At 44.1% G+C, this 144,179-nt stretch overlaps 1 protein-coding gene across 2 annotated transcripts; it reads right to left on the bottom strand.

Annotated features, from left to right (window-relative positions):
• Window positions 1-54,644: 54,644 nt before the first annotated feature.
• Window positions 54,645-127,362, bottom strand: LOC147902423 (NADP-dependent malic enzyme-like). Of its 2 annotated transcripts, none has more exons than XM_087373470.1 (20): window positions 127,132-127,362; window positions 126,579-126,743; window positions 122,807-122,927; window positions 111,998-112,072; window positions 111,488-111,639; window positions 111,276-111,381; window positions 111,069-111,134; window positions 110,794-110,889; window positions 110,628-110,699; window positions 110,098-110,181; window positions 109,681-109,779; window positions 99,601-99,648; window positions 99,392-99,445; window positions 98,994-99,092; window positions 84,284-84,373; window positions 84,052-84,129; window positions 62,756-62,830; window positions 62,492-62,582; window positions 55,299-55,427; window positions 54,645-55,114 (listed from the first exon to the last, which is right to left on the bottom strand). In XM_087373470.1, the coding sequence occupies exons 1-20, from the start codon at window positions 127,338-127,340 to the stop codon at window positions 55,026-55,028; spliced, it is 1,998 nt and encodes a 665-aa protein (XP_087229596.1). In that variant the 5' UTR covers window positions 127,341-127,362; the 3' UTR covers window positions 54,645-55,025. The 2 variants fall into 2 exon arrangements, with proteins under 2 accessions (XP_087229596.1, XP_087229597.1); XM_087373471.1 differs by having other exon boundaries at window positions 127,049-127,187.
• Between the last annotated feature and the right edge of the window lie 16,817 nt (window positions 127,363-144,179).

The following is a 144,179-nucleotide window of genomic DNA, read 5'->3' as shown; positions in this document are numbered from 1 at the left end:
TCCTTTAAATGCTTGCATTTCCTGTTGATTGGGAACATTAGGAAGAACTGGTTCTTCTTCATTTCCTGTAATGAACTCCCAATAGCCTTTTCCCATAAGGAAATTCGTCATTCTAAACTTCCATGCCTGGAAGTTGTTCTTGTCAAGCTTTTCAGTGACAATCTATGAAAGAGAATCAGATGCCATTACAGAACACTGCAAAATATTCTATCACTGTAAAAAAACACAGCTTTTGCCTCACACGGGCAGATCTGCAAAACTGACGAAAGTGGTATTTCACCACACAGTCACTTCCTAGTGACGATTTTGCATCAACAAGCAACAAGCATGATTCTGCAACTCCCAATATCTCTGCACACAGGCATATGATGCAATTTCTACGGCAAATTTTTATCGACTAGCAGAGTAGTGGTCGCATAGCAAAAACAGGGCCTTTTTCTGAGTGCTTGTGAAGAACTTCCGCCTTCAAAACGGTCCCAGAAATGGCCTGGAATCAGAAAAATAAAGTCACCAAGGGCTTCACCCACTCCCACAGCATATACGGCCCTCTCGCCACACCACGAAGGGTGTCTCAATCTAAGACAGTGCACTCTTGCAGTTCTGGCTATGCTACCTACAGAGATTTGCTCCCAAACTCGAAAAAGGAAAGCAACACTGGTCCTCTTACCAGGACACCACGAACTTGGTTTGCTTTCTTGAGCTCCTTACCATGAACAAGGCTCTGATACCATGTGAAGATAGTGGGAGAGAGGGAAGGAGTCTCACTTGCGGCTTTCTCACATACACAATGGGGGAATACACACACAGGTGGAGGCTGAAAACAATTTTCCTCTTCTTAGTTGTGTAAGCCAAAAAAACTCTTGTACAAAGAAATAGAAGAACCCTATACGTGGGTCTCAAAACCAAACTCAACTAACTAAGGTGGCATACTAATTGAGCAACGAACTAGAGTAGATAAGGATAGTTGTCATCTAGCTATTATTCGTGGGTGGTGTACCAACCGCATCTACAGCTAACAAGTCAGTGACATAAATACAGAACGGTCACCCTGGCATATCACGAGTGGAGCTCGATATCTCAACATCTGACGCCTCATCCGTTAAGGCCATAGGAACTAGGCAGGTTTAGTTTCATTTGATTGGTCACCTCTAGCACAATATGCTGCATCAAAGAGTTGAAGGAATCTAATAGGATCCTCTCATCCATTGTACTTTTGCATTTACAATTTTCCAAAACGTATTCTTCTATTGTTGTTGTTGTGTCATTGTTTGAAGAAATCTTTGGGATGCAAAGCTCTATTTTCTATTTCTTCTTCAATCCTTCAGTCCTCCATGTTGCTTGTTGATGGTGAGAGGTTGAATACTTGGAGAGCGTTGAGGATAGAAGAAAGTTCTTGGAAGTAGGTAGGTGCTAGCCTTCATCTTGATCTCAAGTGCATACACAATTCTCAATTGTGTCTCTCAAAGTGATGCATCTGATTGTGAAGTCCACAATTGATTTCGACCTTCGTACTCGAAAATGGCAAAAATATGCGATCGATGGGTCAAAATTAGTGCCTATGTAGTGGTGACTATTGGGACCCAAAATGATGGAAAAAAGATTCCAAAAATTTCTTTTGATGTAGATCTTTGCGTGCATGAAATATGGGTCTAAACTGGGTGCAATTTGGCCTCCAAATGGCCAAGATACGAGCCCTTGAAGAAAGGGCAAAAATGGGCATTTTTTTACAAAAGCCCTTCCTCTTTTTTTGGGGGGGGGGATTGGTTAATCTAACCTAATACTAACTATAGTTAACTATACTATCCTAAGGGTTATCCTCTCTTCTTTTTTTGAGCTTGAAAGGGTTGGTTAGACTCACCTAACCTAATATAATTAGTTATAACTAACCTAAGAGTTAGTTTCTATCTGCTCTCTCTCTCTCTCTCTCTCTCTCTCTCTCTCTTTCGTATCTCTCTACTTGTCTCTTCACTTTCTCTCTACCTCTCTCTTCCTTTCCTCTCTCAGCCTCCCTCCTCTCTTTCTTCTCTCTACCTCCCTCCTCTTTTTCTTCTCTCTCTACCTCTCTCTTCACTCTCTCTCTACCTCTCTCTTCCTCTCCTCTCTTTGACTCTTCTTCCTCTCCCTTGTCATCTAAGTCACATGTAGGAGTCTCGTGTCAGGGTCTATGTGGAGCGAGGGCATCTCAAGGCAGTTTTTAGCAATGCGATGGTGGCCTTGGGCATCATGCGCGAAGGGTGGAGCAGGTTGTAGCCATGTAGAGGCATGGAGCATGAGGCAGAGTTGTGGCATGGTTGGTGGAGGCACGGAGTGTGGGGCAGAGCTGAGGCGTACCGATGTGGGCCCTGCCACACCAAGGTGCCACATGGTGCGTTGGGGTCATCACCGAGATGGATGTGACTGTTGTTGCTCTATGGATGGCGAGCAGGCTATTGATGTCATCATCGTAGGCATGAACGGTTGATGAGCGAGCACCACCACCATCGCCTCTGCATGCAAGCGAGCTTGTGTGGTTGTCGAGGCATGACTCTTTAGAGGGTAGGGAAGTGAGGGGGGTTAGAAGATAGCAGGGGTTAGGAGTTAGGGGTAGAGAGAGGTTAGGAGTTAGGGGGTAGTAGAGAGGAGGGGGTTGAGAGGGGGGATGTAAAGAGAGGGTGTGGGGTGTTTTAGAGAGAAAAATAAGTGAGGGAGGGAGAGCAAGATTGGAGGGACCTAGAGAGAGAGTGTGAGGAGTGAGGGGTGGTGGAGAGATAATGGAGGGCAAGGGGGAATGGAAGAGGGGTAGTGGAGAGAGGATGGAAGGGATGAGAGGAAAGGGGTGGTGGGGTGGAGAGAGATGGAGTGGAGAGAGATGGTGATAATTCACATTTCTATGTCCCACCACACCAATTAAATGCATGCACAAGATAATAGATGTTGAGAAGAAAGGATAATGTATTCATAGAGTTGCAAAACTCAAGAGACTGCATTGCGAGACAAGAGAGTCTCTGAACACCAAGCCATCACTAAAGTAGTGGTATGGAACACTGCCATGAGCTCGACCTCCTCTATCATCTACGTGATCTTCTCAGGAAGCTGCCTCTGATTTCGGTTGTTCCATCTACCTAAAATAGCCATACTAGGAGCTTTCATGCAATACAACACATAATAGCCAATTGACATGAGCTTAATCTGCCCCTCTTCAATCCTAGCCCGACAAGGCTTGGTTATCAATACCCCCCTCAAGCTCAAGATGGGTAAAAAGACATGTTGCATGAAAACCTTCTCTATTAACAAATTCTCATAGGACCCAAACAAAAGGGTCGTGAACCAAAGAGGGGTAAGGGTTGAGGAGGAGGGACAAGGGGGGAGAAAGGAGGAGGAGGAAGAGGAGGGAGGAGGGGGAGGAGGAGGAGGAGGAGGAAGGAGGAGGAAGGAGGAGGGAGAGGGAGAAGGATTAAGGAGGAGGAGGAGGAGGAGGGAGTACAAGGGTAGAGAGTGTAAGGGTAAGGGCATGCTAGAACATGATAGTGTGCGAGAGCATGGATGCAATGGAGATCAATCACATGAACACAATAGTGAGCTTGAACATTGAACCCCAAATAGTGGGAGCTTCATTTCATTGAGAGAGATTTATACATGTTGGTCTCTATACAATCCGTAGGTACTCCGAGGTGGGACCCCTTTTATAGGGGACCTTTCAAATAAGAATCCCTCCAAGTTTTGGGTGGACCCCTCTATCTCTACACAAAGTAGGGGAACCTCATAAGTCCCTACAAAAGGTGGGGGAACCTCGTGAATCCTGACACAAAGTGAGGGGACCTTTTAAGTCTCTACACAAAGTGGGGGGACCTCAAATAGTGTAGGTTTTTAGTATCTCTCTCTCTAGATCCAGATTTTGCAAGTATGATTCAATCTTTCCTAAAGAGTATTTTGGCTATCCTCATCCTTTAAGATTCATCATACCATTTTTGAGGCTCAAAGTATTACAAGCGGAGATTTGTCGCTACTCTATGCACATAATGATCTCATCGTCATTGCTCTAGATTGCACTTTTGGCCCTTATTGCCACAAGGTTAACATTATCCATCAAAGTTGGCAGTATCCCACTACACCATTGCCATTGATCCTAGTGACCCTCTCGTTTGCCCCCTCACCTGCATCCATAGCCACCACCTTTCCTTTATTCCTAACTCGAACATATTTTCCGCCATGGCCACACCCTTAGTAGCCACTCCGGCCACAAGACCCAACTCTTCTGCTCATTCTATTCAAGGAAGAAAGCCTAGAAGCCTCATGAGGTGCTGCAACAACAACAACACTGTCAGTGACATGCAAAGCCTTCCCTTCTACCTACAACTCCTTCTACACCTTCAAGGGGCAATTGTAGGCATAATGACCTTATTCTTTACAAAAAAAGCATACATTAAAAAAAAAACCAAAAAACATACCTAATGTGTGTGAATGTTCTAGGACCTTCTAAGGCCGATCCCATAAAATCCACACCCTTTTAGCCCCAAAGGTTGCCAAAGGAGGTCTTTTCCAATGTACATGCCAAATTCTCCAGGGCACCCCCTAGCCGTATAGCAACAGATTATCCATAAAGGATACCCATGATACAAGAATTCATCCACAATGTAAGAAGGGGTCCAAGAATGACCAAAAGAACAATGCCAGTAGAGACAAATGAATGATTGATGAGCTCATTTTGGATCAATTTCGACATGCAACATAGGAGAAAGAGCCCTTTGCTAAGGAATTTGGCCTCATATCCATTCTAAGGAGCTTCACATATTCCAAAAACTTTCCATCCTCACCAAAGGAAGTAACATGCCCTATGAAGAAAAGGTAAACACCTCCCCAAACCAACATACTCTAATCCTATCCATAGGCACCTCACAAAAATAGGGATGATTATGGCCAGACTTCGGCCATGATTTTTGATCGTGTCTTGGGCTCTTATATGTACATGCAAAATACTCTTAGCCTCTTTGTTAGAGATGTGAAGATAGTGGGAGAGAGGGAAGGAGTCTCACTTGAGGCTTTCTCACAAGCACAAATGGGGGAATACACACAAAGGTGGAGGCTGAAAACAGTTTTCCTCTTCTTAGGTGTGAAAGCCAAAAGAACTCAAGTACAAAGAAATAGAAGAACCCTATATGTGGGTCTCAAACCAAACTCAACTAACTAAGGTGGCATACTAACTGAGCCATGAACTAGTGTAGATAAGGATAGCTGTCATCCATTATTCGTGGGCGGTGTACCAACCGCATCTGTAGCTAACAAGTCGGTGACATAAATGCACAACGGTCACCCTGGCATATTGCGAGTGGAGCTCGATATCTCAACACTTCCCCTCGAGCTCAATCCCAATTCCTGCACACCAAGCAGGTCTTTGAACTTGCGCAGCTTCTCTGTGCCCAATGCCTTCATGAATATGTCAGCTACCTGACATAAACTAGATCAATAAGACCTAGTAAAACCTTCTCCCGCACATAGTGATAATGCACCTCAATGTGCTTTGTTCTGGCATGATAGACTGGATTATTTGCCAAGTGTATACTGCTCATGTTGTCACAATAAATGACAACTGGCCCATCTGTAGACTGATGCATATCATAGAGTAGCTTATGCAACCAAGCTACCTCACATGCAGCCATTGCTGCACCCCTGTACTCAGCCTCTATGCTCGACAAGGCAACTGTAGGCTGTTTCTTGCTGCTCCAAGTGACTGCAGCACTCCCAAAAGAGAACACATATCCACTAGTAGATCGTCTATCAGAAATACTACCAGCCCAATCAGCATCAGTGTATCCATGCAACTGTGTCTGAACCCCAACCTCATAAAATAGTCCATACTGCAATGTGGACTTCACATACCTGAGTATACGTCTAGCCGCATCCAAATGCGGTTTCCTTGAAGCCTGCATAAACTGACTTACCAACCCAACAGCATAGTTCAAATCTGGCCTGGTAATAGTCATGTAAATCAAACTTCCTACTATGCATCTGTACATAGTAGGGTCTTCCAGAAGCTCACCTGCATCTGCGCTCAGCTTCACATTCTGCTCCAAAGGAAGTGAAATAGGCTTGCAGCCTGTCATCCCATATTTGGACAGCATGTCCAGTCCATATTGCCTCTGTAAGAGCTGTATCCCACTTGGTGATCTAATCACCTCAATGCCCAAGAAATAACGCAGCTCTCCCAAATCCTTCATCTCAAACTTCTGCTTCAATAGCATTTTCACATGAAGGATGTCTTCATCACTATCACCTATGATGATCAAATCATCAACATAAATGACAAACAGCATAATACCTTTCTCTGTCTTTCTCACATAAAGTGAGAAATCTGCCTTGGAAATCTGAAAGCCAATAGTAACAAGATATTGTCCTATCTTTTTAGACCATGCTCTAGGTGCTTGCTTCAAGCCATACAAGGCTTTATTCAACGTGCAAACAAACTCAGGATGAACAGCATGCACATAACCTGGTGGCTGCTCCATATAGACCTCTTCTTGCAAATCACCATGCAAGAAGGCATTCTTTACATCCATCTGATGTAAAGACCATCCTTTTGATGCAGCCATCGCAATGACTACTCTTACGGTTTCCATCCATGCAACTGGACTGAATGTTTCTTTATAATCAATGCCATATGTCTGTGCATACCCCTTGACAACTAATCTTGCCTTGTATCTATTCACAGAACCATTTGCATTGTGCTTGATCTTATAAACCCACTTACAGCCAATTGCATTCTTGTCTTTAGGCAAAGGCACCAATTCCCATGTAGCATTTGCTTCCAAGGCATCCATTTCTTCATCCATTGCTTTCTCCCATTTTTCATTTCCCATGGCTTGCTCAAAAGAAGTGGGTTCTGGTTCTTGTATCACTTTGACCATATAGGCATAATGAATGGCTATAAATCCATCATATTTCAGCCTATCCACAGGATACCTAACCCTGGTAGACCTGTGCAAAATAGGCTCACTTCCAGGTGCTCTCAAAACATCCCTGGTCTTCCTTACTCCAGGTGTAACAACAGAAGGAATACCCAACTCATCATCAATGCTCTGTTCTGAGCCACTAAATTCACCATCCACATAAGAGTGACCTGCATTCATATCAAACATGGGCTGATCTACCTTCTCTTTTCCTTTTCGTGATACCTGCGTACCACTATCTGCATTGCTTTGAGGAGATTCTCCTGATCTCAATCTACCTATCCATGGTGAGGTATGTGAACCACTGCTAGAGGACACTGTAGGTTCACTGATATTTTGTGATTGCTACTGTGAATTCTGTGCAGCATTACCATTTTGTGCATCTACATCAATCATCACATTTACTGCTTTATACCAGCTGCTCATCTCATCAAAAACAACATCTCTGCTCACTGTAAACTTACGAGTAGAAGGGTTATAGCATCTATACCCTTTTTGCTGCAGAGAATAACCAATAAAGATGCACTTCTTAGCTTTTGGATCCAACTTGGACCTCAACTCATCTGGCACATGAACATAGGCAATGCACCCAAAAATTTTCAAATGAGAAATATCTGGTTTCCTACCAGTATACATCTCCTCTGGCATCATGCCATGTATTGCTGCAGTGGGAGTCATGTTCATTATGTAAACTGCTGTAGCAACTGCTTCAGCCCAATAAAAATCTGGCAGATCTTTTTCATTGAGCATGGCACGAGATACCTCTCCAATATGCCTGTTTTTCCTTTCTGCAAGTCCATTTTGCTGTGGAGTATGACTGCATGAATATTGTTGCTTTATGCCATGCTCGTGCAGGAACCTTGCAAATTCATTTGAGAGGTACTCTCCCCGTCCATCTGACCTTAGGCATTTTATTTGCAAGCCTGTTTCTTTTTCAACCATAGCTTTAAAAGCTTTGAAGTGCCCAAACACTTCACTTTTCTTTTTCATAAAATACACCCAAACTTCTCTGCTATAGTCATCAATAAAGGTGACAAAGTAATGACAGCCTCCAATAGATGCAGCTTTAGTAGTCCACACATCAGAGTGGATTAATTCCAATGGCTTCTTACTCTCTTGAACATGCCTAGGAAATGGTTTCCTTGCCTGTTTTCCAAATTGACGGGCTTCACACACCTTATGCATTTCTGCAACCTTGAATTTAGGCAATCCTGCAACAATATTTTGGGCCTGCATTGATTTAAGTCGCTATACATTAACATGACTAATGCGTTAATGCCAAATATCAATATTTGCAACTACACTAGTCCCATGTGCAAACATTGCTGCACTCAATTCAGGCATGTCCGCATCCAGCGTAAACATTCTGCCCTTCTTCTTTCCTTTTGCTATCAAGCGACCATTATTTTTCATATCCTCAACAAAGCATCCATGAGGATTGAATCTAACCTGCAAGCCTTGCTCAACCATTTGACCAACAGAAACCAGGTTCTTGGTGATGTTCGGGACATGAAATACATCAGACAAGTATTTCTTTTTCCCATCCTGCATAGACAAAGGAATTTCGCCAATCTGCACAATAGGATGTGCAGTATCATCACCAGTCTCCACAAATCCTGGTTTTTCCATTTTCCTTGCATCCTGCATCCATTCAACATGACCTGTCATGTGGTTTGACGCACCTGAGTCAACATACCACACATCATTGCTTTCTTCTGCACTTGTCACAGAATTTGTCATATGCTGCACCATAAACAAATGGTCATTTCTGTCATCACCCTGTCTACTAGAGGATGCATAATTGCCTTGCTGCAATTTTCCATTCATAATGTCATTCTGCTTTTTGTAGCAATCTTTAGCCATATGCCCCATTTTACCACAGTAGTAGCATTCAACATTGCTATTTGCATTTTGGCCTCTCTGCCATCCACCATGACCTCTTTGGCTCCCCCTGCCTCTAGAGTTACCACGTCCTCCTGCATAGGACTGGTTTTCTTGAGTTTGCTGCATATTCTGATTTCCACCACAGCCTCCAGATTGGCCTCCTCTACCTCTGCCTCTACCTCTTCCAGCATTTGAGTAGAAGATAGTTTCTTTTGAAGTTCCTCCTGAAGAAGATGCACCACCATTTCTCTGCTCTTCAGAAATTAGAAGAGCAATCAACTCCTCAAAATCAGGAAATTTTTCACGGACGGCAATGGATGTCCGGAACTGTGCATAATCCTTTCCTAGACCATTCAAGGTCACAGAAACTAAATCGTCATCATCCACTGGCGACCCAATGGAAGCAAGTGCATCCGCCATCTTCTTCACCTTCATGTGGTAGTCATTGATGCTCATATTTTCTCTCTGCACATTGTGCCGCTCCTGCTTCAGCTGCATTTTCTTGGCCTGCATATTTGTGCTGTACATTTTAGCCAAAGTATCCCATGCCAACTTTGGTGTACTTGCATCCTGAATATGCACAATCATTGAATCTGAAATACTGATAGACAGCCAGTACATAACTTTTCTGGGGCTCTCATGCCATCCTTTAAATGCCTGCATTTCCTGTTGATTGGGAACATTAGGAAGAACTGGTTCTTCTTCATTTCCTGTAATGAACTCCCAGTAGCCTTTTCCCATAAGGAAATTCGTCATTCTAAACTTCCATGCTTGGAAGTTGTTCTTGTCAAGCTTTTCAGTGACAATCTATGAAAGAGAATCAGACGCCATTACAGAACACTCCAAAATATTCTGTCACTGCAAAAAACACAGCTTCTGCCTCACAAGGGCAAATCTGCAAAACTGACGAAAGTGGTTTTTGACGACACAGTCACTTCCTAGTGATGATTTTGCATCAACAGGCAATAAGGATGATTCTGCAACTCCCAATATCTCTGCGCACAGGCATACGATGCAATTTCTGCGGTAACTTCTCACCGACCAGCAGAGCAGTGGTCGCACAGCAAAAGCAGGACCTTTTTCTCTGAGTGCCCGTGAAGAACTTCCGCCTCCAAAATAGGCCCTGAAATGGCCTCGAATCAGAAAAATAAAGTCACCTAGGGCCTCGCCCTTACCCGCAACATATAATGCCCTCTCGCCACACCGCAAAGGGTGTCTCAATCTGAGACAGTGCACTCTTGCACTTTCGGCTGTGCTACATGCAGAGATTTGCTCCCAATCTCAAAAAAGGAAAGCAACATTGGTCCTCTTACCAGGACACCGCGAACTTGGTTTGCTTTCTTGAGCTCCTTACCACGAACAAGGCTCTGATACCATGTGAAGATAGTGGGAGAGAGGGAAGGAGTCTCACTTGAGGCTTTCTCACAAGCACAAATGGGGGAATACACACAAAGGTGGAGGCTGAAAACAGTTTTCCTCTTCTTAGTTGTGAAAGCCAAAAGAACTCAAGTACAAAGAAATAGAAGAACCTTATATGTGGGTCTCAAACCAAACTCAACTAACTAAGGTGGCATACTAACTGAGCCACGAACTAGTGTAGATAAGGATAGTTGTCATCCAGCTATTATTCGTGGGTGGTGTACCAACCGCATCTATAGCTAACAAGTCGGTGACATAAATGCACAACGGTCACCCTGGCATATTGCGAGTGGAGCTTGATATCTCAACAAGAGACCTCAAAAAGGCCTCCACTCACACAAATCACCACCACCTGCTGTTTGTTATCAAGACTCTCTGCCTTGTCTACAGAGGTGACAAACTCCCTCTTGCCAAGCTCATGTATAGATTTCACCTCGCCATTAATGCAATTAGACATCAAGTTTGGCTCTACGAGATGCTCGATTCTCAAGCCATCGAATGTGTCCTAGCAAGGATGTTTAGCCTCAGTCTATCCCTTGGAGCGAAGATGGCTACCTACTTCTTGCAACAACGGTGGCTCCTAGTGAGGATGTTTGCACCTCACTCCATCCCTTGGAGTGAGAAGATGGCCACCTACATCCTTGTACCACTCACCACTCCCTCTCTTAGCACTCCTTATGTCAAAGTGTAGAGACCAACATGTATAAATATCTCTCAATGGAATGAAGCTCCCACTCTCTGGGGTTTAGTGTTTGAGCTCATTATTGTGTTCATATGTTTTATCTTCATTGCATCCATGCTTCCTTACACTATCATGTTCTAGCATGCCCTTACCCTTGCACTCCCTACCCTTGTACTCCATGATCCTACTTCCTTCTCCCTCCTCCTTTCTCCTCCTCCCTCCTCATCCTTCTTCCTCCTCCCTCCTCCTCCCCCTCCTCCCTTCCTCCTCCTACCTCTTCATCCTCCTTGCTCCTCCCCCTCCTCCTTTCTCCTCCCTTGTCCGTCCTCCTCAATCCTTTACCCCTTGAAGCTGCGAAGGAGACTATCTTTCCACTCCTCAACCCTGAAGTCCTCCTAATTCTTGCAATCCTCTCTAAACCCTGGCACTCCTAGTTAGCTCTGTCAACCTTATCCTCTTCTAAACCCTGCAACGCCCTTCTAAACCCTTGAACTCCCATGAGAGGCAATAGCCTCCATCCATCTTTCTTGCCCAGACACACATGAGACCTAATTTCCATGCTTTAGCCTAAATGGAATACATCCCAAGGCCCTATGCTACAACAAGAAATGACACGACTATAGGTGGCCAACACCCTAAGAACCTAGACTTGGGAGAGACAATGATGACATTTTGGCATGGTTAATGGGGAGGTTAGCATTTGAAGTGAAAGCGGAGCACGTGTTTGCATGTGTGAAAAAGAACCCCCTTTAGAAAACCATTCAAGACACATCCCTCAATGCAAAAGAGTGCAAAAATGATTCGAATTGGTGGAAAAGGATGAGATTTACATCCTAAACAATGTTGAGCACATTGATACACTAATCACAAAAAATTATCTCTTAAACCCCCCAAATCCTATAAAAGGAACACCACGCCCCCCTCATTTCTTTCCCCTCACTATTGCAAGCCACTTCCATCTCTCCTCCATATCCAAGTTCCATCGAGCCTCCATATTTTTTGTCTACCTCCATTTTCCATCCTCAACCTTTCATCCACCATCTCCACCACTACCACCACTACTTTTTCCATCTAGCTCCCTACCTCCTCCACTTTCCTTCCACCTTCTCCCTCCCCTCCACCATCACTTTTCGTCATCCATCCCCTCCACCGCCGCTTTCTTGTCAAAGCCCCCAATCCCCCCCATCTCCAACACCTCCATCTCCACCACTCAAGGTAAACTTTTGCCTCCATTTCCACTCCTTACTCTGTCCACCTCCACCATCGCCCTTCCTCTCTCCACCCCACTACCCAAATCCTCTCTCTACACCCTCTTCCTTACTCCACCATCCCCTTCCTCTCTCCACCCCACTACCCCCTTCCTCTTTCTACACCCTCTTTCTTACTCCACCACCCCTCTTCCACCCTCCCTCTTTCCTCTCTCCTCACCATCCATTATCTTCCCCCCCTCGCATGTCACCTCTCTCTACGCTCTCTTCTCAATCCTCCATTATCTCCCTAAGTATACTCTTTACTCCCGTCCCTCACCCCTCACGTGCACTCTCACATAACCCTCACTCTCTCTCTTCCCTAGTCCTCTCTCTGCACACCCCCTCTGACCTCTCTCTACCCCATCTATAACCTCTCTCTACCCCCTCTTCTAAGCCCTCTCCCTCTCACCTCTCTCTTCCCTCTAACCCCCCCTTCATTCCGCTTGCACACCCTCCCTTGAGTGTCTGGTCCATCGGGTGCCGCACGCTGTGTACACTTACCAGATATTATTGGGAAGACCATGGATTTGGGGGCATCAATACTTGATGATTGGGGTATAGATAAGATCACAATCTAGAATTGGGATACTGCTATTAAAATCAATATAGGAACTTGGGAAATCAAGCACACTATACCCAAGAATATTGATGACACTTCTTCCACCACAGCCACCAGTCATACATCACTTGAAGTCAAACCCACAGAATGTGATAGCCAAAGTTGCATCAACAATTGGATACAAGTATTGGCCACAATTGACAACTACAAGACAAGGCATCCAATGTTGCTAGATGTGGACACACAAATGATAAAGCTAGAACCACCAATCTGGGATGAAGAATCAAAAGTAGTGGGGATAAACCTATCTTTATGGCATGCATAGAATAGGATAGTGACCGTGAAGAGGCCATCATTGGAGGCTATGGTGAAGATTTTAATTGGTTCTGGAAACAAAAGTGGAGAATGCCACATTACAAGGTCAAATCTTTGATAACGGCTTGGCCATCCTTCACACATGAATGGCAATAGAGTATCCCAAGTTATACCCCCTAGCAAAAACAATCAATAGATGGTCAAGGAAGAAGAAAGAGGGTGTGCAAAGCTAGAAGGCTAAGGTGAAGCACTTCAATGAGTTTGAGAGAATGCAAGCCAAAATGGTGGAACTATACTGAACCAAGGCCACCTAAGTGCAGGAACCACCAAAATTACAATGGGACACAAAGGGCCTTGAGGGTGTATGCATGGTGGTAGAGGAACCACTCTTTCAAAACAAAATACCCGTTGATAATCCAGCACTGATATCCAAGAGAAGGAAGTTTCGCAAGTTGAAACCCAATGTGTGGATGAAAACTGAGCTGGAAATTATACACAAAAGAAAAAGGCAAGTGGGCACCGATTCAATAGATCAAGATTCTTCCACAACAATTAGTAGCATGAATAGCTAGGCAAGCACCTCATAATGCTATGAAAGCCTTAGGGAAGTACCTTACTATTTCAAAATTTATACAAGCGGAAATGCAACAATAGCCATGCCTAGACCAATTAGGGAATCAGAGATCAAGGAAACAAAACGACTAGGGGAAACTAGTTTATGAGGGGCTGGCCAAGAAAAAAATTTGGAAGGAGAAGAGTAAAAGCCTATGTACATCAGTGAGCCACAATCTAGTTGAGTAAATCGGGCTTTAGTTACTCCACTGATGTACACATGCTTTTTCTCTTCTCCTTCCAAATTTTTACTAATGGAACTAATGTACATAGGCTTTTACTCACTAATTGTGGAGAAGATAAAAGCCACCTTATTGATGTACACTTTTACTCTTCTCACTAAGCTTGTGTACTGATGTACACAAGCTTTTACTCTTCTCCTTCTAAATTCACTAAAGCCTATGTATTGATGTACATAGGCTTTTACTCACTAATTATGGAGAAGAGTAAAAGCATGTGTACATCAGTATGCATGAAATTGATCCATGTGTCCCATGTAGTGGAGAGATGAGGGATATAAAAGATGCAATTTCTAACTTGTTTAGCTATTCTGAACCTTGTGGTCTACAAGGATTGTGGTTCAACATGTATTGATCCAAACTGATGTACACAGGCTTTTACTATTGTACATAGGCTTTTACAGATCTATTGGTTCAACATGTATTGATCCAAACTGATGTACACATGCTTTTACTCACACTAATTATGGAGAATAGTAAAAGCCTCCTTATTGATCCAAACTAATCATGGGAAGCCTTCCTAGAAGTGTGCATGAGGTGCACACAAGTCAACCCTAGCCTAATCATTTGTATCTCAATAATTTTTCTTTATAACTTGGGAAGGCCCAAGTTTTCCTTCTCTTCCTTCTTTAGAACATTAGCTTTGGGACTAGTTTTTTTGATGACTTTGGGAGGGATGTCATTATATGTGTAACCTAGAGGAAATCCTAAAGTTGGATAGCATCATTTAGATTCTAGATCTTCCATTAGAGATGCTCATGTAAATGACCTTAAAAACAAAAGAATATAAAAACCAAAAACAAGAAAGCTTGAAGCACCAAGTCTTCTAAGAACGGAAGCACTTCCACCAAGGATTGTACCACTGAGGACTGCCGAGTGGAAGCCATGGACTTAAGGGTGAAGGAAGAGATGATGCAGGCCATAGATCAAAAGTTGCACGTCTCTTAGCCACCATAGTACCCAAGAAGGGAGAATGTTTGGTTCCCATACTGTATGGCCAACTGCATAGCCAATGAGTGCCCAATCCTGAGGAGCATGCTCATCCCACTAGAAGTGGCCCAAACCCCAAGGTTATGGTGTGCCATTTGCAATGTTGTAGGCCATGATGTAAACACATGCTTCTACAATACGAGGGTTGCACAACCCCAACCCCAACAGTACCAATGGGCACCAATCCTAGTATATAGGTAGCTAGTACTAGCACCCAATGCACAAGTGCCATGGCTCTATCCCATCCTTGTGAGGACACAAGTGCCTCAACTATTGAGAAAGCCCAATCCTCTGCACTATCCTCGAGCCCCCAATCTTGCTCCAGAGTTCCTCCAACCTGAAGAACTAGAACCACAATATGAATACACCATGTACTACATGGATGGTGCCAAAGGACTCATTCCAGTGTATGCCAATCAAGTAAGAGCAACCACATATCAAGCACCCATCAAGTACTTTGGTTGTGGAGAAAACCTTTAGATTGCTAGGTGCCCTCACAAAGGTAGCCCAAGTGCTTTCCAACACGTGTGCAGAGATTATGGAGTTAGGCATGTGTGCATAGTTTGCCCATGTAGAGCAAAGCCTCAATCACCCCATCAAGCAAAGCTGGATGTGCCCCTTGGAATCATTGGCATAGAGAATCACAATGTGGCAACACCATGTGTTGCATCCCAACTGGTACTAGTGATAGCAAGGAAGAAAAACGAAGCAGCACAACAAAAACTAATTTTTGCTCAGAAAGCAAAAGGTCATAGGTCTCTTTTTCCACCTACTCTCATAACTTTTATTCTTTCAAGGATAGCCATACTAAACGACATCTATGTATCCCTTTTGTATATCAGGGTATTGTAAGGTTTTATCTGTACTAGTGTTTTACATTTGCTTTTTCTTTAATCACTGTTGATGATACATCCATGTTGTTTCTTTATTGAATTTTTGTTGTATTGAGAATTTGTCCTACAATGTGAGAAAATTTCAAGGTTGGATAGAATCGGCACAATGTTTCCCACCACTTGAAGTGGAATAAAGGCTATATCAATGAAATTTAGTGCTAGGGATGACATAAAAAATGTACCATCCCCCAAAAGCATAAAACCTTCGATCATTACTCTGCAATAGTGGATGTGAGGTGGGTGTTAACATTATTGCAAAGGATCTTTATGAAGAATGGGACCTCCCACTAATGAGGAATGCCACATTCAACACCACTAGGAATTGTTGACAATGTGGCAACAAAAATTGTGGGAGTTAAGTTCACCATACTAGATTTTCCCCAAGGATTGGCTGGCATACTAGATATTATTAGGACAACCATGGCTTCAGGAGGCATCATTACTCCATGATTGGGGTACAAATAGGATTACAATCTAGAATTGGGATATTTCTATGAAAATCCAGTTGAGAACTGGGGAAATCAAGCCTGCTATACATAGGAATATTGATGACACTTCTTCCACCATAGCCATAAGTCATGTATCACTTGAACTCAAACCCACAGAAAGTGATAGCCAAAGTGACATCAACAATTGGATATAGGCATTGGCCACAATGACAACTGCAAACAACACATCCAATGCTACCAGATGTGGATGCACAAATGATACAGCTAGAACCACCAATCTGGAATGAAGAATAAGAGGTGATGGATGTACCTATCTTCATGACAGGCTTTGAATGGGATAATGATCCCAAAGAGGCCATCATTGAAGGCTATGGTGAAGATTTTGATTGGGATCTAGAAGCAAAAGTGGAGAATACCACATTAGAAGGTCAAATCTTTGATAATGACTTGGCCATCCTTCACGCATTGATGGTGGTAGACTATCCCAGGTTAAAAACAAACAGTAGACGGTCACAGAAGAAGAAAGAGGGTGTGCAATTCCAAACGACTAGGGTGGAGAACTTCAATGAGTTTGAAAGGATGCAATCCAGAGTGGTGGAACTATACTTAACCAAGCCCACCCAATTGAAGGAACCAGCAAAATCAGAATGGGACCCAAAGTGTCATGAGGGTGCATGCATGGTGGAGGGACCACTCTTTGAAAAAAAAGTGCCCATTGAGAATCTAGCGCCAGTCTCCCAAAGCAAGAAGTTTGTAAGTTCAAACCTAATGTGTGGATGAAGACTAAGCTAGATAGTACACACAAAAAATAAAAAGCAAGTGCATGTTGATTCAACAGATCAAGACTCCTCCACATCGAGAAGTAGCATGAATAGTGAGGCTAGCACCTCATAATGCTATGAAAGCCTAAGTTCAAACCTATTGTGCGGATGAAGACTAAGCTGGATAGTACACATGAAAAATGAAAAGCAAGTGCATGTCAATTCAACATATCAAGACTCCTCCACATCAAGAAGTAGCATGAATAGTGAGGCTAGCAACTCACAATGCTATGAAAGCCTTAGGGAAGTACCTGACTATTTCAAAAATTATACAAGGGGAAACACAACAATGGCCATGCCTAGACCAATCAAAGAATATGAGCTCAAAGAAACAAAAGGACTAAGGGAAACCCTTGTTTATGAGGGACTGGCCAAGGCCAAAAAATTGGATCTTGCCTTGGAAGGAGAAGAGGAAAAACTTGTCTACATTGGCAAGCAACCTACTAAAGAGGAAGAAAAAGAACCAAAAGTGCTGCTGATGTATTATAGGGACTGCATGGCTTGGTCCTATAAGGACATGAAAGGTATCTCCCCTCAAGTTGCAATACACACCATACCAATTAGGAAAGGATCCAAGCTTAAGGTATGTGGACCCTATAGAACATTTCCAAAGTATGGCACCCATGTCTATGAAGAACTATTAAAATTATTGAATGCTGGTTTCATTTATGAGATCAAGCACACTGATTAGGAGTGTAGCATCATAAATACATGCAGACGCTATGGGAAACAAAGATAAATAGCACACGTAACATCCATGAGAACGGAATATAGATAATGCAATAGAGACCGAACACTAAAGATCACTGTATTCCAGAGCAAGAGCTCGCATAACCGTGTACATTACAACATTGGAATGCTAGTAATAGCATGCGTACAGAACCATCTGATGGTTAGAGAAGTGGCCATTGAAGACTCAATCACTTGGAGATCTGAACCACCAACCCTTGCGGCTAACCTACCCTCGCACACCCCTCAGAGTCACTACTGCTAACCCGCATGGTTATGCAATAACACATTGCATTCATGGTGGACTGTGCGAACCACACATGCACATCCTCGGAATTGAAGTTAGATGCCTACATAGTGTATAGTGTAAGTGCAACAATCATTTTAGTTATAGCCTCGACAGAGAACTAGGTGCAGGAAGTTAATTCTCACCCTTCACTTAGTACACATGAATTACAAAGCATCTCATTTCTAAAAACACTCAGAAAAACATCCATTGTCATTAGTCAAAATGGTTGTTTGAACGTCCTTTGTTTTTTCTCCTGCCTGTCCAATAGCATCCCCACATTTTAGACATCTTCGATCTTGCCTATCCAAAAGCAACCCACATTTTAGACATCTCCTATCTTTATTCTACGAGGCCTTTCCACAACCATCACCGTAGTCCTACTCTTCATTTGAACTAGAAATACACTGAACAGGCGCATCAATGACACCCACCTTGCTTAGTCCCACATCACCGCTTTCAGGTAACTCTATCTGCAAATGTATCGTCGCTCCACTTGAACCAGTAGCAGTAGTCTCCAGTTGCCTCTTTTGCAACCACATTTTGAGCCTGCGATCCTGCTCCAGATTCATCAGCCACTACAATCACTTTGCTGTTCAGGCCACTGCTCCATGGGCAGCATCTCATCTATCCAAGCAATTGCTATTGCCATCATTCTTGTGCCATCGGTGGTCTCTGAATCTCACCATCGGTTCATAAGAAGGAGGATCCGGCAATCCAGGGAAAGCCGTGTGCTTATTATAGAACTTCTCCAAATACTTATCTACTTCTTTCCACCAAGGAGGACGAGGAGACAATGATAGACTGAAGGAGTGGGCGCACAATTCTAACCATAGACATAGGGAATGCCTCTATTGCTTCAGCACATCCACTCTTTTGCTATTGCAAACAACGGCTTCCATAATGCCATCCCCCAACTCTTCATACTTTGCTTGCTAATCCTTCGCAATCTGCACAGACTCTGTGACAACTCCTTTCCCCTTATATGTGTACTCTTTTGCAGATCGGCCAGCCCCTGCATCTCCATTCGTTCTGATGTTCAGCTCCTGACATGTTTACGAAATGATAGCCACACTTCAGAGTGCAATCTATTTGTCCCATTCCGCCCACACCATTCACTACAATATATCTGAAGTACCTCCGAAAATCCTCGATGTAGTGGTCACTGGAGTCACCATCACCCTTTCTGCCATGACCGGTTGTGCAAGTGGTGGAACTACATGAATTTGACCGGTTCCACCTGCATGAGAAGTAGTCAAGTGTGCAAGGGTAGAGACCACCCCCTGACTAAGATGAGGCCCTTTTTTTCACTACTTCTTAGCCACTCTTCTAGTAGACCCCTCAGCCTCTTCCTGTGCAGGCCCCTCAGGCTGAAGAGTGAGTACTAATGCAGTAGTCCATCGAGATGCTGTAGACTCTAGATGCAAGGGGAACAATATCTCCAGAATCTGCCCAATCTTTGAATTCACCGTCTGCTTCTTTTCCACTACTGTCACCACCCGTAAATCTTCTGCATGAATCCGCTCCTTCAGAATCTGCCCCCATGGTACCACTCGCTGCTCAGCAATCACAATCATCCCTTGAGTCTGAGGAGTGATTGTATAAGTTTTGGCCTGCAAAAAGATAGACTCGAGTATCCACCGATAGAGATCATGCATCTACACATCCAAGCATCCACTCAGCTTGTATTCTCCCTGAGCATGAGCTCCAAACTCCGCCTCCATTGCCTCCACTAAACACGTTTGTTGCATGATCACTCCTCCATCCATAGGCAAGAATAGGCACTAATAAATCAATTGAACTATCAGCTCCCGATGCTCCTCCAAAATTTTCATAGCAGAAACTATCGCCAATTGCTGGCAAAGTGCCGATGCTACTAGATGAACATGCACCCTTTGCCAATCAATGCTGCTGAAACTTTGAATATGTAATAGCTTAAGGCGAGCATTAATCGACTGGGAATCAATGTAGACTAGTGGAAGTAGAGGAAGAAACTGAGCATGAGCCATCCCCATAGCTATGCGAAGGAGAAGGAAAGAGAGTGTGCTGAAGGCAGATGAAAGCTAGAAGGTGAAGGAACTCAAGAGAACTATAAGTGCGATGAAGAGAAAGCAGCAAGCAACTGGTACATGTGAACAAATGCTCAAGAACTGCAATCCAAATTGCCAATACCCCACCCTTATGATAGGTAGTTGCATGATGGTTAGGATAGGACCTCGCAGAAGATTGCTGTCAACATGTTGCGAACCCTTTTGCCACATGTCCTCATGTGATAGATCTGCCACCTCCACCTCAACCCAAGAAATCTACACCTCATTAGAGATAAAAAATGGGCATTGAAGACTGCCGTCATGATGGTATGGACGAAGCCGAAAACCATTAACTGGATGTGGGAGTATGTGCCCTTGCAAATCCGCAAGATAAAACGATGTCAATCTACAATCATGAAAAATCTAGAATGGACATGACCATCACAATTTCAAGTTCCTCAACATCCTTCGAAGGCGAGTGTTGAATAGAAGAACCAGTTGCCCACGCTCAAAAGATTTTTTCTTCGAGGCCAAATCCACCCTCTACTTGTGCCATGCTTGAACCTTGAGGGTGAGATAATAGCTCTCCACCTGCATATCTTCCAACTGATCTAGAGCATCCAATCGGAATACCATAGAGTCTTGTAGAAGAAGATTGTCCTCTACTGCAATCCTCACACTCGAAACAATATGCTTGATCAGCATAATTGCTTCTAGCCCAAATGCCAATTTGAAAGGAGTCAACCCTATGGCCACCTTGAATGATGTGCGATAAGCCCATAGTGTTGCTAGCAACTTCTCATCCCAATCCGTGCGGTGCTCATTCACCAACAGTGACATAATCTGCTTGAAAGTATGATTTAACGACTCTGCCAATCCATTAGCCTGTGGATAATAGGGGGAAGACTTCTCATGAATCACCATATAAAAAGAATTCATCCGCTTGATGCCCTTATTGACAAAGTGAGTCCCCTTGTTGCTAGCAATCTGAATTGGGCAACCGAATCGAGTGAACACATCGCGGTATGGGCATTTTGCGACCAAATTTGTGGTATTGTCCCACAAAGCCCAAGCTTCCACCATTTGGTACAATAATCCGTGGCTACCTGAATGTAACAATTCCTTGTGCAGGTAGCTGCGGGCTTGAATGGACCCATGAAATCTAGACCCCACTTTTGAAATGGCTCTAGAGGCAATATGGGGCTAAGTGGCATGCGATCTTGATTAGTGGGCTGGACCAACTGTTGGCAAAGGTCGCAACTTTTTGCAAACCATTTGGCATCCTTCTGCATGGTTGGCCACCATAAACCTGCCTGCAAAACTTTCTTTGCAGAAACCCTGCAATGGGCTTCCATTAGCACTGCCTCTTGCCCATGTAGTGGAACACATCGTAGTAGTGCCTTTGTCAGGTGTTGCTGGTACAATTGGCCCAAGACTAGAGGGCCCAAGACTACTTTAAAGGATCGGCTCTGCAATGCCAAGCATTTCCTCTGATCTCTATTCATGTACTTGGGCATGATAGATAGGAATGAGAGCATCTTATCACACCCTGACCATGGTCCTTCTGGATTGACTTCGGCCTTTGTCATGACTAGATCTGCCCAAAATATTACTGCTAGCTTTGCAGGAAACTCATCCTCTACTCCCATTGGCAGTTCTCCATACTCTAGTCGAGATAGATAATATGCAACTGCATGCGGTGAGCCCGGCTGATGAATCACTTCAAAATCATATTTCTGCAGTAGCAACACCCAACATGCCAATCGGCTTGTAAGACTTTGTTGTTTTACCAAATATAACAATGTATAATGATCAACATGGAATACAAAAGGTCGGCCCAACAAATAATGCCGAAATTTCTTGATGGAATAGATCATGCCTAGTCCTTCTCACTCCATGATAGAGTAATTCTTTTTGGCTATTGAGAGTTCGTCGGCTTGCATAGTAGACTAGGCGATATTTATCTGCATCTTCCTGCATCAAGACACTCTCGATAGCTCTATCCGAGGCATCCACGAACACATGAAAATTTTTCTGCCAATCCAGAGATAGCATCCCGGTGCTCTAGGAAGCTGAATCTTGAGTTGCTGGTATGCTTGGTTGCACTCTATGCTCCACACAAATGCCTTAAGTTCCACATGAGCCAATGCATTCAAGGGAATCGCCATGTGAGCCAGGAACTGTAGATGTTTGCCATGCCACCGAATTTGGCCCAAGAACCGTAAGCACTCCTTAGGTGCTGTTGGCACTAGGGCTTGCATAATTACTGCTACTTTGTCTGGATCCCACCGCAATTCACTCTATCAAGATCACATGCCCCATGAGTTGGCCCTCACTATAGACTACGAACATGCATTTCATAGGATTCAGACTGAAGGAAGCTTCCTTGCATTGTTGGAAACACTTTTCCAAATGCTCCAGGTGCTCAATGAATGTTCCGAACACATTGAGGTCATCCAAGAAAATCCACATGAAATCTATCAAATAAGAGATAAAAATCTCCTGCATTGCTTGCTGAAAAGTCGAAGGAGCATTTTGCAATCCAAACCACATGACTATGTAGACGTAGACCCCCCATGATGTTATGAACACTATTTTGGGATGGTCTTCTGGAGCCATTTGGATTTGGTTGTACCTGCTATATCCATCCAAGAAAGAGTACACCTCATGCCCCACCACTTCATCCAACATGGAATCCATGTATGGTAAGGGGAATGGATTAGGTACTGTGGCGGCACTCAGCTTGTGGTAGTTGATACAAATCCACAATTTCTTATTTTTCTTTGGCACAATGACAATAGCGGAAATCCACTCTAGATTCTCAATCAATGCAATGAATCCCACCTGCAACAAGTGCTCCAGTTCTTCACACACTTGCTTGGCCATGTGTGGATTCATATGATACCTCTGTATCTTTGTCAGCATCACATCTAATTTGAGGTTGACCCGATGCTAGCAAAATTTCAAATCCAGACTCTTCATATCTACATAATCCTAGGTGAACACATCGGAAAAATCCTGCAAGAGGGCAATCAATTCACTATAGAATTCTACCGTCAACAATGTGCTGATTTTGACTGGTTTAGATGCTCCATCCTCTCCTAGATAAAGTATATCTAGAGCATCTTCCTACACTCGCATGATGCGGCTCATCCATTCTTTGAATTCTCTCTCCTGCTATAGGAGATCCCATAGATCCATATCCATTGCTTCTTCCTAGGGCTCAGTCACCTCGTCCAGAACTGTGCTGGATACACCCGCTAAAAAACTCTGATGCATGTAACTTTTTGCAATGCCTTCCACATCGATGGTAAAGATAGGAACTAACTTTGGATTTGCTTTGAGAAAGGCTTCCTCCTCATCATTCTCCAATCCATCTACCATGTTCATCGTCTCAGCTAACACAGGTTGTACCGCATCCAACAAAGGTGCTGCCACTCCCATTGTAACCCGCACTTTCTTCTTTCCTCTCCACACTGAAATGATGTTCTGCTCCCAATTTTGCTTGACTTTGGCTTGCCACAACCAAGGCCTACCCAAGAGGATGCCATACTCTAGTGTTGTGGCTTCCATGTTGAGCACCACGAAGGAAACCACAAATGATATGCCTGCCACCTCCAGAACAACAACCTGTAGGATTCTGAGTGGTCAAACTCTTGATCAGCCATGCAGACTAAGAATGGCACCGGCTCCCAGGACATCCATCCCATTTCTTGGCAGGTCTTCAAAGTGACGATATTGACCCTCGAACCGCCATCTACCAACACCTGAGCAAAAGTCTGCCCTTGTGCCTTTGCGGATATAACTGGGATTCTCATGTCAGTGAGAGGGATTGCTCATGTCGGTGAGAGGGATTGCCGATACTAGACAGGAGTCTACTTGGCATAACTCCACCTCTTCTGGTTCAAACTCCACGTGTAGGGAATGCAACAATTGTTGGTGGAATCCCAGAACTAGGTTAAGCAATCATCCCAATGAAATCTAGATCGATGCCTCTAGAGTGCACTCCAACCTCGGCTCCCTTTGTAGAGAATTTGCTTGCCTCTTGGCTTGGTTTGCGACCAACAATGGAGTTGCTTTGACCCAACTTCAGACCATTCCCTAGTAAGTGTAGCTTAACCTTGGCTTGAGTCTCTACCTCTGATTGGACAACCACTTCCACAAACTACACCTTACGTGCTTCATTGGGCATCGTTGCAGAATTTGCCAGTTGCATCAATGGTGGCTCCTTCATCACCAACTCGCAGACTTGGCATCGAACGTGTTCCTGGGCTAGCCAATCTAGCAGCTTGTCACCATTCTTGGGAGTCGAGCCTCACAGCTTGGTACCAGCACGAGTGATTATAATAACCTCTAGGCACACCAATGGATCATCATCAACAATGTCTACCATCAAAGTGCTAGGCATTTTCCCGGACATCTTTTGTTGCTCCGCGTGTTGTCAATCCCATTCTTGAGCCTGCATGCATTCATTCCACCAATGGCCTTTGCTCAAGCAAAACAAACAAGTTTTTGATCAATTTTGACCACGACCCCCACCTCCACATCCGCGTCCACTATCACCTCTGCCTCGTTGGAACGATTGTTACTGTAGTTGGAATGATTGTTGTTGTGGCTGAAACGCTTACTGCTATGGCTCTTCTTGCACAAAAGATGCAGCCCCATCTTGCTGTCGACCAACCGCTCTTTGGTCATGCCCGTTATAGTGGCATCCCACTGTGTTGTGTGTATTAGTCAAGCAAATCGTGCACCAATTCACGTTAAGAGCACACTCGACTATGGAGTGGTGACCAGGATTGTGGCAGTGAGTGCACCAGATACCCTTCAAGCCTTTAGGGTACCGATCCTTCTCCAAAAGCCACTGGTGTGCCCTTACCCCCTTTAGAGGCTCTTCAGTCTTTGTCTCTGCTTCTAAGCTAGATTCCTCTGAACAAGGACCTTCAAAGCTGGTGACATCTGTGTCTTCATCACTATCATCCGACTTCTTAGATTTTGGCATCTTCTTCTTGGCTTTATTCTTCATCACGGATTTGCGGTTCTTGGATGTCCTCTCGTGCAACGAATCCCTTGCCCGCATTACTTGTGCCATGACCGCCTCAAGCATTGTCTGTGTCTAATCCATTGTGGCCAATGCCATCCATAGATCCTGTGATAGCCCTGAAATGAAGTAGTCATTGAGCACCTCTTGAGTGGGCCGTTCCCCTGCAAGCACACATTGCATGAGTAAGTTGAATTTGGAAGCATAACTTTCCACATCCTGATCTTCTTGATCCGACACACCCTTCTCTTGCTTGAACCCTTTAGCAATCAAATGGGCCTTGTACTTAGGCACATCATCACCTGTGACCTTCATCTTGTGGACCCATTTACATGGCAATGCTTTCTTTCCATGTGGCAAAGAAACCAAGTCCCAAGTCTTATTCTTTATGAGTGAACTCATCTCTGATTGCATAGCATAGTCCCACTTGCTCTGATCCTCACGCATCATAGCCTCTCTGTAGCAAGAAGGCTCCCTGCAATCAGTAACAGCATCACATAGTCTACCCCTAGAACAAATCTCTCAGGCAGTCTAAACACTCTATATGTATCACTACAAGCACTATTAACATTTACAAGAAAGAATTTGTTCCTAGATGTTTGAGAAGCATTGAATTCGATGAGTAGCAAGACCTTTATCATTAAAAGTCATGTATTTACTATTACTAGTCTACGGTTGACTTATTGGCAATATGTGGTGTATAATCATTTTTGGTATCTTGGAAGTCTTCACTATAATTACCTAGCATGGGTTCCATATTTCCTCTATGGCGAGATCATCCTTTCACATTCCTCCCCTACAATGAGTATTTTAGGCTCAAGTTGGCCTATATGGCTCTTGCAGAGATATCTTCATGAAGGTATAAAGCGTTTTGTTACTTTTGTAAAAAGAAATTGTATCTAGTCTCCAAAAATATAATCACCATCTATGATTGTGTCATGGACTCAATATAGAGGTGGTGCACAATACAAAGTGATAGAAGCAGCTACATTAACTACTCTAAGAATAATATCCTTATGTATTTGTGACCACCATACCCTCTTTATAAAAACATATATCCTTTTCGTCGTTAGCCTTCCATCCTTGTCCAACGATGGTTAAACCCCCCCCCTTGAAACCTGTATTTTGAACTTATTTTTTACTTCACCTCATCACAATTGCACCCCCTATATGAGGCGCAAGATGGTTCTTAGTACATGAGGCTCCTTGCATGTAGACTTTGCCAAATGAACATGATATTTGTCATGCAATATAGGGATGAGATAATGATACTCTTTTACCCCATAGATAAAGGACCACAATTAATTGTACATTGCAAAGGAATACCATGAACTAGCTTTCCTTAACATAATCAAGCATGTACCGATTTACTCTATCCAAAAGAAGCTCACCTACATCTTTTGGTGTGAACTCCAAGAATACAAGGTGTTGAGATTTTTGTTTATAAATTGGGATGGATTTAATCCCAAATCATTGGTGGTTGAGTGTTACTCTATTGAGCTGGTCAACCAACGCCATGTGGCCAAATCTGCACGTCCAACCCACCACGATCTCCTCTATCACATGACATGTAGCCCTTGAGCCCTTTTGATCCACTCCCAAACCTCCAACTACTGTCGAACCTCCATCTTGGTCCCCTTGAACCTCCCGCGAGCCTCCACCTTGGTATTTTTGCCACGTCGCAGCCTCCTGTGCATCTCATCCTCCTTTATATATAGAAAGAAGAAAGAAGTGCAATCCTTATGGTAGGTAGCTTTCTTTTCCCTTATGAAGCCACATTTGGCTCATCATTGCCACCAATAGGTGATCCATCATCTGCCCTTGATTGTGTACCTATGGGAGTACCTAGTGGCACCATTTCTTGCACATTCGGTGCATGAATAGCTTGTTGTCTATCAACATATGCGAGTGGATTCACATCCTGGAAAGTGATTCTCCTCATTTCCACATCCCTCATGGGTGTCTTATGCATCTTCTTCTCATTGAAGACCACATCATGGCTTCATATGATTTTCTTTGCTTCTGGATCCCAAAGATGATAGCCCATCTCTCCACTTGCATTTCCTAGACTTAGGATCTAGCTTCTTCCAACGCTCTTTTGGCACATATGCATATGCCTCACACCCAAATATACGTAAATGAGACTAAGAGGGCTTCTTGCCACTCCATGCCTCTTTAGGAATACCACCATCCAAACTGTTGCTAGATGATCTAGTGATCACATGCACTGTAGTCTTCATTGCCTCAGCCCAAAAACCACAAGAAAGACTTGCATTGGAAAGCATACATTGCAACCTTTCTTGAATGGTGCGGTTCATCTGTTCTGCAACTGGATTCTACTCTAGAGTACGAGGGGATGTGAGCTCCCTCTTGATCCCATGTATATCACAGAAATGCTGAAAGTCATGAGAGATATACTCTCCACCATTATCAGTTCGTAGGCATTTAAGCATTCTACTAGACTGGTTTTTAGCCAAAGCCACCCATTTTGAAATACCTAGAACACGTCGCTTTTTCGAGCTATAGCATAAGCCCACACTTTCCTAGTTGCATCATCAATGAATGTCACATAGTATTTAGCCCCACCTAATGACCATGTAGGCATGGGACCACATATGTTTGAATGCACTAGATCAAGCTTTTCAAGGTCTTTCTTTCCCCTTCTTTTATGGGCTGATTTAGTCTGCTTCCCATAGAGATAATGCTCACAAAATTCGAAGTCAGAAAAAATCAAATGCGATACATAACCGAAACGGCATAAAAGTTTCATTCCATTTTGGCTCATGTGCCCCAATCGGCAATGCCACAAAGAAGTACTTGGCTACTCAGTTATTGCAACAACATGATTAGACACCCCTAGTACATGTAAGGGATACAATGTCCCACACTTGGCACCCCTTGCCAAAACCATAGAGCCCTTCTGAATTTTCCAACTCTGAAAGCCAAAAGTGGTCTGAAAACCAACATCATCTAGCTCACCCACCGAAATAAGACTCTTGGTCAGCTTAGACACATGTCTCACATTTTTCAAAACAAATGCAGACCCATTTGCAAAAGAAAACTTTATGTCACGTGCTCCCATTATGTCGCATGCATAGTTATTTCCAAGATGCACACAACCTGTCTTTCCACTGTCATAAGTGGAGAACCATTCCCTATGGGGAGTAACATGGAATGAAGCACCAGAATCCAAAATCCAATCCTGGGAATATGCATCACCTAAAGTGATAAGCAAGTCTACAAGTAGACTAGACATGAAGAGAATGTCATTGTCACTATCATCAGTGACTGCATTAATCTCCTAGATCTTCATTTTTCCTTTGTCCTCCCTTGGACTCTCTTCCTTCTTATTTGCACCCCAATTTGCATTCTTTTTCTTATCCTTTTGCTCTCTTTTCAGCTTGTAGCAATCCTTTTTCATGTGGCCCTTCTTGCCACATTGGTAACACTCAATGTTCCATGCCATGGATTTGCTACGAGACTTCCCTCTTTCTTGGGACTTCCCCCTAAATTGTGACCTGCCCCTTAAAAGTCCCCCCTAAATTGTGACCTGCCCCTTTGCACATTTAAGGCTGCATCCTACTTGTTTCCATCCATAGACTTTCGTCTAATCTCTTCGGCCAACAAGCTACCCACAACATCATCAAACTTCAGTACTCCACCAGGTGCATAGTTACTAACAGTTGTACGGAGGGTATCCCATGAGGATGGCAATGAACATAAAAGAAATATTGCCTTAGTCTCCACATCAAATTTCATCTCTTGGGCCTAAAGCTGCTGGCTAAAAATAATATTGAATTCATTCAAGTGAAGAAATGGAGACTCCTTCCTTCATTTGTAGCTCAAACAACCTCTTTACGATGTAAACTTTATTAGAGGCAGTTTCCTTCTCATAAGTGGCACATAATTTCTTCCACAAATCTTCCATAGTTTGCTCATTTACTATTGTGAAATAAACTGACTGTGCAAGATGAAGTCTTATAGTAGAGTTTGCTAATGCATCCAGCTCATTCCAATCATCCTCAGACATATCTACAGGCTTAGCTTCAATCCCTGCCAAGGGTTTAATCTGCTTCTTTAGAATAAGCACATCCTTTATCTATTCTTTCCACAAAGAAAAGTTTGTCCCATCAAACTTTTTAATGCTGAAAAACTTGTTTTTAGACATGGAGGAGGATGCCATGATGCAAATGAAACAAAATCCCAAATGCTAGTACCTGCAAGAGAGAAATCACACCAAATACTAAGCGCACCCAATATGTCTGCCTTAATGAAGGATAGTGTCAACAAAACTTAAGGCTCAAAGCATCAAAGTGCATCTAACTCATGTGCATATACTATGCATCCATATGAGCTAATCTGGCCCAAAAGAAAATGTCAACCCACAATGACAAAACAATGGCAAATATAATGCCAATAATAAGAGCCAAATGCCTCAAGTATAAACACCATCCATGGGCATAAGCATCAATAATGTCTCATCCAAGAGATGATAGCACAACCTATGCATCCACTACAATATGTCAAAGATGTCCCTTAGCATAAAATAGCATATGTGTGCTAAACGTCCATCATCAATAAAGCATCCCACAAGGCAATCTGGGCCTACTAGTCAGCGCATCCAACAAGGATCGCAATGCATCCAACTGGCCTGTAAAGCATCCACTGCAACCCAATGCAAACCACAAATGAGCACACATGACTCAGACTGCAACCAAAGTGATTTGCATAAGGTATATCCAAGAAATCATGGCCCCATGGCAATGACCGCTAGTAAAAATAGAACCTGGGATGTCTCAAAACATGAGCGTCATTCCATAATAGAACTCAGCAAGACAATCTACAAATATCTCTCTTCTACCACAACTCTAAAATCTCATCCAAGGATGGAGTAAGAGCCAGTCGACCCTTGCATTTACTTGCAAAAAATGAACCTTGGGAAGCTTAACCTTAGCCAAAATGCCACATGGCAATCAATGAGAAGGTCTTGGAAACTTTGAGAAATTTCCTTCAAAGAGACAACGAAAAAACATAGAGAATCACAACTCCCTCGATTCTTCACGGAATGGCAAGCAGCTTTGTAAACACATGTTTCAAGTAGTCCTAGATCCAATGGGATAGACAGCTCTGCAAATGGAGGCCCAGATGTTGAGTTTCCGCTCACATAAGAAATGGCTAAGGGAAGATGTTGGAGTAGGCAGAGCTTCACTATACCTTTAGAACTTCACGAAATCAAAAGTAGCTTCATCGGTAGAAGTTTTGGACTACTCTGAATGCACTAGGAGTGTCTGAACTACAAATGGTGGCTTGGATATGGAGATCCAACACATGAAATCTGCACAGGATATTGAATTTTGTTACTATTTGCAGGAGTTGTCACTGAAAACTCGGATAACAAAGATATAAAAACAAAAAATGGAGTACTCAAAGTCTTCTACAACTTTGCTTTTGATCTCAAGATGAAATTTAGCTTCTAGAGAAAGATATCTTCATCATAAGACTCTCAGGTCTAAAATAGACTGTCTTTTTGCCTCCAAAACCACCTGCTAGCTTGCAAAAACCACTCAGAGAACTTTCCAAAGGTTTCTGCACATTAGGATGCATGTAAAGACACCCAACAAAGCTTCTCATTCCTCCCATAGAGCTGTAGCAGTAGACTTCAGGCTCTAGGATCACACTCGAACTCAGCTAGAACACTCGCGCTCTGATACCAATTGAGAGATCTCAACAATGGAAGTGAAATGGAAGAAGGTGAGAGAGAGAGGGAGAGCTAGAGAGATAGTCACAAAAGTTTTGGTTGGTGCAGAATGCCCTAATCTTCTATGTTATCCATATATATGTGTATTTGAGTATTGTACATAATCGGGGTTAAGGTATAGTGGCCCTTAACCTCCACATGTAGATCGTCGTACGTGCATATGTGATGTCTGTGGAGATTGCAGACACGGAGGTAGAGGCGGAGGTCATAGAATTGCGTAGGACCAATGTCGAGATTGAAGACTATCTGGTTGGTCAGATTGTGGAGGAGGTCATCGATGGGGCGATTGTGGGCAGGGAGATCGCAGAGGAGTAAGAGGAGGAGGTGGCTAAAATGTACTGTTGCTACGATGGTAGGATCTAGAACTGAGTCGTACGTGTCATTGAATGATTGGAGGTGAAAGCAAAATCCCTCCTGAGTCATGTCTTTGGGAAAGTTGTACTTTGGAAAGTTGTACAACACATTTGGGTCCTTCTATTGGAGTTCTCTAAATTCGGCCCAAGTCCATCGTCGTTCCATTGGCATATATAGTTGGTGGACTCGCGGTGTGCATTGTGGTAGTAGTGCCAAAACTTCTCTAGCTTCAAGAAAGGGAGTCGCCATCGTGGCTGTAGACCGGCATCTACATCGGTTGTTGGGATTGGAGCATTGGGGCCGATGTTATATCCTCCTCTTGTGTGCTTTGGATGTGCGCATCGCCAATCATCGAAGGACTACGTGATGAATTGTGTGAGGAGGCGCACCTCAAGAATTTCATAGAGATGGAGGTGGGAGCCCTCAAGTTGGCGCTTCCAATGATGCATTAGCACACTGTCTGGCAGCTCCTGAAAGGACGGTAAGTCTAGGCACCATTGGGGAAGTAGGCGGGGATGGTGGAGCATTGTCATCTACAATTGGCATTGGCTCCGGCTGTGCTGTGCCTATTGGCATTGTTGCATCGACTTCTTGTACAAAATTGGCTGCCTTGAGCAGCGTGTTGAAGGCTACATCAGGAAGGTCAAGTGGAGCAGTAGAAGAGATGGATGGGGAGGTCCCGTGCTATGCGATGGTGGTGTTAGAGGCAGTAGACAAATACTCGAGTAGTGTTTCTAAGGGAGGGGAGGTTGGGTGGCTTGTTGGGGGTGGGTTGGCAGGATCTAGAGGAGGTGGTGGTGGAATTTCGATAGGGGGCAGTAACATTAAAGAGGGCGATGGCTTCTTGGCTGTCATTCTTGGTGACTTCCTCAAGATATGCTACATGAATTGTTTCAAAATTGCTCACCAAGGACTCATGCGAGTCTTGGAGATCTTGTAGCACCCTATTGAAGAGGATAATTATGCCGAGGGGGTTATAGGTGGTGGATTGGAATGCTGCAAGGTGCCCTTGACATTGGACTATAGAGGCTCAGCTGTAGGTCTGCATCCAATTAATGTCTGCTTGTGCAGACTTTTGGGTGTGCACGCCCATGGCGTGAGTTCCTCGAGCTTTGCAACTCGCATCACTTCATCTTCCGTTTGATAATTAAGGAACTCAGTGATGATGTGGCACCAGGCTTGAAAATTGAGGAGGATGGGATGGGCGGCTAAAGTTTGGAGATCGAAGGGGCAAAGAAGAGATAGAGAAGTGGGTTTGAGTTCTAAAGAGAAGTATGACATGGCTAAGATGGGGCGGCAGTGGTTGGGGTTATGGTGAAGGATGGTTTGGAGGGCATTAGGTGGAAGTGGAGTAGTGAGGTCTAAGTGGTGATGAGGTTTTATGCACGGATTGCATTGTAAGTACATTTGGAGGGTCTGGGGGATGGTGCATGGTGCAAGTGTGTATGTGGAAAAATGTGCGAAGACCTCCCTGTACATCTGAAACTCTTGATGCTCTCGGTCTTCCAATCTTGACTCCTTTGATTGGTCAGGGGTGCACTGGCGTTTGCTTGGAGAAAAACTGTAATTTCCCTTTCTTGTGCTAGGAGATCCTATAGAGATTGGATTTATCATTCCTAGTGCTCCTATGTTTGGGCGTACTACACCTCTACCTACACTTTTTGTTCCAGCGTTGTTCACAAGCTCGACTCTGTTGTCAACCTAGTCCATGAGTATTTGGACCAGGGATTTGTTTGTGGCAAGGTCATCTTTTAGCTTTGTAAGAGCTAGCTCGAGCTCCTTAGCTTTTTCCCGGTACTCCTCCGCTCTTTGTATTGTTGCTTGGCCCATGGCTTGGGCTACAACCATTATGGATTGGCTGTCATGTGTAGAGAGCTATGCTTGAAGGAGACTAGCTAAGAGCTGTGAGGCTTGTTCCTACATCCTCTGCAAAATTGTGCAGGCGACCTGTGGGAGATGTGCCATGGCTTCAAAGAGGTGTTGTTCCATCAGGTCTGCACTTGATAACTACTCGACCGACATGTGGCTATAGCCACATGGTGCCCTATATTGGGGCACGCTACAAAATTGTAAGGCCTCTGCTAGGCCTACCCATGGAGAGGAAGAGGTGCCAGTGGTGAAGGATGTGGTCTCCTAGGGGGTTGTGGAGACTAAGACATAAGGTGCAACGAGAGTGGTCAGCATGGCTCTGGCTCCTGGATGGATTCCAATGGTGACTATTTCATCACTTTGGAGATCTTTGATGACAATGGGATCCTCCTGAACCCGTTTGCCCTTGTTTTGATAATTCGCTTGTTGGAGTCGCAGTCGTTGGCGCATGAATTTTTGCATCTAGCAATCCTCATATCATGCGAGCAGCTGACTTGGGTCCAGTTGCACATGAATAGCCAAAGTGGTACTGGGCGTTGTCCTCGCTCTCTTGGGCTTGACCTCTATCTCTTCGGGCTCTATCTGTACTAGCCCGATGGCAAATTTTTTGGCTAGCCCGAAGTCGACTGGCGGATACTGATGTAGCAAGTAGTAGAAACTGGCATGTAGAGCATGGGATTGCTAATTACTTCCCCATGTGTGTTGAGGTCATCCCTCATTTGGCTATAGAAGTAGTCAACCCAATTGGTATCCTAGGGCTCCACCAAGCGCAACAGGATATTTGGCATGACATGCTGATGGTGGTCCGTGTGCTTGACTTGTGTGAGCCATTGCAAGGCTCTTGTTGGTCTTTCCACCTCGTGCTTGTGGATGGCTGTGAATTGGAGGTGGCCCTTGCTCTTCGGGCAGTCATAGTGACAGACCGTGTTGAGGCCATCTAGCTTATTCTTCTTGGAGTACTTCTCACCGATGACTGGCAGGTTGAAGGTTGCCAGTACCATGTCTTGATTGATTTGGATTGCAGGATGCCAACGTTGGTGTTGTTGTTGTACACCTGGAGGAATTCTATTAGCAGCTTCATGTCCAAGTGGTAGGGGAGGCTCGGCCACTCTGCTCAAGCCGGTAACTCTAAGCGCCTCCTCCACTATTGGCTTTTTCAATGCTGCATATGCTACTGTGGTATGGTAGTGGAGGGTGTAGTTGTGGCCCTCATATGCGGAGCGCAAGTGCACAACGCGCATCCAGTTCTTGGAGCCATGCTTCTCTAAGTGGTGAGTGTGCTTGGGAGCACACGACCTTGTGCTCGCCTATTGATGGCATCGGGGTGCGCTTTCTTGATCTCGAGGGAGGCATACTTGTTGCTGTCAAACCATCCTGAGTGGCCTGCCTGGTGGATATTTCTTCTTCCCTTTGCAAGTCTTCTAAGGGGATCTTAGAAGGCATGCGGATCTGGTAGATGGAGTGCTTTGGGAGTCTTAGGGGCTAGTGGCCTATGGGATAGGGCGAGGTTGGAGTCCCAAGTCTGTTTCGAACTCGAATAACTCGTGTTCGGGATCCATCAAAAAGAGGGATGGTAGTTGAGAGATGAGGGAGTCGGTGGATGAGGAAGAGTGGGAGGACATAAAACAGGATGTTCAGGATGGCAGTGGAAGAGAACAGGAGGCTGTGAGAATTTTGGGCAAATTTTACAAGAGTTTGGGTGCAACTACTATGGCGACGACCCGGCAGGATAAGCCTGTTTATATAGATTTCACATCCCCACGACTGGCAGGATATAGGTATAGTGATGATCGGTAGGGTAAGTGGCGATGATTGGCGGGGTAAGTCGATGGTGATGGCCGGTGTGATGTGGCAAAGACCGCTACTGGCACGATACAAGATGGCGATGGTTGGTGTGGTTTTCCTTGGATGGCGATCGGTGTGATTTAGCAATGGCGACAGTCGACGTGGTACTTGTTGGATGACGACCATCAAGATCTAGCGATAGCAAGGGTTAATGTGATGTTGGGATCATGACGGTTGGCAGGATACCTTTATGGCGACAATCGGTGGGATACTGACTATGTAAAGGAGTAAAAGGAAGAGAGAGAGAGTGGTGGGTGGTGTGAAAGGGGGGGGAAGAGTGAGTCAGTAGAGTGCATGTGTGTGGTGCGGGCGTGATTGTGAGGTCAATGTGCAAGATGGTGAACAAATGCAAAAAATGGAAGTATTGACTCTAATCACCTAGTGTTGATTGTGGGTGTGTGTGTTCGGCAGGGACTGGTAAGCTTCGGGTGCATCGGGTGAGATGGCTACCATACTGACTCACCTAGACCTGGACTCGATGATTATGAGGAATGCGGTGTGGGCAGACGCTGTACTACTGGTAGCATGTGAAGAGCCACATAGAGAGTGTGTCCAGCTTGTTTTTTACCTTGGATGCCAGAGGCACATTTGCATTTGGCTTAGTTGTTGCAGCATGGTTCATACGGCATGGTCCATCTTCTTGGGGGAAGCAGGTTCTTGTGATTCTGCCCTTGGTGCAGACCCTTGCTTTTGTGAGTAGGTCGATATTGCTGGAGGGGGTGCATTCGCAATTACTTTTGAGGGTTTGCCTTTAGAGGGAGGTTCTTGTGTAACATTCCCTAGCTGCCCTTAGCGAGATTTGGACCATCCATGGTACTAGTGCATACTCGGTACCTTGGGGCTGGCCTGCTTCATTCAGTTTGTTGGTAGGATCTTGTGGTGCTACATCTCGTGGAGACACTGGTTCTTGTGTTGATGCCTTTGGAACCTTCAAGGCTTGCACCGTTGACTTCGAGACCTAGGCAACCTTCTTGCTTTGGCCAACCAAGTGGTTGGTGTTGATTGAGCTGTTGGAGGGGTGTGGTAGCGGATGTGGTGGTAGTGCAGGCTGGTGGTGTGGTCTTCTTCTTGTAACGGATGGTTTTGGAAGAGACTTCCCTGAGGCGATTGGACCCTTCTGTGTTGCTTTGACTCACCTAGGAGTCGGGTCCGATTGAGGTGACTTTGGGCACCGAGGATAGCCTCTTATACTTATTGTTCCTGAATTTCCTGAGGGGAGGACGGTGGTGGCAGTGGAGCAGTCAATGGCATCGGCTTATCACTATAGCTGGCTTTCTTTTCCCTTCGAGCTGGGACTTTTGGTGGGGTGTTGGAGGTGGCTGGGTCTTTCGGTCCATCCTTCTGTGTGGCTTCATTGTCATGGATTTGCAAGGGCAGAACCAAAGAAGCAAGACTTGGTCCACACGGTGGGACTACCACTGTTCGGCCACCATTGGTGAGTGAAGCAGTCCAAGCATGCCAATCGATTTTGACAATTCACCGCATAGCACCAGGTTCTTCCCAATATAATTTGTTCTTCGGTTGCTTCTGTGGGGAGAACATAAATTTGTATATCCCCACTACCTGGCAAACAACCGCTAGACTTAAATTCACAAAACCCAAAGTTTGTAGGAGTTGGCCATTTATAGCTCTTACTGAAGTGATGGTGAGGGTTAGGGGTGTGAAGATAGTGGGAGAAAGGGAAGGAGCCTCACTTGCACCTTTCTCACATACACAATGGGGGAATACACACACAGGTGGAGGCTGAAAACAATTTTCCTCTTCTTAGTTGTGTAAGCCAAAAGAACTCTAGTACAAAGAAATAGAAGAACCCTATATGTGGGTCTCAAACCAAACTCAACTAACTAAGGTGGCATACTAATTGAGCCACGAACTAGAGTAGATAAGGATAGTTGTCATCCAGCTATTATTAGTGGGCGGTGTACCAACCGCATCTGCAGCTAACAAGTCGGTGACATAAATACACAACGGTCACCCTGGCATTTCACGAGTGGAGCTCGATATCTCAACACTCCCCCTCGAGCTCAATCCCAATTCTTGCATACCAAGCAGATCTCTGAACTTGCGCAGCTTCTCTGTGCCCAAAGCCTTCATGAATGTGTCAGCGAACTGATCCTCTGTGCTGACATAAACTAGATCAATAAGACCTAGTAAATCCTTCTCCCGCACATAGTGATAATGCACCTCAATGTGCTTTGTCCTAGCATGATAGACTAGGTTATTTGCCAAGTGTATACTACTCATGTTGTCATAATAAATGACAACTAGCCCATCTGTAGATTGATGCATATCATAAAGTAGCTTATGCAACCAAGCTACCTCACATGCAGCCATTGCTGCACCCCTGTACTCAGCCTCTGTGCTCGATAAGGCAACTGTAGACTGTTTCTTGCTGCTCCAGGTGACTGTAGCACTCCCAAAAGAGAACACATATCCCACTGGTAAATCGTCTATCAGAAGTACTACCAGCCCAATCAACATCAGTGTATCCATGCAACTGTATCTGAACCCCAGCCTCATAAAATAGTCCATATTGCAATGTGGACTTCACATACCTGAGTATGCGTCTAGCCGCATCCAAATGCGGTTTCCTTGGAGCCTGCATAAACTGACTTACCAATCCAACAGCATAGCTTAAATCTGGCCTGGTAATAGTCATATAAATCAAACTTCCTACTATGCGTCTGTACATAGTAGGGTCTTCCAGAAGCTCACCTGCATCTGTGCTCAGCTTCACATTCTGCTCCAAAGGAACTGAAAAAGGCTTACAACCTATCGTCCCATATTTGGACAACATGTCCAATCCACACTGCCTCTGCAAGAGCTATATCCCACTTGGTGATCTAATCACCTCAATGCCCAAGAAATAACGCAGCTCTCCCAAATCCTTCATCTCAAACTTCTGCTTCAATAGCATTTTCACATGAAGGATATCTTCATCAATATCACTTGTGATGATCAAATCATCAACATAAATCACAAGCAGCATAATACCTTTCTCTGTTTTTCTCACATAGAGTGAGAAATCTGCCTTGGAAATCTGAAAGCCAATAGTGACAAGATACTGTCCTATCTTTTTAGACCATGCTCTAGGTGCTTGCTTCAAGCCATACAAGGCTTTCTTCAACTTGCAAACAAACTTAGGATGAATAGCATGAACATAACCTGGTGGCTGCTCCATAAAGACCTCTTTTTGCAAATCACCATGCAAGAAGGCATTCTTTACATCCATCTGATGTAAAGACCATCCCTTTGATGCAGCCATAGCAATGATTGCTCTTACAGTTGCCATCCTTGCAACCGGACTGAATGTTTCTTCATAATCAATGCCATATGTCTGTGCATACCCCTTGACAACTAATATTGCCTTGTATCTGTTCACAGAACCATCTGCATTGTGCTTGATCTTATAAACCCACTTACAGCCAATTGCATTCTTGTCTTTAGGCAAAGGCACCAATTCCCATGTAGCATTTGCTTCCAAGGCATCCATTTCTTCATCCATGGCTTTCTCCCATTTTTCATTTTCCATGGCTTGTTCAAAAGAAGTGGGTTCTAGTTCCTGTATCACTTTGACCATATAGGCATAGTGAATGGCTGTAAATCCATCATATTTCAGCCTATCCACAGGATACCTAGCTCTGGTAGACCTACGCAAAATAGGCTCACTTCCAGGTGCTCTCAAAACATCCCTGGTCTTCCTTACTCCAGGTGTAACAACAGAAGGAATACCCAACTCATTATCAATGCTCTGTTCTGAGCCACTGGATTCACCATCCACATAAGAGTGACCTGCATTCACATCAAACATGGGCTGATCTATCTTCTCTTTTCCTTTTCATGATACCTGCATACCACTATCTACATTGCTTTGAGGAGATTCTCTTGATCTCAATCTGCCTATCCATGGCAAAGTATGCGAACCACTGCTAGAGGACACTGCAGGTCCACTGATATTTTGTGATTGCTGCTGTGAATTCTATGCATCTACATCAATCATCACATTTACTGGTTTATACCAGCTGCTCATCTCATCAAAAACAACATCTCTGCTCACTATAAACTTACGAGTAGAAGGGTTATAGCATCTATACCCTTTCTGCTGCAGAGAATAACCAATAAAGACGTACTTCTCAGCTTTTGGATCCAACTTGGACCTCAACTCATCTGGCACATGAACATAGGCAATGCAACCAAAAATTTTCAAATGAGAAAGGTTTGGTTTCCTACCAGTATACATCTCCTCTAGCGTCATGCCATGTATTGCTTTAGTGGGAGTCCTATTCATTATGTAAACTGCTGTATCAACTGCTTCAGCCCAGTAATAATCTGGTAGATCTTCTTCATTTAGCATGGCTCGAGATACCTCTCCAATATGCCTGTTTTTCCTTTCTGCAAGTCCATTTTGCTATGGGGTATGACTGCATGAATATTGCTGCTTTATGCCATGCTCCTGCAAGAACCTTGCAAACTCATTTGAGAGGTACTCTCCCCTCCATCTGACCTTAGGCATTTTATTTGCAGGCTTGTTTCTTTTTCAACCATAGCTTTAAAAGCTTTGAAGTGCCCAAACACTTCACTTTTCTTTTTCATAAAATACACCCAAACTTTTCTACTGAAGTCATCTATAAAAGTGACAAAATAGTGACAACCTCCAATAGATGCAGCTTTAGTAGTCCACACATCAGAGTGGATTAATTCCAATGGCTTTTTACTCTCTTGAACATGCCTAGGAAATGGTTTCCTTGCCTGTTTTCCAAATTGATAGGCTTCACAAACCTTATGTAGTTCTGCAACCTTGAATTTCAATCCTGCAATAATATTTTGGGCTTGCATTGATTTAAGTCACTGTATATTAACATGACCAATGCGTTTATGCCAGATAACAATATCTGCAACTACACCGGTCCATGTGCAAACATTGCTGCACTCAATTTAGGCATGTCCGCATCCAACGTAAACATGTTGCCCTTCTTCTTTCCTTTTACTATCAAGCGACCGTTATTTTTCATTTCCTCAACAAAGCATCCATGAGGATTAAATTTGACCTGCAAGCCCTGATCAACCATTTGACCAACAAAAACCAGGTTCTTGGTGATGTTTGGGACATGAAATACATCAGACACTTATTTCTTTTTCCCATCCTGCATAGACAAAGGAATTTTACCAATTTGCACAATAGGATGTGCAGTATCATCACCAGTCTCCACAAATCTTGGTTTTTCCATTTTCCTTGCATTCTGCATCCATTCTGCATGACCTGTCATGTGGTTTGATGCACCTGAGTCAACATACCACACATCATTTCGTTCCTTTGCACTTGTCATAGAATTGGTCATATGCTGCACCATAAATAGATGCTCATTTCTGTCATCACCCTGTCTACTAGAAGATGCATAATTGCCTTACTGCAATTTTCCATTCATAATGTCATTCTGCTTTTTGTAGCAATCCTTAGTCATATGACCCATTTTACCACAGTTGTAGCATCCAACATTGTTGTTTGCATTTTGGCCTCTCTGCCATCCACCATGGCCTCTTTGGCTCCCCCTGCCTCTAGAGTTACCACGTCCTCCTCCATAGGACTGGTTTTCTTGAGTTTGCTGCATATTCTGATTTCTACCATGGCCTGCAGATTGGCCTCCTCTACCTCTGCCTCTACCTCTTCCAGCATTTGAGTAGAAGACAGTTTCTTTTGAAGTTCCTCGTGAAGAAGATGCACCCCCATTTCTCTGCTCTTTAGAAATTAGAAGAGCAAACAACTCTTCAAAATCAGGAAATTTTTCACGGACGGCAATGGATGTCCGGAACTGTGCATAATCCTTTCCTAGACCATTTAAGGTCACAGAAACTAGATCATCATCTTCCACTGGCGACCCTATGGAAGCAAGTGCATCTGCAATTTTCTTCACCTTCATGTGGTAATCATTGATCCTCAAATTTTCTCTCTGCACCTTGTGCAACTCCTGTTTGAGCTGCATTTTCTTGCTTGCGTATTTCTGCTGTACATTTTTGCCAAAGTATCCCATGCCTCCTTTGGCGTACTTGCATCCTGAATATGCACAATCATAGAATCCGAAATACTGATAGACAGCAAGTACATAACTTTTCTGGCTCTCTCATGCCATCCTTTCAATGCCTGCATTTCCTGTTGATTGGGAACATTAGGAAGAATTGGTTCTTCTTCATTTCCTGTAATGAACTGCCAATAGCCTTTTCCCATAAGGAAATTCGTTATTCTAAACTTCCATGCCTGGAAGTTGTTCTTGTCAAGCTTTTCACTGACAATCTGTGAAAGAGAATCAGATGCCGTTACAGAAGACTGCAAAATATTCTATCACAACAAAAAAACACAGCTTTTGCCTCACACGGGTAGATCTACAAAACTCACGAAAGTGGTATTTGACCACACAGTCACTTCCTAGTGACAATTTTGCATCAACAGGCAAAAAGCATGATTTTGCAACTCCTAATATCTCTACACACAGGCATACGATGCAATTTCTGCGACAACTTTTCACCGACCAGCAGAGCAGTGGTCGCACAGCAAAAACAGGGCCTTTTTTTGAGTGCCTGCGAAGAACTTCCGCCTTCAAAACGGGTCACGAAATGGCTTGGAATCAAAAAAATAAAGTCACCTAGGGCTTTGCCCTATCCCGCAGCATATACTGCCCTCTCGCCACACCACGAAGGGCATCTCAATCTGAGACAGTGCACTCTTACACTTCTGGCTGTGCTACCTACAGAGATTTGCTCCCAAACTCGAAAAAGGAAAGCAACACTAGTCCTCTTACCAGGACACCGCGAACTTGGTTTGCTTTCTTGAGCTCCTTACCACGAACAAGGCTCTGATACCATGTGAAGATAGTGGGAGAGAGGGAAGGAGTTTCACTTGCGGCTTTCTCGCATACACAATGGGGGAATACACACACAGGTGGAGGCTGAATACAGTTTTCCTCTTCTTAGTTGCGTAAGCCAAAAGAACTCTAGTACAAAGAAATAGAAGAACCCTATATGTGGGTCTCAAACCAAACTCAACTAACTAAGGTGGCATACTAACTGAGCCACGAACTAGAGTAGATAAGGATAGCTGTCATCCAGCTATTATCAGTGGGCAGTGTACCAACCGCATTTGCAGCTAACAAGTCGGTGACATAAATACACAACGGTCACCCTGGCATATCACGAGTGGAGCTCGATATCTCAACAAGGGGTACCTGTAGCTTTTCCCATACCTTGCAAGAGATGAAGTTATGGCTTCCTGCAAACGCTGCACCGTGGTAGTGGTGGTGGCGACGACAACGGTGGGTTAGCATGTGGCAGCGGGGCAATAGGTCAAAGAGCGGTGGTTGGATGAGGGTATAGAGGGCAAAGGGAGGGCTTTGAAGCATGTAGTAGAGCAGCGCACCACACGGCTACAAGGGCAGTGTGTAGCCTTTTTTAGGTTGCCACTATAGGGTGGCCGCGATTCATGATGTGGATCGCGTGCAGCTTGGGGTGTTGTGTGCCACCCGTGTGCCTCAAGCCTTATCACAAGGCCTACTCAAGGGCCAAGGCCTTACACAAGGCCTAGTCCCCGAGTCGAGGACTATGCCATGATGGGCATGCACATCCCATCACCCCTTTTCTTCCAACTATGTACTGAGCGTCTCCTCCCATACAGAAAGAAAGGAGAGATTTAATTTTAACCCAATTTTAGAGAAGGAAAAGAGAAAGAAGCCCCATGGTAATTTCTTGATTCTTGTTCTCTCTTTGTGTCCTCGATGATGTCACGCTGATGTCGGCATGGTACAACATGGCAGCTCCACACAGTCAAAGAATCACTGCTCTGATACCACTTGTCACGTTCTTTAATGCAGAAATGCACATGTGTGTTAATGATGCATAAATTGAGAAGTATTGGCCCTCCAAATGGGGTGGAAGGAGTGCCCACATGAGTGTTTTTTTTTTTGGTAGACTCCTTTCAACATGCTCCATACAAGCCACAAACCACATATGAATGCATAATACCTCATACATACACTCCATGCATACGAGAGGTCACAACCTCTCATGCCTCTTGGGATCCATCCCTTGGGCATACCCCATTATTCTACCCTTAGCCTATGACTCTTTATGTCTACCATTAATTAATGCACCCATGCATTCCTATCCTAGGACCTACATGTGTGAGTGCTCCATATATATTATTAATCAATTAACATATCCAATACATTATCCATATGGCATTTAGCCATTTAAACCTACCTAGCTTACCTTCTAATTAATACATTTGATCATGCTAGCCTAATACATTCTAGACTACAAAATCATGTTGTGATAGGGAGGGCTCATCTGCTAGATGCTTTGGTAGAGGAGGTATCATCCGATGGTCTCAACACAATGGGTATGATTGCTCCTATCTCGACATTGATTCTCACTGCCGTGTGACGATTTTGTATTGTGAATCGATCCATACCCTAATCATGAAGCACCGAAGCTTCTCGTAGCCAAGGGCGTCCAAGTAAAACTTAACATGAATTCTTGGGGAGATCCAAGACTGTGAATTGGAGAGAAAATTATAGCCCTGGTACCTTTGTGGGTACCCTATCCACTATGTCCAAGGGTTTTGTGCCTGAATCATTTGCAAGGCGGAAGTTAAAATGAGCTTTCTTCATCGGTGATAGACCCATGCATCATAGAGATCCTCTGATAGAACATTCATGCCTATGCAACCATCTACAATGGCTTGGACCTCATGTTGTGCTTTATAGATCAAAGGCATGGTGATATTGCTTATGTCATCTTGCTCACCAAATCGAACTGGGATGTCTTCTGTTTCTTCCACAATGAAATTCACCCAAAGTTTAGGACAGCTTCCTAAGAGGATTCCAATGGGGAGCTTGGATTCAATCTTAGAGCTGGTGGTGCTTGGGTAAATTTTGGTTGCCTGTATGTTGGAATTGCCTTTTGGTTGAGGTGGATTGTTACTATTGAGGTTGAGGTGGATTGTTACACATGTTGAACATGCAATTACTCTCATTGTGCACAAATATTACACCATAGCCTGGGAGGCAGATTTGATTGTGCATTGATCCTAGACCTCAAGACGGGGCATTCATTTGCCGTATCATTTGCCATGCAATGTGAACACCAAACATTTTCGTGCCTTGGATATGTTGGAGGTTGCAATTGATATACGGGAAGTGCATTCGACAATCAGGCGCTTCATCCAGCCTAGATATGTGCAGACTTTTTCTTGACGGGCTTGTTCGATCTTGCAGTTGGAGAGCTAGGTCATTTTGAAGGCGTTCCATTGGAATGGTTACATCAATTGGCTTGAAAGGAGGGCCCATATCATGCATTCGTTGACTAGAAGATCTAAGTACCATTCGAAGGCTTCTTCGACCAATGCCATAGGGAACCAAGCGGCTTTGGTCTCGTTAAATTGATCACCTCCTGCTCTACAAGCAGCATCAAAGAGTTGAAGGAACCACTCTGGATCTCACCCCATCCATTGTACTTTAGAAGTTCAAGCTTTTTCGAGTGTCTTCTTCTTATTGTTGAAATTTAGGCCATCGAAGAAGCTATTGCCAGCCTTGTCCAAGTGAAGGTCATCATCATCACGATAATGATCTGCCATGTTGCAGACTGGATTAGCCCACATAGGAGCGTGAATCAATGAGTACTGGGGATGCGAAAATGTGGGTAATATGCAAGAAAGATACCCCATAGGGTGGTGTTTTTTGTATGAAATCTAGGTTGAAACCGGGTTGAATTTGGGTCCCAAATAAGCGAGTTACGAAGGGTTAAATTAATGAAAAATTTAGGCCTTTTTGGGGGGTCTTGGGCCTTAATTTATGGTGTGAATGCATCTAAACTTAAAGAAACTAAACTAGGTTTAGTTAGTATAACTGCTTAATTAACCTAACTATCTAGTTAATCTAACTGACCAATTAGTTCTACTAACCTACCTGTTAAGTTACTTAACCTATTCGATTAATATAACTGTAGTTAGTTCAACTAACCTGATTGGTTAGCCTAACCTAATGTACCTAGTTAATTTAACTAAGTTGGTTAACCTAATCGAACATTAACCTAATTATCCTAACTTAACCTAGGATAATCTAACCTAACTAGGGTTAGGGCTTTTTTAATTTAAAAATTTTAGGGGGGGTGGGGGGTGGTATAAGGAGAGGGATGTAGGGAGAGGTGAAGGGGGAGGGAGGGAAGCGAGTGAGAGGGTGAGGAGAGGTGGAGGTGACGGGTGGTGCGCCGGGAGTAGAGGGAGGGTGGGTATGCAGGGGGGTAGAGGTTGAGAGGGTCGTTGTCGGAGGCACCGCTGTAAGCAAGCGGGGTGACTCATGGAGGTCAGACATAGCAAAGTAGGGGAGGCATCGCTCCCTGCCACCACTGGCAAGTGCTACGCGATGCGCGAGAGGTGGCCGCTGTCTTGTTGCCCACGATCGATGGGGCTAACTGTCGGGCCGCCTTAGGTAGGCGTTGAGCAAAGAGGAGAGAGGGTGAGGGAGGTGATTGAGAGAGAGAGAGAGAGAGAGAGAGAGAGAGGGAGAGAGAGAGAGAGAGAGAGAGAGAGAGAGAGAGAGAGAGAGAGAGAGAGAGAGAGAGAGAGGTTGGGGGAAGGGAGGGGTGGTATTAGAGGGGCGGTTTTTGGAGGAGGAGTTGGGGGATCGTGTTGGAGGGGACGGGGGAGGGTGGTTTTGGAGAAAAGGAGGGGGGGGTTGGGATTGGAGAAGGGGGGGGTAAAATGGGTAGTGCTAGAGAGGCAGAAAAATAGGGAGTGGGGAGGGAGGGGGTGTGGGGGGTGAATAGAAAAAAAAGACGGGATGGTTGTGAAGGGAAAGGTGGTCAAGTGGGTGGAGGTGATGGTGAAGGGGGGGTGAAGGGGATGGTGGTGGTGGAGAGGGAGGTGGTGATGGAAAACTTGATGGAATTGTAAAGGGAGCAGGAGATGATCACGTACAACGCTCTCCCCAATCTTCGTCGATGTAACGGGATTGTTGAGGGTGAATGGACGGTGGGTGGATGGCTAGGTCATCGCTGCAAGAAAGGCTCGAAGCAAACTCCATGATGAGGATGGCAATAGGGTGATGTTCGATGGAGAGGGAGCAAGGTCTTGCATATGGCTTGGAATTTGGAAAAGGATGGAGGCTAGATGTGAAAGAAGAAGAATGAGAGGATGGAGAGTTTTTATAGGAATGGAGATGGGAGGGGTTTAGAGTTAGGATCAAAGCCTACACCCATGCCCATAACTTTCCATGGTTATCTCCGATCGCTTTTTTGTAAAAAGAAAAAATGTTAAGAATTTGGAGCTCTACACATTGGTGTTATTACATGACTTGATTTGTTCTTTAAGTGGCTACTTTTTAAGAAATATAAATTTTCTTAAGCTAGTAGCCCAAGGTTTCCGCTTAGGATTCTTATTTTTTGCTAGAGTTAAAAAAACATTTTACTCTCCTAGCCCTTGAGTGATATGTGCTCAGCTGATAATTCGTGGTAGTTTGTTTTTCACACTTACTTACGTATGTCTACTTTATACTTAAGATGCTAGTCTCCCTGGTAAGGTGCCAAATGTTTTTCACACTTACTTACGTATGTCTACTTTATACTTAAGATGCTAGTCGCCTCGGCAACGGTGCTAAATGTTAGCTCTATCCCACGGCTTTCGCTGGTGTGCAGGGTTCCAAGGCTTTTTGTCACCTACAGATATATCGGTGTCATTATAGTATACGTGTAGCTTAGGACCACGGGTCGTATGCCGATCAGAGACATAGGCTCAAGTGTGAAAAGTAAATATCGTGTATGCTTATGTGAAATGAAGATTTATGAGCATGGATGGGGTAATGAAGGCTTTGGCCTCCATTTGGGGTTTGAAGATTAAGAAAGTATTGTAGGGTTCAAAAGGATTTGTAGGGTTCAAAAAGAAGTTTAAGGTTCCGAAGGAGGGTCCAGGCTTCAGAAGGAAGTTCTAGTGTTCAGAGGGAGGTTTTAGGGTTCAGAAGGAGGTTCAAAATTCAAAGGAGGTTCAAGGTTTGACGGGGGATCCAAGGTTTAGAGTAGAGGACATGGTGGAGAGCTTGTCTCCCTCATAGATCATGGAGGTCAACGTTTGAGAAGCTAATTTAAGAGGATAAGGATTTAGGAGAAGCATAGGACTAGGAGAGAAGCAAGGTGAAAGAGCATGGGTGGGGGAGAGAGGAGAAGAGGGCAAGGAGGAGTTGCTTGGAGACAATTGCATAGAACATTAAAATTGAACTCAACACAATGCCCCAAAGAGTGTGGGCTTCATTCCATCATGGGGTGTTTATACAGGTTGGAGAGCTCTCTCTGTATGTAGGAACTGTAAGGCTTTCTCTCTCTCTCTCTCTCTCTCTCTCTCTCTCTCTCTCTCTCTCTCTCTCTACATATAGAACTTGCATCTAGGATGCACATGTAGAAGTTGCATGTAGGAGTTGCATGTAGACGCTCTATTTAAAACATGCATGTAGTAATCGTATATAGAACTTGGATATAGAACATGCATGTAGGAATTGTATGTAGAACTTGCATGTATAACATGCACATTGGATTCCTAAGAGAAATTATTATTAGCTTGATGCAAGTACAAGCGAAGCTTTGCCACTACTTCACACACATTCCGAGCATGCTGACACAGAGTTAATAACTTCACGATGTTTAGTAACACCACCACCTGGTGTTTGTTAACACCTTAGACTAGTAAATATCTATATCGTCTACGAATGGTGCTTATTCACAACACCAATACATGATTTTCAAACTCTACCACACTACCAAAATGCTATGTTCCAGTTCATATAACCAATAAAAGTTTTCACAATCTAATGAAGTTTCCCATAATCATTGGAATTTTCAAGAATCAATCAAATTTTCAATATTAGCATAATTCCCATAATTAATATAATTTTCCAATTTCAACAAAAAAAATTCAATATTTAATTAAATTAAACCAATTTCGAAATTCTCTAAATTTGAGAGTTTTTCCACTTTATCTAATATGGTGTTCTCTTGCTTAGTGGAAGACTTGTATCGATGTATATGGAATAGTAAACTCCCTCTAAAGCATAGGGTATTTCTATGGCACAGTTTAGTGGGTGCACTACTTGTGGATACAAACATGGTTGCCAATTGTAACATGTTCACATCCTAAGGAGACCGTGCTCCATCTTCTCTTGTCCGATTAATCGTGTTTTACTTCCCAGATTGACAGTTGTTCTTCATGCCAATTACCCAAGATTTTCTTTGGCAAGGATTTTTGGCTATCTAGTAGACATGCTTCTACGCCGGATTATGCTTAATTCTCTCACTAATGTCACTATTGGGATTGTGGTCTCTATATCATGCCCGCAACATTTGGATGTTTACACATTTTTCAGTGGACGTACATGCTTTGTTTCATTCTTTGCATCGGTTCTCCTTGATGCCCATTATCTTGGGGGCCTTCTATGACTCAGTTAAAAGTGTTTTACTACTACTTCTAGTTCTAGTTGTAGGTGCTTTATTCTAGTTCGTCTATTAATGTAATTTATGTTCATAATGAAACAATTCTATTCACACACCAAAAAAAGAGAGAGAGAAAGAGAGAGAGAGTGTGTGTGTGTGTGTGCATCTAGGGGAGTCACATGTGTGTGTGTGTGTATGTAGTGTGTGGTGTGAGAGCGTGAGAGCGTGAGGTCATGAGCGAAGGTGCTAGCTAAGAGCCTCGCCAAGATACCCTTGCAGGTCTCTCCCACTCTGTCCGTACGCCTACGGTCGCCGTACGGATCTTCCAGACGGCCGTACCAGCTGCTACGAGAGGGTCGCAATTCCTGTGCAGCTTTATGCGCAGGCCCGTACAGCTCCCTCACCTCGTCTTTTTCCGTATGTACGTACGGTTTCTGTCAGTCCCTCTGTACAACGCAGTACTTTCAGCGCCTTTAGCTTCCCTGTACAACCCCACCTTTCCTGTACAGTTTCGTACATATTTTCGTGCAATACATCTTTGTCCGTACAGAACCTCCGTACAGTCTTCTTGCTGTTCCGTACAGTCCATCCCATACAAGCCCCTCCATACAGGTTTTCCATACAGCCTCTGATATTTCCGTGCAGTACTTCTTCATCCGTACAGTATCTTCCGTACAGTTTCCTTACTGTTCCGTACAACCTATCCCGTTCAAGGCCTTCTGTATAGGTTCTCCGTATAGCCTCTGTCGTACAGTTCTGGACTTTTTCCCTATGCCTTTCTGTACATTTTCTTTGTCTGCTTCATCTTTCACTCTATTTCTTTCTTGCTTTGCCATATCTCAATCATGGCTTCAGGTTCCGATGTCTGTACATATGCTAGAAAAGAAAGACCCGCAAATGCCAAGCGCCGTCCTTCTCAGCCTGCATCACAAGATGATGAGCTTACTATGGAAGCTCAATATGTGTTTGATACACTTAAGGATGACTTTCAGCAGTCACGACAGGAATGGGGCAAACCAGTTCCAGAGGTCACATACAAATTGAAATTGCCCTCCCTTGTGAATCCTCTCAGGAAGCTATCTCGAACCGCGGTAATAATTTTCTTTCCATTAAGAATCCCAGCAGCCAGTGATGTTGCGCAATGGATCAAGTTTATCCTTGGAGGATGCTTTGTAGAGGGTGTCTATTTTTCATCTAGAGGCTTTTATGAGGTGCACTTATCAGATGCCTTGTGCAAGCAGAGGCTCCTTGAGCTTTCTCCCCTCTTCTACGGGAAGAAGATGGTACATGCCATGCCTTGGTCCCCAAACAAGGATTACCAAAGTCTTATACGACATCATTGTCCTGTATGGATTGAGGTTGCTAACTTCCCGAATTATATGCATGAAGAATTGCCTGGCCTGCTGCTTCATTGGGACAGGTCATTTGTCCTCCACGCCCCATGGGAAATCGTAACAGATTCTGCATCCTCTCGGACACTGACACACCTACCCCTCCTTCTATTGCAGTGGAAGTTGAGGGTGTGCAATTGGGGAAAAAGTTTTTTGACTTGAAATGGGGTGTGTTTGCAGGCGCTTGCTTTGCCTGCCACAAGTTTGGGCATCTAGCCTCTGAATGCCCAATGGTTCTGCATCAACCCCCTCCTAATAATGCCTTGCCGCCCTAGACACAGGAAAAGAATGAGAATTTGCAAGCTAAGGCAACAAATCGAAATGGAGCAAAGAATGCTAAACCAGTTAATCAGGTGCAATCACTTGCTGGAAAAGGAAAAGAAAAAGAAAAAGAGAAGATGAAGGAATCTGTGGGGACAGATCGGGATGGTTTTCAACAGCCTAAGAAGGTGGTTGTATTGAAGCAACGCCCCTTTCAATCTCGTCAATGGGATGCTTCTTCTCCCTTACTAGGACAGGCTTCCACTTCAGCTCCTATCCTTCAAAATTGGGTGGGGGTTTTGAAGAAGGGCATCCTCATATGTGATTCTAAAGAAGGGGAGAATGCTATATCTTTCATGGATCATGAAGGCATGCAACCCATGCAGGCAGAGGCTTTGCCTCTCTGATATCTTGTTTCATACTTATACTTTCCTGTATATATATCTTTTATGCATCAAACACTTTACATACAATGTACAGAGCATCTGCAATGTCTCAAAGTGGAGGCTTTTCTGGAATTATGTACATAAAATGCAGCCAGATATTGTTTGTTTGCAAGAGCATAATCAACACTCTAAGGCTGGTCATCATGATCACGTTGGCGGCTATGATATATATTATGCTGGTACCACTACCTACTCAGGTGTATGCATAATGGTTAGACATGAGCTGGAGCCTCAGTTAGCATTCAATGACAGCAGTGGCCGATGGATAGTCATACAATGTAATGTCAATGGTGACATTCTTGAGTTTGCATCAGTCTATGGGATTCTTTAAGCAAATATCCATGGAGATCCAATGCATTTATCTGTGGAGATTTTAATAATTCCCCTCTGCTGAGAGATAACACCACTTCAAGATCTCATATGCTATCATCGGAAAGACAGAAATGGGATAACATGCTTCTTTCTGTGCATGCTGAAGATTTATGGCTGCTTCTACAAGGGTCAGTGCCCGGATATACTTTTCATCATAATGCATTTACTACATACTGGGCAAGGCTTGACAGATGGTATTTGTTTTATCCACAACAATATGCAGATTTAGCCTTCATCTCCTCATAGATTTCTCATTGGGCTTGTCAGATCATGCCCCACTATGGATAAATCTGCAATTTGGTATGCCACTGGATGATTTGCCGACTCTTTCTAGCAGATTACTGCATGTTAATCAGGCTTATCTCCGACATCAATATTTCCAGCAAATGATCAGATTTGCAATTCATCCCTTGCCTTTGCATGCCCAAGAGTACATGAATTATGCTTGGGACAGTTTTGTCTCTCGTATACAGAATGTCATTAGGGAGTATGGAAACTGGCACATGGCTACATGGAGGAATGAGGTCAAATGGGCAAAAAGGACAGCATAACAATTGACTGAATTTTCACATTTAAGGCCTCTCTCTGAATCAGAAAATGATTCCCTCTCACAAGCCCGGATCAAACTGACTGATAATGATCAGAGGAAATTGCACAAATGGCAGATTAGAGCAAGAATGAAGCCCCTCATGGATAAGGGCTGCTCATCAAAAGCCTTCTTCCAGGGCTTGCATGCTACTCGAAAGAAAAACTCATGTCTAAGGGTAAGGAAGCTAGATGGCTCTTAGACGCACTCTTTCTCTGATCTCCAAGATGAATGCCAAAATTACTTCCAGAAATTGTTCTCTACCCCTGGCTCTCATCAAATCAAATGACTGATGCGAGGACTGAATTTCTTCAATATGTTTCTGAGATAGTGGAAATGGATGATGCTCTTACATTCGAGAGACCTTTTACTGACACAGAACTTGATAATGCATTGTCCCATCTCGGCAAATACAAGTCCCCTGGCTGGGATGGTCTTACGGTGGAACTTTATATTTCTTTTTGGGATGATTTGAAAGATGTTCTCTTCCAAATGATCAATGTTGCCTGGCAAGAAAATCAATTGCCGCACCTTTGGAAGCATGGCATAATCAAACTTGTGCCTTAAAAAAATCTGTGAGATCATATGTCAGATTGGAGGCCTATTACTTTGATGCCTGTAGTTTACAAACTCATTGCCAAAATGATTGTGTATAGGCTTCATGGGATACTGAATGCGGGCCTTCATCCTCATCAGTATGGGTTTGTGCCGCGAAGACAAATTCATGACAATATCTCCAATGCATTGACTGCAATTGAATATGCTAAGTACTCGAATCAAGATGTGCTCATATTGCAGGTAGATATCACTAAGGCATTTGACACTGTTCAATGGGATTTTATCTCTCAAACCATGATAAAGTTGGGCTTTGGTCCCAAGATAGCAAATGCAATTTATTGGCTTTATTCTGGCTCTACCTCTTAGTGCATTCTTGAAGGTCATCTATCTCGGTCATGGACATTGGGTAGATCAGTCAGACAGGGCTGCCCCCTTAGTGCTCTTTTCTATGCCATTGCGACCCATCCCCTCTTGATGTATCTTGATCATCTTACAAACACAGGACAGATGACTAGCCTTAAAATCCCTGGGGCTGCATCTTTTTTGGCACAGGCATATGCTGATGATTCCTTCTTTATGCCACAGAACTCTCCCCGGGAAGTCCACATGCTTATGACCACATTATCATTGTATGGATTAGCAGCGGGATTGCATGTCAACTTTGACAAATCCAAATTGCTTCCCCTGAAACAATGCGACTGGCATTCTATTCTCTGGCCAGGTCAAGTAGTGCATTCCAAAGATGTAGTCAGGCATTTGGGATATCCTATAGGATGGCATATCAGCAGGAAGCAACAGCTAAAATGGATCTTCCAAAGACTTCAACATAAATTAGAATATTGGAAAATTTCTACTTGGCCACTTCATGTCAGGCTCAGAATAGTACAGTCTATTGTAATGTCTTATGTTCAGTTCTTTTTGCCTTTGCTACATTGGTCCTCTAGAGATATTTCAGCCTTTATGTCTCAAGCTATGGAGCTATTATGGAGGACAAAAACTGCTGTGAAAGCAGTGAGACTGCTAAAGATGGAAATGGTGTGCTCTCCTAGGATGCATGGAGGACTTAATGTTCTCAATATCAGATATCATGTACTTGCAAGGAAGGCGACTATGATCCATACTTTTTTCCGTCAACAACAACCATGGACTTGTATGATAGCATCCATGTGTGTCAACATGAGGACATCTGCTTATGGCCATTGGACTACTGATCATTGGGAGGTTGTCATTGGGAGATTTGTAGGGAAGATTCCTGGCTGCCCTTTCTCTACTGCTCTGATACTGGACTGGAAACAAGTACTTTCTAAGGTCAAATGGGCTCCTGATAATCGCTCGGGGACAAACTCAATGAGGAAAGAAAGTATTCATTGGAGTGCCATCTTTGACATTCCACTTGCTTTACAGGAACCTGTTCGGGCATATAATCTTATGAAATTGGGATTTAGATACATCAATGATGTGGTAGATGATCAGGGCTATGTCTTATCTTTTCCTCAGGCCACTGCCTCTTATGCATTGCGAATGCATCATAGGTTGATATGGAAGAAAATTGTTGATCTCTTGCATCCTTTTCTACCTATTCCTCTTGTGGCTGACACAGACAGGCTTATAGATTGGCAATTGCACCCCTCTGCTACATGCTCTCATCCTATTCCTCTGCCTGTTTTGACCTCCATCAAAGCCTACAAGCTTCTTCAGCCTGCCCCATGGATTCATCAATATGCTAATACTCGGTGGCATATCAAGCAGCCCCTTTCATGGTGGCAGAAGAATCTCCGAATATTATGGAGGTGTAAAATGCCTTTGAAACAAAGACTTTTTCTTTGGAGATGCATGACCGGCACATTATCTGTGGGAATCACACTTGCCAAACGTCACATTGCACCACCCACATGCTTACGGTGTCAGGCTCCTTCAGAGACTATCCCTCATTTGCTTTGGCACTGCCCGTCTTCTCGGAACCTCCTTGGGAAAATTTCAGATCATCTTCACCTCCGTTTCCCGAGTCACATATTTGGGAAACATTTTTGGTTATTTGGCAGATTTAGGAGGTCTTTATCTCAATACTCACTATTTCTCTCATAGGTGAGATATTGGGCTCTTTGGACAATCTGGGATGAGCATAATTTGGCATACTTGGGCCGCCAGATTCACAAGTCATATGAATCTTTCAGAGCCTCATTGCGGCAATCTTTATATGATGCCTGTCATGAGGGTGATATACATGCTTCTTGCATAGAGCTTTTCTTTTTATGCTTCTGATCTTTGGGATACTCTCCATCTTGGAGACTTCCCATTTTGTAAAGTTATGAGAATATAAATACAATGCACTGGATTTTACCAAAAAAAAAAGTGTGTGTGTGTGTATATAGAGAGGGACTTGGATGCTACTAGCCTTGAAGTGTTTTCTCACTGTTTTTGAGTTCTTCCATTAGGCTCTCTTTTGGAGTCTAATGTCATGTACATTGATTTCATGTTAATTTTATAGCTACTGGTTTCACAAAAAAAAAGTGTATATATAGAGAGAGAGATGAATCCAAGAACATGCCCAAAAACTCAACCTCTAAAAAACAAAACACAATTTTTAGTTTCGATCTCATGACATTCACTCACAAGGTTCAAATGCATAGCTCTATGACATCCCCACTAATGCCTCCGCGACCAACAGTGGGTGTAGACTATTGTGTAAACATATGCTCTCACAAAAACATATCCACACACCCACACATTCTGGAGCATGCATTTATACAAAAACTAATTAATGCTGTTAATCATTCCCTTGATATGGTGGTACATATGGATACAGATACAAATTTACCAGAGCTTTATGACCTATGTCCAAGAAATTATACGCATATTCTCATGATAGTAATGTCCTTCTCTCTTATATCCTTGATGTCTGTAATGTGAAAATTTCTTCTTTGAAGGTTCAAGCTGAATTTTCCCGCTTATTCTCTTCAAAGGTAAACAAATTACTCATCATTGTCAAGCACATTTGCAGCAAATCACCGGTAGTTTCGATATACTGGGCTATACATGCAGCTTTCTGCATATGCTACTAGATCAGCAGGCCGAGGAAGTCTTGTTGCAAGTCCTGTAAAAAAAATCAGAGCAGGAAACCAAAAGATTGAATCAACTCTTGGGTTCGTTTTAACTACCACTCTTTAGAATGTGCAAGCCAGAATACAAATCTTATAAAAACGTCTATGATTCAGAAGAAAACAAATACACATGATCCCTTTCAAGCAGCTAAAAGATTTCAACAACAATGTACTTACCAAGCTCATATGCTTTCGCTGCAACAGCTCCAGCTATATTTGCTGAGATTTTTCTGATGTTTTGAAATGGTGGGTACACAAGACCCTTATCTAAGTGTTCCTTTGTAACTTGTGCAGCCAAAGCTCTTGCTGTTGCATGATAACAATGAAAAGGCCAATCAAAACAAAAGATAGTAGTTGTGAAGTTCAAATAATAATAATCATACATCTCAATGAAAATTCCCAAGCTTAGTGACACACACATCAAGGCAGTCTGCGCTTTGTCAGAGTCCACAGAAAAATTCCAGAGAATATATGTTGCCTCTATATGGACTACATGCTAAGATATCCTAGTTTTGTCAAAAGTGCCCAAAGTAGAAACAGCACAAATGCATGACAATATATCTAGATTTTGCCCTAGAACTCATGATCTAAAAGAGGGCAATGATCCTATCACTCCTTTGGGACAAATGGTCTGCTCTGAGCAGAGCGAATCACATATGTATTTTTTTGTTGGGGTAAAGGCACATTTCCACCCTTTAAAAGTTATGACCCCTATGACTGTCTTAAGACAGTCATAGGGTGAATACCTAATCCTAATAAAACTCTTGAGTTTGTGGTGTGGCTCAACACATTTTTACACACCCACACTTCTTGTGTCTCTCTCTCTGTCTCCGTTGTTCCACTCCCTCACTCTTTCCCTCACAAGTGGTATCAGAGCCACTCTCTCCCTCTCTCTCCGGTCTACCCCTCCCTCTCCCCTCGGGCCTCGTGCCCTCAGCAGCGGCAACAGCGAGCAGGACAGCAAAGCGCGCACGCAGCGCGCAGGAGCAGGTCGCGCGCGAGCAGCTTTAGCTGCAGCAGCAGCTAGCTGCTGCTAGCTGCTACCCGCCTACCGGCGGCACAGCCTACCAGGCGGGCGCAGCCAGCGCGCGCAGCGCGCAGCACCGGCCGCGCGCAACCAAGCTGCACAGGCAGCCGTACCAGAGCGACCAGCTGCCATAGGGACAGCCAGCCGTATGCGGCTGTACGGCCGTACGAGGCTGTACGGAAGCCGTACAGGCAGCCGTACCGTACCAGCTGTACGGACGCGGCTGTACGGACGCCGCGACAAGCAGGTACAAGTCGAATTTTTTTTGGGGGGATCCGTGCCCTCGCAGGTACAGGGTACAGCAGGTACCTTGCGCAGGTACAGAAGGTACAGCAGGCACAGATTTTTTTTTTTTTTGGAAGAAGGAAAAGAGAGAGCACTCTGCTCTGCATTCCCGGAATTTTTCAGTTCTAAACTGTGTGTTTGAGGTACAGCAAGTACACTCGTGTCCCTCGTGCTTGAGGTGACTAGTGCCACAGTGTGTGGTGGTTGCACAGTTATTTTGTTTCAGGAAGGTCAGATGCCTTAATTTGCAGAGGGCTTTTATGCTTTTGCTGAGTGCAAATCTCAGTTTTCGGGTGACAATTTCAAAGGGCTTTTGCCTGGAAGTGTATGCAGTGTATGCCTTGAGGCAGTGTGGAGCCACGGTGCCCACATTGGTCTTGTTTCCGCAATGTACTCAGTGACATTTCTTGCAGGTCACATTCTGTGTACGACACTTTGAAAAATCTCAGTTGAGCCACGCTTGGCCAGGGCGCATCGAGTTTACTCGGTCCCTTAACTGTCCATCGTTGACAGTGCTCAAAAGATTTTTTTTTTTTTGGTGTTTGTATGTTGGGATCTGTGTTGCCACTGTGCACACAGGCAGTTTATGCATTACTTTGTCAGGTGAAAGTGCCAGGAGAGCGCTGTTTTTTGTATGCTACCTCAGTGTTGAGGTGTTTTTCACTTGGTACAGGTGTCAAATCAAGGGGCTTTTGCCCAGATTTTGCTTGTGAGCACTTGAGTTACTGTTTGAGACCTTCAGATGCCTTTTATCCCCTTGGTATAAGGGTGATTGCTTGGGATTTGTCCCATACTTTGTTGCAGGTTTGTGACAGGCTGAGGTGTTTGGAGCCTTTTTCAGTGGACAAAACAGTGTATGACAAGCGGTTTATGCATATAAAATCAGTGCAATACCTCATCTGAGGTGGGAGAAGTGTCCAGGACAGCAGTGTTTTGTGCTTCGTCAGATGATGATGCACTGATAAAGCACTTGTGGAACAGCTGCAGCATTCTGAAGTTACTGTTTTATGCCTATTTGAGCACGGTACAGTGTGTCAGAAGGTACAGTGACTGGAGGGACAATTTTCTGTTTTGCTGCAGATTTTTTGACAGTAAAAACAGCACTATTGTGAGTGCTCCTGGCTCTTGATAGAGCAGGTTTTCTGAGAAATCAGAATTTTATTTAGTCATTTTTTGACTTACAAGGAGTCAGGCACTTTCCTTATCTGATATGGCATCAGGAGGAAGTGAATCTTCAATACTGAACATAAAGAAATTGGAAGGGGCACACAATTATGCATTATGGGCAGAATAGTGTTTGAATGTACTTCTGCTAAAGAAGATTTCTAAGCCCATAAGGGTGAAGGGTGTCAAGCCATCTGGGATGGCAGATGATGAGTGGGAGGAGCTTGATTTGTCTGCAAGGGCTGCTATTATGCTTACTCTCACTGATTCTCTTGTGTTCAATGTTCAGGCTGAAAAGACCTCTTATGGCCTATGGCAGAGGCTAGAAGAGTTGTATGCCCAAAAGAGTTCAGCCAGTAAGGTTTATTGGTTGAAGAAGCTTGTCGACCTTCGCATGAAGGAAGGTACAGCTATGACCTCACACTTGAGTGAGTTCAATGCCATCTTTACACAGCTTATTGCACAGGGATTGAACCTTGATGAGGAGTTCAAGGCTACTTTCTTGTTGTGTACCCTCCCTGAGAGTTGGGACACTTTCAAGACCACTCTGTCAAATTCAAATGTCACTCTTATGTATGCTCATGTGGAGAGCTCTCTCCTTATGGAGGAGATGAGCAGGAATAATAATATGGGCAGCAAGTCTTCCAATGCTTTGCAGGTACAGGAAAGAGGTAGGACTCAGCAGAAGGGGAGATCTGCTGGCAAGTCCAAATCCCGCAGTCAGTCCCGTGGCAAAAAGGATATTGAATGCTTTTACTGTGGCAAGAAGGGACATGTGAAGTCTAAGTGCTTCAAGTTTATACGGGATCAGAAAGCCAAGAAGGCTGAGACAAAGGATGCAGGCAGTGGAAGCAAAGGCAAAGGCAAGGCCAAGGCAGATGACTTGGATGCAGTGAATGTTGCAGCAGAGGATAGTGACAGTGACAGACATGATGTTTTATGCTCTTCTGCTGTAATTGCACATACATTGGTTGTTGATGGCCTTGACATGCATACCTGGCTCTTGGATTCAGGTGCTTCTTTTCATGTTACTCCTCATAGGGAGTGGTTCACTTCCTACACAGGTACTCATGGAGTTGTTTACCTTGGGAACAACTATGCATGTCAGATTGCAGGGATTGGCAGTATACAGATAGTATTCCCTGATGGACGCATATTTATGCTTGATGGTGTTCGCCATGTGCCGCAAATCAAGAAAAATCTGATTAGCACTGGCTTGTTGGATGACAGTGGTTACCACACCACATTTGGGGATTCCAAATGGGTGATTACTGATGGCCAGGTTGTAGTGGCTGAGGGTTATAAGAGTGATACCTTGTATCCTCTTTATGTTTCCAGTGTAGGTAATCATGTTGTTGCCATAACCGAGCTGCCGAAGGTTTCATTGTGGCATAGCCGGTTGGGACACATGTCCGTTAAAAGAATGCAAGAACTGTCACGTTTGGGTTATCTGCCGTCTCTTTCATTTTCAGATTTGCCTACTTGTGATCATTGCATTTTCGGAAAGCATTCTATGACTCCTCATAAGAGGAGAACTCCCCAGAATAGAGCACCGCTTGATCTAGTGCACACTGATTTGTGTGAGATGCCACAGCTATCACTAGGGGGTGCAAAGTATTTCATTACTTTTATTGATGATGCCACACGCAAAGTGTGGGTCTATTTCTTGAAGCATAAGAGCGATGCCTTAGATGCCTTCAAGAAGTTTGTCGCTCAGGTTGAGAATCGGACAGGACGCAAGCTGAAATGCCTCAGATCCGATAATGGGGGTGAATATGTGTCACATGCTTTTGTACAGTTTTGCGAAGCTAAGGGCATTAAACAGGAACTCACAGCCCCTCATAATGCATCTCAAAATGGTGTGAGTGAGCAGATGAATCGAACTATTCAGGAGAAAGTTCGATGTATGTTGTCTTATGCTGCATTGCCCCATGGCTTTTGGGCAGAAGCCGTGCAAACAGCAGTTCACCTAATTAACAGGTCGCCGAACAAGGCTTTGGAGTTGAAAGTGCCAGAGGAGGTGTGGTTTGGCAAGCCACCTTCATATAAGCACTTACGTGTGTTTGGCTGCAAGTGCTTTGCTCATGTACGCAAAGAACTGCGCACCAAACTGGAGCCAAAGTCTTTCAGATGCATCTTCATGGGTTACGGTGGCGAAGGTGAAATGGGGTACAGGTTATGGGATCCTGTCAAACGGAAGATTATATGCAGCAATGACGTCATCTTTAAAGAGGATTGTGTACACAAAGAACCTGTGCAACCTGTGGAATACAGGAGGGTTGTTTATGATGATGTCGGACAGCAAATAATGCCCATTAATATGCAGCAGCAGGCTGCTTTAGATAACCCTGTCCAAGAGGGTATACAGGCTGAAAATCAGCCAAACAATTTTGCCAATGATGCACTACTGGATATGCCAGCAAATGGCACTGTAGAACAGCCAAATATGGTGGTACAGCCACCCGTCATGCATGACGAACAGGCTAGACAGCAGCCTAATCCGGAACATTTTGTTAGGAGGAGCACCCGTGTACAACGGCCTCCTGACAGGTTTGTTCCAAGAGCCAATAATGTGGCTGATTTTATCATGCTGACAGATTGTGGTGAGCCTTCTAGCTTCAAGGAAGCTATGGGAAGAACAGAGAAAAGGAAGTGGGAGAAAGCCATGCAGTCAGAAATGGACTCCCTACTTCAAAATGATACATGGGACTTGGTGCAGCTACCTGCAGGCAGAAAGGTTTTGCCGTGCAAGTGGGTTTACAAAGTCAAAGTGGATTCAAATGCTTTACCGAGGTATAAGGCCAGATTGGTTGCCAAGGGATTTAAGCAGGAGAAGGGCATTGACTTTGATGAAATCTTTTCCCCTGTAGTCAAGATGACTACTTTGAGAGCAGTGTTAGCTCTTGTTGCTCATGAGGACATGGATTTATGTCAGATGGATGTGAAGACTGCTTTTCTTCACGGAGATCTCCATGATGAGATCTACATGAGTTAGCCAGAGGGATATGCTGTTAAAGGGAAAGAGCAGCTTGTGTGTAAGCTCAAGAGGAGCTTGTATGGACTCAAGCAGGCGCCAAGAGAATGGTACAAGAAGTTTGATGCCTTCATGCAGTCCCAAGGGTATCATAGGTGTGAGACCGATCACTGCTTGTACACCAAACGGGCAAAGGATGGCAGTTTGATGCTAGTCATTCTATATGTGGATGACATGCTGATTGCCAGCAAATCTCAGCAGGAGATTAGTGCTTTGAAGAAGCAACTGCATAAGTCTTTTGATATGAAAGACTTGGGTGATGCAAACCATATTCTTGGTATGCGGATAATTCGTGACAGGTCCAAGGGACTTTTGTTTCTGTCACAGAAGGAGTATATTGACAAAGTACTGCAAAGGTTTAAAATGGAGGGGGGGAAGTCTATTAGTACCCCGTTGCCTCCTCATTTAAAACTCAGCAGTAAGGACAGCCCCAGATCAGATGATGATAAGGCTGAAATGGCCAAGGTTCCGTATGCATCTGCAGTTGGTTCTTTGATGTATGCCATGGTTGCCACTCGTCCGGATATTGCTTTTGCCGTGGGAGTCATCAGCAGGTATATGGCAAATCCAGGCAAGCGGCACTGGGAAGCAGTGAAAGGTGTCTTGAGGTATCTCAAGGGTACCAAAGACTTGTGCATATGCTATGGTAGGCAGGATGCATTGGTGCATGGTTTTACAGATTCAGACTATGCAGGGAATGCAGATAACCGGAAGTCTACTACCGGTTATATTTTCACATTTGCAGGAGGTGCTATATCATGGGTGTCTCGGTTGCAGAAATGCATTGCACTGTCAACCACTGAAGCTGAATATGTTGCAGCCACTGAGGCTTGCAAGGAAGCAATATGGCTTACTCGGCTGGTGGGAGATTTGGGCATTACAGGAGATATACCAGTTTTGCATTGTGATAGTCAGAGTGCTATCATGTTGGCAAAGAATCCGGTCTTTCATCAGAAGACCAAGCATATAGATGTGAAATACCATTTCATCAGGGAGGTACTGGAAGACAAGCGGCTTGAGCTTGTGAAGGTGCATACTGATGATAATCCTGCAGATTTGCTCACTAAGAGCTTGCCTACAGAGCGGTTTGCACATTGTCGCCACATCATGGGATTAGGATGAGACCATTCTTATTTTATGGTCTTGTATACAGTAACTATATATTGCTGTAATTTTTATTCTTTTCTCCCCTTTAGGCACATTGGCCTTTAGGTGGGAGGTTGTTGGGGTAAAGGCACATTGCCACCCTTTAAAAGTTATGACCCCTATGACTGTCTTAAGACAGTCATAGGGTGAATACCTAATCCTAATAAAACTCTTGAGTTTGTGGTGTGGCTCAACACATTTTTACACACCCACACTTCTTGTGTCTCTCTCTCTGTCTCCGTTGTTCCACTCCCTCACTCTTTCCCTCACATATTTTTGTATCATTTTACCATAACCAAGGGATAGATGGACCCAGAAACAACCCCAAAATCTACCGGCACTCAACAGATGAACCAGTAGTTCCATCGTGCACATCATCAAGGACGAGCTCCTATGATGTCCCTACCAATGTCAACATGCAAAGTGGATGCAGACCTTTGTATAAACATATGATCCCACACATGCACACATTCACTCCCACACAAAACAGCCCATCTTTTTAGTGAGCCTATGTCATAACTTCTGAGGTGTTGAGAACTTTCAGTCATGGTGAAGCACTTGGAGGACTATTAAGGAAAACAAGATTCTGTACTATCTGTGAAATTACAACTTGGAAGGAATTTAAAAGGACATGCAGGCATGCTTATTCGCAAACCCAACCAACATCAACTTGACATCTATGGGAAGATGCAAAGGATCAGAGATATATATTACCAGCTGTTAAGAGCATATCGTCATGCACACGAATCGCTCCCGAGATAATGACACCAAGCCCTGTTCCAGGAAAGATATAGGCATTGTTTGCCTATAACAAATACCATGATAAGCAGAAACAGCATTAGCCAGAGAAATCAAACCTGTAACCCTTTTGTGTCATTTTTATATACAACATTATATACAACACAAGTATTTTCCTGTATCATGATTTAGAATACAGTCAACAGAAAAAAATGCTTCTCAAAGTTGTGGGGTATATACCTGGCCTGGAATGTACAGCTTTCCATCTAACGTTACAGGATCAAAAGGACTTCCACTCCCAAATATTGCCCGTCCCTGTTACGTTAAGTGTAAGAAAGGTTTTTGCAACAAATTTAGTCAACTAACTTGCCCAACCTTTAGTGTCATCAAACTTCTAAGGCTACGCAACCTGCTATATAAAGATGGTGGAATTAAACCAATCAGTTCCTTTTCAAGAAATGATGTATCTAATTATTATTCTAATAGAAAAAGGTTGTGAAGAGGGACAGGTTGTAGAATCTCCTGCAAAGGTAATGAGCCTAGGCCAAGGAATAAAAATGAAACCATCCTTAACTCAGGCTGCCCACCTAGGGATGCTGTCTAGTGTTACTCTATGCTCACCTAGTCATTGGAGGGCGCCTTCATGCATGTAAGGTGCTTTTTGTATCTCGTTATGCACCCAATGGAGAACATGCACCAAAACGTTACAGAAGCCACTGAAGATCTTTAGTAGTCTTGGAATCGTTCAATTTCTTTAGCAATACTTTATACACACCTACTCATTTGAGGGACCTTCATGTCATGGTAACCTACTTGCATCTATTTCTTCGGATATATATCCTACAGAGAAAATGGAGCACGTATACAGGAACATTTAGGGCAGCTCGGGCCATATCAAAATATTCAAAATATAAATAATTGCATTTCCATTTGACAATCATGGCGAAGGATTACCAAACATAACTGCCCAAATCACCCAAAGTTTCAATGCAAGAGGATGGTCATGATCTCTGTGTTAATCTGCAATATTCTCACATACTTGCAGCTGTAGCAATCTTCTCTTTTCCTGAGGTGCATAATTGGCCACTCATAGCTGCTCATACTTTGAGGCTTTGAAACATTTTAAGTAACTATAGTACTTATGAAAAGAACCTAGGAAGAAGAAGCTCTAGCTGTCAGCATCAGCTCCTGTCATGTCCTATCATGTCTGTGTTAAGTCTCAGATCTGCAATCTCTGTAGATGGGATGAGGTCCAAACCTGGCCCACGATCCATACTGCATGGGAGAGATGTATCCCGGTGCCCGGAGGAAGCCATCCTTTCCTCTACCCCCTCCTTGAGTCCTCCTGCTGCTTCTCATACTCCCCCTCCTCCTCCTCCTCCCGGTAGTGGCTCCAAGAAGTGGAAATGCAACTATTGTGGCATCAGCAAAATGGTGTCCGTCACACGATTGAAAGACCATCTAGCGGATGTTCCCAACAAGAATACAAGACCTTGTAAGTTTGCGCCCCTTGTATGTTGCATGGTCTTCAAGAATGGAAGCGTAAGTGCATGGCTGCACCAATCAACGCGAAGAAGAGACCGAGGCGGAGCCATTGCTTGATGCTTCTACTAGCACATTGGGTTCAAAGAGGAGTAGAGAGCATGGGTCCTAATACTAGGAGGACACCCTTGCCAAATGGAGCAGGTAGTGTGGATGCTAGTGTGGGAAAAAGATGCTCATTACAAAGGTCTAGCATTCAGGCACCCATGCAAAAGCAGGCAGTCAAGGAGGCCACATGTGAGCTCACAAAGCTCTTTATACAATGTGCACTACCCTTTCATGTGGCAAAAACTCCGCGATGGAAGAAGGCCATGAAAGTTGTCAGTCGCATTGGGTATAATGGAAGGGCCTACATGTGAAGCCTTGAGGACACGAGAGCTAAGAAGAGAGAGGACACGTGTGAAAGCACATATGCAGCCCTTGGAAGAGGCTTAGGTAAAGTATGGGTGCAAACTCTTATGTCATGGATGGTCCGATGTACGCAAGGAGTATGTACAATGAATCATTATCATATTCTAGGCAGTGGCCAATGTATTGTAATAAGTAGGTTAGGGGCACTTTTCCCTGATTGAGGTTTTTCCCCCTAACCACAGTCCAATCCCTAACTACGGTTAGTGGATAGGATAGGATTTTGTCACTTCGACAAAACCCCTCATTTTCTCTTTGTACTACACTTCATTTCAGTCTACTATTCAGTACACTTACGTTTGCTCACTCTCACTCTTGCTCATCACTCTTGCTCTCCATTGTGCTAACACCTATAGGGTCCATAAAACCTGTAAACCATATCTATGCTTGTGTAACTTGAGGTATACCATGTTTCCTTCTTCAAACTCCACATGCCACCTCCTCTCATCAGCATTTCCTTCATCCTCTGTTGTACCTTGGCCATATTCTGCTTTTCTTACTGAAGCAATGCTTCCATTTTTAATTAACATTTTCTGTACAAGAGGAGTCCTAATGTCCCAGTACCCAATGCTAATGGGTAATCTGGTTTTGCAGCCATACAAGAGCCCATAAAGAGTCATATCAATTAATATATGCCCAGTAGTGCTATAGCAAAACTTTACCAAAACATAGCCATTTATCCCAGGCCTTTAGAGTATCATGGTAAAATAATATAAGGTACTCTTCCACCCATTTAATCACCTTCTGTGTCTATCCACCAGTTTCAGGATGGTGAGAAGTATTGGGGGAAAGGCTAGTGCCTATGATGACAAAGAGTCTATAAGATTGGCATCTCTATCATTCACAATGACTAATACTATCAACCATTACCAGTTGTTCCACCCGGTAAAGAAAACAATGCTGATGTGTGTCCATTTACCATCGGGAATAGGGATTGGCTGAAGCAGTTGACTAATACTATCAACCATTACCAGTTGTTCCACCCGGTAAACAAAAGAATTTTGATGTGTGTTCATTTACCCTCGGGAATAGGGATTGGCTGAAGCAGGCCTGGAGATTCCTAGGTCAGATCCCTTTTTTGTTGGCATGGTATTCAATTCTTGACATAACTATTCAATCCTTCCATGATTCTTTCAAATGAAATCCCAGCTTTATCCTTCATAGGTCTTGTTGAGAGCTTACTGACCAGCCACTGGCAAATAACTTCTTCAAAACCAGTTGTTTGAAGGCTGAAGGGGGGGCTAGGAATACTCTATTTTTGCACCATGTCAACCCATATTTCAAGCAACCATCAAAATATTCTGGGATGGAAAATCTTTAGATAACTCTTGATCACCCATGTAATCCATGTGGATAGATCGAGCTAATCTCTTTAAATTTCAAAAATTGCACTGCTCTTCCTGTACCACATTCTAGATAGGATATCAGCCACAATATTTTACCTTACCCTTTGTATACTCTGTAAAAGTCATAGATTTGGGCAAATTATATCCACCTTTCTGTTTGGAAGAAAGAGTAGACCAAGAGAGGAAGTATTTGAGAGGGTGATGGCCAATTTTAACCTTAAAGTGGCTGCCATAAACATAACGGTGCAATTTTTACTATGGCATGGATTATTGCTAACATCTCCTTAAGATGAGTGGCAAATTCCAAATCTTTACTAGCTAACTTCCCATTTTCACAAGCAATAACTCCATGTTCCAATGCCAAGCCATCTAGCTGAAGCTGTCTACAATTGCACGGGTGGAGGAGGAGGAGAACGGCACCTCCACCAATTGCTCCGAGTGCCCCTGGAAGATCAGCACCACTCTCCTGGATCCCATTGCACATTGCCCAACGGGATCCTCTACCATGGCTAGATCTGCTCCTGTGTGCTCTGCTTGAAAGCTCCAAAAACTGCAGATTGAACTGCTCAACTGATGGCAGAATGCACTGCCCAAATGCCCAGGTCCTCAGGGGCCCCATTTACAGGGGCTGACTTGCCCCCCAGGACTGGCCGACCTGGCACCGGATCTGCCCCAACCAGTCCTCTGATAAGCAAATCTGCAGCCCTACTGAACAGGTCAACCAGACTGCCTTTGAGGCCTAAATGGCCAGCTGCTGGTGCTATTTCCTCCCCATAGCAGGGCTTGCACCAGCCAGCATACCCGCCCTTCTCCAGGACCAAAAAGCCAACAATTCTGACATACAATCAGCCAGTGATTCTGACAGGGCTCATCAGGAAAGTTATAAACCTCAGAAAAAACTTAGCTCTAGACAATTGACAACACTTACAACTATGGTGATATTTCCATCAGCCACTCCTGCTTGAGCCTATCCTCCATATCTGCGGTGGGGACTCTCATAGCTTGAACTGTTTTACAGTGGATTAAATTGTGAGTGTGTAGAACAATCCACGACAATGTATAATCTCTCCCATTGATGCTCCCTTTTAGCCTTAAGGTTTCTGCCCTTTTTGATCCCACGCGAGCCTCTTTGGATATGGAATAAATTTCCACCTGGGGTATCCCAGAATAGGTGTTCATCATTCATGGCTAAATTGCCGTCATTGTTTACTCTCCCAAATGGCTAAATCACATGTTCCACATTTGCTCAGACTTTAGATTTTCCATTGCTGTCTTTATAAATTCTCCCTTTTGTCCAATCCTTAATCTTAAGTGGAGGGATGGAAAGACGAGGGGTATAGAGGAGAGTGGTTACTGGCGAGCCCCTCTATTTATGGGGGAGAGGGACCCACCCCTCTTACTTATAAGCGTACAAATTCAAAGCTCTTTCCTTCTTTCACAACATTTTCACGTAGACTAGTGGTAAGACCTCATGAGTGGGTAATTGATAGCTTGCCCCACCTCCCCCCCCCCCCCCCCCCGCATGAAATTTCAAAGCCCTCATGTAGTTTAAGCATAGCTTAATAGTTTCATGCAAGGATCCCTTTGCCCATAGCTTAATTGGGCTACTCCACCTTTACACCTACGAAATTAATTGAATATCTCAATTGAAAATAAAGGGATGTTCATCTACCTTTCTCCTTGGGTTAAGCTATATGTATGAATAGTTTGTTCAGGTTAAGGGCCTTTAAATAGGTAGATGGGAAGTATGTGGAGGAATTAGGTGAGAGCAAGGAGGTATGTACATACTTAATGGTGGATGAAGGTGTTCAAAGCCATTAAAATCTGAGTTGGACTATTCCAACTTGTCAAACTTCAGGTCCAACCTTATCACTAACCTTCTGGCGCATGCTCTTTGGGCAATAACCCTTCGAGACAATGAATGGATTGGTTTTAGAGGCTCCAGGTAATGATATTGTCTTGCATGATTTGGGTCGAGAGATGCCTTCCAGCAAGCAAGAGGCTTGTGAAGATGCCAAAAGAGATTCCGATGTTGTTGAATCTAGGGCTGTGCAAGTAAGAAACGATAAGATTTCTACCTGCAAATGAGAAAGAGTTGTAACGCAGAGTGTCCCGCTCAACTTTCCATCTAGCAGAAACATCACACCAAATAGATCTATGATGCATACCCAAACAGTATTGTTTCCTAGCCTATAGAAAAGAAAGAGTTCAGCCCCGATCATCCACCACATCCTGCACTGTTGAAATACCCAAACGATGCAGGAAATACACCTTCCTCGGACTGAAGATGAGCCAAGGAGAATCAAACACCCTACTCCAATGATGCTCTGCAAACGAAGGGAATTGCCCAGATCTGGAGGATGACCCGGCTAGTGCAAATGGGCCAAAGGCTGCTGCCAATCATGTATCAGCCAAGAACAAAAGGAGCAGCCAGGAATACGCCCATGCATGTGGCCAAAAAAGACATCAAGAAAAGTTGGAATCCAATGACCAAAAGCATCCGTGCGAAGAGAACCAACCAAGCAAGAAAGCATAACAGCCATCACTGACACTGCTCCAAAAAGATGACCAAGAGGGTGGCCTTATGAGAGCCAACATACCAATGTGAATGTAAGAATGTTCAAAGCCCCATGCATCCTAGGCGAATAGATGAAATTGTATTTAAGAAGGCAAAGCGCCTTGCGATCATGCTTGGTACGCCAAAAAAATTCCACAATCTTAGTTATAAGCTTTTGAATATCAAGTAATGACCAAGGAATCACTGGTAGATAAAACTGCACATATGCCACAAGGACAGACTGCACAATCCGAAGGCGAACGTGCAGCAGCCACGAAGACAATTTCCAATAATCCAACTCATGAAAACTTCTACAACACCCAAAGCCACTCTTGAGGTAGGGAGCTATGCCAGCAAATAGGATAACCCAAATGACGCACCACTTGATATGGAGGAAGCAAGAGGCTCAGTCACAAAAGATGATGCCACTCACAGTCCCGCAGAGGAAAAAGTTTTGATTTATTTTGCATAAAGCCACTAAACAATATTTTGCATCTTAGGACCTGAACCCAACCGCCTCATAACATCTACAATAAAATCCCATGTGATAGTGTCCAAGGCTTCTTCAATATCCAAATGCATGATCAAGAAATCCTGATGGGTATATTTGGATATTCAATGCCAATATGTTTGCAATGTTACCCATGATCTGTCGTCATGGCACAAAACCTTATTGATCATGATGTAGGCCCGTGAATAGGAGATGTTATACGAGTAAGACAAGCATTTTAGATACGAACTTATATACCATAGGGACCAATGTAACGGGCCACTAATCAAATACATGTTGGCATAAAGGCTTTTTGGGAATCAAATGCAATAGAGCCATTTTCCATGATCAAGGCATAGAGCCAGAAATCTAAGCATGACTGATCATGTGTAGTAGAACAAGGGTAAGCTGATCCCAAAATTCCAAAAAAAAACTCAATCGTAAGGCCATCCCAGCTAGGGATTTGGATCAGCCTAACTTAGAAGATGTCAATTTCAGTTCTTGATCAGTAAAAGGCAGCTCCAAATGATGTGCTTTTTCTTGCGATAGAATGGGAATAACATTACAAAGAAAAATATTCCAACCATCGACCTCTATAGCTGAAGTTGGGTTAGGGCCCAGGGGCAGCAAATATATTAGAAAAATATTCGTGCACTTCGAACCTGCTGCCTATTCATCGTCCACGAGCCATCTTGGCATGACACCCCCGATGCAAAGTATGCATGCGACGGGAAGTTGGCGAGAGCAAAGCTGCCATTTTATCAGCTTTGATTGAGCATTTTCAGCCAAGCAAGAAAGCACAGCCTTAAAAGCATATTCATCATCAAGAGATAATTGGGATTGTTGTTCAGCGGAAGTAAAATTCTGAGTTAAATCCTTAGCATGCACCACTTTGTGAGGCCAATCACCCAGGTAGTATTTACCATAATCTTTAATCAACTCCTAGATGCCCGAAGAGAAGCGATCACATGCCCAATCAGCATCAACCAAAGAATGCAGCATGAGCTTATAGATGTGAGCCCGAACCATATCTTGGAAGGCATTATGCATCAAGTATGAAAGGTTAACCAATAAAATCCTTTTCCGAAGAAGTTTCGTATCACGCACTCGCATATCAAATGCCAGGAAGGGATTCTACTTGTTCAGTTTGCTGTGTTTTTTGAGTTTATATGACAAAAATGGCTCAAAACGACCCCAATGAGATGTTTGGAGAGGAGGGTAAGTTGGATGGCACCAACTACTCCTTGTGGAGTTTCATGGTTCGCAACATCTTGGTTGGCAGACATCTTTGGGATTATGTCAATGGAGATGAGGCAAGGCCAGATTTTGTGGCTACACCTGTCACTCTTACAGCTAGAGGCAGGGGTAGAGGTTAAAACGCAGCACAAGTAATTGGAGCAACTGTTGCTCCAGTGGCTCCCATAGTAGAGCAGAAAAGTTGGGATTCTAGGGATGCACAAGCTCTATCTGTGATTTCTCTTTCTATCAAGAGGTTCATTATTCCTCACATTCGGTCATGCAAGACCTCAAAGGCAGCTTGGGAGATATTAGACAATATGTTTGCAACAAGAAATGATGCCAAAGTTTCCTTCCTGAAGAGAGAGCTATCTCATACGCATATAGATGAGGGAGATTCTATGAATACTCACCTCACAAAGCTTTAGGATTTGAGTGAGCAGTTGTTGCTGAATATTGATAAAGTTATTCCGGATTTAGAGATTATTACTACGACTCTAAATTCTCTTCTTGAGTCCTATCTTGGTTTCCACACCTCCCTGAATTTGTCATTGAGGGGGGTTAGTAATCCTCTCTCTTTTCACGAGTTGGTAGGACTTCTGTTGCAGGAAGAGCAGACACGAAGGAATATGGCAACATGGGCTAACGAGCATGCCATGCTTTCTAAGTTTAAGCCCAAGGGAAAAGGGCAGCAAAAGCAACATGCCAATCAGCCTGCACATCAGCATAAAGTTGATTTAGGACAACCCTCTTATAAGGCTAAGGGTGATGCAGATAAGCCTAAAAAGAAGGGCATTTGTCACTACCTCAAAAAGCCAGGTCATTATATTAGTGAATGCAAGAAGCGCATAGCTAAAGAAAAGAAAAGGGATTCAGGTATGGCTGTGTCAGATGCATCAGCTCCTCATGCACATGATGGGGGAGATGCTATAGCCAACTTTGTGGAAGAGCACTAAACTTTTTTGTCTTGCATTTCATATTAATCAGTGGGTAGTTCAGATGCTACAGCCACTATTGAGATCCATATGCTTTGTTGACTTGCAGTTATGATCCTTCAAAGGATGCATGCTCTCTCAATGTCAATGAGACACTGAATACTTGGTATTTTGATAGTGGTGCTTCTAAGCACATCACTTCTAAGAAGAGCCTTTTTGCATCTCTGCACTCTCCACCTAGTAAAAAGAAGGTGACTTGTGCGAATAATTCTTCTTATTCAATGTGTGGAGTGGGGAATATCATCCTCACATCCACTGATGGCACAGATTTCAGAATTTCAGATGTTCTCCATGTGCCCGGTATAAATAAGAATTTGCTTTCAGTATCCTCTCTCAATAGAGGAGGATTTCAGGTTATATTCAATGATGCTAAGTGTGCAGTCAGAGTGTGCAGTCAGAGACAAAGAGAATGATTATCCTTTGATGTTGTCTGGCACTTTGTACCGGGGTCTTTTTCAGCTTAATATATATGAGAAAAGATCCGATCTTGCACTTTTAGTGAGCAATCCCATTGCTGCGATGCAGAATGCGGAGTTATGGCATGCCACGTATGGGCACATGAGCTATGGTAGCTTAAGGACACTTTAGAAGCATGGTATGGTTGATGCATTGCCTCCTTATATACATGTGAGGGTTGCATCCTTGGCGGTGATGTCTATGGTCCCATGAGGACACCTGCTTTTGGTGGTTATCTCTATTATATTACATTCATAGATGACTTCACCAATTACACTTGGGTCTATGGTCTTAAGGCAAAATCAGAAGTGTTTATGTATTTCAAACACTTTGTGGCTATGGTTGAGAATGAGATAGGACTCAAGGTGCAGACACTTCGCACAGATAGAGGGGGAGAGTATGTCTCATGAGTTTGAGGCATTTTTTAGGAGAAAGGCATCACGCATCAACTTACAGTGAGGCTTACACCTCAGCAAAATGGCAAAGCTGAGCGCAAAAATTGCACTCTTATGGAGATGGATAGATGTATGCTTGCCAGTAAAAAGGTGCCTCACAGGTTTTGGCTTGAAGGCCTCGTTTGTGCAAATTATGTTTTGAATCGGGCTCCCACAAGGCTTTGAAGACAATCACTCCCTATGAGGCATGGCATGGGAGAAAGCCTTCAGTGGATCACTTCAGAGTTTTGGTTGTGTTGCAAATGCCCACGTTCCTCTGAAGTTTCAACACAAGTTGTTAGATAAGGCACTTAAATGCATTTTTGTTGGGTACAGTGCACAAAGCAAAGGCTATCGTCTCTACAATCCTGCTTCTTGCAAGATTTTTGTGAGTAAAGATGTTATATTTTCAGAAAATTCAGCACATACACATGCTGAATTTACAATTCCAGCTTCTTCGGATGATGTTTTTGAGGGGATGCTTCCTATAGCATTTGGTTCCCCACCTGAGGCTCATGCTGAATTTACAGCAACCTCCTCCTCATCCACATGCCCCGATTCAGCCACAGGCTGATTTTGTACCTCCACAGGGTGTGAATGAAGATGTTAGGCAAGAGATTCAAGAGATACACGCAGCCAAAACAGTTCCGAATCGGTTGCTACAGACTCTCATGGAGAGTAGGCTTGAGGCCCCATTTCCTGGCAGGACTCGTAGTGCAGTAAGGCACGCAGGGGGGGCTCTTTCAGTTGAGACAACTTATGCAGAAACTCTTTTTGATGAAGAACCTGACTCTTTTGAAGAAGCAAAGGATATTGTGCATTGGATGCATGCCATGAACAATGAATTGCAGTCCATTAAGAAAAATCAGACCTGGGATGTTATGGATTTGCCACCAGGTAAGCATGCCATTGGTACCAAGTGGGTTCTTAAAGTGAAAAGGAAGCCAGATGGGTCCATTGACAGGTACAAGGCAAGACTGATTGCCAAAGGCTATGCACAAAAGAAAGGCATAGATTATGAGGAGACTTTTGCTCCTACATCCCGGATGACCACCATAAGGTTGGTTATTGCCATGGCTGCAAATTTTGCTTGAAATGTCCATCAGTTGGACATAAAAATAGCTTTCCTTAATGGGGACTTGCAGGAAGAGATTTATATCAAACAACCTCCCAGATTTGAACTTTTTGACCATGCACTTCAGGTTTGCAAGCTAAACAAAGCTTTATATGGGCTGAAGCAAGCTCCACGTGCATGGTATGCCAAGATTGATGCATTCCTGGCAAGTAAGAGGTTACATAATAGTCCCATAGAAAGCACCCTCTACATCAAGAAGGATGGGGGGGATATTTTGGTCATCATTCTTTATGTAGATGACATGCTGCTCACAGGGTCAAATGAGGAAATAATTGCACGTTTCAAAGCTGAGTTGAAATCTGAATTTGACATGACAGATTTGGGCATGTTAAATTTTTATTTGGGGATCCAGTTTATACAAGACAAGCATGATATCGTTATGTCTCAATCCAAGTATGTGCAGAAGCTCTTGGATAGGTTCAACATGCATGATTGTAAGTCTATAGCCACTCCCATGGAGCAGGGGCTGAAGCTTACTATGTATGATGCAGGTGAATCAATGGATTGTCACACTTTACAGCCAGGCTATTGGATGCGTCATCTATTTGTGCAATACTAGGCTCCATATTCAATATGCAATATCTCAGATAAGCAGGTATATGCACAGCCTAAAGACAACACATTGGCAGGCTGTAAAACGCATCTTCCGTTATTTGCAAGATACAAAGTCTTATGGCTTGATGATTCTCGGGGGGGTGACTTGCAGATGCATGCTTACAGTGATTCAGATTGGGCTGGAGACTATGATACTAGGCAATCCACTAGTGGTAATTGTTTCTTTTTGGGCAAAACTTGCATTTCTTGGCTGAGCAAGAAGCAATCTACAGTGGCTACTTCCTCATGTGAAGCTGAGTACAGGACAGCTTTCACAGCGACAGTTGAATGTGTTTGGCTGCGACATTTGTTCGCTGATCTTCGTCTCTTATTAAGGGGTCCTTCTCCAATTCTCATTGATAGTCAAAGTGCTATAAAAGTGGCAAAGAATCTTTTGTTTCATGCTCGCACGAAGCACATTGAGGTTCATTATCATTATGTTAGAGAGAAGTTACATGCAGGGGAGATCAGTATGATCCATGTGTCAACACATGACAATGTTGCAAACATCTTTACCAAAGGACTTCCACGTGAGAAGTTTGAGGCATTTCGCAATGCCCTAAACTTATCTCCTTTTGGTGATTGATCATCACTACCTTGTACACCACATTGGCACTGTAGGGGGGTGTTAGAATTATTATCATATTCTAGGAAGTGGCCTATGTATTATAATAAGTAGGTTAGGGGCACTTTTCCCTCTATGAGGTTTTCCCCCTAACCACAGTCTAATCCCTAACTACGGTTAGTGGATAAGATAGGGTTTGATCACTTAGACAAAACTCCTCACTTCTTTTTTGTACCCACTTCATTTCAGTCCACTATTCAGTACACTTACATTCAACTCACTCTCCCTCTTGCTCATCATTATTGCTTTCCATTCTACTCACACAGCAGGGGGGCGGGAGGAGCAACGAAGGCGGAGGGGGGAGCAAAGGTGGAGGAGGGGCAGCGAAGGTGAAGGAAGATGCAGTGGAGAGGGAGGAGACGGCGGAGGGGGGCAGCGGGAGCAGCCCCTCCCAGAGATCACTTCCTAAGTCAGATTGTTTGCCAGCTGGGCTATCCATTGGGATGGATGGTTTCTCGGCATTAATAGATTGATTCGCTGCTTGAAAAGCTCAAAAAGAAATTGGAATATTGGATATTGGCTACTTGGCCACTACATGTTCTTGTCCATATTGTGCAATACAGTTCTTTTTGCCATTGATGATGTTTGGCAAGAAAGACGCTACATCTTGTCTTCTCTTATGGAAACTTTCTAGTGCTCGAAGAATGTCCATAAAAGCATCAGATTACTCTCCATGGAGCATCTATGTTCACCAAAGATGCATGGTCGTTTGAATATCCTAAATATTCATATTCATATTTTGGCAAATAAAGGGAAAATGATACTGAAATGTACGCAGGGTGACCAACCTTGGGCTGCTATGTTGCATCATTTACTTTTACATTTAGCAAGTGTAAGGTACTGCACCTCTCCCTTAGTCGCGGGAGGTCCCAAGGCGACTCCGCGTCCCTCAAACGTAGCCAAGCCTCACGCTGGCTTCAGCTTGAATAACTCCCGCTCGGGATCTCAGCGTGGGCATCCACTGCCCTAGCCTTGAAGAGCACGACGTGCCCATCGCAACGGTTCAAGAAGCTCCTCAATCAGAGTCCGAACGCAAAAGTTATGACCAAAAACGTACCCAAGGGTCTCCACGACCCACACCCCCTCGTCCGTCGAGGTCTCACGCCCGTCACGCCTCTCGTGACGCGTCCTGCACCCAAGGACCCAGGCACCTGCTTGGACGTTCACCCCATTCCCCCTCTCTTTCACATGCACTCAATGCTTTGGGCATTGGCAGCGCACTCAATGCTTTGGGCATTGGCAGCCCACTCAATGGGATATATTTTGATGGTAGAGTTAAGGGATGCCCTTTTGTCACCCGAATGTTTTCAGATTGGAAACTCCTTACGGGCTGAGAGTTTACACTGGTCCAAGGTGTTTCCTCGCCCACTGGCCTTGACGCTCCTATTTATTTCCTCTAAAGGAATCTAGTTTGTGGGAGATGTACTTGAGGCTAATGGTACTTTTCTATCTTTTTCTTTGGTAGTTAGACAATATGGTTTAGGGCTGTGTTATCGACCCCTCTGCCATTACATTTCTCATATGCTTCAATGCTTCCTGCCATACCCAAAGTGGAGCTCAATTCTTGGCTTAAGGATTGGTCTCTACATCGTCAGGGTTCATCCAGTCGCCCATTATTATTGGCTGGCATCATTGTAGCCAGCTTGTACAAGGTTTTGATGCCTCCACCTTGGGTTTCAAATAGGGCCAAGTGTATATGGGCTATGAATCATACTCTTAAGTGATGGCAGAAGAGATTGCAGCAGATTTGGAGCTGCAAATTGCCTCTTTGTTAACAGGTCTTTCTGTGGAGAGTGATGCTTGGAGTTTTTCCTTCTGGTCAAAATCTTGGCACGAAAACATATTGCTTCCGTTGTTTGTCACAGATGTTTTGTAGGATCGTTAAACAAAAGAGAGAGTGCAAGGTACAAAGAGTCGAAGAAGAACCGTCGTCACATCAACTAGTCTTGTGTAAAGAAAAGTACATAGTACTTGTACCTAGACCCTAGGACTAAGTGTCCTAGGTGTCACATAGGACTAAGTGTCCTATGTGGCATAAAAGGCACAAAAATAAACTAAGTGCCTATACCTATGCCTACAATGCACATACCATGGCCCAGAGGGCATCACTAGAATTGGGAGAAGATGGCCTACAAACCCCCCTCCATGGTATGGGCTGAAGTATTCTAGAAACGTCTCAGAATACCTGGTATTTTCTGATCATGGTGGCACATGTTCATCCAAAAGGATATAGCCACCTATGAATGTACAAGGTATGTCAGATCACGTAACAAAGGAAACCAAGTGTAAAGCCTGGCGGAAGACTTCGAACTTGGGACGAGGAAGTGCCTTTGTAAACAGATCTGCTATGTTGTCCTCTGTGGGAAGATAGGACAACTCTATGTCTCCTGCTGACAACTGCTCTCGAACATAATGATAGTGAACTTCAATATGCTTGGTACGCGCATGAAACACTGGGTTACGCGCAATGGCCAAAGCACTCTGGCTGTCAGTGTAGACCATAGTGGAGGATGTCTAGCGAATACCAAGATCTGTAAGTAACTATTGAAGCCAAACACACTCTACTAGAGCGGTGAAAGCTGCCTTGTACTCAGCCTCATAGCTAGATGTGGCAACTGTTGGTTGCTTCTTGCTAAGCCAAGAGATACATGAATTGCCAAGCAAAAAACAATTGCCGGTATGTGACACTCTGGTGTCAGAACAACCTGCCCAAACACTATCCGTGTAAGCATGCATGGTAAGTGAGCCCTAATCACCATAGAAGAGGGTTAAATTCTAAGTGCCTTTGAGATATCTGAAAACTCTCTTCACTGCCTGCCAATGCTGTGAGCTGGGCATGTGCATGAATCTGCTGAGCTGAGATACTGCATACTGTAAGTCAGGTATGGTGTGACATAAATAAATAAGGCATCCAACAGCCTGCTGATAAAGAGTGACATCACATGGTGGGCTCCCATCATGAGCTGAGAATTTGAAGCCAGGGTCCATTGGAGTAAAGAATGGCTTGCAATCCTTGAATTGAAAACGATCAAGGAGCTGTCCAATATACTTGGACTGTGACATCATAATACCCCCCTCAACATGAGCAAACTAAATGCCCAAATAATAGTGGAGCTGTCCCATGTCTGACATTTCAAAAATCTGCTGCAAATCAGTCTTGAAAGCTGCAATATGCTGAGTAGCTGGGCCCGTGATGAGCATATCATCCACATATAAAATCAGCACTAAAAAATCAGATCCACTCCCACGGACATAAAGAGTGGGTTCTGTGGGGCTATTCTGAAAACCAAGAGATAGTAAGTGTGCATGAATTTTGGCACACCATGCCCTGGGTGCCTGCTTCAAACCATAAAGGGCTTTTCTCAGCCGGCATACCTTGTTTTCAGAATTAACAACCTCAAAGCCAGGAGGTTGTGTGACATAGACTTCTTCCTGCAGATCCCCAGCAGTCTTGATGTCAAGTTGGTGCACTTGCCAATGATGATGGGCTGCAATGGCAATGACACATCTAATGGTAGTAATCCTGGATGTGGGAGCAAATGTCTCTTCAAAGTCAATGCCTTGTTGTTGGGCATACCCTTTTGCAACAAGACGGGCTTTGTGTCGATCTATACTGCCATCAGATTTCCTTTTTAAATTGTAGGCCCACCGGTACCAATGGCATGCTTGCCGGGGGGGAGATGTACTAATTCCCATGTGTCATTTTTGGCTACAACCTGTAGCAAGGAGTGCAAACTCAAGAAAGTGACCATGCATCTGTCTATTCCCTGACCTTGTCCGGGCAGCAAAAGGCTGATCTTCTTTGCTGTCCCTCAATGTATCAAGAAGCCATCTGGGAACTTGCATGTGCTGTCTATTGACAGCTCTTTCTTCAATCACTGCATCATGAATAGTGGGATCGTTTTGTGCTGGAAGAGAAACCTGCAAATCAGCATGGGGTACTGGCTGATCATTGCTTAATGGAGGGCCTGCAGGAGGCTCATGTTGCTGGTCAAAGTCCTGTTCTGAGGATGGCAAAGGTAACCAAGATTCAAAGGCATCAAACATGTCAACTTCTGGCTTAGCTTTGCAGTCCACAAGAGGAGAAGCCGAATGTTCAGCAAAGATTACATCTCTACTCGCAATAATCTTCCCAGTATTTGGTTGGTATAACCTATACCCTCTGCTCTCCTGGCTGTAACCAATAAATATGCATTTGATTGCCTTGTCATCAAGCTTATGTCTCAGCTGAGATGGTACATGAACATATGCAAGAGACCCAAAAACTCTCATATGTGAAAGTGAAGGCTTCCTGCCTTTCCATGCTTCATAAGGTGTTAACAATCTTCAATGCTCTTGTAGGTGATCTATCCATAATTGTCAATCCTACTTTCTTTTTCTTCGAAGCAATGCACTTCTTGCATTCTGAAATGTCATGTCCAGGCTTGCAACAATAGTTGCATCTTTTCTTCTTTGACTTATCTGCTGTATTTTTAGATGCATTGGAGAAATTGCCACTGCTATGCGCACATTTAGGCTTGCCCATAGGCTTGGAAGCCTTGCCTCTTCCTGTCTGCTGTGAAGCAAATGCATGATCAGGAATAAGGGCTTGTCTATTAGCATGACTTTGCTCTTCCTGCAAAAGCAAAGTAACTAGCTGATCAAAGAGTAGTGGTCTGGATTACCCATGGCCACTAACCGAAGGGTTGTAGCAAACCCTTGATATGAATCTGGCAATCCATTCAATGTGGTACTGACAAGCTGAGAATTTGGCACCACCTCATCAATATTGGCAAGTTGTTCCATGAGATTCTTCACCTTTGTCAGATATGCATCCATAGAATCACCTTCATTCATACTGACTTCCTGCAACTGTCTTCTTAAAATGCAACACGTGCCTCATTGCGAATCTGATAAAGAGAAGTCAATTTGTCCCAAGCATCCTTTGCTGTACTGCAAGACCGGATGTGAGGAATAATGATTCTCTTGCATGATAAAGCAATACAGGAATGTGCATTTGCATCTCTTGCATCCCATCTTGATTGTTCCTGAGTTGGGGGAGCAGCAATAGAGGTGCTAGAAGATAAGGCATCAGGAGGAGTACCCTCTGTAGAGGTACCAGCAGTAGAGGCAACCACTGTAGCATTGACTGGCCTCAGATCAACCCCAGAAACAATATTCCAGAAATGCCTTGCAACAAGAATATGTTTCATGAGATAAGACCACATCGGATAGTTGGTGCCATCCAACTTATCATCTTCACGAAGAATGCCAACTAGATCATGATTGTTCCCAGCCATTGCAAATGTGATACCCTGAAAAAGACCTGAAAACCCAAAAGTCTCAAGGCTATCACTGCAAAGAGCTAGCTGTCCAAAAAATGACAGCAAATATCTGCAAATTTTCAACCCAAATCAAAGGGCAAATGCAGATTTGACCCAAATGTGACTGTGTCAGGCAATGTTCACTGCAAAAAACAGCAAATCTGGCAAAAGCCCCAAATTTAATGAGGATAGGCCAAAAAGAGGGCAAATGCAAAAAAGCCCCAAATTTTGCTGAGATTTTTGCAAATGTGACCCAATGTATGATAATCTGACTCAACGTCCTGCAGAAAAGACTCAATGTCTAAAAATCTAACTCAATGTCTTGCAAAAGTGACTCAATGTACTGCAATCAAAAAGAAATTGCAGACCAAATCCCAAAAGGTAGCCTCAAGGCTTGCAAAATTCGGACTTGCTGTCCACAAGGTGACTGCAAGAGTGCAACTGTCCCAACGTATAGACCTCAAGAGGTAGGCTTTCCAAACTGTTGAAATAACTTTATAAGACTTCAAACAGTAAAAGGAAGGTAAGGACAGCAAAAGCCTTCAAAAGCCTCAAATTTTGAGAGTGTCCTATAAGGTACGAGCTGTACGAACAGAGCAGGTACATGACTATACGGAGCAGCATGTACGGCTGTACGGAAGCTGTACGTAGCAAGTACGTCTACTGTATGAAACACTGTACGGAGTAGATACGATGTACAAAATAGATACGTAGCAAGTACGGTGCACGGACATAGTACGGTTGTACAGATGCAAGTACGGGATAAGTACAAAACAGTACGGAATCCAATGTACATCACAAGTACAATGTACGGAGGTTGTACGGAATGCAAGTACATGGCTGTACGGCGACGCAAGTATGGAGCGTACGAAACGTAGTAATGAGTAGGTACGATCTATACGGCTGTGTGTACGAGCGTCCGTACAATCATACGAATTGTACGGATGGAGGAGCAGGTAGGTTGAGGGGAGCTGGTGCAAGTCCAGGAGCAAGAGACGAGTCAAAACCTTGCTCTGATACCACTATAGGATCGTTAAACGAAAGAGAGAGTGCAAGGTACAAAGAGTCGAAGAAGAACCGCCATCACGTCAACTAGTCTTGTGTAAAGAAAAGTACATAGTACTTGTACCTAGACCCTAGGACTAAGTGTCCTAGGTGTCACATAGGACTAAGTGTCCTATGTGGCATAAAAGGCACAAAATAAACTAAGTGCCTATACCTATGCCTAGAAGGCACATACCAGGGCCCATACGGCATCACTAGAACTGGGAGAAGATGGCCTACATGTTTGGCTTCAAGGGAATCATTGTCTTACTTTTTTGGCAATGCCTTGAAACTACTGAATTTTTACAGTTTCTTTAGGACCGTCTTCAAGCATGGTTTCCCACTGCTTGCCTTGAAAAGCATTTCTGGCTATTTGGAATCCACAACGACCTGGTTTTGACCTCTTCTTTGTATGGGTTTGTTATTGGCGACTCTGGACTCTGTGGAAAGACAAGAATCATAGAGAATTTGATGATCCTACCTTCTCCAAGATTCACTCTTTCTAGATGTCACTACAACAATCATTTTGTGATTCTCTGTGTGCTTACTTGTCTTATAACGGCATTTTCTGATGTATTAGCATGTTCCTTTTTTGGGAACTGCTCACTATAATATGAAGTCATATGGACTTCACCCACACAAAAAAATGTGTGTGTGTGGGGGGGATCTATGTGTGTGTGTGTGTGTGTGGATTTTTTCGTGTGTGAGAGGTGTGTGTGTGTGTGTGTGAGAGAGAGAGAGAAGTTCTTTGTGTATGCATCGGTGTGTGTGTGTGTGTGTGTGGTGCTAGCCCTCGTGCTCCCACGCTACAGCTGCTTGTTTCTCCCTCAGTTTGACACCCTCGAGGTTCCTTTTGGCATCCGTTTTCTATCCGTTTTTTGTCCCGTATGCTCTGTCAGAAAATCCAAAAAAAAAAAATCGTACTATCAAAAATCCGTACGATTTTGTCCGTATAGTCAAAAAAATCCGTACAGTCACGGAAGTCCGTACAATTTGCTTGCCAAGAAAAAAAAATTATGAAAATCCGTACGGTCAAAAAATCCGTACGATTTTGTCCATACAGTCCGTACAGTCCGAGAAGTCCGTACAGTTTGCCTGTCAGGGAAAAAAAAAAATTCGTACTGTCCAAAATCCATACGATTTCATCCGTACAGCTAGGAAAACACCGTACAGTTTTGTACCTGCTTTGCTTTCCTCCTTGTAAAGCGTTTGCTGCTTCCAAGTTTTTTCCTTAACTCGAATGGCAGATTATTCCTATGAGAAAACCTTTCACAAAGACAAGTCGGTTTCCAACAAGAAACAAAAACAGGTGATGGATTCAGATGATTCCCTTCATGACAGTGTTGAGGCTCAGCTTGTTTATGAGGTTATGCATGAAGGGTTTGAAGACACCCGTAAAGGTTGGAAAGATCCACTTCCCACCACTGGCATTATGGTGAAAGTGGATGATATATTTAATCCAGTTAAGGAGTATGCAAAGCATGCCATTATAATTTTCTTCCCAGGACGGATGCCTGCTACTGCAGATGTTGGGAATTGGTTGACTCGAACCCTGGGTGGTTCTTATGTCAAAAAAGTTCATTATGCAGCGAGGGGCTTTTTTGAGATCATCATGGCTGATGAGGAGCACCGTCAGGCTTTGCTGGAGCACTCTCCTCTTTTCTATGGCCAGCAGATGGTCCATGTTCTGCCTTGGTCTCCCACCCGGGATTACCAGGCATTGATTCGGCATCGCTGCCCTGTTTGGGTAGAAGTTGTGGATTTTCCTCAATGCTTGTCTTCTCTTCTACCTAAAATTACAGCTTCGCTCGGTAAGGTGGTATGTCCACCACGACCCAATGGAAATTCGAATCGCTTCTGCATTTTGTGGGATACAGATCATCCCACTCCAGCTTCATATTCGGTCACTGTGAATAATGTTTCCATGGGAAGTGCCTTTTACAAGCTCAAGTGGGGGCTGTTTGCAGGTGCTTGCTTTGAATGCAAGCAATTTGGGCACATGGCTTCACAATGCCCTTCCCGAGCTCCACGGATGCAATTTGGGCACATGGCTTCACAATGCCCTTCCCGAGCTCCACGGATGCCAGTGCAAGCTGAAATGGTTCAGCCTTTGAATAAGAATGCAAATGCCTCTTCTGTGGTAAAAAACAAAGGGGTCAAATAGTTTTTCTCTGTTCAAGACAAAGGCAAAGCCCCGGCTGTCTCACATGGTAATGCTTCTTCTCCTGTGCCTTTGTCCTCTCCACCTCAGGGAAAGGGGGAAAAGAATTTTACTGATGGATGGCAAACTCCTCGCAAAAAGTGATCTCCCCCAGGCGACCTTTGCCTTCCCGGACTTGGAGTGGTGCATCCTCTCATGGGAAAACACCTACTGAAAACTCTGGTGTTGGCTTGACCTGGGCTGCTGTGACTGCAAATCGGACTTTGTTTCCTGAAGAAGAAGTTGCTGCACTTTTGTCCTCTCCTCAGGCTGATGCTTCATCCCAGGGCAGAGGCCCGGACATTGAGGTGGAAATGCAGACGTAGACAGCCCGTTAGTTGCTGTACATACCTGTCCCATGACTGTAAATATGCTTGATCATCTAAAGTGTGTTACTCTCAATGTACAGGGAATGTGTGATGGTCGCAAATGGAAACTGGTCTGGATGTATATCAGGCAATTGCAACCTGATATAATTGCTTTGCAAGAGCATAATCAGCATATGTATGCTGGTCAAATAAGCCATTTTGCTGGTTATGATATCTTCTATCCTGGAGAGCACTCCTTTTTGGGTGTGGCTTTTTTGGTAAAGCACGACCTTCAACCTGTTGTGGCTCTCAATGATCGCCATGGTAGATGGATTATTGTTCAATGCCTTGTTCAAGGGGAAATTTTTGAATTTGCATCGGTTTATGCCCCCCGGTCTTCTCGTGATAGAGCTTTGATCTAGGCTGCCATACATACTTATCCATGGCGACAACATGCCTTCATTTGTGGTGACTTTAATCATCTAAAGTAACCCTCGTACCCACGCCTGTCATGGTATGAGTAGTAAAAGATCAAAGCACATCAGCCATTGTATCATGCTCTATCATTCAACTATATCAGCACTCTTTAGTGAATGTCTTTCCATACTTTTGAGCTTCTTTGCTTTGGTCTCTACATGATGCTCATCCCCTTGGAGACCTTTCTGTTCTGAGCAGTAGCTGTACCCCTCTAGGACATGTAAAGTTTTTCTTATTGCACAATTTCTTTTACAAAAAAAAGTGTTTGTGTGTGTGTGTGTGTGTGTTTCTTATGAACTTATTCCAAAAGCAATAAAAGAAAAATCTTGGTGAAATGAATGCCCTTTTTATGTGATGTTGCCTGCAATAATCAGATAACTACCAACCTTTGTCCATGTGTAAGCCTCCTCAGCAGTGCATTCAGCATGGGATGTAGGGTTTGACAAAGCCAAAACCACAGGTTTCTGCAAGAGCGAAATCTAATCTCATGATGGCGCTGAATGTGATGGTCAGAATATCATAAAGCAAAGACACTTCATACTAGTCTTAAGGACAGAAATTCCTGGTTTATGAAGACAAGGGGAAGACCAAAGGGATAAGTGTTTAACTGACTTTTACCTCATTATAAGAAGACAATGTTTCAAGAACATCTTTTGTGAATGTGCTTCTCTGTCCTGATGAGCCGATGAGCACTGTTGGCTTTAACATCTGAAAGAGCATAACCATCACGTGAGCCACATTCCTTCTTTAAACAATACAGGATCATTCTGAGTGAATTTATTTCATTAAGAATGAATAATTCTGTACAATCACAATATTCTTAGAAGAGGATAGTGCCAAATGCTTCTGCTGAATACCAACTTGTTAAATATGTTTCACAACCAGTGGTTAATTTCAGGCAATGGTTGATTTCCTTTATGCACCTGCCTCTCCAATTTACACTGCCTTCTTGCCTCTCTTTGACCCACAGAATGAGACAAAGGGGAGTTTGACTCTTTTTTTAGTTGAACAAGCAGGCTGCATTTACGATAATATGCCCATTTCCTTGTAGTTTTAGAGATATTGCATATAGAATGTTTGAACTCCTTGTACAATAGTCAGCCCTCTTTCTTGTAAATTTAGAGATGTTGCATACAGAAAATTTGGACTCCCTTGACACCCCAGCCTGATGATGAACCTGGAACATAGCTGCCACAATGTGTTGAAGCAAAGAAAGTAGAGGTATATGTTTGAGCTTTAATTTTCTAGCTCTAGAGGATTGACACGTTGTTTCACATACAAAGAATTGAAAGGAGAAATCTGTCTTATTATATGACTGAATAATGCCTCACTTGGGTTTTCAAGTACACATACAAGAGCACATCTCCACCTGCCACCAGGTCCCTTATGACTTCCACTCTTGGGCCTCCAGTATTGGCCCAAACTTGGCATTGCCTCTGATGATAATGATGATGATGATGATGATGAGGGATGCAGGTGCAAACCTCTTCGTTACAAAGCTTTGTTAAAATCAAGGCCAAAGCATTTATTTCATAGGCAATGATCATGTTACGTAGGCCCTCATGATCTTTTGCTCAGCCATTGTGAAGCTTCAAAGCTTCATGTGTTTTTTTTAAAAAGCTTCAGAGCTTCGTGTTTGACACCACTGGCTGTGAAAAGTGTGCATGATGTAGGACGTAGTGCGTGAAAGAGATCAAGTGCTGGCTTGTTGGAGACATCATATTGTGTGCATGGCATGCATGCATAGGAGAGCAAGAGTTAGGTTTTTGTGAGAGGGGATCGTCCCTCCATCGAAGGTCTTTAGAGTTATTACTAAGCAAAATGTTTATTAATCCTCATTCTGGTGGAGGCAAGCCTGCTTCTTTCAATGTATCAAATGACGATACTGATGTATCATCTCTACCTCACTCAAAGGCCTCTAATTTGAGTTGTCAAAGATAAGCCTTACTCTCGTTATCATACCAACAATTACATGGATATACTAAAAAACAATTTGGTATGATCCAACGACGACGACGACGATGATGATGATGATATTGATGTTACGGATATCTAGTACTGATAATATTATGACTATGTAGTACTTAGCATTTAGCATGGTGATGATGCTCGTTTTAGTAGCTCCACCCTTTCAGCTTATTGTATCAGGTTTCTCACAATCTCATAGATCCACCGGTCTTCTAAAGATTCTAATAATTTATGGTTTTCCAGAGACCAGAGATGCTTAGCTGCCTTCATTCACGAGGCAGTCAGACACCGCGAGTGTCTACTCCAATCACGCAGACAAGAGCAAACTTCCTTGATAGACTCTTCGCAAAGCTCGATCACTCACTTCTTCCAGCTAGACTATGCAACCTCCCACACCACGAGGCCCCGCCACGATTGTGACACAGAGCCAACGACACGACAGCTCAAGCAGAGGGTTGATGCATAAATTAGACTTGGGGATATTCCTTCCCTGTTCAAAGTTGGGGCTCCACCGATAGGTGTCACTGTAGCCCTTATCAAACCCAGAGCTACGACCAGGAGACGACACAAGACCATCAGTGAACAACTGCCGGCACTCTATCTCTGACTTTATGCCCTCACTACCTCATCCCCCTCGACGCTCTGATGATGAGAGTTAGTGTTGTGTAGACGCTCATCATTCTGACATGACTATGTAGCACTCAGCACTTATCATTTGCATTATGCAGTGAAGTGGATGCTCATTTAGTAGCTCCACCCACACAACTTGCTTCTATCAGGATTTTTCACAGTCTCATAGACCCATCGGATTTTCGAAGACTTTAATAAACTCTCTCTCTCTCTCTCTCTCTCTCTCTCTCTCTCTCTCTCTCTCTCTCTCTCTATTTGTATCTACTTTTGTTCGAGCTATTGAGCTTAGTAGATTAGTTTAGTACACAGCAAGGGCCCTAGCACACCCTTTGCTCCAGCTTGAAGCTTGTATGAGATTTTTCTTTTTGGTGTACTTTGTACCTTGTCCCATAGGCCCACGCGGACTCCCGAGGACGTTAATACATCTTTCTTTGTTTCTTTCCCTCTCAGAGGGCCTTAGTTAAGTCCTTTGCCTCAGCCCATAACGGCTTGTATGAGTTACTCCTAGTATTGTACTTTGTCTCATAGGCGTGCAAGGCCTCCCAAAGACGGTAATACATCTCTCTCTCTCTCTCTCTCTCTCTCTCTCTCTCTCTCACGTGCGAGGCCTCCCAAAGACGGTAATACATCTCTCTCTCTCTCTCTCTCTCTCTCTCTCTCTCTCTCTTCTTTGTGGCACGTTGATTTTGTGCTATCTTGTATGCAGAGTTCTTGATGTCCCATGGGCCCATTTTGGCCTTTAGTGGACAATAATACACTTTCTTTCTTTCTTTCTTCTTTCTCTCTCTCTCTCTCTCTCTATTTGAGGATCTCTCAGCGGACATTGCAAATTTTTCACATCGCGGAGAAGTCATCCTTTTAGGAGACTTCAACGCGAGGACCTCAGACAGACAGGCCCTCACTTATGACTACATGGAGGATCCGGTCATACTCCCAGCATTTCACGATGATAGCCTCTGTCGGACTTCATCAGACTGCACAGTACAGCCCACAGATCAGGGACGTCAGTTACTGGAGCTCCTCACCTCGCACAGTATGGTCATTTATAACGGCTTGTCCAGGTGGCCACAGTCTTCCATGCCTACATTCTCTTCTGCTTCTGGGCGTGGTACTAGCGTGATCGACTACATCATAGGTCCCCCGACTCTAGTCCCTTCCATCCATAGCCTTACTGTTAGCCCCTTCATGCCCTCTGCCGACCATGCACTCATCCACTTTACTTTGACTAATGTCTCCCATGACCCACCCCCCCCTCGTTATCATGACCGCCAACCCTATTACGAGGTTCATTTCGACCACCAGTTCGATGATGTATATAGCCAGAACCTCAGCCGCCTACTCCGTCCTCATCTATTAGACGCTCTACCATCCACGCAGGACCGGTGGGAACTTGTACATACTTCACTCGTTTCTGCCGCTCACATGTCGTTCCCTGCCACATGTCATTCGTCTAGTCCCCCACCGGTTGGTCTTGTTCCTTGCAACGGTTGGTATGACGAGGAGTGTAAGGAACTCCGCAGGAAACTTCACCTTGAGACCAAGGAGAAGTCTCCCCTCCTTGCCGAAACCAAGAGAGACTACAAGTGGTTGGTTAGGCGCAAGAAACGCCAATTTCTAGCCCGGAATGAGGAGGAGCTGAGAAGCTTGCTTTTCAGCTGTGACTCCAAGGAATTCTGGAGAAAATTTCTCCGCTCGAAGTCTCAGAGCCCCCTCACAGATCCACGTGTCTGGTCTGCATACACTTCAGCTCTATACGATGTTCCAGATCAGCCAGCCATCGATTTATCCCATTCCCCTAGGCCAGCTTCATCTAGTCTCTTCACACCAGAGAGTGTCCGTGCAGCAGTCCACCGATTGAAGAACGGGAGAGCTAAGGATCATGATGGATTGCCAGCGGAGTATGTAATCCATGGGATTGATGCCTTAGATTTTGTTCTTTCCCGTCTCTTCAATGAGTCTATTTGTACAGGCCTACCACAGTCCTGGTTAGGCAATACCATAGTACCTATCCACAAGTCGGGGGACCCTATGGAGCCGTCGAATCACAGGACCATCATGATTGGCCACGTTATGGCCAAGATCTATGCATCAGTTTTGGAAAGCTGTATAAATGACCATGCCGAGATGACAGGACTCAGAGCCAGAGGGCAGGCTGGATTTCGCAGGGATCATTCGACACTTGACCACATCCTCACACTCAGGGCACTGGTAGAGGAGGCGAAGTCACGAAGGCAACGGCTTTATTGTTGCTTCGTGGACTTCAGGAAGGCATTTGACACAGTTCCGCGATTCAGATTGTTTCAGAGGATTCGCCAGATGGGCTTCAGTGGAGAGATACACTGGGCTATCATGGCTTTGTATGAGAGGGTCACTGGTCGGGTTCGGACACATGAGGGGCTCTCAGAGGAGGTATGCAGCACGATTGGGGTGAAGCAGGGTTGCCCGCTCTCTCCTACTCTTTTTGGATTATATATTGATGAGCTAGAGATGTTTATACAGATGACAGGCGGTGTGGGCTCTACTCTCTCAGGATCCTCCATTCCTATCCTCCTGTATGCGGACGAGTGTATGCGGACGATGTGGTTCTCATTTCCTCTACTGCTCAGGGCCTCCAGGCACATATTGAGGCACTCCACAGGTTTTGCCAGGACAGGGGGTTGACCGTAAACCTTGGCAAGACCAAGGTTATGGTTTTCAACACCTCTGATCGTATTTATAGCACGGATGAGTTTTGCTTCACATATGACGGACAGCCCATTGAGCTTGTTAGAGAGTACACTTATTTGGGGGCAGTTTTCAGGGGACCGGTTTTCACCATGACATATGCAGCACGAGATAGGATTAGTAAAGGGTATGCTTCGTTGGCTCATCTTGAGCGTCAGTGTTTTCAGTCCCACTTTCAGCATCCCGATACGAAATCCTTGCTTTTTGATACATTGGTGAGACCAGCTGCGATGTATGCAGCTCCTTTCTGGGCAGGAGACCTCGGCGCTGCAGATTGGAGACGAGTAGAGAGGTTACAGATCATCATGTTCTCTCGGCTCATTAGGGCCAAGGCTACAGTTCCGCACGAGATCATGCTAGCAGAGTTTGGAGCTACTCCCCTTGCATTGGATGCAGTGTTTCAGTCGGTCATGTATTTGCATAGGGTTAGGGAGTTTGGAGACTCAGCAGCAGGCAGAGCTCGGTTGCCATGGTTAGCACTTGCATCTTCTATGGAGTTGGCACGATCTGGGGCCCGATACTGCTGGTACTTCAGACTCACTAGGTGGCTCACATCTCTTGGACTAGACATGGATAGACTGCCTCCCTTCCGATACAGCATAGATGCCCCTCATCTCGAGTTGACTCGCCACGAGCTTAGCCAGGTCACGAGAGCAGACTTGCTGCAGCTTCATACGTATCGCACTTGGATTTATCCCACGCAGCTTCTGACGAAGATGGCCACATATCATGACCACTTCCTTCGGATCTCAGAGGATGGATTTGTCATTCCACCAGGCTATACAGGTATCCACATGTCCCACTCACTGAGGATTGCCCTTGGCCAGCTTAGAGTCTCTTCGCATCAGCTCGAGATAGAGGCTGGTAGGATGCGACGCATGGAGGATGGACGGCGACCAGGCTGAGAGACCAGGATCTGCCCTTGTTGCACCATGGGAGAGGTGGAGTCAGAGGAGCACTTCATTTGCAGATGCCCGCTATATTATGAGCTCAGAGGTAGATTCCACTGTCTCTTCACGGATGGCTTTGGACCTCTCTCACGAGTGATGGACTACGAGGATCAGCATTGCCTAGCTCTTTATGTCAGGGAGGCCACTATGCTTCGACGAGACTACCTCAGAGACCATCAGCACAGACCGGAGCGTGATAGAGCCCAGCCTGATAGAGCTCAGGCACACGCTATACCATAGGACAGAGACCAGGAGGAGCACGAGGAGGTCAGAGCTCACACAGGACACATGCCTCCACCCTGTGGATGTACATATGAGATGGTTTGTAGACGCCGCAGGATCTTGTTACATAGGGGACGTACTCGTCGCTTCATCTCCAGACGATCCAGGATGATGGCAGCTTTTCGGAGGAGACTTACTCATGGAGATCTCGCCCCACCAGCCGCTCACCTCACCTTTGCTCAGATTTGTACTCTCATAGCAGGAGGCAGAGTCGATGGACAGGATTTTCAGTATTATTTTGGTTCTCAGATTCAACAGAAAAGTTTGGGTGTATTTTATGAAAAAGAAAAGTGAAGTGTTTGGGCACTTCAAAGCTTTTAAAGCTATGGTTGAAAAAGAAACAAGCCTGCAAATAAAATGCCTAAGGTCAGATGGAGGGGGAGAGTACCTCTCAAATGAGTTTGCAAGGTTCCTGTAGGAGCATGGCATAAAGTAGCAATATTCATGCAGTCATACCACACAGCAAAATGGACTTGCAAAAAGGAAAAACAGGCATATTGGAGAGGTATCTAGGGCCATGCTAAATGAGAAAGATCTACCAGATTATTATTGGGCTGAAGCAGTTGCTACAATAGTTTACATAATGAATACGACTCCCACTGCAGCTATCCCATGGGCCCATTTTGGCCTTTAGTGGACAATAATACACTTTCTTTCTTTCTTTCTTTCTCGCTACCTCCTCCCGCTACCTTTGCTACCCCTCCCGCTACCTCCTCCCGCTACCTCTGCTACCCCTCCCGCTACCCCTCCCGCTACCTCTGCTACCCCCCCGCCACCTTGTCCGCTACCCCCTCGCTAACACCCTCCGCTACCCCACCCGCTACCTCTGCTACCCCCTCGCTACCCCCTCGCTAACCCCCTCTACTACCTCCACTACCCCCCGCTACCCCTTTCTACCCCCCCGCTACCCCCTCCGCTACCCCCGCTACCCCCTTGCTACCCCTCAGCTAACCCCTCGCTACCTCCCCCCCGTTTGTTTTTTTTTTCCCAAAAAAAAAACCCCCACTCTCAGCTCTGACTTTTTTTTTTTTTTTAAAGCAGCTTCGACCTCCTGCAATCCCTTCTTTGCCCACTGCTATTTCCCCCATAATGAAGGATACATAGGGATGAGGACAGGAAACTAGACGGGAGACCCTTCGATTCTGCATACGCGTGGAGATGGGGAAGGGGAACGGTGACAAGGCATAAACACAAAAGCCACTCAGTCTGGAGGACTTCAACAAACACAGCAACCGGAGTGGTTTGACAGTGGACAGCACCGCAGCCCAAAAGAAAGGGGCCCACCCAAAGCCCATGCCGCTAGCGCACCACATCCTCGACCTCTATGGTTACCACCACTATTTCACCACCATCATCCGCCTCATCATCTACGCCACCTCTCTTGCCGACTTCATGCCTCCATGGCCTCATCCATCCTGATATCTTGCTGTTGCTGGGGATGATGATGATATTGATGATGATGCTGAGATTGATATATATAGTCGACCATCGACATGACTATGTTGTACTTAGGACTTAGTACTGCCATTCCCCTATGTATAGTGAGCCAAAGAAAGTAGGAGACTTTCCTGGCTCTACTGATGCCCCAAAAGTGAGTCCAGTAGCTCAGCAAGAGCTCTGCAGTAAGTCCCTATGCGTGCCAATGCTGTGAGGCAGACGGTAGGTGATGAGAGTCTCTCTGCTGAAGCCTGTAACCTGCCCTCGCCCACTCACCTGGGTCCCAGTCGAGCTCCGCAAGAGGTCGACCCTGAAAAATCTAAAGTCTCCATCTAGGATCCTCTGCAATGGTCAACCTGGAAGGATCTATGGCCCATTCCTTACCCAAGCAACCAATGACCCTGACTCTCTGCCAAAGGAGCTCCTGTCGATCCAGGCTGAGTGGGATACAATCTGTGAGAGGAGTCTGTCTCAAAATAAGTAAACGGTGCCGGTCCTAAACGAACTCCAATGCATAGCCCAGCCTCACTAAAACAACCTGACCAAGTAGAGATGGGATGAACATAGACTGGATCTGTAAGCATATCCCTCCACTCCTGAGGAATATAGCTCTCATGATCAGTAATCTGGTGGCAGCAATCTGTCCAAGTGGCCCGTGTCTATCTCTGATCTCCTCCTTTGACATCTCCACACCTCCCCTGAACCAATCTCCAACTGTCTCAACCCCCTGAGCATGCCATCTAGCCAAGGGAGTCCTAAGTTCTATACTAGGGAAAGATCCCTGATACCGAACCAGGGGATTATGATAAAGTGGCTGTCGGGCAATTTCCTCTCTGGAGGAGGGAACTGCTCTGATGAGGTGCTGTCGAAACTGATCCCATATCTGAATAAGCCTTTTCACACGTGGTGAGGAAGGCTGAGAATGCTGGTCCGTCAGGAAGATCCAACTGACTCTACCTGCCCACTGGCCTGCTGCTCTGGGGGTGCACTGGTGAATCCCATGCAGTAGGAACTGCTTCCACAGCTGATCTCCTGGAGTCAAACCTCTAACAAGAAGTTTGACTAAAAGGGCTCTGCTCTGCATCTCAGGATCAAGAACCCCAAGTCCTCCCTGCAAGGAGGGTAAAGTGATAGTATCCCATGAAACCCTGGCCCTAGTGTCCTCAGAACCGTCGCCACCACTCCACAGAAAGTTCCGGAGCAATCTCCTCACATGACGGATCGAGTCAGCATGAAAGCACCAACATGACGCAACGTACCACATAGTCGCTAGTAGAACCTGGTTGAGTACCAGCGCTCTTCCGGCCAAAGAAAGTCTAGCCGTACTCCAGTAGGCTAGCTTTCTCCGGATGCTCTCAAGAACTGGGGCAAACTGTTGCGTTGGGGACACCTCAATGCCAACCTGGAAGCCTAGATATCTCATGGAGGTGCCTCTGGGAATCCGTACAAAGCCTCTGTCTCCTCCCCATGCTAGCGTATCCTGCAGAGCTCCAGTCCAGATGCCTTTTGATTTGTTTGACAAGTCTCCCTAAGGCTAGGCAGAACTTGTTAATTGAATCCGCAGCAGTAGTAAGACTATATGCATCTCCTCTGACTGTCAGTGCCGTGTCGTCAGCAAACTCAGTGTCCAGAAGCTCCTGCTCTTGCCGGATAGGTAGATGGAGGCCCAAAGTGCCATGACTCGTAGCCTGCATAAAGTATCCCATAGCCTCCGCTACGAAAAGAAAAAGGTAAGGTGCAAGCGGGGATCCCTGTCATACCGATCTGGATAGCTGAAAAGCTGGTCCTCTACCTCCACAGACCACCATCCTGCTAGAAGAGTGGGAGTAAAGTGAGGAGACCCAAGAAATCCATCTATCACTGAAGCCTAGCCTCCTCATAGTGCCCTCCAAGAAACCCCAGTCCACCCTATCATAAGCATTCTAAAACTCGAGAAGAAGAACTGCAATCTCCTGCTGACTCTCCTTCGCCCAGTGAGTGGCCTCCCAAAAAGTGAAGATGTTATCCAAGATACTCCGATCTTGGACAAATCCTCTCTGAGTAGCTTTGATGATATCTGGCAGCATAGGCTTTAGGCGAACAGCCAAGGTCTTCGCTAGGATCTTGTAGGCTGTCCCTAGAAGTGTAATGGGTCTCCAATTACGAAGGATTGTCTTGTCTCCCCCTTTTGGGATGAGACAAATCATACCTGTCCATAATGTCTCACCCAAAGATCCTGTATCGAGAGCCTCTGAAAGGCAGAGAGTAGATGAGGCCCAATCGTATCCCAAAGAGCTCTAAAAAGAAGTGGCGACAAACCGTCCTCCCCCGGGCATCTGTCTCTGGGCAGCTCATGTAGCACATCCGTGATCTCCAGGAGTGATAGTGGGCTATCCAAAACATGACCCATCCTGTCTGAGACCATCAGGGGGACATGGCTCCAAATCTCCTCTCTGGCTCTGATCATCTCCTCGGTGACTGGATCGGCGGTGTAAAGAGTGGAATAGTAATCAGAAGTGATCTCAACAAGATGATGAGGGTCCGTCTGAAGAGACCCGGCCTCATCCACAAGTCTACGAATACTATCCGAAGAGTATCTCTGACCCACTGCCCTGAAGAACTCTCTAGAGCATCTATCCCCCTTCTGAATCCAGAAAGTCTGTTGGGAGTAAAACCTAAACTGGGCCCTCCTGCCTTGAATCTCCTCTAGTCTCTCCTGAGCCTCCGACGAAAGCTGCCCTTTGATGAAAAGAGAATGAGGAAAACTCTGAATCAATCTCTGAAGTCTGGATACCTCCGCTCTTGCGTTCCGATCTCTGATTCTGAGCTTTTCCTTCTCCTCTTTTGCCCTCAACTGGTAGGCCATGCTGACTCTAGCCAAAGCCCCCTCTACCCACATCAACCAGCCTTGATCCACAGGAGTGTCCTCTTACAACCAAGCCTCTCTCAACCGTTCCACGAACTCTGTGTCCTGAGAAACAAAGTCCGGAACTCTCACAGAGCCTGTGCTCTCCAATCGAGAGGTAGGAAGAATCTGTAATAGGACTGGAGCATGGTCAGATAGAACATAACCCGGGCAGATCCAATCTACCCTCCTCTGGCCTAGCCCCATTGGCCAATATAAAACCTGTCAAGTCTGACCAAAGAAAGAGGGCCATGGAAAACCCCGGACCAAGAGAACTGAAGACTATCAGCCAAGTGACGAAAGTCGTCCAATCGGGCTGCATCATGAAGTCCAGCATGCAAAACAAAACTATCCCACTCCACTCTCTCCCTATCAGAAAGGCCACCCTCTGTCTGACTCGACTTGTCTTCAGAGAATTCAACCATGTTGAAATCTCCTCCAACAATCCAGGTGTCTGCCTGAGGAAGGGACTCTCTGAGCTGTCTCCAAAAAGCACATCTGTGGGCTGGATCCGTGGGAGCATACACATTGAGAACACCAACTGTTGTGCTCTCAATCTGAAGAATAACATAGCATGCTCTGCTCTCCACTAGTGTACCCTCTTGGGTGATCTCTGCGGCCCACCTAGCTGATACTGAAATGCAAACTCCTCCCCTCGTGCCATCCGCTGGGCTCCAATATGTCCGGCTCTGTCCTCTGAGTAAGGATCTGCATCTGTCAATCTTGTCTTGGGAGAGCTTATGCTCCTGGATAAGCACAATGTCTGGAGGGGACCCTGAGGAAATAAACCGAAGGGAGTCCCTAAGCAACTGCAATCTAGGAACTCCCAATCTACGACCATCTGCGTCTGAGGTAAACCTGCGGCCGTTCAGTCCTCTCACATTCCAAGAAATGATGGACAACCTAGACATCGGATGGAAGTGAGCGGGTGCCAATGGCAACGGCACAAAACTCTCTCTCTGATGGCGCAATCCAAAGTCGGTCTCTGATCAAACTCCAAATCTGCCCCAACTCATGTAAAATGGCTCCATCCAAGGGAATAGTACTCTGGCGCGAACTGAGGAGCTAAAGTTCAAACCAACCAGCACTCCTGGGCAAATCAAGTCTCCCTGAATCTCAAAGAACAGAAACAGAAAGGCCTTGCCACCGAAGCCAGGTCGAAGAGTCCTAGGGCAAGAATGAATCTGCGAGCCGACAATACGGTGAACCAATGAAAACTGAGTCATGCTCATGAGCTGTCTAGCAATCTCGCTGTCAAGTAACTCAGCTAACCAGCTTTCGCTCCCCCGAGATCGAAAGCTACCTGCGGAGAAACGAAGAACGTGCCCCTCTCTAGAGAGAGTATCAGATCCCAAGTACTCCTCTACCTCCTCTGACCGTCGGCAAAACACCGGTAGAAGTTCCAATCGAGTGAGGGAGTCTGTGATAACCCCTTGAGCCAAAAAGGTCCAAAACTCAACAGGCAGATCTCTGTCAAACATCCTGGGGTCAGGTCTAGGAGTCAGAAGAGCTGAAAAGGGCTGAGCCGTCCTGACTCTGCTCCTGGAATAGGTGAGGGGGAGAGAAAGAATCTGCGACGAGGTGCCTGTCCGCGTGGGTGACTGATAATCTTGTAAACCAGGAGTGAAAAGCTACGAGGACAACTGTAGTGGGAGGGGTGTCTAAAAGGACGCTCCGCATAGCAACAAAGGAAGGTACTGTGCAACGGGGCTGTGAAAGGGGTCTCGAGGGAACCTCGTACAGGCGCATGAGATCCCAGGACGGGCTCTGACTCTCACCTGTGTCGTAAAATACCACTTTCTCAATGGACTGCTGGGGAGAGGCATCAAGCACCGTAACTGTAGCCTGAGCAGTCTCCTCCGTGGCCAATATCTAAGCCTCCGGGGTAGTAGTGTCTAAAATCATCAAATCCTGAGCTACTGTCTCCTACACAGTGTGAAGACCTGCCTGTGGATGGTCCTCCGCATCTCCCCTTTCCGGGGTCTCCTGCACATGTGTCTCGACTCCCTGAGATACCGTCTACTACACAGTGTCAAGACCTGCCTGCGGATGGTCCTCTGCATCTCCCCTTTCCGGGGTCTCCTGCACATGTGTCTCGACTCCCTGAGCTACCATCTCTTGCACAGTGTCAAGACCTGCCTGCGGATGGTCCTCTGCATCTCCCCTTTTCGGGGTCTCCTGCACATGTGTCTCAACTCTCTGCCATCTGTGAGCTTGTTCCTGGGGCTGCTCGTACTGCTGGCTCTCCCTCTGTCTCCGTCTCCTCCGAGCTCTCTGTGAAAGCTGTTCCACTGGAGGCACCTCCAGGTCCTCTGAGTCCACTGGAGGCTCCCCCAGAGGAGTCTGCTCTCGTTCTGCTGAGAATAAGTCGAAGCAGGCTCAGAGACCCCTAGAGGCTGAACTATAGGCTCTGGGTCACTCGAAGGGGTGAGAAGGATCCGGAGTCTCTGATCGAGGCCGACGACTGGGGCAATCCCTAATAAAGTGACCTCTCTTCCGACAGAAAAGACACTGATCAGGAAGCCCTTCATACAAAACCCTTTGCTGCATCTGGACCCCATCTCCCGTGGAGTACGAAATCAAAGTAGGCAAAGGTCAAGGAGGGGGGAACTCTGAAATGATTCTAACCCTCGTAACACCTGTACCAGCAAGTGACTGAGCATAGGAAAGTCTAGCACCTAATGGGATGATTGTACCTACCACACTAGCCATATGCTCCATAGATCTGCGACAAGAGCTGACCTCATCAGGAAGTCCAGGGAAAAGCATCCAAAAAGAGACCTGACGCGGTCCCGGGGAAGTAGTACTGAAGTGCTTCTGCCAAGGCCACAAATGGATGACTCTGAATCGGTGAGCTCATAAGTACTCTTTAAGCCTGCTCTACAGACTGAAGGCCAAAAGAAAAGTACCCTCTGTCAAGCAATCGGAAAACCGTAATTGAGACACCCAATGAGGCCATGCTGGTGTACACCCAATCACGTAACTGTTGGCCTCTACCGGGTAGAAAGCCAATGATGTGCGTCAAACAAAAACCCTCCTCTGCTACCTCAATCATCTGCACAATGTCAGGAGGAAAAGAAACAGTGACTTCAATCTCCTCAGGTTCGGCGACGGGAGTGGCATTAGTGTCCTCCATTGTCTCAGCTTGCACTGTCCTGAGGGGAGGAGCTACCTCTGCTGAAAATACCCACCAAGAACTCGCAACCAACCTCTAGAATCCCCAAAAACCCCTGGTTAAAGAAAGCCCCAAACTTCAGCCTGCGTGGAATGAAAATAGGCCGCTCAATGCTGAAGCAGAAAGCTCCGCCAATGCCTAGATGCAGCCCAGGAACTCAGCTCCCCGGACCACGAGCAGAACAGCCCCGGAGAGGGCCCTGAAGCAGCCCAGCCTGAAGCGCAAGGGAGGGGCAGACAACAGCTACTGGTGGCCTGAAGGGCGTCCTAGATGGCAGCCTGAAGGGGCGATCTGAAGGGCAAGGGGAGCTCGACCAGCAAGGCGCAACCAGCAGCAGCCAGTCGGGGCTGAAGGGGGGGGCACGACCGAGCAGGCTGAAGGGGGGGCTCGACCAGCAAGGCACGGCCTGCAGCAGCCAGACGGGCTGAAGGGGAGGCGCGACCAAGCGGGCTGAAGGGGGCGCGATGCGAGAGGGCTGAAGGGGGAAGACCTGAGCAGTGCGCTGCCAAGGGAACCTGCGCGGCCAAGGCAGCAGGGCGCTGCCAAGGGAGCAGGCCACGGCCAAGGGGGCAGGGCGCTGCCAAGGGCCGGGCGATGGCGATGGGCAGTGGCAGGCAGCAGCAGACGGGAGCTCCTCCAACAATGTTCTCGGGGGAATTTTCTTCTTGCCTCTTTAGAATTTTGGGCCGATGATCCTTGATTTCTTTTTTGTTTGGGTTCGATACTGGGCACTCTGGACTCTCTAGAAAGATAGAAATTACTGAGTCTTTGGTGATCCAATTCTTTCAACTTTTGTTTTCTTCCGTCGTTCTTTGCAGCAATCGCTCTTCGATTGTTTGCAAACTCACTACATAGATCATGATGTATATTTGTCCTATACGGAGATTTTATCTTGATGTAATCTTTTGGCTTACCAGTTTTTCTGGGATAGCTAGCTTGTAATATAAAGCCTTCAAAGTTTTCACTTTTTTTTTTTTTTTTTTTAAAAAGTGTGTGTGTGTGTGTGTGTGGGTGAGAGAGAGAGAGAGAGACCAAAATAAGTGTTCAGACAAAAAAGGTGCATATCCTAATCAAAGAACCAAGGGAAGCAAGCCTAAGTGCTTCTCCCTACCCAATTCAAAAGTAACAAGGACAAAACATATCCACAAATGAAGTGTAACCTAACATGGAAAAATCTCAAATACCTCCACTAAGCTATTGTGAACCCCCTCCTGCTCCATCCCACCTCCCACACATCTCCCCAAAAGCAGAAAGGAAAGAAGAAAAGATGTGGATAACCTTCACAGCAGTCAGTAAGTCACGGCAGGCTTCTTGCTCATGTGCAAAATTTTTCTTGAAATGCTGCAGTGATTGCAACCTAGATTTCACAATAAGACCCTGCAAAAGAAACAAGCATTTCTTCAAAGAAATTCACATGAACATGCACATTACTTAAAATGGTTAGATGTCAATTTAAAGTGCATGAAGTATCGATATAGACTCATGGGAGACAATACATGCCAGCATTTCTACATTCTCAAGATAACATGAATGAAAAGGAGATACATATCAAGATATACACAATCTTCCTCAGGAGTTTCCATGTCAGTACACAAAAAGATGGCTTTTGGGGACAGAGGGGGGGCAGGGACTTGTTGGCAAGAGAATCTAAAAGGGAGAGAGGGAGTGAGAGAGACCTTAGAATCCACCAGCCAGATCTTCTTTCTTGCCTCCTCCAATGAGACATTGGCCTGTTCACATATTCATCAAAATTGTAAGCATTTATCACTCTCTCTTACATTAGTACCTTGGTTTGGTCGAGAGGGAAGTTACAGTGCATACATCTCAAACATTTTAATGGTGAGAGATAAGCACCAATCTAGCTGTCAAAAATCACAATCTATACCTGCTTAGTTATTTCTAGAGCAATCATTTCAGCAATGCCAGTGCCAGCCTGCACAGCAGAAACAAAAACAGAAACATTCAGGTTATTGAATTTTCTGGATCTTTGATTTTATTCTCGACTCTAGTATAAATAACAATCCATGATAATTAGAATGTTAAGAAACTCTACAGTTTTCAGATAAGGGTGGATTTTGTGCCGTAAATAGTTTCCCTTGAGTTTTCTTGGAACTTTACATATGGTGACTTCTCCAGTATAATACTTCATGTTCAAATTCTTCCTTAAAGAAATGATCTACTTTTAGCTAAGAAATTTGGGAAGGAAAGAAGAATCTAAGTTTCTACTGTGGCTTAAAACAGGTATCACCACAATAAAAGGGGGATGCTTTTGTACACTTCAAGAAAGCTTTTGACGCAATTCCCATGAAAAGCTATCGGAGAGATAGAAGAGCTACAAGTCCCTAAAGCACTCACACAGGCAACATTTCAACTATACAAGAGGGTTCTGGCCGAGCTAGCGCAAGCCAATAACAATGGATAATACTCAAAGGTTACAAAGAATGAGATAGGGGTCAAGTAAGGATGCCCCCCTCTCACCAACTCTCTTTGGGCTTTTCAATGACAAACTAGAATTGAATGAGAACATATATCAGAGATGGAGTTCAAGTCATACGTTATGCCCTATATTGCTAATTCATGTAGACAACGTAGTACTCTTTTGCAAAAGACAACAGGGGCATGCACAGTACCCCTATCTGACGGTCAACAATGCCAAAACCAAAGTGATGGTAATAGGAACCCGAAATAAATAAATATCCTTTACACTTGAAGGGAAGCCTTTGGAAGCAGTGACCTCATACCAATACCTCGTGCTCAAATTTGAGGAGCTCTGCAAGTGGAATGCATGCATGGAAAGGAGAATAATGGCCAGTTTGAAAGCAAATTACAACTTCCAAAATAAATGCAAGAAAGCACATCTATGAAAATTGGGAAATGAGTAAAATCTTGTACACCATGCTTGTGCAAACCGTCACGCTCAATGGATTTCCAGCTTCGTAGTCAAGGACGATAACTACACCACACTCAATGACCGATTTCATAGCCTCCCCAAAGAATAGCATCTACACACCATTGGAGAGGCTTTTAGACACATTCTAGGGATCCTTCAGCCCTGTCACGAGCAGTATCAGCAGTCACTGAGGAAGGAGTCCATTGCTATGGCTATGTCAATTTGAAGGGAATCCCAACATGTTTCAGTTTTATGGACATGGTAGATTATCTTGGTAGATTTAGGCAATTCAGAGGACATCATTTCCACCAAAGCAGTTGAATAGGCTCAATTGCCTCCTATGTCAATAGAACTAATGGCCTTGAACGGTGCATTTCTAAGGCAATAGATAGAGAGAGACATACGGGTAGCTTCAGCTACTCTATAGATCTTAGGGTGCGTAGACTGTCGACCACTCGGGGTCGCACCTACGCAAGCAACAGACATCATCTTGGGAGCTCGATGGTGGACCAGTTGGAAATCCGTCCAGATTATCAAAACTAGGGCTTGGATATCAAAATCCTAGGCCATAGGTTCAAGTTCATTGCTTGTCTTCGAGGTGTTATTCGTCGACCTTTGATTTCAGTGATTCAGAGGGCTCAAGGTAGGACTCAGCAGGACATAGTACAACAACAGGACCAGGATGTCTCTCTCAAAACAAATCTTCCTCCGTTCCTATCACCTATATGCACTGAGGAAAACCAAATGGAGCATCATCCTGGAGCACTAACCCACATCCAATATCCTTACTAGAACTAGACCCGGGAATTCAATTGATACAGGTCAGCCCTCATGAATTTAGCGATCATTTTTGGACTCATGTTATCACTGGTATGGCTGTGTCAATTTGTATGGTTCATCTGCAAAGTACCTTGTGAATCTTGGAGTGATAGCGTCATGCTTTGGCAAGGGAAACTACCTAAAGACTCTCCATGCTCCCACAATGAAGGAGGTTCCCTGTCTCCCATCTAACCCACTGCATGTATCCTAAAAAGCCTAGTGAACGTCTGAAGTTAAGGAACAAAAATTTTGTTTCACATGATGGGTTGTCTGCCCCCTCTCACCCTCAGTCTAAGAAGGGATGCGATTGAGGGCTAATAAATCTGATTCCACGCTTTCATAACCGCCCCCACAAGAGAAGGAATAATGGAAACTGTAATGTGTGCATATGTGAAGATCCATCTAGTGCTCGATCTCCAATCACTTCCTCTACAGGAAGGACACATACGAATTTGCTATGTAAAGAAATCCTTCCAAGGCTCATTGCATGGAAGGAGTCCTCTAACAACAACTTACCTAACAAGGCTTTGCATTGAATGTCAAGATCAACGATATTAAGGCCACCCTGATGTTAGGGCAAGATGCGAGTGCTCCAGGTCACTCCAGCCTTATGTCATGTGTGCCATCTAATCCGGACCAGAAGAAGTTGTAAACCAATCTCCTAAGCTGGTCAATGCAAGAACATGAGAAGCACCTGCATAAAGCGATGTAACAAGCATACACTAAAAGTACCTGATTCACCACAAGTGCTCTCGAGGCTAAATCCAAGGTTGTGGAGCTTCAATACAACAGCTACCTCTTGATGTTTTCCAAGTTGTGAAGCAAACCGTTGGATGGGGGTGATGTCCATGCTTACTTGACAACCCAGGTACCGGACAACACTACCCCTCTCTCTTTATCTGAAGCCAAGCTCAACTCCCATCCGAGTGTATTTGCATCACTAACCCAAAATCCAGCAGATTTATGCCCATTGATAAACGCTCCTACTGTGCGAGACAAAAATCCTCCAAGACGGCTCTAAAACAATGAAGGTTTCTAAGCAAGGCCTCTAGAAATACAACTTTGTCACCCATAAGCTCGTTGTCTAGGAGTTCTTTGTCATTCCAGACAGTGTCACAAGAAACATTTCTAGAAACCTCGAAACGTTTATGGGTTTTGCCAGGCGTTTCATCTAGAAACGGGTTAAAATTTTGTATTTTATATTAATTATGTATCAAACATAAATAATTATCTCAAGATTCTCTGTGTGTGTGTGAAAAGAGCTCTTAGATACGCACATACACACTGAGCACACTCAAAAGAGTCAAAAACAGTAACACTCTGGCACCAGGGCGTTTCGCCCAATGCACTAGCGTTTCGCCCGTTTCGGCAAGACGTTTCGCCTAGAAACGTTTCTACGCATTTTGCCTGGGCAAAATGCGTTTTTTGGTTACACTGATTCCAGATAGGAACGTGAAGATCAATAATCTATGTTTGCAAGAAGAGAAAAATTGACTCATACCCTTAGCCACGAAAGATATAGAAAGAAGGCGAGCAGGCAGCCTTAGCGAACTGATCTATAGAGCTGAAACCTACCTCCTCTGCCATTCTTAGTGAGAACCTATGCGTTGAATGATAAAGGGACGAAACTCTTAGAGGCCATTGTCACACAAACCCATGCGGTCTAGGATTTCCTCCAAGAACCTCCATCCCACCTTGACACGTGCTTTCTCAAAGTCAAGCAAAAGAATGGCCAAGGGCTAATGGATTTCCTTAGCCCATTCAATTGCTCGCCAAAATAAAAAATATATTATCAATATGCTCCTATCTTGTACGAAGCCATACTGAGTGTCATGTATGAGGTCGGGTAGGATCACTGAAGTATGAGGCTTACTATCTTGGCCAAGATGTCATAGGCAGCAAGACAGAGTAAATATATGTAGCAATCTGGCTAACTACGAAGTGATCAAATTTGAAGAGCACCGTGGGAATCCTGAAGTTAACCAATGCCCTCGTTGCCATGTCTTTGGACGATGGAGAAGAAATGCTTGTTGCATCTTCCTCCTATCTTGGCCTCTTGAGCATGGTTACGATATTCCAATTTCTGATCAAGGAGATGTTATTTCTTCCGGCATGCTACTATAAGCCTATCATGAATCCATGGATTGAAGGGTGCCCCTCCTCCTCTCTCTAAAGGGCAGCCACTCTACATCACATTGCCTTCTCTGAAAGAGGACTACTTATTTCCTCTCTGACGCTAGCCGGTGATAGAGATTGTTAGTGAGCTGAAGAGCTTAGAAACGTTTTGGAGTACAAATTCCACTGCGCACTAATAACTATGATGCTGTTCATGATGTTTCTCAACTTTTTCTGTAACATTTTCTATTTCCCTTATGCCCTTGTTGTCACACGACATGTCCCTATGTTCTTCTTAGCGCAAGATGGAAGTCTTTATTATATAGCAAATTGCGTGGCGTTGTCTTTTTGATGTGGAGAGGGTAACATATTGTCATGGCAGTCATGCAAGGCTTTGCTCGGTTTTTGCGCCGAGGGTCTGCTTGTGCAAAGGTAGAGCATTGTGCATATCCTGATCAATCGCATTAAAATTTTCCTCCTAGCATTGTATCTCCTATGATCTTGTAGGGTTACTCATTCAAGAGGAAGGAGTAGAATGAGCTCACTGCCTGAAGTCTCATTGCTATAGCTCGCAACAAGGTGAGTCATGTTTGAGAGATGAATCCCGAAGTATACATACTTCAATTGTGCCCGCAGGAGTACTAGGGACTACAACAACTCATTGGGTTGGTTGGATATACTTTCTCAATTTACAAAGTAATAAGCATATTCATAATATGATGCACGCAACTAGTTGGAACAGTGAGGTTCACCCTTCTTTTGTTGTTGCAACTCCGTACCTAGAGTGCCTTCTACCTTATGTTGTGTACGACTATTTCTATCACTTTGATAAGTTGATCATTCAATCTTGGTGGTGTAGCCACGAGCACTATTAGGCATAAAATGTCACAAGGAAGAGGCATCACCATGGTCTTGCCAAGCATTTGTGAGTTAGTACACAGGCAACTCAACCTAGGTAAACACCTACAAAATACTAAGGCGCTGTCTTGAAATTGAGGACTTAAACAAGAGCCTCCACCATCTCAATTACTGTATGTTGTTTTGGCCACATCTTCGCACTAAACATCCTAGAAAAGTTTGGACAAGTTGTAGGTATGCTTGATCATGGTGAATAGTAGTGTTTAAATCCTAAGGTTCTAGAACGGAAATCACTGTCACGACTCGCGAGTGTGCAAAAACCTACTGCAGCAAACACCAATGCAATGAAGAGTCCCTCACAAGACTTCAAAAAGAGTTGGTATCTCACAAAGACTCAAGATCGAACCCAATCCTAAACAAGGTGCCAACTTGCATTGGCATTGAGAGATCGTGCCTCTCACTTGAAGAAGTCCACAATGTCCCTTCTCAAATGTGTTTGTTATCATACCATGGAGGAATGAAAGGGAGAGAAAGGACATGGATGCATACAAGAGTATCCAATTATACACTGCACTGAAATGAAGGAAATGATGCTATATACAATTTTCCCTTAGGATTCATCTTAAGATTTTACTATGAGACATTTTAAGATCCTCTCTAGACCTTAATCTATGCACACATTCTAATGAGCCCAAATATTCGGAAGTGGGACCACCTAAGCAAGGTGCCTTGATCAATGCAATTCAAGCAATGAAGTTGAATACCAACATCTCAGTACTTGCCCAACATTCTATGGCATCTCATCTCGTAAGTTCTAGTACTATGATAAAGTTGTCCTTCATTACATCAGTATAAGACTGAGGGTCTTTGGGTTTGGATTTGAAGTCTTTATTGAGTGCTTTTCCATCTTTATAAACAGGCCATTTACCTTCCTTGCGAGCTTGCTTCAATTCAATTAATTATGTGGCTTTCATCTTGAGTTGAATCAGGGTGAGCTCCTCTAAGATCCATATCTTGGTACCTCTTAATTTATTGGTTTGCTTAAGAACTTTGCTTCTTGCTATCTTGTCCTTCATAATTAATTTGGCTTGTGTCCCTTGTTGGAGGACACAAACCATATCTTCCGAGTCCCATTCAATTTGGGGGATTGCTTTTGTGACATGCTCAAGCTTTTCTGCCATGCTCCCATCCTGCCAGCCCTCAAGTAATCCTCCTATTCGTAGTATCCATGTATTATTAGCTCTTCTTTCCTATTCTTGTACTTCTTCATAGACATCACATGTATTGATTTTGTCGTCCATCTTTGCTGTAATTTCCTGTTTGACTGATTTGACCTGAGTGGTAACTAAGTCCTGGACTTTGGTTACCAATTTTGGTTTGAGCACTGCATTTTGTATCTATAAAACTTCATGTATGATTTCCTGTTTTCCTTTGTTATCCATATTGAAAACTTTCATCTCCAGAGAGGCAAGTCGGGCCTTAGCTTCTCTGAGTTCTTGCTGTAAATAGTAAACTTGTTCCTATAGGTTCAAGCCTGTGAGTTTTCTTCGTTACCTTTGATAGTTCAAATCGTAAGGAGAGGGAGTCGGGGTAAAACTAGTAATGGCAGCAAAAGACAATTTCTTCGTTGTAGGGGTTGGGGTTGGGGTCGAGATAACATGCTTCTTCTCCATGAAGCCCTTCAAGAGCTCCATGATGGCCTGTGAATAATTTGCAGGCCCCTTTGCTGTCTCTAACACCCTAGACTGAGCCCAAGGCTCAGCTCAACCTTGGGCTGAGAATGGGCTACTGTTTGCACCCCCCACTACGCTACGCTGGAGAAAGTTTGACCCGCAACCACCTTCCAGGCCCCATCCTGTGTGTGTACGCCCGCCTTGCCCATTGGTTCTGGTGCTTTGTGTGTGTGTGTGTGTGCGCGCACGCACGCCCTGCTAGCCCCCGCTGGCTCTGCTTGTGTGTGTGCCACTGCTACACTAGGATAGGCAACAGGAGAGGCTAGGCTATGGGTCACATAGGAGCTTCCACCCAATGGTTGGATCTCCCCCTCAAAATGATCGGATCACCTCGTTCATCCTATGTGTTGAGGAAAGCCCGCCTCTTACGACCTGTCAATCGCCGTGAGATCCATTGTGCCTCCTGTGTCATCATGTGGCCCAATGCTCACTCACATGTGAGGTAGGATCTCAACCCTCTGCACTCGTCGAACCAAGAATTTTGAGGCATCTTCGCAGCTCGGACATGTGAAGCGGATCGAGCCATAGGGAAAGAAGAATTAATAGCAACATAATGTACCACTTAGACAAGGGTGTCTGAGGCACAAGCGAGGTTTGCATCATCTCCAAGTAAATCCGGAATCTCATGGGCCAAGTGGCTCCAAGTAAAGCCGGAAGCTCACGGGCCAAGTGGCTCACATAGATTGGATGAAGAGCACGGTCAAAATGGATCTGGACATGGGTGGGTGTGGGAGGGGCTCTCCCTGTGGCTAGCGTAGTAGCCGAGATGCTAAAGGCTAGGTATGAGTCGTCAGCGCCGAGTAGGAGAGGAGGCACAATAAAGTCTTCTATCCATGATAAAAAGGCTAGGGGACCCATCAGATAGTCCACTACACTTGTCCCCCCCCCGCCATGTGGAAAACACGTGAGTCCCCCGGATAACGGCCATCTCTGGACACCGTTATTTATAATCAAGTCATGGACAGCCCCCAACTTAAGTAGATGTTGCCCATATCCTGTCACATGTGGTGCATCTGCCTAGCGCCTCACTATCCAGTTTGAGATGAGAAAAATCAAATAAGAGCATTTACATCAACTGTTTCATCTTGAGCCAAGTCTAAGGCGCCAAGCAAGTCTATCTCCAACTCTATACCGAGTTGATCTCCTATATCATCATCGTACTCTAGTATCGTACGTTCACCTAAAAGTATTTGATCATCTTCTTCAATTAAGCTTAAGTGTGGTGATTGATCTTAATGATTGTTGTCTTCCTCGTCAATATCGTGATCTCCATCCTCCTCCCGTGCGATGTCATTATGCGCATCTTCCTCTTGCCTCATATGGTGATCTACATCTTCTTCGCTAGATTCATCAATTGGATCCGGCATTGGTAGTGGCATCTCCATATCCACATCTCGATCTGTTGGATCAAACTCCGGTACCATGAGACAATCAGATGCAAAATCTAGCAAGCCCACCTGTCTATATCTTGTGCATGAATTGAAATCACCAAGGAGGAGGGTGTCTCCCTGCCTGGAGAGCTCTGTGAAGTCATCATATATCGTCTCATACGGGTTGTGCCCCTCTGTGGTGACCTCATGTGCAGAGGATGATGTGTCTCGGAGGAAATAGCACACCACAATGAATGCTTTGCAACATATGTGAGAGTTGACTCGAGTTCTCGTTTGAGAAGGAGGTGGTGGATCTCCACCTTGTCACAAGATCACAAGGGATGCTTTCCTAAATCCTCCAGAACCTCTGAGGTAGAAAAGGGTGAGTTCGAAGGAAGGGAAGAAGATCGTGGACACAGCCCATTAACAGCGATTAAACATTACACAAGAGCTACAACAATAAATGTTAGGATTGAGAGACAAATTGGAAAAGCAGAATGAGTTAGGAAAATATAAAAAGAAAAATGCCTCTAAGTGTTAAGCTATGCATCGCAAACTGCATGGACAAAAAGATGACTGAGTTAGCAAATGCAGAGTGAGTTAGGAAAAGATTAAAAAAGAAAAATCCTTCTGTGTGTTAAGCTAAGGATGCCAATGCATGGCAAACTGCATGGACAAAAAGATGGATTTGAAAGACACCATTTCTTGCATAATGGGGATCTCACACACATGCAAATGGAACAGAAGCAAGTATGCATGACTAAGATATGGAAGCAACTATATAGTGATGGGAGATCGTCATCCAAGAGAGAAAGCCACCACCAAATAAATAGGGCTACATGTGCCACGAAGGCATCAAAACTCTATCAATGGCGCAGGGAAAATTTAACACGAGGCAACTTTACTGCCTTCCAAGGATGTCATACCAAAGTCCTGAGAGGGGCCTACCATTGGCATAATTACACATGCGAATCTATGTATCAAGAGAAGGATCGCATATTGGGAGGGGTAAAAGGCTCATTTTTTGTCATATCCTTCAAGCCTTACATCACAATGATGAACAAACACGAACTGCATGGTCACATTAGATGATATTTAACAAATACTAATTACATTGCAGTTTGTTAACCCCCGCCCCCTGCCCCCCAAGACATCAACGTTTGCAGAGGCCGCTACAGTAACACAGACACCAATGGCATAATACCTGCAAAATACATTGGTTCTTGAGCCAGGGGAGGCTTGCTGTTGGAAGGCTTTAATGCCCAGAGGTTGCAATACTCACAGGACTACTGATTTCACAATGATGCCATTATGCATTCACATAAGTGAGGCAGGTTTAACTCATAGGTTAGCAGGCATATATGACGGGGGATCACACAATATGGCAAACATTTGTTGGATATGTGGACCATCCATGAGCGCATCCTATACATCTGATTGCAAAGATAGCTTAAGTCTAGGGAGTACACATGCCAGCCCTCATAGTAGTCAGCACGGTGGGACACCATATATCCTAGGATAATGTCACACTTCAAACTTCTCTGCCTAACGCCGGGACCATGAGGATAATCGAGGCATCCTTTTACCCAAGTCTAAGGCCATCAATGGTAACAGTTGTTCAATAGAGGAAGCGTGGAAGTGGATGTTCTAATTTTCATGCTTGCCCATGAAGCACAAGCTGGTGTGGGTTTTTTTGGAGGGAACGTGCACGCACAGGGTGCAAAACACTGTGATGTGCTCCACAATATCTAGCGGGTCATGATGTGCTTGTTTCCAGACTTAGCTGGTCTTTGTCAGAAATATTTATTGAGCGCAGAGCATGGAAATTTTTCATCATCTGAAAGAGATGACCCTTCATTGAATTTATTGCGTTGGCAACATTGATACTGCAAATCTGGATGGACAAATCTTCGATGGTGTATACCTTTGTAAGACTAGAACAAATCCAATCGTACAAGCAGGACATTAATATGATGAGTCCCTAATTAATATGATGAAATTAATAAATCTTCAATGGTGTAATACCTAATTCAGTAATTGCATCTCTGATTTGTAGTTTTCCCATATGTAGTTTTGTACCTTTCTCTACAAAGGATTGTGGCAGAGAGTTTCATAGCAGAAAATAATGAGTACTAACAAGAGTACTTCAAGAGACAAAAAACTAAAAATGTTTTGATTACCTCTCCTGCACCAAGAAACAGGAACGTATGATCAGCTAATGTGCCTCCAGTCAGTTTCAAAGCAGCAAGAACTCCCCCCAAAACGACAACAGCTGTGCCCTACAGTTCCACCATCTTAAAAAGTATAAGCCCTGTTGCAGTACATATACGTCCCAGAAAGCATGGCATTTGCATTCTAGAAGTACTCTAAAATTTAAGTAGAAACTAGAAAGTTTCAGCCACCCTTATCCTTTTTTGCACCTTTGAAAGTTTAGCATTTTCAGTTCTACCTTGCAGTCACCAACCCAAGTGCTACTTGAGGAAAGGATATCATTTACTGCAGCGGTTAAGATTGCCTTCAACAAGTCCCTCCTTTAAACACCCATTAGACCTGATTGAAATTTAATGTTCATAGTCTGCAATAGAACGGATCTGCACCTGAATGTCATCATTGAAAACCAGGTGTGTTGTCTGATACTTTGCCAACAATTCAAAGGCATTATGGTTTGCAAAGTCTTCAAACTGCATTAACAACCCACATGGAAAATCTCAGTTGAACAAGCCCAAAATGCATACGATTCTACATCAAAATGTGCCTGACAATAAGCAAAATACTTCTGAGCACTAACTTAATTCCACAAAGGCGAGTACTATGGTTGCTAATATTTATTATAAAGAATAACAAAACAAAATACTGGAAACAAAATGCAAAGCTAAGCTTACATTATACAAGATTTGCAATCCACACATATATGTCTAGCATTGCAGGATTTTAAAATGCAAATCTGGCCTAGATCATGCATGGTTGTGACTAGATTGAGTGTACAACCAGACAACAGCCTCCAAAAAGAAATATATTTGGAACAGTTGGGAAATATGGCAAATTCCAAAGAAGCTAACTCACTAAATTGACGGTAATATTAGATGCACGTGCAGCTTAGTCCAGCTTTGAATACATCTATATTTACCTGGACAAGGACTTTTTCGCCATAGGCTTGTTTAACAGCAGACATGAACTCGTGTAATAAATCACTATATTCCTGGAAGATGGCCAAAAGTCAAGTTCAATGATCAAAAAACGAAGTTAAAGAGAAACAACAGCTTTCATGAATCCAAAGTCAGCAATCATAGGACCTTGCCCATGGCACGATTTTGACGTAGTCCAATATAAAATGGATCTTTGAGCAAGGTATCGTTGTTGGTGCCAACATCTATGGTGATTGGGAGGCACTGCAGGAAGAAAAAGCACTGTCAGAAGTTGGATTGGGTTAACATCAAGAAATTCTTAAAAAGAAAGTGTGTCCTCTTTCTTCAACACCAACACACTTTGCATGGAAAGCATATGATTAGGTCAAAATCGTATGTAAGCTTCAAACATCAACGATTCTTAAACTGTATTTATGAAATACCGCTGAGGGCCGGACTCCACCAAGAGCAGTGTAAAGAGCAAGCTTTCCAACAGGTATCCCCATCCCCTAGTACCAACACTCAAACACAGATCATGTAAGGCTTGCTTCCTATCAAACAGGTTACATGAATTTCAGGGGCTAAATAGCCTTATTTAAAAATGTAAAAAAATCACCGTGTGCAGCAGAGAAGGACTTCAGAAAAGTTACCTGACATCCAAGGTCACCTAATCCCAGAATGCGCTCACCATCTGTTACAACAATGACTTGAACAAGCTTCTCTGGCCAGTTCTTCAATACATCCAAAATTTTCCCTCTGCATATCAAGTTGTGGTGGCATGAGCTCATATTGGACATGATATACAAATCATGTGGCCCGTACTCTTCTTAAAGCAGAATGATGAGAGAAGATAAGCATGCACCGTTCTTTCAGGCTAATATAAAGCCCACGCGGGCGTCTAAAAATTGCTCCATATTTCTGGCATGCCTCACCAACTGTTGGAGTATAAACAATTGGAAGCAATTCTTCCACGTGATCAATCAATACTTTGTAGAACAATCTCTCATTTCGCTCCTGATCAATATAGTTCCCATTATTGCGCTTGTCAATTGAATATCATTCAGATATAGTCAAAGCAATTTGCATATTTACATCAAGGTATCCACATAGGCTACATCCACAGATAGAGGTGAATGTAGACACTAGTTTGTGGAGTAGCCACATCACTATTCTTGTAAAGGAAGACTTCTTCTAGATAAATGTCACTTGATGAATATCTCCCATAAAACCAAGGACACCAACAGCCTTTAACAGCATTAAAGCACACGATAAATGTATGGCATATCATGTATACAAATGCAAAAAATTCACACATAATATTCAATGTCAATAGAAATGAGGAGAAATATTTTCAAGTTATGTTTCAATATACCTGAAGATCCATAACTGCCACATATTTTTGCAAAGGATCCTGGTATGAGCGTACATTGTGCAATATTCTCTTTTCCTGTCCATACTCACAAGGGATATCATCAGACATTGAAGATTTTTGACTGCTTGCTCACAGAATTCAATAAGATTCTGCCTGATGGAGCTAGCTTTCCTTCAGTTCGAGCTGGAAATTTCAAGTGAATTAAGAGAAACACTTGAGGAATAGAAATCAACGCCAACCACCAATATTAGATTCGTGGGCCACCTAATACAAAGCACACACTTATGATGGACAAAGCCCTTTTCTCTACCCCACACATGCACGCACACACACAAACATGTATATGTATGCATGTGTATATGTGTATATATGTATATATGCATCTCTAAAAGTATAAATGTGTGTGTGTGTGTGTGTGTGTGTGTGTGTGTGTGTGTGGTCCCCGTAGGCTTGTTGCAGAGCTTCTCCCCGCCTCTACCTTGCTTCTTGCATGTGTCGTGGTTTTCTTTTCGCCTAGTCTTCAGCCTTCAGCAGCCTCTCGTTTTCTGTGTGTGTTTCGTGGTGAGAATCCGTACAGATTCCGCACATCTGTACGGTCGTCGTACAGATTCAACGTTTGAACCTGTTTCGCTTCCCGTACAGTTGTCTTTTCTTGTCTTCTCTGTCATACAGTTTTCCGTACAATTGTACGGAAGCAGTCAGGTTTCTCCGTACAGTCCCTGCTCTGGTTTACCGTACAGCCTGTCAGTCCTTTTCGTGCCCCGTTAGCTTCTCTCCATTTGGTACCTGTTCAATCCTTTAGCCTCAATGGCAGAAACAAGCAAGTATTATGTCAAGAGAGCACTCTCTCCTGAACCTAAAAGACAATCCAGGGAAATTTCGCCCCCCATAGCTTCTTCATCTGAAGATACTTCCTATGTGTTTGACATGTTGAATGAGGATTTTCAACAAAGTAGAAGAGAATGGATTCTACCTGCTCCGGATCTCACTTACAAGATGAAGTTGCCTTCTCTTGTGCATCCTTTGAAGAAGCTCTCTCAAACTGTAGTTATCATCTTTTTTCCAGGCAAAATACCCTCGGCTAATGATGTGGGACAATGGGTGAATTCTCTCCTAGGTGGATGCTATGTAGAAGGAGTCTATTTTGCCTCCCGAGGATTTTATGTTGTTCATCTTTTGGATGCCTTGACAAAACAAAAGATGCTGGAAATGTCCCCTTTGTTTTTTGGTCGTCAAATGGTGCACATCATGCCCTGGTCCCCTAATAAGGACTATCAGAATCTCATCAAGCATCATTGCCCTATATGGGTTAAAGTGGTTGATTTTCCAGATAACATGAGAACAGAGCTTCCAGGCTTAGCCATGACATTGGGACCAGTGATCTGTCCCCCTCGTCCCACAGGTAATAAAAATCATTTTTGCATCTTATGGGATACTGATAGACCAACCCCCTCTGCTATTGCAGTTGAGATTGAGGGTGTTGATTTGGGAAAGAAATATTTCACTTTAAAATGAGGCATTTTTGCTGGAGCTTGTTTCTCTTGTCACAAGTTTGGGCACCTGGCTTCAGAATGTCCCTCTATCCTTCATCCGCCTCCTCCTGCAGCTATTCCTTTGTCATCTAATAAAGGTCAGAAGACATATGTGGAAAAGACTGAAGCTAAAGGAGTAAAGCTTTCAGTTCATACAGGGAGCCAGGCTAATTCAGCTCAAAACAAGGATAAAGGAAAAAGCAAGTTAGTGAAAAATAATTCATCTTCTCATGAGGGATGGCAGGCTGCAAAGAAGACGGTGCCTCTCAAACAAAGACCTCTCCAATCTCGTTATTGGGATGCTTCTGCTCCTTCTCCGGGTCAACCTTCTTCCTCTTCGAGCAATCCCATTTCAAAGGCATGGGTTAATGCAGTCAAGAAGGGTCTTCCACTTTGTGAAGAAGATGATCTAGTAAGGGAATTGGATTCTGAGGGTCAGCACGACACTGTGGCAATGACAGAGGCTTGATGCCTCCTTTTCTTTTTTAGGACTGCTCATCTCTTGTACATATTTTCATGCGTGCTTCTCTTAAATGTATTTCTTATAATATACAGGGCCTCTGCAACCAAAATAAATGGAGGCTCCTATGGCATTATATAAATAAAACTCATCCAGATGTAGTGTGTCTGCAAGAGCTTAATCAGCATTCTTTTGCTGGCCAGCATGGGTTCTTTTCATGACATGATATATTTTATGCCGGATCTGAACAATTCTCTGGACTGTGCATTTTAGCCAAACATGATCTGCAGCCCTTGATAGCATATAATGATCTTGGTGGCTGATGGATGATTATCCAATGTATAATCAATGGAGAGATTTTTGAAATAGGTTCCTTGTATGCCTTTCAAAATTCTACTTCTAGAGCTCAAATGTGGGACTCCATAAAGCAATATCCTTGGTCTTCAAATGCTCTACTTTGTGGTGACTTCAATAATTCTCCTAACTGGAAGGACAATACCACGCATAAATCCCATATGCTGCCCTCTGAAATTCAGCAATGGGAACATATGACTTCATCACTTCAATTTGCAGATTTATGGACAGCAACTCACCCATCAGTTACGGGATTTACATATCATCATAATGCTTTCACAGAATATTGGGCCAGGCTTGATAGATATTATCTTATTCATGCTCAGAAATATGATGAATATACATGTCAAATGTGGACTGATTATTCTCAGCAACTATCTGATCATACTCCACTTTGGCCCTCCCTTTCATTTGGCATGCCTCTAGATGACATGCAGCTCTCTTCAGTTCGACATTTGCAGGTCAATCAATTATATCTTTCACATGAAAAATTCCAGCAAATGATCAGACTGGCTTGCAGGCCATTGTTATCCCATGCTCAGGAGGATCTGGACTTTGCTTGGAACTCTTTTGTCCATGTATACAAAATGTCATTAAGGAATATGGAAGATGGTACATGGCAGAAACCAGACAGCATATCCAATGGGCAAAATCATTCAAGCAGTATTTGGTACAGATTAGCCATCAAAGGTCTCTATCTGCTTCTGAGCAGCATTTATTGTCTTGTGCTTCTTCCATAATTGATGCCAATGATAAACGCAAGCTTTCCAAATGGCAGACCAGGGCTAGAGTTAAACCTAGGGTTGTTCCTCGAAATCCTTCTCTCGGAATTTACATGCACATAGACAAAGTCAATCTATCATGAGGGTCAGGAAATCTGATGGTCTTTGGACCCAGACTTTATCTCAGCTAGAAAAACAATGTCTGGATCATTTTCAGCTACTTTTTTCTCAGCCATCTTCTTCTACACCTCAAGTAGTATTGGCTCGGAATAGATTTATTGAGCTTGTTTCTCCTATTCTTTCTTTGCAACAAGCTTCAATGCTGGAAATATCTTTTTCAGATATTGAATTGGATGAAGCCCTCAAGCATTTGGGTAAACATAAATCCCCTGGTTGGGATGGTTTGACGGTTGAATTTTGTCGCCTTCTGGGGCTGAATTAAAGGGTCCAATTTTGAAGTTCATTAATGTCGCCTGGCAGCAGCAGCATCTTCCCTCAGGTTGGAAGCATGGTCTGGTTAAGCTTGTGCCCAAAAAACCTTTATGTGAGACAATGGATGACTGGAGGCCCATCACTTTGATGCCGGTTATATACAAACTTATTGCTAAAATGTTAGTACATCCGATAAAGGATATCCTTCATGATGGACTTCATCCCAGGCAATATGGTTTTGTTCCGAGGCAAATCAATGATAATATCTCTAATACTCTCATTGCAATGGAATATGCAAAATATTCAGCTCAAGATGTTTTGGTCATGCAAGTGGATGTGGCAAAGGCATTTGATACGGTACAGTGGGATTATATCTCTCAAATCATGTTTAAACTTGGTTTTGGGCCAAAGCTAGTTAATGTCATATATTGGCTTTACTCAGATTCCACTGCACAATGCTTTATAGGGAATCATTTGTCTAAGTCTTGGACTCTGGAACGATCAGTTCGACAGGGATGCCCTCTCAGTGCTTTGCTCTATGCCATTGCTTCACATCCTTTGCTTCTTTATATGGATCATCTAGCTGATATTGGACAGTTAGTGGGGCTACAAATTTCTGGTTCACGACCTTTCATTGCTCAGGCTTATGCAGATGATTCATTCTTCATGCCAAAGAACAGTCCTTTGGAGCTTCGCCTATTGATGGATACCCTTACAGATTTTGGGTTGGCAGCTGGTCTCAAAATTAATTTTCAGAAATCAAAACTCTTGCCTCTCAAGCATTGAGACTGGCATGCTATCCTATGGCCCGGCCAGATTATTTATCCGGAAAACATAGTAAGACATTTGGGCTATCCCATTGGCTGGAAAATTAGAAATAAGCAACAAATATCATGGGTGTTAAACAAAATTCAGGACAAATTAGAATCTTGGAAGATATCCACTTGGCCCCTGCATGTACGGCTTCGAATTGTTCAGTCCATTGTTCTAGCTTATGTCCAGTTCTACCTTCCTCTATTACATTGGTCATCTCGAGATCTCACTTTTTTTATGTCTCAAGCCATGGAGATTTTCTGGAAAACTAAGCTTCATAAAAAGGCTTTAAGGTTACTCAAAATGGACTTTCTTTGCTCACCAAGAATGCATGGTGGTTTGAATATAATAAACATCAAATTTCATGTGTTGGCAAGAAAGATCACTATGCTCAAGACTTTTTTTCAACAAGAGCAACCTTGGTCTATCATGTTGGCAATTCTGTGTGGTCAGATGCGCACAAATGCTTATGGACATTGGCTAGTTGATCCATCGGAAGTAGTACTTGGCAAATTTCAAGGTAAAATCCCTGGTTGTCCATTTTCTACTTCCTTGATTCAGGATTGGAAGCAAGTTCTCTCTCACATCAAATGGTCTCCCCATCCTACTTTTATAGCTTCCTCACTCAGAATGGAAAGCATTCATTGGAGTGCTGTGTTTTCCTCTCCCCTTGCTGTACAACAACCAATCAAAGCTTACAATCTTATGAAGTTGGGCATCCGGTTCATTGATGATGTGATAGATACACAAGGACATTTTCTCTCTTTTCCGGTCGCATGTCGACAATACAATCTTGGGATGCATCACAGAAATATTTGGAAAGCCATTGCTGATCTCTTACTTCCTTTGGTTCCGATTCCAACATTGAATGTAAGAGACAGGCTTCAAGATTGGCACCTTCAGTCTTCAAGTTCAGGAATATCCTCTCAACCTTTGCGTTTATTGACTTCTATACAGGCTTATCGATTGATATTACCTCCTCCTTGGATTGCTCATCATGCTAACTCTCTATGGTATCTAAATAAGTCATCAGCATGGTGGAAAGGAAAATTGCAATTGATATGGAAGTTGAAAATGCCATTGAAGCAGAGACTCTTTCTATGGAGATGCATAGTTGGTATTCTTCCAGTGGGAGTGAAATTGGCTCAAAGAAGGATTGCCTCACCTCTTTGTCCAAGATGTCATCATACTCCTGAGAGTATTCTGCATTTATTGTGGTTTTGTTCATATTCCAGAGACCTTCTAGACAAGATCTCCTATTTCTTATCTCTCAGATTTCCTGCACACGGGTTCTACAGGCTTTTCTGGATGTATGGCCAATTATCAGTTTCTTTGTCACAGTATTCTTTTTTCTTTCAATGGATCAGATACTGGGCCTTATGGACCCTCTGACTGCAGCGAAATCATGCATATCTGAATTCTCCCCTTCAGCACCCTTATGAGTTCTTTCGGGCCTCATTGCGGCAGTCTTTATATGATGCCTTACATGAGGACGATTTGGATGTTTCTTGTATTCAACTTTTCTTTTACTGCTTCTGATGGATAGGGCATTGGCTCTTTTCTCGAGCACTGCCCTGATGTAAATGAACGTTACATAATATAATTTTCTTGGTTTCACAAAAAAAAAGTGTGTAGCGAAAAAAGGTCGTTTGAAAAAAACAAAAGATGGAAAAGTAGGATCACCAAAGACTCTATGATTTATGTCCATCCATAGAGTCCACAGTGCCCAATAGCGCACCCAAACAAAAAATAAATCAAAACCTTGTCTAACTAGATGAAAACCAAATAACCAGAAGAACCTGCCAAAGTAACAGTAGGAAATCTCGCTCGAAGCCCCTGTCAAATGAGAGTGAGGAAATCATAAGTGTGTGGATAGTGCCAAAAGATGTGAAGCACAGATTCAGCAGAATGTAGACATCTGTGGCAAACAGCCGGAGCAATATGTCTGTGCGCGAGTAACTGCCTAGATGGAAAAATGCCAAGTAGGACTCGCCAAAGGAAAAGCTGTTGCCGAAGAGGGACTTTATACTGCCAAAGGAGACGCAACCGCTTTCTCCACCACTTTAGTAGGCGATCCATATGCCAAACAGAATTTGCTCTGTCAGAAATCCAGGGCGGAAGTAACAACACTTTATATAGAGAAGGCACTGTGATATGTGAGAGCTTCAAAGGACGGGCCAAAGAGGAAGAAGAATGTAGAGTCCAATCCTCAAGCCTATCCTGAAGTTCCAAACGAGGTACTGGGAAGAAGGGTTGAAGCATTTCGGAAATTTTATGCCATAAAGGATGATAATGAGCTCCCAAACCATATTTGCTAGCAGCCATAGAAAAAGATAAAAGAGTGCCATCATCCTAAAGTACATCCTCCACAGAAGAAATGCCTTTGAAAGATATAAAATAAGAACGCATGGGTTCTTGTATAGCCAAAGGAGGGTGGAATACTTTGGACCAATAAATATTCTCAGCCCTTAAGAAATTTACCGACAAAGAATCCCTGCGGCAATCGTTTTATGATTGCTTTCAGACTCATTTGATTGATCATGATGTATATATAGCATATACTAAGATTTTCAGTTGAGTAGTAGTTACTCCTCTTTTGAAGTAACTATGAATGTAATTATTTTACAGCAATAAAATATTTCTTCTCACCAAAAAAAAAAAGTGTGTAGTGAAAAAAGTGTGTGTGTGTAGCGATTGAGATCTTCAGTTGATGTATTTTCTAGCGCCTCTTTTCTGAGGTGACTATTCTTGTAATATAATCAATCAAAGCTTTCACTAAATTTTAAAAAAAAGTGTGTAGCCACTGCACACCCCCTCCACTGTGGGGAGGACTATATAAGCCCTCACTAACACTCATTTGTAACCATCATTGCATGTGCCATCTTATCCTCCTGATCTACTCCAATTTCCAACTTCCCTTTTTTAGCTTCATCTCCAAACTACCTCATGGCATGCACAAGTTAGACCCATGGAACAAAGTAGAGGGCTACAAATGCAAATCGCAGACATATTGAAAGACATTAGGGATTTGGGGACCTTCCTTGACATACCTTAGCCTTGCCTCACCCCATTCATCCACTGCCCACCACCACCCCACCTACTTACTATCACTACAATTTCATCTCTCTCTACACCACATATATGGTATTAGGTAAGCTACATGGCTTAGTTCTTAGAGGACATAGAGAGCCAGTCAAATCTTGACACCAAAAACCAATTTCTAGCTCCCTCCATTCACCTAGCCACACAATACTCATTCCCTTGCGCGGTCAAGTCTACAAGAAAGCCACCAAAGAAGTCATCCCACAAAAAGATTGGTATGAAGAACAGCACAAATTACTTGGGCAATGTTAGCACTTGGAGTTCAAACTAGGATACCAATACCGTGAAGACACTACGAGAGGTGTCGACCCTTGGTAAGATGGAAAATTTGACAGTTTTTCATGCAACATGAGCAGCCTTTTGCAAAGGCTTTCCTATAGCTTGGATCATTAACACTATCATCCAGTTAACAAAGCAAGAGACCCTATGGATGCAAGGAATTACCCGACCATTATGATAGGCCATTTGATACCAAGGTGTATGGGGGTCGGCATTGGAGACACAAATGCATGTGTTGGAGGTCAACATCTCCTCATGTCACATGGTTAAGCTAGGTCATGAGTGAGGGCCTTGTTGTGGGTGTGCCTGCCCCCTCCTCCCCTCCATGAGGTTAGCCTACTGTAGGGTAGGGCAGATATACTTATGTGGAGGTGGCTAGAGGTCCTATGGGCATGTGAGCAAGCTGCTATGCTGGCACACTGCTGCAAGGGTTCCCAGGATGGTACGGGCCAGATACACCTCTCCTTTGGGCCTCTTTGAATCCTGCTTTCTGCCGTGTGGCATCCTCTACAGAGACGCCTTGGTTGCGCCTGCTAAGGGGGCCACCTAGGCCACCTTTTGTTGCTGTAGCCCCACCCCCATCAGGCCCTTTTGGGCAGAGGTGTGCCGACCTGTGGGTCAGCCTCCTAGCCTGCTGGTCGGGCAGTGTGGGGCATGGTGGTCAGCCCTTATAGGCTGTGCAGCATCCCTCTTATAGGGCAGGAGAGGGTCAGCCATTGGGAGCAGACCTGTCAGCTCTAGAGACAGGGGTACAGCCCCTTATAGGGCTGCGGGGAAGCCCCTACATATAGCAAGAGTTGTCAGCCCACCTAGGGCTGTGGATCGGCCCACATGGACCAGCCGACTAAGGGTTGGCTGCCTATATATAGGCTCCCTCCCCACAATTGTTGATCATCTCTTGGAGCACCTTTTATGCATTTTTCAGCAGAGGTTTTCCCAGCAGTTGAGGGGTTTTGTCCTGAGATCCCTTGTAATCTCTCATCTGTCTCTCTCCTTTCCACTTCTGTTTGTGTGTGGTTTGCTGTCTCTCTCCATTTCTGTTCAGATCCGCTGCAATTCTCACACCATGTGCACGTCGAGTAGTAAGGTATGAGGGTAGTGGCTTAGGCGGGCTTCAATTGCATGACATCTTCATATCTAGGCCCTCAATGAGGATGCTAGACACTAGAAACAGAACATGTACTACTACTGCATCATAAATTTTGGAAAGTCCTTGGATTCGGTACCATGAGATCGCCTCATCTTAGGACTCCTTGTATTGTGCATTTTAGATGAGGTCATATGGGCAATCATGGCCCTCTAGGGGAGAATAGTACACAAAGTCAGTACTCCACAGGAAATGTCAAAAGAGGTGAGTAGGATTCCTTCTATTCGTTCTTAAGAGCATGTTAAGAGAGCTAGTAAGTCCATTAAAGGGAACTTTTAATTGAAAATTTAAAACCCTTACATTCAGTAATGGCAAAATCTGATTTTAAATCCTTTCGTTGTCTTCCTATTAAGCATATAGAAGGACAATTTGCTAACTCAGAAGAAGTATTCATGAGTCTTTTTGGAGGAGAATCTTACATACCTTCTTTCCTAAAGGATTTGATTTGGAGGGAAAGTTAGCTCATCACAAGTGTGAAAAGGCTAGTCAGAAGAAGCCTATGGTTTAAAGACTTATCCAAAGCCTGAACCATTCCTCCTTACCGTTGTAATCTTCATCAAATATGGAAGCCAAAAGTAATTCATATTACTTTTCCCCATTTCCCTAATGGTGATAACGGGACCCATGCATCCATCATGTTCCTTGCGATTCTCCTTAGTCCTCAAACCAGAGAGTTTTTTCCTATAGAGACTATAAGAGAAGGCTATGGTTCTTGGATCAACATATATTTTTGAGTCAAATTTTTATTTAGGCCTTCGATAGATATAATGTTCTTTTCAAACTTTTCTATACATTCTCTTGCTTAATTAAGAGAGAAAAAATATTGTTGGAGAAATTTAGAAAAATATAAAGTTCTCGGCATTTAAAGCACTCCCATCTTAAGAAAAAATCTTATGATCATTACATTTACTATTCTTAATCTTGACCAGACAGTACAGCGTTGAGGCCCCCTCCATCCTGCTCACATATCACAAGGTGAACCAAGTCATCCGAGAGGATCTCTTACAGTTACACACTCAGGACTTGGTTGGCATCTCATAACCTCACTGTCTAAAGAGACCACTACCTACATATTTCAGCACAGAGGGGTTCATCGATGCATAAGGATACACATGAATCCACCTTCCCCGCTCCTTGAGGACATCGATTAGGCAATTATGCGTCTCATCACACCATCTCTATATTGAGAGTGGTTGCTCAGTTAATCCTCAACCTAGCTGTTGCGAAAAGATGGAAGAGTGTATGGCTGCCATGTAGGCAGCATGGAAGCTGCCAGATGGGCCCACATGGAAGCTGCCAGATGGGCAGCACACATGGATCCATGAGAGATAGTAGAAGGGTCTGCTGATGAAGAGCAGCATTATGCTGCAGAAGAGAAGACTACCTTGTTAGGATTCAATGGCTCATATCCCATGTGACAGATGAATGGCTTGGTGGATACAACTTATTAGAACTTCGACGATATACCCTAAATTGTGAGCACGAAAGACGGAGGCAGGAGCACTGTTAATTCTGAAAAGTGCAAAATGCCAACACCAGCACATACAAAGGTTTGGCCTTCCATGATGAGTTGAACATAAGACTCTAAAATTGGATCCATCACAACATGACACATGGCATGAAATGCCGTAAGGGGCTAAATTACAAAATATACAAAAGATGGAAGGGCTGCCTAGCCATGAACTTACATTTTTAAAAATCATTATAAAAATGCACATAAACGGAAGGGAAGATGCAAACATGTCCTAACTTTGTCATCATCCAACATGTACACACATGTGCATGCACACATGCAAGCACACACACCCATGCATAGTACATGTATGCAGAACATTGGATTCAGCAGGTTAGTAGAAACATATAAGTATATTGAACCAAATTACAGCCCATCAAAAGTTCCCATATTTCAGATATGCAAACATCTCAAATGTAGAAAGTGCAAATTAAAATTGAGTAGAGTGTATTAACCTGTAACTCTTGTGTGAAAATAGCTGGAGGTAGAAGCCCTCTAAGATAGTGATGGTCTCTTTCATCATCCGTAAAAGCAAGCCCTTTGTTATATTGTGGATCACGTAGAAGCTCAAGTCCACTATTGTAAAATATATTCACATTAGAAATCTCTCTCTCTCTCTCTCTCTCTCTCTCTCACCCACACACACCCCAGCTGCTGATATACCAAAAAATGCATGTGAAATTAGGGAGATATTGATGCACAAGATGCTACAGAAATTATGGCAAAACCCGAGGGCAAAAATGCAGTTCTACAAACAAGAAATTAACCCAATGGAGAGCTACAGAATGCAAAATTACCTTCGACAAGGCATATCAATGTTTAAAGACATCTAATCTGCAAATTAGAACATGTTCACATGCTAGAGGTGGAGAGGGACAAGGGGTGGCCAAAGACCCAGGATCCCTAGAGAAGAAAGAACCTGCAAAAACCGTGCCCCATAGTGGAGATAGAAAACGAGCAGGATGTACTCTTAAGATAAAGAGCATACCCATCAGAGAAGGTTATGGAGTCAGCAGAGATGATCTGAAAAATCTGTTGGAGCAGCCAACCAAAAAGCTAGGAAGCTACTTGGGCAATGGGAACACTGCAACCAGGTACTAGGACAAGCACACAAGCTAGCTCAACAAGTACTCACTACATAGTAAGTTTGTAATATTTTCTTTCACTAGATGTAAGGATCACTATCACCAGTCGCATAGATCCTAAAGGCTCTATATCGTATCATATCATGTCACCTTCCAAGGAGAGCCTCTGGAAATGCTCAACACACATAAATATATAGGACTGGATTTCATGGACAGCTACAAATGGAATGCATGCATGGACAGGAGAATACTGAGAGGATTGAAAGCGTTATATAGCTTTCAGAATAAATGCAAGAAGTGGCCATCTGTGGAATTGGGAGATTAGAAAACACATCAAGCAGGCATTACTTCAATTATTTGCAAAAGGGGAGGACCCAAGACAGAGGCAGCCTATCTATAGCAAAGGATTCAAAGCTAATAAGGAGACAATTAAATATAAACACATAATGCACAATCCAACAACAAGAGGTATGATCAAATTATAACACCATACCAAGGGACTATATAGTATTTCTTCACACAGGCCGGCTCCTATCTTCTAGATGTCCTCAAGCTTCTGCAATTCCTAGTAGAGCAGTGAAGCATGAGAGCTGTGAATGAGGTAGAACACATCCAAGTCCTGCTTCCCGAGCCAAACAATTTCATTCTTCGTAAGCTCCTGTATCCAAACAGTCCCATTCCTCTTTTTTTAATGTGTGTATTGAACGGGGCCAATTGGAGGGCTGTACAGGCCAACTATTGCTTACACAAGCCTCTCTTGATGTATCCAACCTTGCTCTGCTTCGGATAATCCACCACTTGTCACAGCCTTACGGCAGCCCATAAACTTCTACGGCTGTTTAACTGCCTATGTAATGGTCGTGGCTACTATCTTTGCTGCCCTGTGCCTGTAGGGATAGCCAGTGGTGAGCCTAGGTAGATGCTCATGGGCTAAAGGATGCTGATGGACATTACAGCACAAACTATCTTGCGATTCATTTGGTATTCAGCAAGAGCTTCTGGAGTGTAAGCTCATGAACAATAGTGTGTCGTATGTGGAGGGAATGGTCCCGAGCCTAGAACAAATGCATAATGGGCTCTGTCACTGTATGCATAGCATCAAGAGCATGCATCAACCAGCACAAGCCTCAACTTTAGATGGGTCCATGACAAGGGATGAGACTTTGGGCTTCAGCTAAAAGGACTTAGCACCTTGACAAGCAACGGGTAGCCCAGTATTGGAGAGCATCCTCTGTAAACTTCTCGAGCACCACATGAATTCTCTCTTGCAGGCACAACCTGGTGGTGAGCTAGGACTTATTAGCTACAGCTAGGTGTGGGGCCTCAAGTTGATGGCTAGTTAAAAAGGTTGATCTAGAATTTCAGTTGATCTAGAAACTTTCTTTTGGTGGCGGACTAGGACTTATTAGCTACAAGTTGAAGGGGAACTGTGGGAAGCTATGACCTTAGAGATGCAGAGCCATCTTCTACTGTGCAAGCCTATTGCTCCACACCTGATACCTGGGATGGTGCCCCATGGAAGCAATACGCTATCCCCAAGAACACTACTTGTCACAAAAATAGCCAGCCAACCATGCCAAAATCTCTTCAAATTCTCTCAAAACTCACACAAAATAAGTTAATGAAGTAGGCAACTTCCTACAACAGCAGAGTACAGCAAATAAGAACATCCATAAATTGTGGCTGTCCCAGAAGTCCAGAGTGTAGAAGCACTACAAAACTAATATGAACTGCAAGAGCCTCGAGAGGGCCGAGTGCAGGAGCAACACACAACTTCCCCTGGTTGGTCGGAGTCGATGACAAGTGGGGCCTAAAGCCAGAGTCCCAGCTACTTTGGTACCTTCATTGAGCAGATGCTTCTGGACTAAGGATTCTGTGGCAGAGAGTTGGGGTGGTGGTCAGACAAGGTATCTTCCAAATGGTTAATGTCTTTGGCTTTGAAAATGGACCGCCACTCTGAGGGATTCAATGGGATCCCCAAGAGTTGCAATGCCAGCTCAAACTTCACAAACACTGCCTTTGCCCTTCTTTGCATACACCCACTCTGAGAGATTCAATGGGATCCCCAAGAGTTGCAATGCCAGCTCAAACTTCATGAACACTGCCTTACATGGAGACCAGACATTCGCTGCAACAGCAAGTCCCCCATCAATCCTATCCAGCAGTGCATATCATATGTCTTTTCGCTGTTCGCTAAGGGATAGTTACCCATAAGCCCTTCATTGACGTGGTTCTGACAATATATGCACAATCACTTTAACTGCCCCCCAACAAAAAGCATAGCACTGCAACTGGAGATGTTGGAATACATATACCTTTGTAAGACTATAATATATCCAATCGTACAAATTCAGAATAGCCCAACCCCTCGTGAACACATGGGGGCGGCCCCCATAGTCAGGTCCCAATCAGCTCTTCATGCAGCTGAGGTTATCCACACAGCTGAGGGAGGACTGTTGTGCCTGACTAGGCATGAGGCTATTGAGGTAGCTTCTGGGTATCCAAGACTAGGACATTATGTAAAGCTCAGAATCAACTTAGTACATGATTGTGGAGTTGGCAATTGAAAATGCGGTAAGCTGACCCCGGTCCCAGACTGCCATGGGCTGAGGCCAAATCAACGCATTCCACATCAAGATTTATAAAATTTGATGAATACCTTAAGAAATAGGCAGAAGGGCATGAGGGAAAGACGCAAAACGCCCTGGAATACAGATGATAGGGGAATTTTCTATGACCCAATGCTGACTACTCCAAAATGTGTTGTCAGTGACACCAAAAATGTCAAAATGAGTGTGTTTCCAAAGAACGCTGCTGCGATCGTCGCCACGAACGACTGTTGATGAGATCTGGAGACTAGCCATTGCACTGAAGAAATAAAAGTAATTTACCGGCCGAACTGATTATGAAACCGAAGCCTTGAAAACAAATCTACAAAGCAAAAGACATTCAACTAAAATAGAGGTCATGATTAGTTCAATAACAAGAACGTGTGCAGAAAGCAAGATGAGTGGAATCTAGCTTCCAACATTAAGACAATATGCCCTGAATTATCGGCTTTTAAGTGTCGCAAAAAGCGTTGAGCCCACAAGTCGCACGGAAAAGACTTAATTTCCCCAAGGTGCGCAGGGGATAAACATACCAGGCTACATTACGACTCCAGGGCGTGACCGTTTGATCCTCTGTGGCACTATCCTCTCCAAAGACATCCCGGACACCCCCACCGACGGTATGGGACGGATCTTTGTCCAAAACCGATGGACCTCCGTTCCTCATCTCTTTCAGTTGGGTCTCCATGGACAAGAGACTGCAGCAAGTAGGTAGTTAGCGACCAGCTCTCTCTCTCTCTCTCTCTCTCTCTCTCTCTCTCTCTCCATCTTGTTCCAGCCCCCCCCCCTGCCCCAGCGCTCTCTCTCTCCCTCTCTCTCTCTCAGCGTTTCTTTTACTCTCCTCCCCACCCCTTCCCCCCAAAAAGAAGTTCTCTTGAGTTTTGCTCGCTGTCTCCCGTCTCCCCCGCCTCTCTCTCTCTCTCTCTCTCTGTCTCTGTCTCTCTCTCTCTCTCTCTCTCTCTCTCTCTCTCTCTCTCTCCTTTAATCCCTTCGCCAATAATACCCAAATTCGATCTAGCCGTCGAAGTGGTGACGCAGGAAAGCTGCAATGCGGACGAGTAAGAGAGGATCGGGAAGCAGCCGTACGTAGATGAAGAGACAAGGGGGAAGCTGCAGCAGGAAAGCAGAGTACAGGAAACGGAGGAGGGGGGAGAGGAAGAGAAGGGGAGGGGGCGGGGAAATTGAGAGGGGGGGAGGGGAAGGGGGGGGAAGGCGGGTGGGCGACGTCTCAAATTCCCGGTGAGGAGAAGGGCGACAGTTGCAAGTGCTCGAGATGTTGGGGTGCTGGTCAGCATCTTAATTCTTAAGGCGATTAGTAAAATCAAGTTGATCGACTGCAAAATCAAAGTTCGACTGTGTTGTACTTCGGACTGCGGCTATCCGAAGCTGCTCCACTTAATCACTCCTTAATCCTTCTATTTAGCTCTTTGATGTGACATCAAATCTACTGAAGCCCTCTCGCCGCCTTCCACGTGTCCACCGCGCTTTTGCTTATCCCTTAATTATTACTTAATTCTTTGTTTGACGTGACGTCCTCAACAATCTTGGCTGCCCTCTCGCCGCCCGCCACGTGTCCCCCACGTTTTGCTTGTCTCCCCTCTGGTTGGTAGAAAGTGCGAAACGCGAGTCGTCCGGGGCGGGGCCCACCTCACCACGTGCCACCGCCGCTTGCAGCGGGGCCCACGTGGCAGCGTCACAAGGCACGCCATTGGCCACGACCAGGATGAGGTGGCAGCGTTGACGCGTCTCGCACGTGGTCGGCCTTGAAAGTTGACACGGCCAGGGCCAGCGGCCTTCTTGCATGCATGCAGATGCATGTTTGCGCATGTGAATCCTTTTATGGATAATGGACCCCCGTCACCCCCGTCGGATTGTTCGCAGCCTCGGATTCACACGTTCGCCTTGGGTGACACTGACCTGACTGAAATGAGTTTCGCGCTGCTCCTCGTTTTCCTTCCACGTTCCTCCCGACAGTTGTAGATTAGAAGGCTTTCACCTCTTTCAGGCTCACGAGTCCCGGACTCACGGCCTCAATGATCAGTGCTCACTCCAGCGCAATGCAGCTGCCGGGTAGCTGTAGGCTGTAGCCGTAGTATATATATACCCCGATAGTCGGATCGGATCGCAGTACTCAAGCAGCATTGCATGCAACTCGCGACTCGAGCTCCGAGCTCCAGGAGTCCATGCGCTCCTGGCGACGCTGTGGTCTCTCGTATAGATCGTATTCGAATTTTGGATGTTTGTTTAAATCGACATCCAACAAGTTCAGTTCAGGCTCGAAAGTTTCGTCCACAGACCAGATCGGTGAATCGTGATCACTGACCAGCAGCACTTGCGATTGAACTTACGAGAGCATGCCGCGGCCCGCGTGATCCTTGCATGCGCGGCTGGGGACTGGACCTTAATAAGCCCCAGCTCCCCATGATTAGTTGCACGGAACTGCGAACCTATAAGCTCGAAAAGGCTAGGTTTGTTCAGAGCTTCCCAGTCCCAACGGTTTTTAAACTCCAGAAATTCCAGACATTGCTTGATTCTTCTCGCTTGCTTGCCTACAGGCTACGTAGCGTTTTGAATTTCCTATTATGTGCACAGTGCCGGCAGTGCGGCACAACCATGCCTGAAGGGACGTCTGGTCGGTCCTGAATTCGATGCGGGAGCTTTAGGACGACTCACGAGACACTTACCTTCACTTTGCTAAAAATTGCCACCAGGTGCAACGATGCCAACGGTGCGTGGCTGGTGGAGGATTTTTGACGCTGGCACATTTTTGGAGGGTCGGATGAGCACCATGCTCAATTGTTGCACCGGCCAATAGAAAGCTGCCATCTCGTCCTACGATGGACTGCAGTCCCTTGAATGCTCAGAATCAAAAGTGCCTAGCTCTCACATCGAGACTCATTGCGGAGCTCCCTACATGTAATTATACCTCTCTTTCAAACAAGCAGGCGTCCATTACATGCTTGCTATTAATTAATTTCTTTCTAGTGGGTGTGCACAGAGGATTAAGCTAGGGTGCGCAGATAATTAAGTAGAGAATTAGACTATTGCGAATAGGTCCCACCAACAAACTCGAGAAGGTTCGAAGATCTAGAAGGTTCTTAATCGCCTTCGCGGAGGATATCAAGGGGAGGGTGGGGGGTAGAGGAGCGGTGAAGGGCGATTGTGAAAGTCTCCCAAATAGATTGGGCACATGTCTACCGGAGTTTGCATTCCGTTAGGCCTTCTACCTATTGGACACTATCGAAGTTATGGGCACTAGCTGCCAGAAGTTGGCTGAACCTTATCAAATTTACAAGCACATAATCCGATACCGACAGGCAAGCATCAGTTTATGAGGAGTGGAGGGAGCTTCGTACTGTGGGCTGGAGTTGGGTAAGATGCATTTGATTGGTTGCTGATTGAGTACTAGGCCTTGCCTACCTGTGTAGTCAAATAGCTACCCTCAGGAAGCCGACTAGGTTTAGGTATGCATCCGATTGGATCAAGCTCGCCATCTCAGCAATTCGTCGCCGGAAGTGGAGGGATTTCCTGGCATGTGCCTAGGGTGAGAGCAGCAATAAAGGAGGAGGAACAAGGGGGGAGGGCTGAGTGGAGGGAGAGGGAGGGCTAAGCACATGGGAGAGGGAGGAGGGGAGAGTGCAGGAGAGTGAGGGGAGGGTTGCGCAAGGAGGGGAGGTGACACAAGACAGAGGGCAATTGCAAAAATTAGGCATAGTTTAATTAGGATTGCATGAATTAGACACTAACTATTAATGTGAATAGGTAGCATATGTGAATGGAGTGGAGCTAATTAGATGTGTGAACAAAGTGCACGTCCATTAAATGTTTCAATGGAGTGGAGCTAATTAGATGTGTGAACAAAGTGCTCTCTGGGTACAACTGAGCCTAAGCTCAATGAGTCACCTTTCGAATACTGAAGACACTACCATTGTTGAGTTTTTACGAAATAAGAGGTCTCGTTGGGTCGAAATAGCAATTTAAAGAGAATTTATTGAGAGCAAATGGGCATTGAAGAAGTCTATGGCTTTTTGAAAAATAATTGCTATAGCTAGTATATGAATTTTTATTCTTGTGATCATCAATGTTCTTAAGTTCTATTTTTCTAATCTTGTGTCACATGTTGGATGCCTATTGGATGCTTTTTCCCCTCTTTTTGTGTTGAATCCTTTTTTTAAATTCCCCTTGAAAACCAAAAGGAGAGTGGCTCCTACTAGGCATCCAATGGCATGTTGGAGTACAGAGGGACAATGTCAAAGGCACCCTTGTGTTTGGAAAGTGACATGGTGATTCTCTTCTTCCAACTTGCATGACATATTATAGTCTAAATTGTGATGTGAGGGTTAGCATTGATGAATGGTTGATGCTCATGGGGTGGCCCTAGGTACTTAAATGAATGGTTGATGCTCATGGGGTGGCCCTAGGGTTAGCATTGATGAATGGTTGAGTTGATGCTCATGGGCTTTCATGAAGTGTATGGAAAGAAGTACTTAAATGCATCACAAGGGGCTCCACTCTACCTCCCTCTCTAATTAATGGGCCCTCCCCTCCTTTACTTTAATTGCGCCTCTCATGACCATACCCCGATGGTTTGGTCCCTTTGTGTGCCGATGATGGCGGGTTGACCCTATGCCATTCACATTAAATAAACACCATCTAGCATCCAAGAAATTCTATAGAGACATGAGAGAGGTTTGGGCCACCCATGAGCAAGCAGATTGTGCTGACCCATGTCAAAAGTGGGATGCTACTATTAGGAGAGTGCACGCTAGAGCAAGGGAAATGGATTGCAAATTCAGAAGAGAGAGAACAGATGAAGGAGATGTGTTGGTCCTTGCGAGGAAATCAATGAGAGCGATGTTGCTACTAACCTCGAACGATATGATCTTTACAACCTTAATGGCAAAAGTGGAAATGCATATGTAGGCCAGAGAGCATGAGAGGCAGAGTGGGCCAAGGTGAGAGATGCTGGTAGCTATGGATTTCGATGGGAGACTCTCTTCGTCTAAGGTCTTCTTCCAGTCTGTTAGGAGGAAACACAGATCCAAGACCGGGAAGGGAACAAAGTTACGGATTTATGGCACGTGGCAAATGTTTTTTGCTCTGAGCTCAATGCAATAGTAGGTGAAATTGTGCCCCAAGCTAACCAGTGGTGGGAGTGGCTTGAGGAGCTCTTTGTCGGCCTGGATGCTAGGGTTTTCGAGTATAAATGTGCAGCTCTAGCTAGGATGATCTCGACGGATGGAGGCTTTATACATCATGGTTGATGACAAAGCACTAGGGCATGACAGCTTTCCGGTTGAATTCTCCAAAGAATTTTAGGACTGCTTGGGAGAGGTTTGAGGGGCATGGCGAACACAGCAGTATCTAGGGGGTCTCTCTCTCCTTATGTAAATGCAGGCCTAGTAAAGATGTTCCCGAAGAGGTTATAAGGTGAGGGATTGGCGACCCATTATGATGCTAAACACATCATACAAGGTGATCATGGAGGCCCTGGCACTCATGAATAGAGAAACCCATCTTGGGGCTGTCGACCGTGAAGAGTGTTGCTTTGTAAAAGGCCATCACATTTTTTATAATACTCTGAATGTTTCCTTGGCGCTGGATCATGCCGGCAACATAGGGCAGAAGGTAATCCTTTTCGGCTTTGATCTTGATAAAGCTGAGATGGGATTTTATCCTTGAGGTGCTAGATAGGCTAGGGTTTGGGGCGCATTTTGCTTAGATGATTGCAACCTTGTTTGGCAACATATCAGCCCTTCTGTGCCTTAATCAGGGGGGGGAATACATATGACCTACGGAGATCAGTCCACTAGGGGTGCATACTAGCCCCCTTGTTATTCGTCGTAAGCATACATGCTATCAAGAATGCCACTGCAAACGGCCACATCCTAGGCCTCACGCTTTCATTTGGGGGACAACTAAATTCGCAAAACATTTACATCCAGACATTATGGTGTCCTCCTCTCTTGATGGTAAGGAGAGGGTCTTGGCCCTCTTAGGGATCCTAAAGAACTTTTGCTAGGCGTTCGAGTCGCTTTGTAGTGGATAAAGACCTTCCCATTGGCACAGTGTGACTATGATACTCCACCAGATTGGTTGCTTGATCTGCAGGTCTAAGAGAGAAGTGGTCAGATACTTGGGGGTACCCCTTGGACTAGGCCTTACGCTGCACTAGAGGTTCAACTTGTTTTGGAAGAGAATCAAGAGCAAGGTGAAGGCGTGGCATGGACTGCAACTCGACTAGAACGCCAAGCTCCTCATCATCCAGCACATCCTTCGGCCACAACAATATATGTAGCCACAATATGGAATTTTCCTAACTCTCATTGGTTGGGATTGGAAAGAGTATTTCGAGCTTCTCTTGGGATCCTTTTAAAGTCCTTAAGTCCTAGGGGGGCTCGGCCTATCTGACATAAGGCTACATAATAGATCTTTGATATGTAAATGGCTTCCCCACTTGTGCCATTGTGGATGGAGATAGTGAAAGAGTTCATTGTGAAAAGCAAGGGTCAAGGCATAGGAACATGTGTTGGGCTCCAGTGGTATGATAGACTAATTTCAAGGTTTCCCTTGTGGGTGTGTGTTAACATCCACAGAGTACAATCGCCGAATGCAGGGTAATCAATGATTAGAGGTGACCATGCCGCATGATCTATTTAATGGACAAGCTCAGGGAGTTTGACCCCCAAATACCCCAAGTCCAGTGATTGCAAGCAATGTGCACATGGAAGGAGTACAGCTCAAACTCAAGGACTTTGATCTCCAAATATCCAAAAGCCAAAGATTGCAGGCAAGTGCATAGATTGTAGCTTCCAGCTAACACCCCAAGACCAAAGAGTGTAGGCAACGTGCACATTTCAAGTCTACGTCCACAGAAATAGCCATGAAGGGAGTACATCTCAAACTCAGGGAGTGTGATCCCCAAATATCCCGAGGCAAAAGTGTCCAAGCAACGTGCAGAGGTTATACATTCCAGCTGCAAGCTACTGTTAAGTGTCTCACAAAAATTAAGCCTTGCCAGTCCAGGTTTTGAGCTACATTCACGGGGTTCGAGCCGCAAATGGCTTAAGGCATGAGGGCACTCAGGGAGTTTGAGCCCCAAATCACCTAAGCCAAGGAGTTGCGAGGCTAACACAAGCGCTATTTGGAAACTGGTTAGGACCACCTCCTAATTCTAGGTTTGTCCCAAGCACTTTAATATGGTTAACACAAGTGCTATTTCCGCCAGTAGGGAGAGATGGAAAGAATAGTAATATGCCTTGGCACCCTACGGGCCCAAGAGCCTTTGGTTGTAAAGAGAAGTAGAGTGCTAAAAAGGAAAAGGGTGGCCCTCCCTTCAAAAGGTGACTTGTATAAAAGGCCAAAGTGTTGACTTTGGTCTTCATTGTTGTTTGCACAAGTTTGAATACAAGCTCCCTCTTCTCTTCCAAGAGAGTGTTTTGGGTGTTCTCTTGTTTCCATCATAGTGCCCTTGTGGTTGCCATTCCACCCCCCTTCACTCTCCTCTTCCCTTTTCCCCTCTCTTCTCCCCTCTTCCCCTTCCCTCTTTCTCACGTGGAACCACATTGCAACAGCAGTATTGCAACAGCAGTCTGGAGGCCGCTTGAGTGACACTTGCAGACGACTAGTGCCTTGCATTGCTCTCACAAGGAGTAGCTTGGAGTGGAGGCTCCATCGGCATATCTTCAACATCCCCATGACACGTGAGTCACCGCCGAGATCCACCACATTTTTGGCACTGCTGTCAGGCCTAGGCCACATAGTGTCCCGGAATGGAATCTCTACGGACCATAATAAAATCAAACTCATCTTGGAGTTACCGACCCCCTCCCAATGCCAAGGGAGTCCAACGATTTAGTGACCACATGGGCTATTACAAGAGATTCATCTTGTTCTATGCGAACATAGCCCGCCCATTATACAAACTGCTAGTATCCTTTGAGTGGACTGAGGAATGCCAAACATCTTTTGAAACCCTCAAACTAGCTCTAGCCACTGCACCAGTGTTGAGGTCACCCGACTGGAATTTAATTTTCCATGTCCATATTGATGCCTCCAACTTTGCCATGGGGTGTGTGTTAGCCCAACTAAGGGAGCATAATTTAGATTACCCGATATACTTTGCGAGCCGCCAACTAAACAAGGCCGAGGTTAACTACACCACAATCGAGAGGGAAGGTCTCGCCATGGTCTATCTAGTCAAGAAGTTCAGGCACTACTTGTTGGCTAACAAGATTGTTTTCTTCATGGACCATCAAGCACTGCTATACTTGGTCAACAAACCCTGCATGAATGGATGTATCACCAGGTGGATGTTAATCCTTCTAGAGTTCGACTTCATAGTCGCTGTACGTAAAGGGAAAACCCACGTTCTCCTGGCCAACCACCTATCGAGGATCCCAAACGGTGAAGCCCCAACAGGAGTAAAAGATGATCTCCCATATGCTTCTCTCTTCTTCCTCAACATCGTTCTCGAATGGGCCACCGAATTGGCCACTACTTGGCCAACGGATTACCCCTGGTTAGAGGCCCTTAAGAAGGATAGAGCCCACAAACTAATTAAGGATGCAGCGCCATATCAATCATAGCAGGCCAACTATACCGCATGGGCAAGGATGGCATCTTACGAAGATGTGCGTGTGAGCACGAGTACATCGATGTGCTTGCAGAAGCCCACTCAAAAATCACAAGAGGTAATTTTGCCACTGATGTTACAACACATAAGGTGCTGCAAGTTGGTCTTTGGTGGTCGGCACTCTTCGGAGATGTGGTCCAATTCATCAAACGATGTGACCCCTGCTAGCGTATCCAAATTCCACACAAGGCAGACATGATGCCCTTGACCAGAATCCTAATCGATCCACCCTTCGAAAAATGGGGCATCAATTTCATTGGACCCATAAGCCCAGCAGGTAAGGGGACTGAGGCTAGATACATCATCCTAGCCACCTTACTTCACCAAGTGGGTAGAAGGAAGAGCCACGATGAAGGCCAATGCAAAATCCACCACAAACTCTTATACGAACAAGACATTATGCGGTTCGGATGTCCATTGGTTTTAATCAGGGACCAAGGAACTCTCTTCCTCAACGAAACGATAGCAATCCTGACTAGTGAGTTTATGATCATACAAAGTCAAGTCCATACTACCCTAGGGCAAATGGCTTGGCCGAGAGCTCCAATAAAACGTGTTGTAAGATCATCACTTGTACAGTAGAAGCCAGTCGTATCGACTGGTAGCATAAGCTCATAGTAGCATTATGGGCCTACAGGACCTCCTACAAAGTGACCAGCCTTCGGGGTAGAGGGAGTAATGCCAATGGAGAATGTAGTGCCTAGCCTTCGTCTTACCGTTAAGGAAAGACTCATAAAGAATGTGCTAGCAGAACGGCTAGACCTCGAAAGGTTAGAAGAGACAAGGTTGCGTGCAGCCTACTCTCTCTTGGTAGAAAAGGCCTGATGTAAAAAGTGGCTCAACCGCAACCTCAAGAACAAGGGCCTGGCAGAAGGAGAGCACTCCTATACAGCATCCGTAATACGAAGTGCAAGCTTAAGTACCGAGGTATGGGTCCCTACCGTGTGGTTGAGATCACTCCCCAAGTGTCATTTTAAAAAGAAGAAAAAGACATTTAAAACTGCATGGCTTAAAGGTGAGAAATACTACGGGAGAAAGAAGTATAAACCAATGGGATACTTCTATGCAAAGGCTCTTGGGATGTGGGACTTCATGGCAAGTAATCTTTACCTCTATGGAGAGGGAGATTTCTTTTGTTCTAAAGTAGACAAACAAGGCTACTGCAAGGATGGGAACAAAGACAAAGGGGCTCTCCAAGCTCCATCAACTTTTACTTGATTGGTTTCTTGAATAATGATGCAATCCTATATACATTTTTACTTCTCATGATGATGTAATCAACTCCGAAGTAAACTCTATGTAAGTCATGGTCTATCTCCCAATTGTAAACCAAGAGACCAAAGTCAGACAAAGTGAGATCATGTTGGGGTGAGGATGCCTAAATGAGTCTACTATTGATGCAACTAGAGTGAGTTCAAGTTGTGGATCAAGTTGTGGATCATGTGTGTTACCACTAGTGGTGGGCAAGCCATGAAGTTTCCCATGCACTATTGCTAGGGTTGAGGTCATCAATTTGTGGGGGGGTGTGAAGTACAAAATTAGCTACACCTCTAGCCCATGTCTTCTACACCTACCACACCTCTGAGCCATCTTGGTAGTCAAGCCTGTTGCTGAGTAAGGTCGTGGATGACCAAGCTATGTCATGCCTAAACTGGATACATCATGAGTTTGAGGGAGATATCAAACTCTAGATGAGTTACAATGTAAGGGTTAGCATCCGATTGTGTGGAGTGCATAGGACTAGCAGTGTGCTTGTGTGTGTGTGAGCTAGCTGTGAGCTAAGCTACGATGTAAGGCAGTATGCCATGAGTGTGCCCATGTGTGTGTAGGTTAGAATATAGGAGAGTGGAATTGAGAGAATGTAGGAGGAATTATAGGATCTGGAATCTGGGATGCAGTCATCGATGATGTCAAACATGTAACTTCTCTTGGCTATTTATACTGGCCACTCTCATTTGAATAAATAGTTTTTTTGTGTGCTCTCTACTCTGCTTCCATTGCCATAATCTTGACACCAGAATCCGCAACGTTAGGGTCCGACAGCATAAGAAAATGACACTGCTTAAGACGACGACTAAACATATGCAACTAACAAATGAGCTAACGATGGAGCCAACCAGGTTGCTTATGCCCACAAACCCACTACCTCTTTCCCTCCTATAGTTGCCACGTGCTACCTCAACCACAGTAGGTTGTTTGTGCCCCTGGGTACCGGGTGGCGAGCGCCACAATTGGCATCGCAAATCGAGGCAAAAAACATGCATGGCTACAACCGTCACCATTAGCTAGCCCCCTCTACTCCCTCTGAACCTCTACCCCACTAGCGCATCAGACTACGCCACCAGCTGCCTCTTCCCTGCTGCCGTCATCATTAAGAACCCCCCCCTCCATTTCATTTAAAAAAAAATCACCCCTCCCCTCGTACTTAGTTCCCTCTCCCTAGTTCCTCTCTTTAATCCCCTCTCCCTAGTTCCTCTCCTTAGTTCTCTCACTCCCCTTGCCTTAGTTAGTCCCCTCTCCCCTAAGTCCCTCTAGTTCCTCATTTTTTCCCTTTCTTTTCCTTTAGTTCCCTCTAATTCCCTTACCTTGCAATTTTTATTGATTAAAAAAAAAAGGATCGAGATAAAAGATTTTTAAAAAATGGAGAAAATAATAAGAAAAGTTAGGATCAAAAGAAGTTAAAACATAAACCTTAAAAGAAAAAAAATGAAAAATTAAAAGACAGCATTAAAAAAAAGGAGATTATTGAGAAAACAAAAGGAAAAAGGTTTATTAAAAAAAAAAGGTTAGACAATTAAAGGACAGAAATAGGTTGGTAAATGTGATAGGAAAAAGAATAGTTACATTATTCGAGATATAAAATAAAGGAAATATCAAAGAAAATAAAAAGAAATCGGATTTGAAAAAGAAGTAATTTGTAGGATATAGAACTTAGGAAAGATTATGAGAACATAAAAATCAAGGGGTACCATAGATGAAGCATGGTCCCTTCACAATTAGCAAGGTACAAAACACTATTTAAAAAGTGGAGGAAACTCAAATGAGGGCTACAAAAGTGACCTGTCATCTAAAAAAGAATGGAATACACAATTGCGTGATGATGACAAGGGTCAAAGGGTTAATCTAGTTAAACTTAAGATGAGCATTTAGGATTATGAATTAATAATGCATTTGCATGTAGGCTAATGAAGTAATAAATGCATTTGCATGTAGGATCATACACTTGGGGTTGAAAAAAAAACTCAAGAATTGAGCACATGCACAATTATTACCTTGGAAATGTACACAATGGTATCGTACAGAGATGTTGGGCAAGCTAAGCTTTGGAAGGCATCCGTGGTGCCAAGAGTCTTGAAGTTGGAGTACTAGAGATGGTTAAGTCATTCTCTTAGGATGGGTTGATGAGACAAGATAGTACTTGGGCTCTTCCCAAGCAAGAGGGTGCTATACATGGCCATAGGTGTTGATCTAGGTGGTGGTGGATATGTAAGCATTTAGTAAGGTCTGGTGACCTTAGAGAGATCTCAAGTAATTGGTATGTCATGGACGCATGACTATGGGTGATCCACAATTAGACCTGGTGGTCTAGAATGAGTACTCGTTAAGATCTGGTTCCAAACTGGTCACTTGGAACTTGGACCAATGCATGCATATGAGAGATAGATTAGGAAATGGTATCCTATTGGAAAGGAAAAGTAGAACAAAAATGGATTCCTACTAACCCTAATGGATAAAGTTGAATTAGTCTTTGTAGGAATGTCCAAAGCAAAGGAGTATATGGACAACACAACATGAAAGATAAGTACTATGTCTTTCTTATTGATTTATTTGGAAATTCGATTTAAAGGAACATACTAATGTTGGACTTGTTTGGCAGGAGTACCATACATGAAGATGAAAGATGAAGTTGTTAGTTTATACAGGAACCTAAGAGTGCTTAGGTTCATGGAAGCAAAGAAGAAGAGTACCTAATAGATGAGGACATCTTTGTCCCAAGCAAGAGGGCCTGTCACGACATGATTTTGTAGTCTAGAATGTATTAGGCTAGCATGATCAAATGTATTAATTAGAAGGTAGGCTAGGTAGGTTTAAATGGCTAAATGCCATATGGATAATTTATTGGATATGTTAATTGATTAATATATATGGAGCACTCACACATGTAGGTCCTAGGATAGGAATGGGTAGGAATGCATGGGTGCATTAATTAATGGTAGGCATAAAGAGTCATAGGCTAAGGGTAGAATAATGGGGTATGCCCAAGGGATGGATCCCAAGAGGCATGAGAGGTTGTGACCTCTCGTATGCATGGAGTGTATGTATGAGGTATTATGCATTCATATGTGGTTTGTGGCTTGTATGGAGCATGTAGAGAGGAGTCTAGCAAAAAAAAATATACTCATGTGGACACTCCTTCCACCCCATTTGGAGGGCCAATACTTCTCAATTTATGCATCATTAACACACATGTGCATTTCTGCATTGAAGGACGTGACACTCCCATAACAAAATGTCTTGGTAGGTGACACACAAAGTAATATCAACAATTGGATCCAAGCACTAACAACAATTGACTATTGCCATGCACTAGATCCAGTCCTCCTAGAAATTGATGCAAAAGTTATGCAAGTAGGACATACATGAAAGCTCAATTGATCCTACAATTCTAATGTTTATGGCCACTACGGATATGTGTGAACTTAAAGAATGTGCTCAAGGAGATTAAATGAAAGAGTATGCATCCTTAGCAATGAGACCCCCCACCAAATACCATAGTCATCTCCTCATGCACAAATATCACACTTGCATACAAATCGATCTACAAGTTCAATTATTTGAGTGCAATCCCATCCAAGATGAATGCAGGATAGCAAGAAATGCCAAAGCTCAAGAAGCTTTGATGAAAGAATCCATAGCCTTAGTTATGAGAGCCCCGCCAAACCTCTTCTCAAGAAGATTCGGCAAAAGAATCCACAATCTTAGCAATGAGACCCTCCACCAAATCTCTTCTCAAGAAGATTTGATGAAAATTCCACTGCCTTAGCAACAACGAGACCCCCTCCAGAATTAATGATCATCTACATCTTCTTAAGTGGATATAGGCTTCCTAGAAACAGAGGAGACATTTAATGGTGTAAAGACATTACAACATGATCAACTAGCGTGCCACAAGTTTCACAACCACTAGGTTACAAGCATGGCATCCCAACTTCGTGATCACAATAGGCCATAACCCAAGGATAGGTAATAAAATGGATCTGGGGGTGCATTAACTTTGTGTCAACATGGACTCAAGTAGCATGAAGTGTGTGTGTGGAGTAGTGGCAAAGCTTCGCTTGTACTTGCATAAGGCTAGGAATAATCTCTCTTAGAAATCCAACATGCATGTTCGACATGCAAGTTCTACATACAATTCCTACATGCATGTTCTACATGCAAGTTCTATATGCGTTCCTACATACATGTTCTACATGCAACTTCTACATGCAACTCCTGTATGCAACTTCTACATCTGCATCCTAGATGCAAGTTCTAATGTAGAGAGAGAAAGCCTTACAGTTTCTACATGTAGAGAGAGAAGCTCTCCAGCTTGTATAAATATACAATGTTGGAATGAAGCACAAACTTTTTAGGGCATTTTGTTGAGTTTTGTTTTGGTATTCTATGCAATTGTTTCCTTACTACCTCTTGATGAAGCTGATGATGCATGAGTCGTGATCGAGAGAAATCGGTGCGGACAATTACCAATGGTGGAAAGCCATTAAGATTTCAACCTCATCCAAGAAGTTATTGATGAATGGAGTGAGCAAAATCATCAATGGTCAATAATGTAATACAAAACAAGAAAGCTTCCTCTTGTAGGCCAACTAAGAGAGAGAACTATAGGTGATAAGAGAGAATCCCATAGGCCAAGTGATGGTGGTGGTGATCACTTGCCTCAGCTCAATACATCACAAATAAGTATTCTAAGGACTACACCACCCATCAATATTATGAGTGCTATGAAGCTTCTCATCTCACTATACAAAGGTTGCTACATCAAGAAACACATTGCTAAGACTTATCCAAAGAGACTTCCAAATGCATATTCTCCATGAAGGTACCATGCCAAAATTTCCTCTGATTTTATCTCAAGTGACCATACTAGTTTTTTGAGCTAATTGGATTGTCTTTTGTCATGTAGACATATATATTTTCAAATCATGCTTTAGTAGGTACATACCAGAATGTGTTTCACTTGGAACACCAAAGTTTCCTATCCCTATCAAGGAAGTGTTTTGGATTAGAAATGTGGCTTTTGAGCTGCATGAATTATCTATTATAGGCACTGGATATGGCCTATTTGTGCATGATTCCATAAAGAGAGGGACTAATATTATCCATTACGGAGGTGACAAATAGGCATACAGAGATTGGAAAGATGTAAAGTTAAACCAAGGCTAAAGAAGTAATCCATCCAAGAGGACCCTTATGTCTCTATGACGAATATGTTGCACATTGTTGGTGATGTTTGGTATGGCAATGTGGCTAGTTTATATTAATAGCAACTGAAATACAAATTCAAAGACAAATTTTTGTTATGTAGTTCCCCTATGTTACCACCTTGGTCCATCTCCATGAGGAAAATTGACATTGTAGTGGATACATTTGTGTTGAAACCATTGATGATATACATGCAAGAGAGGAGCTATTTGTAGACTATGAGTTTTGGTAAATGATATTGTGTGTACATTAAGTATTAGTCCAAATCATTTTTTCTTATTAGTTGTGCAATTTGGTGTTTAATTGTTGTGTATGATGTTTGATTAAATAAAGTATGAACATGGTCAAGCCAATGTTTCCTTTTGATATAGCCCCCTGGGAAGGGCAATGTTGCTATTTTTTTGAGGGGGACTATTAACTAAAAAATGTTTAAGAGACGTTTGAATTCATGTTTGTAATTTTGCATCCACCAACGGTTAAGTTCCTACCAAAAAACATATATATATTTTGTCTTTGTTTTGCATAGTTGCTATAACTTTCCCTTGTACTATAAAGTCATTTTCCACCATCTCTCGGTGTGGGAGTTCCTCCTCCAAGTCATCTACTTCACTCAACACTATAATCATGGCATCACCTTGATTTATTTCATCCTCAAAAGATTTTGACCTAGTAGGCTTGACCTCAATGTTTGCCATGTCCCTTTCTTCTCTTGAATTCAGTCTTCAGTCTCCATATCCACAAGAGCTTCAAAAGCATTTTTTGGTATGAAGGAAAGAGCATCATATTCCTCGCTAGTGAAACCTCCTATTGCAACCATTTTTTCTTCCCCTTCTTGAGGTGGCTCCATGTCTTACCCTATATTTCCTGTAATAGTCCATTTAGCCTTATGAACTAGGGGTTCCTTGGTTGCCTTGATTTTGACCTTTCTCTATTAGTAACCATAGATAACCCACACAAAAAGCAAGAATTAGGGAGATTTTTGTATACAAGAGGTTGTTCTTTGTGTACCTCCCAACCTCTATTCAAGATCTTTAGTGCTAGTAGGTAGATCTTTAGCAAGATGCATTTGTGCACACACTTGTGGGTTTCCTCTTGGGTTATTTGTGAACTACTCCTTCTCAACCTCACCCAAGCCCACCCAAGCCTCCAAAATCTTGGTTTACAATTGAAGGTGGGAGGTGAGGCAATTCAACCTAAATTAGGATTTTGGTTGACCTAGGCTTGTTTGGGGTAAATTCAAGGGAATAGCTCTATAAATATGAATGATGATTTCTCAAAGTCCATATTTCTTGGCGTAAGAATTTGAAAGCCATGTCTTCCTTTTCAAAATGTAGTGCCCCTTTGTTAGGAATCTAATGTTTGTGACTGTTAATTTTTCTTTATCTAATTTGTTTGCACCCAAGCCTATCAATGCATGTTTTTTTAGCCAAGACATTGACTCACGATGTAAATCCTGATCGCTAATTGAAAATACCCAATTACCAGGAGAATTAGAGCCTACCTCTTCTTCAAATTGTTCGCCCACTTTGTAAAATTCATGTGGATTAGCTAGTGTTCCATTTCCACTTGTTGAATGGGGGCATCCTTGTGAGCCATGCAATTTTTATGGGACTTTAGTTTCTCTTCTTTTATGCTAGAGCTTGCCTTCTCTAGTTTCAGCCTAGGGTTTTCCTTTTTTGGCATCGAGGTACTTTTGCATGCTCCTCTAGAACCTCCAACACTAAGATCGCGTCCAATGTTTGAGAATTGAGTTGCAAAATTTCCACCTTTAAACTCCTTAAGGATCCCCAAGTACTTGGACCTTGAAGGCATCGAAGTAGCTCCATTAGGCTACCACTTGATTTCACTAGGTTTGGTCCATGATGAAACTAAGGGAGCTTCACCAAGAGAGACGAGAACTGCAAAGGAGAGCTCAAGTCATTTTCTCAGCCAAAGGGAGTGAAAGGAAGTCAATGAATAGCTTCCCTATCAAGGAAAAGTGTCCCTTCAGGTTAACTAGAGTGTGCATGCTTTAGATTTGGGAGAACTTGAAGAGGATGATGAGTTCCATACCTATATCTACTAGATTCTCTCATATGTTCAGAAAATCACACTTGAGACTTTGAATGAATCCATCCTCTATAGGTCAACTAGTGGCTTCTCTTTGAGCTCTATCTATTTCTCAATGACATCCCTTGGCTCAGCTCCTTAACAAGGATTTTAATTTAGCTATTTAAGGTAGTGGAAGAAACAACATGTACTCTTGGAAAGGCAAGGGCACGATATGTGGCTCTTTTTAACAAGGATTTTAAGTTGGCTATTTAAGGACCACTGGAAGAAACAACATGTACTTTTGGAAAGGCAAGGACATGATATGTGGCTCTTTAATTTGTCTCTTTAAGTACCATTGGAAGATAGCATGTACTCTTGCAAAAGGGAGGATTGCAAAAAAATGAGCGACAAAAAACGAGCGATACAAACAATAAAAAAAATTATAAATCCCCTATTTGAGTAGCAAAGTCCATATGTTTCCTCAATGATGGAAGGTTAAATATGCATATAACTTTAAAGCCACTAACACTAATTTCACATCACCCATAAGAGAGTTGGTATGTTTCATGCCAAGTCAACGTTTGTATCAAAGACATACCCTATTGAAATAAATTTCTCTCTTTCCACCATAGTAATTGAGATCATTAATGCAATCTTCCACACAAGTGGGGTGTTTCAAAGGACTCCTTGAATGGACTAGTCTAGAGTCCATGCATATGTAAATGCTTAGCACTTTTAACTCTGTTCACTCTTGGAATGGAACAAAACCCATGTTTCTTTGCTACTGCAAAAGAATACCTCCCAAATGATTCACTCTTACATCCCACTAATCCAACCATTTCAACAAATTGACCACAATTCATATTTTCTTGCATGGAATTTTACTAGATGGTGCCATTAGGCATTCTAATCATCTAAATCATGCCTTGCCATTTGATTTGATATGTAGCATGAATCTATTATTCTTTATAAATCAAAAGATACA

Source organism: Dipteris shenzhenensis, chromosome 4 (assembly GCF_047967505.1).
Source record: "Dipteris shenzhenensis isolate YYH24624 ecotype China chromosome 4, Dip_SZ_1.0, whole genome shotgun sequence".
Lineage (NCBI taxonomy): Eukaryota > Viridiplantae > Streptophyta > Polypodiopsida > Gleicheniales > Dipteridaceae > Dipteris > Dipteris shenzhenensis.
This window is presented reverse-complemented; position numbering and strand designations above follow the sequence as displayed.

Coding starts and splice junctions, on each gene's coding strand:
- LOC147902423 (XM_087373470.1), bottom strand. CDS start 127,340: ATGCTGACCAGCACCCCAACATCTCGAGCACTTGCAACTGTCGCCCTT. Junction 110,700..110,793: donor AAAATCGTGCCATGGGCAAG/GTCCTATGATTG, acceptor GCCATCTTCCAG/GAATATAGTGATTTATTACA. Junction 62,583..62,755: donor AGCTGTACATTCCAGGCCAG/GTATATACCCCA, acceptor TATTTGTTATAG/GCAAACAATGCCTATATCTT.